Here is a 115,745-nt window from a genome sequence, read left to right on the forward strand (position 1 = left end):
AGGCTGGAAACATGTTTTGTACAGCAATCTGTCTTAATTGAGCATAACTAATCTGTATTTTTTTAAATTTCGCCAGACACAACAGCCATCGGTAATACTACTTTTTCTTTAGGAAAGCATGCATATTTTAACGATTTATTTACAATTTTACCCAATGCAGCCCTACTAAATTCTATGAAAGAATATTTTTTCCCTCACACGAATGTAATTCTCCCTAGCTCGAATGATAATAGTTAGAGGGTCAACTTTTTGTAGGGACTCTGTTTCTGTTCCCCTTCTCGCTTCCCGTTTTTGTATGGTAATCAAATGGTGTAATATCATATGTAAACCACTTCCAACAGTTAATCCCTGCATGTCCTGGTGTTTACTCAGCATGGTAAAAAATCAACACTTCTTGTGCGTTCTACTATTCCCTCTTTTCTATGTATGTAAATCATACCCCTTTATAGGGATTTTTCGATACGAGTCATTACGTTTTCTTATTTTTTACCCTCCCTAGTTTCTTTTCTTTTGTTCTGCGAACGCCGGATTGCTCAAAAGATGCTACCTAAATGCTGAAACCGGTACTAAATGTCTACTTGGCCGAGATAAAATATTGAATTACTTGTTGCAAGCGCTGTTTGACGGCAAATTCACCGGGAAGCCATCGACTGTAACCGCACTGCCCTCTTTATGAGAACGAATTTATTAGACTCGCACAACTAGTCACCGTTACCGCACCAAAGACCTCACAAATCACTAGAAGAGAGAAAAACAAATTCATAACTGTCCGGGTGAAAAGTGTTGCTACTGTAATAAATTATTAAAATTATCTCTTGATGTACTTTTAATGCAAATTATCAAACTAAATACGATAAATGCTTCCCGCGAATGACACTAATGATCGGCTCGTTAGGAAAGATACCACATACAATTGTGGTTACAAGAAGTTGCATATATTACTTTTTATGATTTACAATCCATGCATAAAAGAAGCCCTTTGTTTTATACCATGAACGCATTAACGCTAAACGTGAAAGTTCTAACATTGCAGGGTAATATAATATACAAAAAACTCACAAAAACGATATCGATACTCCAAAAGTTAAAATTGTTCGTGTTTCAGTGCTCTCTTGTCCGCTTCTTTAGTTTGAACTATTTTGACGCATAACATGAGCATTACAGCTGTTCAATGAGCTTTGCCAAGACACATCATTTGCATCAAAGTATAGCGTTCGCTACACGGCACACATACATATACAATCGATAAACTGAACTTAATTAACGCTTTGCAGTGCAGAAATCATAAATAATGCTTCAAAATGAATGATAGCGCCGTGGTTACAAATTACTTACAATAGCACTTCCAAAACCAGTCCAGCGCCACATGCATTAAACATACGGCAATGTGTGTGTCTGTTTGTGTGTTTGTACCACGCGAAGCAGTTCATTCCGCAGTCCCCTTTTGGTCAACCCTCACTCTTGCCTGAGTGCATGCAATATCGCCGAAGGTTGCTAATTTGCATAGACCATTTTCGTTCGCCCAACAGCAAATGACACATTACAACGCTTCATACAAATTTCCACTTAGGGTCTGCCGGTGTGCCGGTCGCACTTAAACATAGTTATAAAAGTTGTTCGGCTAACAACCATATTGATTAATGATCCTCCCGATCAACGTTGTTGTCGTCATTCGTAAAGTGGTGTGCTTGTGGCAAGAAAACGACCAGCTTGCAGTCGCGCACCGCGACGCACATCCGATCCGTTCCCGGCCTGCTCAGAGACTTAGCTCACACTAAGGCGGCCGCGTTTGTGTGCGCATAAATTTATCGCTCATGAAGGCTATGTAATGTCACACTCATTAATACGCAGCCCGTTCTCCCGGTGCGCAACAACAACAGGTGAGTAAATTAGCAAATAGTTTATGTACATTCGCTCCTCCTCCTCCTCCTCCTTCTCTTGTAAAACTTCTCAGTTCTGCACCACTCCACATGGTTGCGTTTTATCCCGGTTGTGGTTCGAACCGGTACCCGCGTATGGTGATGGTGCAAGTCGAGAGTATGAAAAATATCTTGCATCTCACCGTCATGCTTCGCTGTGTTTGAGCATTGAGTGCGCTTTACGTTGCGATGTCTAGAGTTTGCTTTTGCACTTACTTGTGTCTGTGGTGCTGTTTAGTTATGCATACAGTGCATGATTAAAGGCATTCTTCATGCGGCTAGTCATGTCATGTTTCTGTGTTGTGCGCGAACACGATAAACGTGTCGGTGCAAGGATATCGCGATAAAGTGACTCGGCTGCCTCACTACTGCTGCTACACTACGAACGATTCGCTCCAGCGCGGATGGCCACCGGGGGTTTCATTAGGTTCGGCCTGCTTCACTTCGTAGTCGTGTCACTGAAAAGAATTAACGGCTGTCAGAGCTGTCAGTTTGCTGCCCATTCTGTTGGAGCCGCTAAACGCTGAGGCGCTGTTACCCTTCCTTTCCGAGCGGGAAGCCCCAGTCGCGCCGTGTGCGCAGCGAGCGGGGGCACAATTTACATCCAATCATGGGCTTCCTCCACAAATCACACGTGTATTTGCAGCACGCAACCGGGAGTAATGAAGATATACATCGACAGGTCGTCCGTGCTCATGGTCAGTGCGTCGTAGAGCGATCGATCGTACAATCGAAACAGATCGTTCATCGTTAGTCGCCGATAAAAAGAAACTAAAGCTAATATTCCCATCGGTTCGCCGCTAACAGGCGCCAATGAACATTCGCCGGAGAAGCGGGGGAGCGATCTCGCGATCGTGGAAGAACAGATCGTGTCCAACGATCAGCGGGCACGTCGGCGAAGCACGAACCAGTGTCTTCTAGCCTGCGGTGTGTTTGAGGCCGGTGTTTTTAATCGGTTTTTCGATTTCACTTAACTAAGAATGATCGCGGCGGCGATTAAGCGCTGTCCGTGCGCGCCGATCCAACAAACGAGCGAGAGTCATAAATTATGCGAATGAAGTTACAAAAGAGTAACAACCATAGATTATCTTAACCGGCCAACGCTCATCGTCATCGACCGTATCTTGAAGGTTTCCCCATAATAAACCACATCCATAGCACCAACCAACCTTCTCGTTCGAAACCGACGACTCCGGTTCCTTCACTTAGTGGCGGTAAACGCGATCGCTGATCGCTCCATTCATTCCATCGTTGGCATCGGCATCATCATGTCCGCCCCGTCGGGCAGAGTACCTTTTTAATGTATTCAACACAAACATATAAATTAATTTATACTAATTAAAACCGTTATTAAAGCGAATGAAGTTTCTATTTTGTAGTTCCTACAGCGCAGCAGCATCAGCAGCCGATCACAGCGGACACGAATGAACAGAAGGAATCCCATCAACAACGGAGAGGTAAAAAATCGTCAGCAGCAGTACAACTAATAAGAACTCTCACCTCGCCCTTGCCGGATGCCGTGTGGTTTCAACCGACGGGACAGAGTGAGAAATAAAAGAAAAACAACGTAGCGGAATAAAAAAAAACTGTCGATAAAATTTACGATACACCATAAAATACAAATATTTCACGTAATTTGATATTTCTCCAAGTTCATCTATAAACGTAATGAGGCAATTAATTATTCCTGTTTTATTGGGGAATATATTTTATTTTGTCATAAATAAAGACACGCTGCTGAGCTAAACGAGCCACAGCGAGCATTCATTTTCTGATGTTGCTGCTGCTGTTGCGGCGGTTGCTGCTGTTGCTGTTGCTGCTGCTGCTGTTGCTGCTGCTCTTGCTAGTGGAAGTTTGTACGTGTGTTCCTTGGTGTTGCTTTTGTACGTGTGATGTGTTAGTAAGAAACGGTGCACACCCAGACAGAGCAGGATAGCCGTACGAAACACAGTGCACGTGAGTAGGAGAGTGCTTCGTGAAAAAAAAACTTGATCTTCAACCAGCTACAATCGGCCCAGTGGGAGTTATGTTTATATAGTTAACAGTGAGAAGCAAAGCGAAGCGATGGAAGGCACAAAAAACACGTAAATGAGCGACGATGAAACGATTGGAATGGCCCCAACTGAGGCCAAGACGATAAACTTAAGCAGCAGAAAAGGAGCGACCATTTCGACGGAAATTGCTGTTTCCAGCTAATAAAACCCACCGCAAACTCGGGTCTGATGAAAACGAAACGGCATCTCCTGCTCGTAGCAAACTGCGGTGCTAAGAGCGGTATGGTAGCTGCTGCTGCTATGAACGGGTTGCGTTCGTGGGTGCGACATCGTGCGTGCTGTGCGGAACTACACAATCGTACAAATATTGACACTATTCGCACCGAGGGTGTTCTTGACAATTCATTCAACAAACGCACCATGGTTTGTGAGAGCGGTTACAATTGTAAGCATAAGGATTTATCACTTGTTAACTAAATCTGCTTTGTTGTACAAATCGGTTCCAAAAAATGCCCGTAACAGTAAATTTTCGCTTCGTATCGTGTTTCGAATATTCTACATGATTTAATTTCGAAAGAAGTACTTAGCTTTGCTTAATTACAGGACTATGCAATATAATTTTGGGAGTTTTCCTTAACTTAAACTTAACTTGTTAACTTAACTTAAAAGTGCGTGTGAAGGTTTTATAACGACAACACCATTCCAAGATTAGACTTAAATCCAAATATTTTCTTTAAAGAAAACTGTATTAGAGCTCATTCCGATCCTGAAGTTCATCTCAATTCCTTACCTTACGAGGAACGAGGAACTTATCCTGACTCCATACCAGTCTTGGAATTGATGCTGACTCCTTACCGGTTCTGGAAGCGCACCAAACATTACACCGTTTCTGAAATTCCCCCCTTACTCATGTCAGTACTAAAATTTTACCTATGAACCGCCTTTGGAACCGATATCGAACACATATCTGATCTTATTGTGTTCCTGGATCTGCTCCTAAATCCATTTGGCTCCTAAAACTGTTCTCTTTCTTTAATCTGCTCCCAATTCAGTTCTTTTATCTGTCTCAGTCATTAAAGTTTCACTAATTTCCCTTTCATCCTTTCACTAAGAATAATTTCACTTTTATTGTCTATGCTGGTATCATTACCAATCATTATCCCAGTATTAAGGCTAATACGCTCATAGTCTATATAAAACAATCATTTGAAAAATCTCAGTATCGGTTATACCAGGCAATATATCTAAGATAAACCGATGTGTTGCAAAACCAAAATTTGATTTACTAAGGCCCAGATCTATCAATATGTTGCGGCAACATTTGGTTCGATTCGATTTAGAAATCGTCAAACTATCAAGTTCGTGTTGCGGTAACATTTTGATGAACATTAAACACAAATCGATTTGTGTCATGTTTATATCTTGTTGACATTTTTTTAAATGCTTTTAAAAGCCAAAATGGATACGAAATAACCCTGACTTAATTTAAAGTCATTTTTGTAGGCTAATATGTCCACAGTTGTTTAAGAGAATAGAAAATTTAAACCAAATCGGTAAATTTATAATATTTTAATCATTTAAAAAAGTGTCCCACCTAGCATTCAAACATAAAGTATGCCCACTAAAAAACGTCCAACTGTTGAATTTTCTCTGTATCTCCGTTTTCAAAAACCAACATATCTTCCACCCCGGCACGGTTAGTGTAAAACTCCCTAGTGACGCTCACATTGATGAAACACATGCCAAAGATGAAGGAATCAAAGGAGGCTGTGCCTGAGGGAGATCGATCTCGCGCACACGGTTGCAGTTACGGTTGACAGGACGAATGAATAAGCACTTTGATGGCCCATCGCACGATAATACATTATAGCGGATACAGAAGAATGGCTCTGTCGATGGCGGTACTTTATTGGTAGGAAAAATGATAGTCGCTCATTAATCTTCGTTTGTGTCGGGAAAGAGTCAGTGACAGGAATCCAATTGCTGTTCGTTTTGGTGACATCGTACCGACGTTCGGTCGTTCGTGCATGTCACATCAGCGCCACTAGAGAGGTTGTTATGGAGGTGCTTTGGTTCGCTGCGATCAGTGATTTGCGCTAATTGAGTTGAAATTTTCAATGCAGGAAAAGTGACTTTTTACATGACTACAATATGTGAATTATACTAGTTATAGCTTACAGTTTAATACAGATTAGCTAATTTCAAGCTGGCATTAAATATCTACGATTATGTATAATAACTACCGTTTAGTTTTGTTTTTTTTTCTATATTGTATATTTAACATTTCCAAAACTCCCTAAACGGTCCGTGATTTACAATGAAGTTAAATTTAGTTTCCTCCACTTTGCGACCCGTTATGCTTAATCACAATTGATTAATTTCAATTTTATACAGCTCATCAAAATAGAACATTTTACACACATTTATCATCGCCACAGAGCGTGGAGAGAACTCCGTCATGGGCGACATGTCCGAGAGACTGGTGCCAACTGGTTAAATTAACTATTATATTTCACTCCGCTGGAGGTCGCCGCAACAACGTTCACCCAACGAGATGTTACACTCCGTGAGAACGCTAAAAAAGCTGACAGCTTCTTCAACTACCCACATTACTAACGTAACAACGTGATTTAGCGCAGTGCAAGTAACGGGAGCGAACAAATCGGCACGCCTGTGAATAGTGGATGAGTTATCATTATTTGTCCCATGACAGTTCCTTCACAGCACTGTCAATGACGAACGCTGGAATCTGATGCGCCTTCAAGCCCCAGGAATGTCCATCTTCGCTACCGTGCACGGCCCGCGGTGGGTAGGAAGATAAGCCAATGGTGATTGGGTGTAATGAAATTCAGTTGGCAGTAGTTAGTATTGACGTGACTGGAATAAATTGTATACCAAACGATACTGACATTAATGCATTAGTTACGCGCTGCGCATCGTTGAAATGGTGGTAAGTAATGTCCCAAGCACTGTTCAAACGATATTTTAACGAAAAACATTCCTGTTCCGTTTACGGTGGTAACGGTATCACAGGTGATTTTGTGACACGCTGAAATCAAGATAACGAGATGTTTGCAAATATAGATATGTTTTAGATATACCCACTCAAAGAGTAAAATAAGTAAGGTACAGTTTTAAAATAGTTTTACGTGTATGGTTCATTAGATGCAAAGCAATATCCGTGTATCTATTTTATTCTTTAGACATCTACTGCATCATCATTCATTGGACACTGTTTGCACTTAGCTAAAATATTTCAATAAAAATATGAATCAATACGATTATTAAAAAGAATGTTCAAACTCTTCTTACTCTTTAAATTCAAGAGTTTTCATATAGGCTTTTATATTTGGTGTTCATAAATGGTGGCATTATATTTAAAGATTCGCGAACATTGTTAAAATGTGATAAAATAAAGAAGATGTTTGTCAATATCATTAAAGCTTCTTCTTTTTATTTAGTGCAAACCCCTTTGTCGATCTAGTCCAATAAACGACGAACTACTGCTCGCTAGCCTAATCTTTTGGTTGTAATTGTTTATATTTTGGATTAAAATATCCATTGTTCTTTGTTAAATATTGTATTTGCATTTCGGTCTGAGTTTTGACAAACTATGAGGTAATTGCCTGATTTTTAACTGTGTTAATTAAACGTAAAACGAAGGAGTGAATGAACAGCGCACGAAAGTTTCGTTAATAAAGTTATCTAAATAATATAAATAATATAAACACTACGTGGAAGCTTCCTCGCTGAATTAGCTTGACTCTTTAGAGCAGAGATGTCAAACTGTTGGCCCAAAATTTCTTTGGATTTCTGCTTCTACGGTGCTTGTCAGTCAATTCCGGATTCCTGAACTAGGAAGAGATTTACAGCTTCGCAAATGTCTCTATTAATTATCAGACCTTGAGCATCATCATAAAACTTATTGGTGTGATCCTTTAGCTTATATCTATGCATGTATGCACAAAAAAGATAAGAGTTCAAAAAAACTTTTCTAGTTATAAAACTAAAACCAAAATTGCTAAAATTGAGCAATGAATTCCGAACACATTGTTCTTTTGTAGTGAAACGGTTACAAAAGTAATGGAAATTCTTTTTATCTTAAAGTAATCCCTTTTCAGTGAATACATTGTTTTGTTAACTTAAAAATATTTGTAGAACATTTTTTAAAAGAAACAGCTGACATGTTAGCTTCAATTTCATAAAATATCGTAATTTTCCGGAATCAACTGACACATGTGTGTGGTTTTGGAACAATACTTTTTTATTTCAATTTTAAGCAATTGATCTTTCGTACTTGGTGACAAAACGAGCAATTTCTGTAAGAAAAAGACTTCGAAAAATTAGCAATCACTCAACCAACATGAATGAAAAAAGCTCTGACTCTTTTTTGGCATATTGTTTTGGGAAAGTATCAGATTGGACCCCTACTTAGGCACGGTTGCTGCTTAGAAAATTTTATTTCTTCAAAACGTTTACAATTCAGCTGAAATTAGATGTCAGCACAAACACGTGTTACTTTTCATTAAATGGCACGAACGATTTCAAACTTTCCATGAGACAGCACCTAGGTGACTAGATAGACTACCGATGAACTTATAGCTCTGATTTAAATCGCCATAATAAAAGAGGATTTCAATGGTGATTGGTGGGAAGAAAGTTTCTAACGTACGTAAATGCTGTTCACAAACAACACCAGCTCAAAAATATTGATATATGAAATCATACACATACGTACATAAAATTTACTATTCTGCCATGCAGAAACCAAACTACTTGCATTGCCCATTATTGTCATTATTTTTTCGCACTAAATCTTGTAAGCTGGCTCATTTTTTTAAATATTAGAGGCATATGGTTAAATGAAAATAATGTCCTACACTCGTCTTTTAGTATTTCATTTCTTAGATCATATAAAAAAAATTTGCATTACACTTTTTACTGTCAAAAACTTTATTTTAGTTACATCTTTATAAAAAGATAGGAATTGCTAACGATTCGATTTTTGTATCATATAAAAACCTAGTTGCGAGTCGTGCTATTATTTTAAGCAACATTTTGGCCCGCGTGATCAAATGAGTTTGACATCGCTGACTGTTGGTTGACTGTACCGTTCCCGCTAGTTACAAGTAGCTGATAATTAGAATTTATCAAAATAATCTAATTTAGAGTAAATAGCTGAAATTAACTATCGAATATATGTATATTAGTAGCTGGTTATCGGACAGAAGTTTAGTTAGTTGCATAGTTTAGTTGGTTTTATCAGAAATAATCAAATATTTACGGTTGTATTTTGCACTCATTCTCGTTTTTAAATTTCAATTTTCAAATTCTGTCAGTTAAAATGTTGACCTTCCTCAAACGTTGCTCGAACCGGCAGACATTCGATCACAGTACATTATTGTTTACTTTCACTGTTCATCCAACTGTTTGTTATAAATTTTGTATGAATACCACGCAAAATTACTAATTTGCCTTAAGGTTCAGCTTATGCACTTATGCAATACAAAAATGCTCCTGGTTGATATCCTGCAATATGCAACCCACATTTAATAACATAACTTTTCCGATGGCCTCCGAGATATTAGTGATGAGAAGTCCGTCCTAAACCTGTTCCTAATGCCATTATATCGTACAGAGCATACGATAAGCTCTAACACATTGTAAATAATAAACTACAAGCAGCTTAAGAAGAATGTTCTCTTACAACTGATGAGTGGAGCAATTGAAATACTTACAGGGTTTCCCAACTCACTTTAGAATGTAAACATTCTTATTCACCACGTGTAAGATGTTAATCCTTATCAATCTGACATTTTATTTCTATCACAATAACAGCGTTTGAAAAACATATTGGATGTGGTGAACAATGATGTGCACATTCGAAAGTGACTTGTAAAACTCTGCATGACCAGTATAAATATTCTGTTCCAACTGTTTTGTTATTGTAGATTGTTATATCACATTGAAGTGGAGTCTAGTTTGTGTTTCTAAACATTTCTGAATTATTATGAAGTATTATTATTCTTATTATTATTACAAAGTTATTCGTAGTAATGTCGGTAATTGTTATTTAAAATTGAAGTGGAGTCTAGTTTGTGTTTCTAAACATTTCTGAATTATTATGAATTATTATTATTCCTTTTATTATTATAAAGTTATTCGTAGTGATGTCGATCTCACTCTTTTACAAATTTGGAGCTTACAGAATAATACTTGCTCGTCAATTACATGACACATTTTACAGTGTGCTCTCGCGTTATTCATGTGGTTTGTGATTTGAGAGAGTATTTATTAAGAAATTACATAAATCCATTAATAAGGCTTGTGTGTTTATTGGTTGGTTCATCTGCCTGAGTTATACTATTTTGTATTTGTTAAGATGAATTGTGTTTTAGTCTTGGTTTTTACATGCATTTTTATTTTTATCCCTTATAGTTTAATTGTCATATTTTTAGCCACTTCTTTTTCGATATTCTATTTTTACTCAAATTCTACCAGTAGCTAGACACATCCAATGATGGAGCTCATACATTTTACCGTGCACTGACAACAAACGCTGGAAATTTTCATCCACACTGGAACGCTGGAAATTTTCATCGCTTCTTGCACACAGGTCGCGGAAACCATTATGATTATACTCCTATACTTTCTTTGTGTTTTCACAACTTGAATCTTTGTCAGCAGCTTTATACTATATCCGATTTTTCTCTAATTCATACTCTTCGCTAATGTAATGCCTCAACACCAAATACAACACCAAAGCAAACGGCAACCAGTTGGCACGGGTGGAGATATAAATTTTCCTACGGGTGGCTTATGGACGACAATAAATTCAAATTACTCGTCAACCGTTGTCCAGCGCTGCGTCGGCTAGACGCGTCCATTTGTCCACGACACTGCCAGCATGGATCGTGATTTTTGGGCCAGACAGAACGACACACCTTCACTAACGGGGAATATCGCTCCCCTTATTCTTAGACCGTTCTGCTGTACGTATGGGCGAAAAAGTTTGTCCCTACTTTCCTTAGTCATAAATAACGTATAGTAGCCAAATGCTGCGTCCTGTAAGTGTCACATTAGAAGGCTTTCTTTTGCTTGTTTAAGGGTGTCATTCACAAAACTACCGCAATAAATGTCACTTTTGCGATTTATGTCGTAAGCCAGCGGCAGTGAAAAACAGAACGTTTTTGACATCACAATTCACCGCGTGTTCTATACTTCCACTTTCACATTCTCTAATTAAAAAAAGCGATTCTTGCTTCATTACTTGCGAAAAACAGCAAACAAATATGATCAAATACATAAAAACAACACATTTGAACGAAACCCTTAACATATTTCTTATGTACAAAATTAAATTTTTGTGAAACAAAGACATTTTGATAATTGCTGTTTTCGAAAACTGTGGCAATTGATGGCAGATAAATCAAACTTTTTTGTTGGGTGTCGAGTGGAAATAATCTTTACCGCGCAAACTACTTGAAATCGATAAATATTGCGATCGTCACACATTTCATTCCGTATCCCCACCGTTGGGCACATAACTCCAAAATGGGTCAGCAAAAAAACACATAGCACTTTGGCATGAGTACAGCCACTCTCACCACCCTACCATGCTAAGTACCGAAGTGGCGACTGTGCCTTCGCATGAAATTTATCGCTCCAAATGATGTATGATTATTATCAGATGGTTCCGTACGAATGGCTCGACTTTAATGGTATCATTTTAATTTATGTTTTTATTATGGTTCCACATTTTATGGCAGGCCATTTTTCAACGCAAAACTACCATTAACTCGCACCCTACCCGTATCCCGGCTCTTTTAAGCATAAATAACGAGGGCACAATTTCATAGTTCTGGATACTTTATGTAGCGTGCGGCGCGTTACTGTAATAATGCACAATTTCATACATCGCAACATTCAATCGACAGAATAATTTGGCCAGCATTTGCTGCGAGCAAGTTCCAAGCAGCGTCTAGCGATGAAATGCCATCCCTGGTGTGGTAATTTTTACTGTTCTGCTGTTGGTTGGCGGGGGAAGTGGGTAACCTGTACCATATTTTACGCGACGTTACCGGGCACCGACAGCGTGCAGGGCACCGAGAAAGCGCGCCAAAACTCTCATACGAAGCGGCCATAACAAGCGGCAAAACCATCATGGCGTCCGGAGCAGCGAATGCGCAGTTTCCGCAAGCATGTTTCGTGATCCCGAAAGCCACACGATCTCACTACCACAGTGATAGAAACCGATGGAGCATGTGTAGTGGCTGAGAGAAAGGCTGAGACAACTGAGAAAAGACCTACTAGCAAATGCACTTGGACGGGTGGCTCTCGCAACAAAGCTGAACCTGACGCCCAGTGTTGTTTACCTGACATCGGCAGCTGTTTTTATTTGATTTTCACTAGTGGTCGCCAAACTTTCTCATCGTTCAAAGCTGTGATTAACTTACGGACTTCACGGACCATCTAAGTATTTTGTGTCGTTGAATAGCAAGCACTCATGTGAACAATTTTACGTACAATATTGGTCCAGTACCAGAAGTATTAATGGTTCATTTGCCTAAAACTAACACGTGTGACAATTATGAGCAATTATTATCAACTATAGTTGGAGCAATTTGGCGCGCACACACATAAAATTAACCATATCATAACTACAACAGCTAACTAAGCGACAATAATAACGAAGGAACTGAACAAAGCGGAACGGCATAACCATAGAAACAAAACGCCATCGCATAACCGTGCAAAAAGCAATATAATGGTTTAATTTGCATAACTTTAACAAAATGTAGATTTATGACCTCTAAAGTGATATAAATCTAGCTCAGGGGATTATATGGCAGTGATTTATATAGTTTTTATTCAGTTCAGCACGTTTTTCCTTCGCTCTCTGGCTCTGGCTCTGCTCGGTCGCTCGGGTGTCTGGGTGTGAAACTTGATGAAAACGAAAACAGCACCATTGTGAAGCAGAAAGAGAGCAGGAACACCGAAATTCCTGGTAGCGGGATAAGGAGCACCAGGAAAACTCAAACAGAGACACGAGAAGAACACGAGAGATATGCAGAGAGTGGTGTCCTAGCTCAACTGTTTTTGGATGGTGAAAAAGGGGAACGAAACCAGAACCTTTTTGCGCTATGAATGAATGTGCCACCGTGATTACAGCTGTATCATAAATCTTTGCAAGCACTCGGCCCGCGGCCAGTCCTACGATGTTCAAACGGCACCGGTATCCCATTATTGTTGTTGGGCTAGCTATTGGCTGCGGTCATTTCAGTGTTCAGTGCGTCCGTTTTTGTTTTGATATCCAACCGCATTAGGCAACAAACCCATTTTTAAAAGCAAACTCTAGCTATCTCGTACCGAGGTGACGTTGTTTGTCACAAGCACAAACTGTCTCAGATGTCGCAATCATCTTGTCAGCGTTTTAAGGCGTTTTTTTTACAGCTTAACTTAACATACTATTTAACACATGCGACAATGTGTTTGAATTAAAGAAAATGGTTTCATTTGTGCCACTAACATTACGTACAGTAATGTTATTAGCTTCATTATTTTGTTCCATGGTGAAAATTGAATGACAGCGGGAATTGGTGAAAAAATATGATTAAGTTAATATTTGAATAAGAACATCCTATTCTATTATTTTATGCAGGTATCTATTGTTATTATTTTTTGTGTTTTTATAAAATATTACCAAAAACTATATTTTATTACTACGATTTATAACTTATCATTGTGTAAGTATAATTTTGAAATGAATTAATCATATTTTATAATACTAAAACTCTACATAAGCATACAATCTGTCTATGTGCATTTTCTTACTAAATGATGCTTGAATAGTACTATGCTAGTTGTTATGAGTTGTTTAGCTGACTATGTTGCTTCGGTAAGGAAACTTCTACGAAAATAATTTAGATGATTCATTATCAATCATTTGGCATTCAAAGTTTTACGCTATTGTCCACAGGTATCAACAATTAATCAAACACACTTATATTAAATTACCACTATACGTTATACATCCTGAAAAGGCAATCGACTGGAAGGCTTTATATTTGCTACTACAATTTTCGTTAATTATACCATCCTTTACATGAGTCGTTTTCAGTACAATCAGCCCTATAGTATAATATATTGCACCCGGGTGGCTACCGCGATGCTTACACCATTACGCTTACATCATTCAAATTAATGCACAAATTGTCGAAACGAGGATGCAGCTTTCAAAACATAATCAGTAACTAACTTGTCAGACATATTGTTATCAGTTTTCAGGACTGTGTCATGTACATATTGTTATCGCTATGTTTCGTTATGACAAACATTAATTATGCACCCCCAGAATCGTTAACGAAGGGAAAGGAAAGAAGAAATGAATGGTGAAGCAAAAAAGCGCAAACCAAGCCGACTGAAGCCGACTGAACCGTATGGAGCGAAGAAAAAATATTAACGAGCAACAATAATTTATACATTCTACACTACCCAAGCGGTGCCTGCGTATAGTGGCGTACAGCATCCATCTATTCATCCATCCATCCGCCCAGACAGCGATCCGTTTGTTCGTCCGTCCGCCAGTTCCTTGTGCACGCTAGCTTTTCCGGTTTTGTGATGAATGATAACAAATGATTCTAAACTAAACGTGTTGAAGCTGTCTCATAAATCACTTGAATGACGAGTGACGGCTGGTCCGACAGGGGAAAACGGATGGATTCATCTTTTATTTCACACAGCCCATGGGAAGGGATTGCGATTGTGCAAAACAAAACAAAAAATATCCTGTGCCGTGCGATGTCGTACGAGTAATGTCTAGAAGAGCAGCAGGATCAGGCATGAAAAAAGGGAGTTTTTTTATTTGTCACACCACTCTATTAAAGGAGTGTGTTGTGCTCGTGTACAAGGGCAATATTGCAGGCTGGTAACATTGGTGCACAGGTATTAGGACAGGTGATTTTAAAAACAACTAAGGCAATGCCCCAACATCCTCGGCATGGTACCGAGAACTGCTGCTGAAATCAAAGCAACAGTCCGCCGTTCGATTAGGAGCACTCAAATGGCGCAACATTAGCATGGAATTAAGTCGCACCGGCTAAGTAATACCGACCGGGCCACAAAAGCCAATTCGAAGTTAAATTATTGCCTATTAATAATGTGTTTCACTGACCATCATCAGCCGAATGTCTGCGGTTTCGCGGCGGATGCTGGCCGGCTAAGAGGATTAAATAAATTTCGTAATCACTAGCTTCGTCCGCTAATATATGAACCATAAATTACTAGATATACTCCGGCGGCGAGTGGAGCTCACGTCTCTCCGCGTAACTGGATGAGTGCCTGAAGATCGATTAATTTTACAAATCAGCCACTGCCGCTCCGTAGGCGTATCACGTTTGTTGATGGTCACGTTTAGCCCAGTCTTTTGCGTGAGATTGTGTATGTATTGCTTGTGCGTCTAGCCAGCCACATGCCCGTCCATCGGTATCTGTCTTTTTCTAGTATGAATTATGTTACTCAAAAAATGCGCTTCAGAGATGAAAACCACTCAAAACAACCCTTGGCGTATTAAGGATTTGATTTAACGTTGCATCCTTTGGTAACTCATTTATAACTGATAACTTATTTTCAATTCTATTTCATGTTTTTATGTGTAGAATGGAAGTATTTTTACTACTACATTATTCTCTTAAACTTATACTTACAGTGTTGCGCTGTTTATCCAGGCTCATCGACCGGATAGCACGGATTATCACGCCAAGTGTGTGTTTTACACACAAATACACAAGTAAAGTTTTTTTATGTTTTGCTTAAATTAAATACGTTTGTATGAAAATCATTTTTCAGGAAAATATTTTGGAATCGGTCATTGATTGTATTGTTTCTTTGTGGAGGGCATATCAATGTAAATTTTGTATTAAGCTGTCATTAACACGGATATTCGGATAACATGGATTAAAGGTACTCGGATAAACGGCGCTCCACTGTTTTAGTCTTGCCGCATGGATTGAAGTAATAATTAAACGAGATTATTGTTCACTATAAAATGTCACTTATTTCTTACAAGCATAATTTATCATCTAACTTCAAACATATCATCTTAGTTTTCTTTACTCAACCATTCAGCATTTCTCAGTTCTCATCAAGCCCTCACTAGGGTGCCGATGTTATGCGCATGAATATAAGCCAGCGAATTTCGAACCATGGAAAGAAATAAAAATAATAACTAAAAAGACCCGCAAAAGTGCTGAGCATAAAAAATAGCCCGCAATAAATCATTGCAACACGATTCATTTCATCTTATCGTTTTCGGCTTAATCGCGCCCAGTTAGTCACTTCTCGTAAACACCGATCATTAACTTGCCGTTTATGTACTTTTCTGGCCTGTCGCTTGGTCTGTTAGCTTTCTGGATCATTTAATTATACATTCCTTTCTTTTCGTGCTTTTGTTTGCAATGCCGCCTTCCGGCGCCCGTCTTTGAACTGCGCCCATTGACAGAAACGCTCACGTCCGGTCGGTGTATGTCTTTCGGCAACGGGCAACCAGAATCGAGCCCGCCAAGCGCGCAGGGGAACAGCGAATACGTAAAAACGCTTGCTTATAGCTGCACGGGATCAAAGGAGGCCGCTTATGCCACGGCTAAGTAAACAAATGTATTTCATCCTCACTTTCCATCGAAAATTTGATTGCACACATATGATGTTTGTACGGGGGGGGGGGCGGTCGGCGGGCCTTTGGCCGATCGCACGAGGAAGCATGCTAAGCCAAGCACACATGCGCCACCCATCGTTGTACCTCCAAGGCCGGCGGTATAATGTTTCCCCGGACCAGCTTCTAACATCTTGTATAGTCACGGTTTCTTTTCGCCTGCCATCGACAGCTTCTGTCACTTCGTGGGTAATCTTCCACCGGTTTCCATAATGGAGCGTTATACATCTTACTTGGCCTTTCAAACAGGGGAACCGCCGAAAAACTGCAACCTAAATGCGCACTCTGTAAACATAACTGACTAAAAACCATTTCTTAGGCGGTATGAATGGTAACCATTGCCACCAGCGGGCGGGAGTGTACATGTGTGGCGGCCAACGGGCCAACAACAACCCAAGCAACACGAAGCAATGTGTATGCGCTGGGAACAACTCAATGGTACACGCTGAGAACGGCGGAAAAATCAATAAACAGATCAAACGATCTACGCCCCGGCGTAAAGAGATTGTGTTTTGACAGATAGAGTTTCGCTTCTGGGGCGAAATGATTAACACACACTGGGTGTGAACGATATTTTACAGTTCTGCCTGCTCACCCCCGGACTTCTGAGACGGTTACGCTCGAGCTTCTCCCCTTGGTCCCGGGAATGGTTGGGGTCGTTTGGGAAGGTTTGAAGTACGCGTTAACGATTCCGAACCCTGCTGGGGGTGTTATTTATTCAGTGGTTTACGAAAAATTATTAATACCTTTTAACGCCTACTCCCCTGCAATACCACTTACTGTGTCCCCATGCCGGCCTGTTTCGTGTGCGAGAAAAGCCGACAGATAGCGTTTTAATAGAGATCCGAACTACAGACGCTCTCCGTTAATGTTGTTTCCATTATTCCGTTGTGTTTTTCTTTTGCAGTATTCTCTTCGCAGTGCATAAATCGATTAAAAATCGCTAATCACTTTCACTGTAATCAGCTATGCAGCAATTTTAAAACAATTTTACTAAATCGTGCGAAAACAAAAGCTCGCAAAGTTGATTACAAAAATAGTCGTTTTAAGTAAAGGTAGTGGAATTATTTCCTGAATCGTTATAACAAAGTAGCGGCTAATTCAATGAATGAACAAAGTACTAAATTAAATCATTATGTAAAGTATGTAAATATAAATCATGTAAATTCAACAAAGAAATATTTTATTTCAATGCGTATTAGAGTTAACTGAAGTTCAACCTTCAGGTGCTATTAATCGTTTTTGGCGTCTAATCACGATGGATGAGGCTCGAAGAATTGTATAATTCAACTGGCACTAAACTTCTAACTGAAATCGCCTATGAAATGACCGAACGGATCAAAGAAAAAACCCAACAATCTGAGTTCCTTCTTCTAAGGGCTCTATTTATGTAAATAATAGTTCATTATTAATTTTTTCGTTAGGTTAAGCTAGATTAAACTAACAAATTACATTGTTTAATCCTAAATGAAAAGCTTAACTGTCTCTTGACAAATTTGAATTTGGCGATAAAAAGCGATGACGCTAAATCTCGCAATCTCTTATCTTGTAATTATATAAAATATTTAAAATATTTTTTTTTCAATAATATATAAAGTTCAACCCGGATAACACCATATTGTTTCTGTTCAGTAAAACAGTTCTTACATGAAAAATTAAGCCCACCTAACTTGCAAAATAATTAAATAACTAAAATTAAAACAAAATTAAATAAAATTTCAAAACAAAGCTCTTCATTTTAAATCATCCTTCAATATTAATGTTATAATATTGGCATGTTGCTACCAAATTAACATTATTAAATATATTTATTTCATTAATTTACACATAGCGTTGATTGATATTTTTCGTCAATAAATAAGACACTATGGTAAAACGTAAAATCTCAAACAAAATAAACATTCAACAAACATTTGCTATACTTCTTACCATAAAACAAATGTTAGGTGCATTAATGAGGGTTTTAAATTCATCTCACACCTTTCAAACAGCGACAAACACTCACGCGTTGTCATACCTTAACCACCCGGCTGCTATATTCTGTACGCAATCAACGACAGTAGCGTATTTATGAAGCGCATTTACAAGATCTCCATTCAAATCGATCAATTATCGGAAACCTGTGCCTGTCTCGCTATGAACCACCCACCGAACAGCAGTCATATGATTAACGTGCTCCCATTAAACGAAACGTCTAGGATAACATTAATTCAGCAAAGCTATTCGGATGTTACAGTGAGCTAAGACGACACGCACACGTGCCTAGAAGTTGTAATGTCTTGCACGTATCATTTGCAAAAGTATCATTGCTCAAGTGGTATTGTTGCGGTCACTTTAAGCCAAACATTCACACTATGATGGTATTTGACGCAGTTATTGGTTCAATGAAAATATTTATGATCCTTTGTTACTAGCATATTTAAGTAGTGTACATTACTAATCATTTATACCACATACAAAAGAAACATGGTAGAGAATTTAACATTTAAAAATTATCTTACCTAAAAAACTTATGTTTTAATCAAATAATCTTCTATTCCTAATCCGTGGTATCTAGCCTAAACCACAGCAATAAACGACAACACAATGGATGCTAATAAAAGAAGCTGTACAAAAATACATAAAAACAAGCTTCAACACATGAAGGAGCAGAAAAGAATGTGTTGCAATGTTGTGACAGCAGAAACAGTTCAAAACACGACCCACGTCCATAAACTTAAACGTTCACATTCATTACTCACGCAGTTCAAACGATTGATGAGTTTACTGGCCAGCGATCTCTACCTCTCTCGTTTTAACGGAATCGGTATGCTACAGGCGGTAAATCTTACAGTGGTTTATCCGGATTCCTGCCACCGTACCGCCCTAAACACGCCGAGCGCAGCTCGCAGGAAATGGGCAATAAATTTATCACTAATTCGGTGCATAGTTCAGTTGCATAGCAACGATATCCAATTTCCCAATGGCCTATTCCCGTGCGACTGTGGAAAGTCAACAGGCAGCAGGCAGCAGGCGGATACCACGAATCAACCAACCATCATCCTCCGTCTATCCAATCCTAGCTTGATTCCAAACGCTGTCGGGAACATGCTGCAGCCAAGCAGGCTTTATTTTTTTCCCTCTAAACGTCGACACTCGCGCAATGTTAAGCGCACATCAGCGACAGGACAGTTTCTAGCCAAGAACACACCATTGCAGCAGTCGGGTGCTTCGTTATGTCATGGCGCTGTCACCGTCGTGCAGGATGACAGATGCTGCTGCTAGCATCTTTCTCGCGTTCAGTCGTTCGTTCGTTTACGCTTATCGTCCCGTTGTGTATTCCCAGAAAGTATAGAAAGGGAAGAGAAAAAAAACACACGCACACATTGTACATTTACACACATGACACATGACGGTATAATAAATCAGCAGCTCTAGCATACTCACTCGAGTGCTTCACTTTTCGCCCTCTATCTGCTGTGATCGTGCATGGGTGCATTTCTCTCGCTGATCCTAAAGGGATTTGGACAGGAGTGTCTAATTTGGTGTGACTTGTTTTGAAATAGCTTTTTTGAGTAATTTTCTATCCTGATCTTTGTCATATCTTTGTGCTATAAGTACGTCCCTCTCTCGTCTTCCCATGTATTCATTTCCATGCTTTAACTGGCGTCTGGCAGTGCCTTTTTGGGATGCCTCTCTTACCCCTGAAGGGCGCCAAATACTTGGCGTATAGACACATGAGGGCGGATGCATGCTTTATTTCGGACCCATTAGCGAGAGACACTGACATCACGACAAATGTGCACCGTGACGCACTCTGCTGCATCCGCTAAACGAATGGCGGAATATTCCGTTAACATACAATCAACTACTTATGCCCAAATGTGTGATACTGAGCATTCGTCAGCAATTAGGAAATGAGACAAATAGAGCATTCTGCTTACAAGTACGCACATACACCCATATATCCCTGTTGACATAACTTATAAGCTTGGGCAGCACGCTCGTCTCACAACACACTCTGACCCGTGACCTTTTTTGTTGGTTGTCCCTTAGCTACAACGTTGTCTGTTTCGCTTTACTACCAGCCTTTGGCTTACAAGCACCCTATGCTTTCAGTTTAATGGTCCATAATTCATTCTTTAAACAGTTGTTTTATCTCTCTATTTATGTTTTGTTTTTGTGAGCTTCGTCGGCCGCCAGAGCAAACCGAACGCACCAGCACCCGGTGCATTCCACAAGGGCGTGCATTTAGGCAACAGCTAGCGCCTCCTATCGCTTCACTACATTGGTTTAACTTTTTGTTTAACTTTCAGTAGCATAGCCAACTAACACGCCAGACCAGAGTGACAATTCTGGCGACTTTTAAAACAAGCATATACGTGTCAAGCAATGCACACTGTCTTCAACTGACTTAAAAGATTTACATGCATCCGCTTTCCATTATTTGATGCCAACGCACATTCAAACGCTGGGGCCCGGGTCGGATGTCCGCCCGTTCCCTGTGCTTCGCCCAAGACTTTCACCCCTCGCACGACTTTCCCTTATTTCGCCTTCCCTCGCCGCAAACAGCAAACATTTGTTCAATGGTGCTACCGATGGCGCAAAGCCGGTTGAAATGACATAAAACGACAGAAATTTCTGTCCCAACGACCTCCTGTCGCTTATGTTGCCAGACGGAATGATTCGCCGGGGAGGTTTTATTTCCCGGTCGGCATACCTCACCAACCGCGGACGGCTGGCTGGCGGTGCTGTGCGGCTTCGTCACACTTACTCACTCACGCAAACAATTTTCCAATGCCTACTCAACAAGGGGATTAGTAATTAGCCTGAAGTGGCGCATTCAGCTCCCTTATTTCACATTATTATTACGTCTATCTTTCGTGACATTTTCTGTCAGTTTATTGTTGTTGACACAAAGGGATCGTGTCTACCTGAATTTGTGGGTTCGTTCAGCCGTGAAATGGCGACGAAAGAGCCGTCGACGGTGACAGCTACGGAGAGCATGGCGCGATAAGAAGACGAAAATAAAAGCGGAAGAGACGGGAAAAGATCGACCCAAAACATAATACGGTCGTGAAAAGGTAAACCGGCGTGGCACGATACCCGGCGAGACTGTAGAGCACGGCTCAACAAGTAGTCAGCGGATATGTGACGGTTTTTTTAGCCTGGTGTTCATTTTAGCTTAACTGAGGGCCTCTTTTTTATGCAACTCTCCTATTACATTTATTCAAGTATTTGGCTTTCCTTCGGAAAGATTATCCAAAACTTTTGTGTTCTGTGTTCCCTGCTTCCTTCTTGAACGCACCAACTTGCCATTCTGCGGAAAGCAGGGAACAAATCAAACGATTATTTCTTCTTACCAAGGCGGCACCGGAACGTGGGGATTACAATTACTATGTGAGAACATAAAAAAAACACACACACAACATAGGAATATCACCTTCTGTCCTTACAAATTGAAATGAAATGTGGCATTCTTTTCTAACCTTATTCCTGTCGTTGAATAGAAATTGCTATTTCGACGTAGGTTTATCCACACTCATTGTCATTGTATTGCGTGTAGATATTTTTTATGTATTTTGTAGGTACCAGCCAATATTACAATAACTTTGCATTTTGCATCAAACTAGAAGAGATTTTAGGAGAAGAGGATTTTATTCGTGTGTTCAAAGTTTTTTCCTTAATCACTTAAATCTACCAACAACCGGGGTGTTCGACTGCCTTTCGCATAGCAATATGCTATAACAACAGCCAAAACAATAATGAAATAAATAAAGCCCCAGACTCCACCCCACTCCAACGACCACTGAACGGCTCGCTGACGGGGGGGCAATTTTATGTGCGACCTCTGGTTGCAGCGCAACCAACCAACCAACCAACCAACGAACCAATCCTGCCATCTAAAGCTGCAAGCGATCATATTCCAGCATTGAAAAAAGTGCACGGTAATAATTCATACGCGATATTGAACCATAAATCATTTAATTCTTCACGCTCAAACTCGACCGAATATAATGACGGGCGGAAAAACATGCACAAATAAATCTTGATTATTGTGAAGCCCCGCGAGAGATTGTGGCCAGACGCGGCGGTGCGCGAGAGTGCGTTGCGACGAGAGCGTATACCGTTTTGCTTGTAAGCGTGTTGGTGCGCACTCTCCTGGGAAGTCGTAAAAGCTGTCGTAAGAGTGGCCAAACAAGCACACCAGAAATGGCAGCCGGTGCGAAGGGATAAAATGCCAGAGCATAAACGTAATCAAGTTTTTAAAATGTTCTGAATGTCGGCCCGGATGGTTAGCAATATCGCGGAATGCACATTTCGCTGCGTCTGGCAGATTTACCCTAGCGGTCCCGGGGTGAAGCGCAAAAGCTCCAACGAACGGAGCGGTTGAAAATCTCGAGAGCTGGGACGATAAATCAAAGTGAAGGACAAAATTAAAACCACGGTGTCAGCTCTCGAGGCAAATTTCGCCACACAGCATCGGTTCGGGACGTGTAGTAATCGTAGGCCGCCGATGCGCCGTACCCCCGGTGCGGATCGCACCGCGCGGATAACGATGGTAACCATAGCGATGGCTAACGAAATCGAAACGACTCGGAACAGTAAGGTAGCACGCTTGAAAGGAGAAGACAAATCGCACCGAAAGTTAATTGCTGACAACCTACACCGCGGACTGTATCTCATCATACCGCCAACGTTTGGATCGCTTGCAGCCGCTTTTCGTCACGGCACATTTTATCGTCCGCCGCGCTCCCGGCTCCCCAGCAGTCCAGGAGCTCTGCACCACACCGACCCGAAAGCCGGTTTTCGCTTGAATTCGTCTGAAAAACGATCTCATCATTTCCAACGTTGCCTGCTCCGATCACACTCTGCTCTCTCGGGCGTGCTGAGTTTGGGCGCTCGCGATGCTGTTCGCCCCTACTGAGCGTGATCTCTTCAGACTGAGCAGCACGCGGCACGAAGAGCACCAGAGGAAACACTCCAATTGGTGTGATTAATAGGAAACGCTAGCGACAGGTGGCGACATTAAACTGACAACGAATTATATACACAACGATTCTGTGACAGGGGCAAACAAACAAATAAATCTTGATATCTTCCATTAAAATAATTCACGGGATAGCTTCATTAATAACTGCGCCGTGACCATGTCAGTGTTTTGTTAGCCCGTACACACCGGTCCTGCGCACCACGAACACCCCAGCAGTGGCGGTGTACGCACAGGGAGGTCAGGCTGCTTGGGTGCTTATCATCGCGAGTTATGAAGGAAATGTTAAATTTATGACCGTCGCGATAATGATTATTTTGAATTTCAACCAGTGCACCTCCGGTGGATTATGGGCGCACAGCAAAACGAATGAATGTCGAGATGAGTGTTTTAGTCCACCACTCACTCACGCATCTCCGTTTTCACCCCTTAGCCGAATTTGTCCCAAACGTAGCTGGAAACATTGGTCGGATAGGCGTAAGATGTGAAACATGTATTGAGAATGTATGCGTGAATCGAACCGTGCCTGGACTTGTACTAGCCAGCGGGTTTATCGTTTTTACCAGCAACTCATACAATGTTTTAGTGGCAATAAGGAAACGCTTGTTAACTTTATAGTTTTTTAGACAATAATAATTCGCATTATACTTGTTACTCTGCTTCGTTAGTCTGGATAAAAACAGGTGTTTAATATGCTGCATTTCCAACTGCACCTATTCGCTTTGGTATCTTATTTTACGAATCACTTATCGCCGTAATAATCGTTAAGTATTTCCATCGACCTCATTGTCGCTATTAGGGCAACAGTCGTTAAAACCAGGATAGACTGGCAATCTGTACTGCCCCTTTCGTATTGCAGACACCCGTTGCACAAGTTAATAAACAGGTTCCCATACTATATACCCACACACACACACACCCGTTGATCATAAATTATAAATTGTGAAACAAATCAACACCGGATCTGCACGAGCACACAACATCGCGCTATTTCCGTTGCTGGTAGCGATGGAAAGGAGGAAAAAAACAGGAAACCCCCCTCTCATCGATTCAAGACAAACAACCTTCGCACTGTAATCAAATTTAATAAATTATTTAAAGTGTATTTATATGTAAATGATGCATTAATATTTAATGACGCATGGCCCGATGCCAAACTTTAATCATGTACCAATGCCACATACCGCATACCAGATCATGAATGTTGAGCTATTTGTAAATTAAATTCACAGTAATTAGCAAAAAGGCATGAAAAGAATAATGAAATCACGGTTTTAGCATTTCAGCATTGCAGAATGATTCTAAAATTATTTCTCCCGTTTTTGTTTTTATATATTTTTAATCTATAGCTATGCTATAGGTATGCTACCGCACTCTTACTGCGTTGCCACACAAAGCTACGTTGGTAATGTCTCTAAACTGTAGGCGTACAGAAGACGGCACGAAACAGAAAACACAGTACATAAGCACACATCAAGACGGTACCATATATCGCACCAGTAGCAACAGCTGTTTTAAATCCAACACAGCATTCTCAGGAAGATTGAAGGAGAGTTCATCTTGAGCTGCTTTGTGGTGTTTTACGATAAAATTATTTTTTTAATCTCGCTGTTGGCAATGTTTTAGAGCTGTCCTCGGTGGCTGTGGGTAAATTTACGAGTAGACACAATAATCCTCCAACACAGGAAAAAATGTGATCCGTGCATCTTTTAACTCTCAAACTTTATGACCACATTTTCACCACGCTCGTGGTTTTAAATATCCTCGCCGTCGGGTGAGTTCCTTTAGAAGATGTATAAAACGACCTACAGTTGAACGTTAACCGTCACTGATGATGGGGTTGTTAATTATGCTGTTTCAAGAACTCCCGATGAACACTGTACATATACAATTGGAATCAGTGGCGAAGTTTCTACTAAATTTTAATTTAACAAGACAAAATAACAGTCAAGGAACATATTATGTATTATTCAATTTAACAAAAAAAGCTTTTTTTAAATACAAAAACTGATGAAATACTAATTAAAGTTATTATAACTCCCTTCTCAATTTTACAAAATCAAAATTGATGGGCATTAACTCAAGACGCAACTGTACGTAAGACGATTTCTTTCGGTGTATGTGTTCTAAGATAATTTCTATCAGCTCTGTTCTTGTTTTTGCCTGACAGAGATTGATGTTCGATTATGTTAAAGATATTTAAAAGAATCGGATTTAGAACCTTCCCAAGCCACCAAACAGCTAATACCAGGTTGAGATGCCACTGTTTCGAACGTGTTTATGAGCCTTTCCTATCCACCTTAACGCTCATTACGTGACTTCTCAATTTCTGCCCCGGCACAATCTTGCAATCGCTCGTTAATCAAGCACACGCATGCAGCACCGAGCACTGTAATGGATTAACGCTCGTTCTACGGTTTGTTTGATGAATATTTATTACTGCTATTGTGGTGCCAGTACTCGTTTCTACCGTGTCTGGTTGAATGCCACACTTCCAAAACTGTTCACTGGTATAATTTGTAACCCCATGAGCTGAGCTGTCAAGCTACCTTCCCCCCACAAACACTAAACGCAACGAAACTGCATCCACTGTTCATCCGCGTTGATCACGATCGCGTCGGTGCGCTCGGTATCATTAACTTTATAACTTACGTCGCCCATGTTGACCGTCATCGATCAAATAAGCATTAACAGCAGGATGCCAATGCGCCCGACCTACGCGTCGCGGCTGTCAGCGAACGAGCTGAAATATAGTTATTTCAGTTAAAAATAATTATTTATGAGCGCTGTGCACTCAACCATTTGTGGACAAGAAACCATCGCTTCTCGCTTCATCTCTCTTCCCATGCTAGCTGAATGTGTAAGCGACGATGTAAAGGCAAGACACAAGATTGTGTCCCTCTATACAGGATCATTCGTCGCGTGTGGTAATGCGCCCAGCGCGATGTCTGGCCCGTTCTACCTGCTGCTTCAAGCCAACGTGACGTCAAGCTGTCAAGCTAAGTTCCTTGGGTTCAGGGTTTTCACGCCGATGCAGTTAATCTAGCACGCGTTATTTTAGCGCTTGAATGACATGTGAACGTAGCCGGGAGACATGTTTCTCTAAAGTGTGACATCTTAACCTCTTCAGTGGAGGACATTTGGAAAGAATAATAAAAAAAACAAGCTAAGAAAACCAGTAAATAACAAACATCGCAAGCAATACATACTGACAAACAGTACGCACGCAAAAGTTCGAAAGTATCTTGAGGAAACTAAATTGTTAAATAAATCAATATTACTGAAAGTGTGAGCATGACCTGATGCAGGGAAAAGGCACGCATATTCGAGTCCATCCCTTATGTGTGGACCAATTACGCAGTTCCTCACTCATAATCATAACCGCAACATGCACAGCAACTTTCTCGTTCTCCACAGATTGAGATGGATTGGCGGCCGTTGCAGTAACACACGCTAAGCATGACGTCGATGCGTAAAACGATACCGAAAAAAAAAGATATCTATCATTCTAATGTCCTGCCCAGTGTTTTGACCAGTTGTCTGTTATCTTTCTCACCTATACCTGCTCCAAAACCGATTCCTTTCGTGGTGCTGACCATATTGCATAGGATACGGCATGGTGCACTTTTTACCAGACATCGAGACGAGAAGGTGTAAGTGCCGATAATAATATGGAGCTGTTTGGCCGGCGCAGGCCTGCGGCAAAATCAGCCTAACACACACACAAAGCAAGACAAGTAAAGCGGTCAGCCATGATGGAATCCATTTATTCAGCGCGTGTGTTCGTGTTTGTTGATGAATCGTGATGAAAAGTCATAATTTATTTAACATCAATCATTCATTCCTTATTTTATTCTCGTCAATCTTTTCTCGTCTTTTCAAAGTGCTTCTTTACTCGCACAACATGGTTGTGAATTTCATGTGTTTTGTTTTGATTTTCACTTCGTACGTTGCCAGTCGTATGCATTTATCTTGTAATATAGTCTTAATATAGTATTTAAGAAACGATATACAACCAGCTATGGATTGTCGTAGTGGAAAATACTATTAAAAAAATCAAAAATATTGGTAAGTATTTATTCTAATACTATTAAATAAATGTATGTTACTATACTATACAAAAATCAAAAATATTGGTAAGTATTTATACTAATACTATTAATGAAATGTAAGTTTAATTATGCTATAAAGCAATTAAACTATCCTTCTTTCATAAATACCATATTGCAGTGGGTGCTATGAAACACGTGATCTAATAGTTGGTCAGAGGAACACATCTTGCTGAATATTTTTTTTCAACTGATCTTTACATAGTTATAAGCATTGGGAGCGACTCAGTGTTCCATGCCATAATGGCATCGTCTAGTGATGGGTAAAGTTGGCAAAAATTCGGAGTCGACTCCGATCCGACTCCGATAAATTCGGAATCGACTCCGGAAGGTAGGTCCGCACTGCAATATCCGAAGTCGTTCGGAGTCGTTCGGAGTTGTTCGGAGTCGTCCGGAGTCGTCCGGAGTCGTCCGGAGTCGGAGTCGTCTGGAGTCGTTCGGAGTCGTCCAGAGTCGTTCGACTCCAAACGACTCTGGACGACTCCAGACGACTCTGGACGACTCCGAACGACTCCGACTCCGGGCGGATCTAGTGGTTCCATTTTGCCGGAGTCGGAGTCGTGGGTGCACTCCATACAGCACATCAGTAGCATCGTCTGCTACAAGACCGAAAGATAACGATCCCCGAACGGAACCGTCTTCCTGTAGTACGGACTGAATATCCAGCTGCGTGGTATTAGTGACAGGAAAATTTCATTTTTTTCGATATGCACCGGAACTAGTTTCTTTTCATAAAGGAACAGTACGCAATTGCTATCAAAGTTCTATAAACCATTTCATTGTAATTGTTATAAAGGAACAGCACTCACTCACTCACAACACTCGGAACAGCAGACGCATTTTGGACAAAAAGATGGCTTGCGTTACATGATAAATTCGGAAAAAGGGCAAGACATACGAAGAACAGCTACCAGCACAAACAGCCAAAGAAATGCGAAGTAATTGTTAAAAAACTATCAGTGTTCCAAATTGTCCTGTGTATTTTTCCACTGTTGTTACGTTAGTTTTACATGAAAAGTGACAGTGTAAGCCTACATCGTACAGTAGATTTGAATCTATTCTTTTCGTCTTCATATCTATATTGTAGTACACGGACTTTTGTTGCCCATGAGAAGCCTAAAATACCGCGTGTATTCCTTATATTATCCAGAAAACTTTTTTGTTATTTTACGCGTTACCTTCCTTCCAATGTGATGAGCCTCAAAAAAGAAAGACACTTTAACCATCTCATGAAGGCTAACTAACATATAGGTGCAAAAACTTAAGGTTATGGTTCGATCGTTGCATTGAATGAAACGGAACGAACCTATTAGATTCGAAACGTGGTACTAATAAATCTTGGAAGACTATATAGGTCGGTATAGCCATTGAAGTCCACAAAACACCAAAACGAAGAAAATACTTCACAGAACACAATACATAATTTGAGAGAACGAGAGAAAAAAAGAATTTTATTAATTTTAAATCCTAGTTGTAAAGGGTAATCCGGAATGGAGTCGTGGAGCTTAATCTGACTTCGTATCAAAATCGGATTTAACTCCGTAACTTTGATCGAGTCCGGACGAGTCCTACCGAATCCGACCGAATCCGACCGTGCACAAGTCCGCACGGTTCCGGTCGAGTCTGTACTAGTAATATTTCTAAAAATTAGAAATTGGGTGTTGCGAAGGGGGGTCAAGCCCGGAATACTCCAAAACCGTTCTTGGCCGAGTCCGGCCAATTCCGGATTCGAATCCGTCTGTGACTACATGAACACAGTACACGAGAATGACTTTTAAATTAGAAGTTAATTTATTAGACCAAGGCCGCAGAGCTCATGGAGTCGGTAAGTAAGTAAATATTCGATATTTGTGTGGATAATTTCAATTGAAGGGGGCAGTTCGGTTCTTTCAAATGCATCATGTGAAGGACCGAGCTGCTCATCCCAATAAACGAGAACGATGAGTTCGGTTTTTGGCTCCTTTGTAATTTAAGTGGTCCGAGTTGACGACTATGCCAATCGCTTAATTATTGTTCCTTCCACCCCAAAAATGTGTGAGAAATATAAAAGCACGATCGGTGAATTGTTGCGTTAAATGCTGGGCTATTTCGTTTTATTTTTTATGGACCACATTAATCAGTAGTGTAATACAGATATGCTATTACAGTGTACCTAGATATGCTATTACAGTGGAGTGCCGTTTATCAGAGCTCATCGGGACTCGACCTCGCCCGGATATGTGATTAACACAGATAATGAGTCAAAGGATATATTTACTCAGAAATTCCTGATTTTTTTTCAATTGATCTTATGTTTTGATTAAAATTACCCATTTTTTATTAATTTAATGATTTTCAAATGAGAATATTTGAGATTTTCTATGAATTATAGTGTTATTTTTAATGACGATGTGCTCTGATAACCGTTCCGATATCCACCTCAGCACGCAATGTCACCTTTGTATTGAACTGTCATTTCTCAACAGCACGGATAAACGGACAGCCGGATAAAAGGTACCTGTATAAACGGCGCTCCACTGTATTACGGACCGCGAAGAAACCCTGTGTGTCAAATTTCCACATAAATCGATTTTTTCTGTCATAATAAAGCTAATTATCGTGTCATTGTGCTTGAAGTGGTAAGTATTAGCCATTAAATTATAATTTTTTTATAATTATTTTTTTTATTCCCACAAAAGATTAGAATTTAGTATATGAAGATTAGAAATCTTGTTCTATTTGGTGTAACGTCCTACGCGGACATGCCTGCCTATACAGGGTTTCGAAACGTAATCCATTACCACGCAGCCAGATCCTTGCTACGGGAGAACGGTCCATTGTAGGCTTGAATCCGTGACGGGCATGTTATGGAGTCGTTCGAGTTGACGGCTGTACCACGGGACCGCCCCTAAGAAGATTAGAAATACATAGTGATAATAGTCAAAAAAATATTAAGTCGAAGAAGTACAAGTTACAAAAATAAAACAAAAAGTACACAAAATCACTAGTCTGGTTTACGTTTTCAACATATAAATTTTTGTGTCACAACCGAAGGCATTGTCACTGCTTTATTTTGTAGTTAATTGTGGATATTAAAAAAAAATTATGATGAAAAAAACTATGAATCATTGAATGTAGGCAAAATACGTTAAAAAAAGGACACACATATAGCGATGAGATAAAAGCGGCATCTATTGAACAAACCAGTGAAGCTTTCATAGCTTTCGAATTTTGTGTATGAATTTGTAAGTTTCCAGTCGTTTAAGCGAATTTGTAAGCTTTTTATCCGTGTGACGAACATCGTAATTTTATTATAACACCGTGTATCGCATTCCCAATCCTAAGGACACGGGCGGAGAACATGCCACGGTGTGACATTTTTTTCTTTTATGATTTGCTCTTGTAATGAGTAAAAATGAGTGTTACGATGAGCATGGAAAGAACGAACAAATATATCAGTACGAATTTATATTTCAAATTGCACTAGCACCAAGCGCTCTCCGTCAAACATTGCGAGGATTGCAAGTAGTATCATCTGCGAAATCTTAAGATATTTAAAAAAATATTTATGTTTCATTCATTCATTCATTTTTGTGGTGTTATTTGACAATAAGATCACTTTTCCAACTTTTGTGTATTTAAAAAAATGAAATCTCAAAATTCACGTGTTTAGTAAGCTATAATTTGCTATGTTATACCTGCTCTCTGGGTGCTATAATTATAACTGCTAAAACTAGGGGTGAAAAAACTGCCAAGGCTCCCAAGCTCTTTAGTGTGAGGGCTCTGGGGCTGTGAATTTGTACCCTAGCCGCAAAATTGAAGATTTCGGACGTTGTGTGGACGTCCATACGACGTCCGGTTTAAGCGGTTACTCGACCAAGCATATTTTTTTAGACGGGTTTTATGGCAAAAATTGTGACGGATTTCGCAGGGTTGTTGTATCGAATAGCAGCCACAAAAAAATAAATTTTATGGACGGCTAGAAAAAAAAATCTTGCCCACCCCCTTACTCCTTCCTGGTCGGTAATGGCGATCACACTAGCTGTTCATATGATAGTGATATGGGGAGTGATATCGCTTATCTGCTGTCTTCTTTATCCGTTCTACCAGAACATACGTGTTTTCAGTGACGTCACTTCCCCACCTCCTTCATTCTCTCAGCAGTTATTGGCGAATGCTTGACGTTGTGTGAGCGCGCTTGACTAGGGGTTATTGTTTTTTTCCTTCCTGTTTTTTTGGCTGCTGATGCATTGCGCGTTGGCTAGAGCGCCGTCGTTCGAATCTGGATTTGATCAACGAGCAAGTTGTCGTGTGGATAGAATCGATTTACCGTTCGAGCTATTTGCCGGATCGATTGAATGCATGCTTCGTACTGGTTTTATGTTACTTGTTAGTGCAATTAATTGCGCTTGTAGAAAAAAAACAATTCAAACAAAAGATCATTCAATGCAGTAGTCCGCTCATGTTAAGCCAACCAATGCTTAGTTAAAGCCAACGGAAGGTCAAATATTAAAATGAGGGATTTCATTGAACACATATTGTCTTTCCATTATGTTTTTCTTTAATAATGTATAAACCATCCAATCTTCTCCCACCGCTCTCTCCCTCCCACCGGATTGAAGGTTAGGATTTACCCACCATGGTGTACCCTTTTAATCCTAATTACCGGGGTCTACTGTTCGGAAGAGAAAAAAGAAACGTCTCCCCCGCCTCTCGCTCGATGCTGTAACCCGCCCCGGCTTGGCTGACGCACGCATCGCTCGCTTTGCCTGGCTTGCTCCTTCTCTCGCCTTTTTTGGAGACGCATTATCGTTGCGGATGGTGCTGCGCGCCCATGTCGCTGCCTGGAGGATGGCATATAAAGTTGTGTTCTAGTCCGTCGCTGTCCTGGCGCAGGATGCGGAGATTGACTGTGGCGACCGGCCCCCGGGAGCCTCAAATGCCGGTGATACAGCCGGTCCTTTCACCCGCAAAGCTGCTCCACGAGTCCCCGCATTTTATGCATGGCTTGGCTGGATTTGGCTGCCCCTCGTTGTCGTACTACCCGAACACAACACAACAACATGACCGTCCTGCGTTCAAGCCCCGTTTGATCCTAGAGGCCCAGGACTGCCTATCTCGCTAGGGGTAAATCAATTAGAAAGAGGTCACGTCAACTCGCACGACTTAGCAACATGCCCTGTGCGGGCGAATTAAGCAGTACGCAAACTAAGCGGACCCGTTAGGATCCTTTTTTGTCGGAACCATCCCTAAACGATCCAGTTCATTCGTGTCGACTCGAACTCGTTGCACCCACGGGTCGGATTGGCGCCTGCCGAACTACCTAGCGCACTCGCTGACCACATACCAGCGCTCCATGGAACCATTTGGTCGATTGCAGCCCGTGGCCGATAAGACCCCACAGCTCCCTGCCATCTCCCTGCTCTCTTTGTTGTACAGGTGATTTCGCCATCCCCCACGTGCCGAGGCCGCGTGCGGCATTGCCTCCCGTACAAATTTTCTTCTTCTTCTTTGACGTAACGAACAATGCTGTAGACAGGGCTGAAACGACTTCTTAACCTTACTAAAATCACGCTATCGGATAGTCGCTGCTATCTGGGGAATGGTCCGGATAAGAATCGATCTCGTCCGGTCTCTTAGGAACCGGTCTCATCACAGCATGCGTTCAATGAGTCGGGCGCTGGTCGAAGAGAACACCAGAGTGACGATTAAAAGATTGCAGCAGGTTGCCGTTTGGTTTAAAGGGTATGCAATATGCGGCATTTCATTGTTGCTCAACCGCATAAAAAGTTTACCAAAATATGTCCCAAATCTACAAACATCATAGTACTGTGTTTGTAGTTGTGCTAGTCACAAAACGCTTTAGGTGCAGTGTGGCACATAAACGTGCACGAATTGGTACATCATTTGGTGTGCCAGAGCCATTGCATCTAACAATTTACCCTTTAACTAACTTAACTTCCTTTAACGCATCTAGAGGATTCGCAGCCAATGTCACACACGGAAAAAACAAGGACAAAAAAAACTCCTTCACGTGCGAGAAAGAGGGACAACCACAGATTTGCGCCAACAACTTGGTGAGAAAGCAAATCATCCAAAACGGAACATCAACGTCTGTGAGCTCACCCATAATCAACAGCCATAATTCGTGTGTGTGTTCGCCCCATACAAATGGCTTAATTTTTATTTTCGCTTGGTCGAAATTCGCGGCAAACCCGATTTTACGGCTAGGGCGTAAACCCTGCGTCCACACGACGTCCAAAATCTTCAATTTCGCGGCTAGGGAATCGAACCAACTTGCTAGCAAAATGTTTGATGGTATTTTACAGGGTTAGCAGTACCATTGATCAGTACGGGTGTGCGCCTAAAGGTATGCAATAAATAATCATATTGCTTGAATAAATTTAATGTCCTAATTTTGAATGTTTTCATTAAGAGTTTTCTATTTTTATTGTAACCAATATTCAACATATTTTTACCAAAACTAGTAAAACTCAAACAAGTAACCATAATAAATACCTTCAGGCGCATAGCATTCCCATTAACAAAAAATGCTACAATTATTTCAAGCATTTAAATTCATCATGTTTTAGTTATTAACATGAGGCATTTTCGATTTCCACTCAAATCGATTTCCAACATAAATTACAATTGAAAGCATTTGTAATCATGATTGGCGACAACTTCGATTACCATGGATGACACTGAAGCACTTGGTGCAGATGCTGCCAAAGGAATTGTTAACTCGTTGTGTAGATAAAACAGATTGTTTCACATTCTCAAAAACTACACAACTAACATTCATGCAGTTGTATCTGTACATAAATGTGGCGAACGAGCAAAGATCACCCACTAACTATCGCTCAATCTTGAATAGAGGAAAAAATAATGTATTACAATGGGGCTGGGCATAGCTTTCATGACGAAAGCCAATGACTTAAACATCTGTGCAAATGCGACCACATGTGCAATGATCATTCTTGCTTTCACAATGATCTCGATTCTCATTAGCTCTGTTCGTTCGTTAAGACAGGGATAAAAAACGAATTACGAGTTATTTTACATTTATTATTAAATGATCCTGATTAGGGGGAAGAGAATAAATCAACTAAAAAAACAATCACTGAAATGCTGTAAACGGAGCTCGGAATACGCTTACGGAAAATACTTCTTGTTGCTTTATCCTTACATAATTCCTATAATTTGACTCTATGGTTTAATACATGTAATATAACAACCGAGGGGAAAAATCATGTTTACTGATTAATTTAACGTACAAGCCTCAACCTCACAGAGCCAAAGGCATGATGAAACACAGTCTTAACGAAGTTCAGCAAATTCGAATACAAAATGAAGGGAAAAAAAGTGTTGCTTTGAAGTCGAGTGGAAATTTCGATTGTTTTCAGCTTTCCGATATTTATTGAATGTATCTCTTGCATGCTAACTGTGCGAAATAGTATGGTAAGGGTTTTTTTTCTCTCTCCCTACACATCATATGCAATCTGTAGCAATATTTCTTCTTCTGCGTCTTAACATTTCTTCATCTAAGCCTAGAAATACACAATTACACAAGTAGCAGGAAGAGTGTGTAGCGCGAGAATAGCTACTTAACGGAAAACGTAAGAATGGTTAGTAGAGATGTAAAACTAAAGTTAAAGTCGCGCTGTTATTTGAACTGTCCTTAAGTGGACCAATAGTTTAGTCTGTTCATTTGTATGAAAAGTGGTGATCGTTTGATCACCACAGCTAAATTCACTGGCGCAACGGTTCCTCTTTTTCTATCTCTTTTATTCATCCTGACCGTAATGCAATGATGGCCTGGGTGCAAAGTTAAACTGTAAATGTATTGTTTCACGTCGGGGCTAATGGTACATCCGCACACAGGAATAGTTCTTGTTTATTCCTCATCCATTGCATCACTGTTGCTACTGCTGCTGAACAAATGCACTTACGCCGGCAGCTGAAGTTTCTTGCCCTTAAGAACCTTTGTAATGTAGAGATAGAAGAAGTCGCAGTACAGGATCGTTTGGATAGCGCCGGCAAAGATGGCAATCAGATCGTAATGGCCCTCGGCGTAGTATCGGTAGATCCAGTTCAGCAGATATAGCGCACGGTAAGATCCCAGGGCGAACAGGTAATGGCTGGTGATGCTTTCCGCTTCGCCAGTTTTGCTGACCAGGAACAGCTGGGGCAGTATGGCAACCGCTTCCAGGTAGATGGAGAAGGTCCACAAGATTTCCAGTGGGGTAAACGCGTTGTTAATCAACAGGGCCAGCAGGAAGCAGGGAACGAGCAGAAACTCGATGCGGAAAGAGTCGTGGTTGTGGTCGTACGTTGCTTTAAACTTGACATACATCAGATAAATTGTGGCCACGGAGGTACTGATGAAGACCAGCTTCATGAAGGTATTGTATACGCTGATGAACGTCGTCACCAGGTCCAAATAGCGACTAATGTAGACGATGGCGAAGAGGATCTGCGATTTGCCCGATATGCCAGCGCATGATCTCGTCTTCCATATCTTTATCAACAGCAAAATTATTGCAAGCAGATGCGACAAATCGCCGGCCAATCTGAAAATATTCATTTTTTGCAAATTACTCCACTCCCTTGCAAGGTTCTAGGTACAATCGTGGGGCAGCTTTGGTGTAATATGGGCAAGGAATGGTTTTCCTCGTCTGGTTTGCCCGATCCGCGTATCTTTCCAACAGTCCGCTGGTGGTTGGTTTGTTTTTGGCTCTATGGAAAAGAAGACTTCAGAATGGTTCAACAGTACAGAAGGAGGTGGTCCGCTGGAGATAGGATGACACGAACATATACACGCAGGCCAGACAAGGGGTTGCGTTCTGCACACGTAGTCGCGTTGCCGGCAGGTTTGGTAAAAGCAGCCCTCCGATGTTTCTGCTTGCAGCAAATCAGCCGGATCCGAAAGGATCGAGATGAAGGAGTCCGGAAATGGGATTTTTCACTACTTTTGGGCTTTTTTTACTGGAAATATGTAAGCGACCGGACACCGACCGACTGACGTGTAAACACTTCTTCTTCTTCTTTGTGTTTTTCTTTATTCTTAAAATGGCGTTGACGTATATGACAACTGTCAATTCCACCAAGGTATTTCAATAAGCTCCCGGCAAGCTTCACCGGCACACTGGGTCAAAAATCGCGCTTGTTCAATACGAATCAGAATAAAATATTTTTAAATAAATAATAATAAATTGTCGCTCATGAATATGATTAACTTCAATATTGTAAAATATTTTATAACAAAGTATATAAAAATGCGTGCCTCACGAATCACAGAAGATTCGCCGTGTTTTTTTACGCTTAATAAAAACAAAAAACCGAAAATTCTAGAGAAGAAACCGCTGAGCAACATGCATGAACACGTGAATGCACAACAGACATGATGAATTCAACATCAAATAGCCTATTATGTTTGTAAGGATTTGTTTGCAATTCTAGACTTTATTGTTATTTCAAAGCGTAGTTTCATCAAGTTACAAAGAACGCAAACAGTGAAACTGAGACATCGTAACGTTGGATGTGTAAGGGGCTAGTTATAAGCCTATCCAAACTAACAAATCGTACTGACCGTAACAATGCGTTCTCGATGTTTAAGGGTTGCAATTCGCACCGCAAGCAGTACAAACAGTACTGTTTGAATACCACCCGATATAAATGCTAATGGGTCGTAGAGGCCGTACTGGCCGTACCGATCGACCCAATGCAATACGTAGAGCGCGCGGTACGAGCCGAGCAGCAACAGATAACACTTGAACCATGGCTCCACGTGAAACGTTTTGCAGATTAAATCCATTTGCGGCAGTATAGCGACTGCTTCGAGCATGATCGAAAAGGACCACAATATTTCGAACGCTTCCATACGATAGTTGACAAACAGAGCGATCACAAAGCATGGCAATATGAGAAACTCATTGTAGAAGGTATCATTTTCGCGGTCATACGTTTTGCGATAGACGCTGTGCATGACCAGCACGGTTATTAGCGTTACGCTGATGAAAAGCGTCTTCATCATCACATTATAGACACTGTAGGTGGCTGGAAAGGTGACCAGGTCGGCATAGCGCGTCGCAAATACCGTAATGTACAGGATTTGTGTTTTCCCCGATACGCCAAAGCAGGACTTGGTGCGCCAAATGTTGAACAGCAAATAGAGAACTGCAAACGCGTGGAACGAGTCCGCCAACAGCCGGTATCCAGTAAGCTGTGAGAAAGATAGCATCACAAATCTTGCACCACTGCCTGCATATGGTAGGATGTGCCGCTTCGGGAGATAGCTCACCATTTTGATTTATTTTGTAGATTAGTCTCCAATACTCAAATGTTTTTGTTGTTTCCCTTACTATAAACTGATTAAACACTTCTGCTGAGCAGAACGAATCATAAAAAAACAGTACAATGAGGAGAAAACTTCACTCACACTCAAAATCGTCGGAACACAACACTGCCACAGAAGTGATGCGATGTATTAAAAAGCGGCGTGGAAGTGCAGAGCACATTTTAGCGATTTTGCTCTCCCCAGATGCGACCCGTACTTCTGCAGTTGCATTTCCAACACAAACACGCAAAGCGCTCTCCGTCCAGATTGGACAGATTTGTGTGAGATGGTGTTGGTTTTGCTCCGGAAACCGGTATCACTGTGGGGAATATTAAAAAAAACCAAAAAACGAATGAAACCAAGCAGCACGCAAGCGAATGGGGAATACCCTTGCGCAAGGCAACAAGTTTAAAAAGTTTTCGGGAAAGCACACAATACATATCATGTTAGAAAAGTGCAAACAGTAGTATGTTGCTTCATACAAATGCATACTTGGGACCGTGAAAGTAACGGCATCCTCTCTTATGCATAATGAATAGAAACTACTTGAAACTCGTGCAACAAATTTATTGCGCATGCATCAAAACAGGGAAAACCAGATGGACTAGTAGGCATTGTAACTACTGTCAATAGTAATAGACTTTGAACGTTTTTTTTTGAGTCTTTGAGTGCATTAGTTTTTTGTTTTTCAACAGGAAACTGAATCGATTGGAATCGTCGCTAAACAAATACTGAAAATGTCATCATGTTTTGTCTTATACAATTAGAAAATTGTGTTAGCGTGCAGCGAAAGTTCAGTACGAATGCTTTGTACTAGATGATTAAGCAATGATATCAATTTGTTTATTTATCTTTCTAGCTATCACACCGAATCCGGCCTATCTTAAATGTGTTTGAAAATCAAACCTGTGAAATGTAGCCACATATCTTAGGATTCTGTTTTCTTCGCATTTCAGTTAAACTGAATACCCTCCATCATGCACGATACTTATACTTGTACTCCAAAACAGCTTTGGGGTTTAGCTTTGCTACCAAGAATTCATTTGAATTCTGTTTGTGGGTAATCATACCGAATTCCATTATTCCTGGTCTGGCAATCGTCAATTCCCGCGTATTACTGGATATGTGTAAATGTATATGCGTTTAAATCCTTTCTTTGCATTGCAGTCTTTACTGGTTCCATCATCAAATTATCTACCTAAGCCATTCTTTTGTTTGCCGTTTTTAAGGAAGGAAAACCTTTGCTGGCGAGTCATAATTATAACTACGATGCCTAGGTTCAACTTGCATCATTTCACATGAGTAAACCATTCGTAATGTCGCATTCCGTGATGTTACGATATGGAGTAGCACTCCTAAGGACTGTGAAAACATTATTCAAATGTTCAACCGTGCGTAACTAACCGGTAAATGTTAGGTTAACGAAGCGGACGGTCTTGAACCTATTTTCTTCAATATTATTTTGGAGTCGTGCTGGTCGCGTGCCCTATTGACAGAGCCATTGCCATTTGGGGATGCGCCAAAATAGTTCGAATAGTTTAGGATGACCTTTTTGAATGTTGTATCTTTTTGTTGCCAGCTTAAGGTGCTTTTGCAATTTGAAGTTGAGTAAAACACCGGAACAGTTTGTAGTCATCGTTGAGTCAGCTACATGCTTATTATATCCATCGTATCGTGTAGTGCAGCGGTACGCAGCATTACTTAAAATTTGTTACCACTTTCGTGGAAGGATCGGAGTGAACGAAGAAAGTTTTACAGTATGGCAAAATAGCTTACATCTTTCTTCAGCTTTACAGCTTTCTTTTAGTTTGTTTGCTTAGCATTTGTTTCATACTAAACGAAGACAGCCCAATGCCAAGTGCCGCGAGCAAAGCGGCTGATCTGGTGGTATACCGATCCGTAGACTTGCTCGCCACTTCGTTGACCTGCAAACGAAATAAACAGAGAAGGAAAATTTAAACAAGAATACTACGTTTATTTGTCGTATGCAATTGTTCTGGTGTCGCACCAATGCGCGATAATAGAAACAGAGAAGCGTAGGAGGAACGTTATTAATAGCAAAACGTGAATGTCAAGGTAAAACATTTTTGCAAATCCTGCCTATTTTTATCCTCATGAAGTTCAGCTGATGAACGAACTGAAACAGTGCTAATGACGTCGTGCATAATAATCTTGCTAGAAGCCTATACTAACGCTGTTTTATGATTTGTTATTGATCGGAATGTGATTAAATCTGTATACACATAAACTCAGAAGTGAACTTAATGATTGGCGCCGTAGGATTTCGTCGTGGGACGTAGCGGAACTCAATCAAGACAAGGATCTTTTTTCATAAAGTTCTTGAAAGCCTTAGTGTGGTACATTTCAAGTTCTCCTTGAAACTGGATTATTATACATGTACATCACGTGATCAAATGAATGTGTTGAATCTTGAATAAATTACAATCGCAAGATGAGTTTCAGGGTATTACATTCTAGAGAGAAAGCCATGCTACGCATTTCAGGGTACAACTGTAGTTGCTGGAGAATCAGTATCTAGTCTCAAGCGAAGTGTAGACGACATTAAAGAAATGGGATACATTTTACGGTATTAAACTTACCTGTGCACAGTTTAGGCGAACGGCATATCGCATGACCTGTGTCGATTTCATCTTTTGTCTTCCCGTACTGTTGCTGGCTTGCCGTGTGATGTTTTACGGGAATCTTCCCTGTACGTCCGGGTGCAACTGAAACCATAAAAGTGATACCAACGTAAATCAAACTTATCGTGCTTCTGTTATGTTCGCCAAATGGTGCAGGCAAATATGTAATCACAAAGACCGGACATTGCGGCTGTTTTCTCTCTTCAATTGAATCAACGAGCACATATTAATATTGAACGCTACTTGAGTTAGAGATACTTTTGTGCAACTAAGTTATCGTTGAGTTGCTTAAATGTACCGGAAGAAATATTGTTATGAAAAAAAAAACTAGCAACACTTTTCATGCAATTTTTATGTAACAAAATTGGACATCGCTAGAATGTCTCCGAAATTTCGGGAATATCACTTTGTACTGTACAAGCAAAACATTATTTATATGAACTACACACAATATGCTACACTTATTAACACGATATATGCCAATAAATGAATTCTAGTAAAGATAAATATGTGATACAAAAGATACTGACTGGGAGCAACCTTCACGGGGTCGGAAATAAAATCAGAAGAACAATTGCACTCTACAGAGGCCCTTCAATGCTTGCGATGTGACAGCATCTGCAAAACCTAAAAAAACAAGTCACTTTTGACACAAAGGGGGCTATGCACAAGGTTACTATAGAGAACAATCAACAAAATTTACATTCTAATTTGATTAAAAACTGTTTAAATTACAATTTTATTAAAAGAAATAATATTAAATTAAATATGCAGCACTTACGGCACATCAAGTGATTGCGTTGGAATTTGATTGGACCAAGGATAATGTATTTAGAAGGTTGATTTTTATCGCTTTTGCTGGGCGACATTGTGGGGGACATCTGTCACTCTCTGCATACAAATTTCATTACCCCGCACCAGCCCTCCCCGATTTTTATACCGTAGCCCCCGGAAGAGAAATGTCAAGTCGAGAAATGTCATTTTGTTCTGAACAACTTCACCTTGTCATTTATAACACCTTGGATTGGACGAATTACAGATCAAGCCGTCAAAACGATTCGAGTGATCCAGCCTTCTATTTTGCAATCTTGTAATTGTCACATACCACCGCATCGTGTTTTCACAATTGCTTGTTGTTCCAGAGTCGCTTGAAGAAGAAGCACGTTTCGTAACTTTCCCAGCAAAATGCTATCTCCAGGCGTTAAGGAAAGAATTGGAGTTGTGTTTGAGGTGGTGAAAACTTCTTTTCACTGGGGTTTCATTCCGACGCTGTTGTATTTAGGTAAGAATACACGTTTACATAACAATCTGTTCTGTGGGGTGTTCCTGCGTATGCGTCTATTGATGAAATGAGCTAATGGTGGTTGTTTTGTTTCAGGATTCCGCAAAGGATCAGAACCCGGCATGCCTCCGTTACAATTAGCTAATTTACTATGGTAGTCAGTGTTGAAGCAGCAATATCGTATAATCCCGAGTGTATGATTTAACATGGGAATAAATCACTATTTGCTGTGGAAGAAGTAAAAATAACACGGTTCTAACATGCTGTTTTATTGTAGTGGCTTCTTAGGAAAGATTGTTTAGGAAAGCGGTTTATTGTTTTTTTTTAGATGATTATAAGATTTGCAGACTATGGCTCGACACCGTGAGTGATGCTGGACACTCCTGCGACAGGCCAAGACACCAAAGCGGTTGTAATATGGGATAGGTAAAGAAATTGTAGTTGACGTTAGTCGATAAGTTGTATGATTATTAAATTTTTAAGTGGATCTTTGCTCTGTTTTTTATGTTAGAGGAGCGTACACGTTCCATTATTGGCATAAAACTAGCGAAGAAAACTCGAGCGGTAAGCAATTTTTTCAGCTTTTTTGTAACAAAAGATTAATCTCGTCTTAGAATAGTAAAATCACACAGTTTGATTAAAAGAAGACGGCAGGCCGTATAAGAGACCTCTGGTCTAATGGATAGCTGCATCCGTTGCTCCGTAGATGGATCAATAATGATTTTTGCTGAAAAGTTATCTACTTTATAATCGTCAAGCTAGCAGAGAGTACGTGAGGCATCATACATTATTGATTGAAAGTATAGCTGTACTATGAATTATTTATCACAAACTTTACCTTTTGTTATCAATAGTTAATGTTGACAAAACGTATTGGAAAGAAATGTTTTTTTTTTGCCTTTTCATCCTCAATGCTGCTGTTTTTTGTAGATCACTGTAGTCAAATTAAAAAAAAATATCAAAAACGTCATAAAACGTTCATTGTCAAACGGAGACATGTCGAAACAAACTGTCGGCCGGCAGTCTTATTAATCTTGGTCACATTCCGCATGCGTGCCAATCTACCTGTTGCGCTGTCCCTGTAGTGCTGTAAATAAACAATTATCAGCAAATAACGACGAAACCAAAATGCTGCACAAAATGCAGACCATGGCCTCGTGGTAAGTAAATAAAGAGACAATTTCTTAAGTTTGGTTGATGTCTATTCTGGCTGATAAATCTGCCGTTGAATCCAGTGAAATGGCCCCTACTGTTACGTAATCGTGCAAATTCCCGAAGATGTCGATTGTTTTGAGAGCTTCGACAATTTAACTTAAGCCGTTTTATTCTTTTTATGCTTTCAAAGGTCCCGTCGTTTCGCAACCACTTGCAGCAATGCCAGCCAAAAGGTGGTGCATCGTCAAATCAACAAACTGTTGATAGCCAACAGGGGAGAAATTGCGTGTCGTGTGATGAGGACGGCAAACCGTCTTGGCATTCGCACTGTTGCTGTTTTTTCCGATGCGGATGAAAAATCACTCCACGTAAAGCTAGCAAACGAAGCATACAACATTGGCCCGGCCGCTTCGCAACAGTCGTACCTTCGTGGCGATAAAATTCTGGCAGTTGCCAAGAAGGCCGGTTGTCAAGCTATTCACCCCGGATACGGATTCTTATCGGAAAATGTGGAGTTTGCGGAACTGTGCCAACAAGAACAAGTTACGTTCATCGGTCCGCCGGCAAGTGCCATTCGAGACATGGGTATTAAGAGCACCTCCAAACACATCATGTCTGCTGCTGGCGTACCGATCATCAACGGTTATCACGGAGAGGATCAGTCCGACGAGAAGCTTATGCAAGAGGCGAAGAAGATTGGGTTTCCGCTAATGATCAAGGCAGTTCGCGGTGGAGGAGGCAAAGGTATGCGTATCGCTGAAACTGAAGCAGATTTTATGCCCATGCTGCAGTCTGCTCGTACGGAGTCGGAGAAAGCTTTCGGTGATAGTGCCATGCTATTAGAACGTTACGTGCGATCTCCAAGGCACGTTGAAGTGCAAGTGTTTGCCGATCATTACGGCAACGCAGTCTACCTTTACGAGCGCGATTGTTCGGTGCAACGGAGGCATCAAAAGATCATAGAAGAAGCACCTGCTCCGGGGCTGTCGGAAGAGTTGCGCAAACAGCTCGGAGAGGCCGCGGTTCGCGCTGCGAAAGCCGTCAATTACGTCGGGGCCGGAACGGTTGAGTTCATTCTGGATAAAGAAGATCTTTCATTTCACTTCATGGAAATGAATACTCGGCTACAGGTGGAGCATCCCATCACGGAAATGATTACCGGGACTGATTTGGTAGAATGGCAGATAAAGGTAGCTGCAGGGGAGCGTCTTCCGGTAACGCAGGAAGACATTGTCAAGCGGGGTCACGCCTTTGAAGCTCGTATCTATGCCGAAGACCCCGCGGGGGGCTTTCTCCCTGGTGCAGGACCATTGGATTATCTTTCCACGCCAGAAACATCAAATACTACCCGTGTAGAAACCGGTGTTCGCCAAGGAGACGAGGTGTCCATCCATTACGATCCAATGATAGCAAAGCTAGTTGTTTGGGGAGAAAATCGTGCTAGCAGTTTGCAGTTGTTAATCGAGCAACTGACAAACTATCAAATTGCTGGTTTGCAGACCAACATAAACTTTCTGATCGATCTGGCACGACATGAGCATTTCCAGGCTGCAGATGTACACACGGGATTCATTGAGCAGCACACGGCTACACTTTTCCCGAAAAAGGTGATACCAGCCACAAAGGTAGTTCAGATGGCGTTAGCGCATACACTCAACGAACGGGTTCAATCTGGCGCCAGCTTGGGAGCAAAAACATGTGGGCCATTTGATGTAGAGTACGGATTCCGACCAAACTATCGTGTACCACGTTCCATCAAAATAAAAATTGGTGCCATGGAACACATTGTGACCATCGAAACAGATAACGACGGCAGCTACTCCGTCCGTGTGGACGATGGCGAATGGATGAAGGTAACGGTACGGCGCAAACCATACGCTAACCGATTCCTGTTGGAAACTAATATCGAGGGACACGTGTCGTGTTTCAACGCCGTTATTTCGGGAGAAAATATTTCCCTTTTCGATGAGGTAACTGTGTAAACTAAGCTCGTCCAGCGTGTATCGATTTTTTTAATATAATTCCTTTTCTGTTATTTTAGAACGGCATGATTGGTGGAGAAATTGTTCAGCCCCGTTTTCTCGTTACCGAAAGCTCGATGGGTGGAGTCGATGCATCCAGTGTAACTGCCCCAATGCCCGGAGTGCTCGACAAGCTGTTCGTTAAGCCGGGAGACACTGTAAAAGCTGGTACACCGGTAGCAGTGCTGATTGCAATGAAAATGGAACACGTTTTAAAAGCCGCAAAGGATGGAGTTGTTAAAGCAATACCTAACGCTGAAGGTAGCAACGTCCGTAAAGGCGCCACATTGATTTCGTTCGAGTGATGGAACGTTAAGAACACAACGACCTTGCATTTAACCTGTTCTAAACAGTCTGACACAAAGTGCATTTATTAGAAATTAAGGCAATTTTGTAGATTTTAGAGAAAAATATCATTGAAATGATACAAACGCAACAACAATAACATTCTGCTAGGGTGGCGTTTAACGCCAGAGAAGTGGTCGTTAGTCCACGATTCTCGTCAATATATCAAAGATATTGCAAAAATCACAGGTACACATTGATAATTGTGATTGAATGGTTCGAGGTGAAACAAAAAACAAATTTATTATAGAAAAGTAATTTCATTATACAGTTTATCTAGTTCTATCAGCGGAAAGCGTCTGATGCAGATAATTTCAAAAGATTTTAAATCAAATAGTTCACATCATTACAAATCAAATCGAATTTCTAATAACTACGTCCTTTCGCGTAGCAGCAATACTTTACTTTGCCGGTCAATTATTAGACATGAATAAAGCAATCATACCCGTAGTATATTTTGCGTATAGCGAGATGCAATCAAATTATGTTACATTCCAAAATTTATTGTCAATAAAATCAAATATGTCCCAAAATATGGAATTATTGAATGGTTTCTTAGAAGTTAACAATTTTGTGAGTGTGAGCCAATTTTATGTCGTTTGATTGTTTCAGAAAAAAGAACGAGTTGTATGTTATTTCGACGCATTCAATTCTTATTGTGGATTTTTTCACTCTACTACAAAAGTTCTGGTGAAGGTCCACATTTAAACAAATTAATAAAGTGATATTTGAAATACTATCTAATAGGATGTAAATTAGACACCAATATGCTATACAGCGACAACTTACAACTTACTTCTAAATAAAAATAAATTCCTAATAATCGGAACAATTTTGATTTTGGCTTTTTTCAGTATTATGATATTTTAAAGTTTTGTGTTGGTAATGAAAAATTAAATAGTCATAAATAGAAGGCGTCCAAATGATATGCGTACAGCAGACGGTTAGACTATCACTGTTTACATCTACTGCAAGAGAGTTGACGTTCAACAAAGTGAATCGCTCCGAGAAGGACAGGGTACATAGTGATATACAGATTAGACACATACAGATTATGTAATCTGGAGAGTAAAACCGGGAGAACACAACCAATGGACCATCGCGCGGTGTTAAATGTGCTCTTGATTTCCAAACGTTCTCTTTCCGCTCTTTGGTCGTAATGCATTCGCGTGAGTCGAGTGCGTAGAGTGGGGTGAACTGCGCAACGACTGCGTAAGGCCGTGCCACTTGAGTATAGTGAGTGAAACCGTGCACAGAACATTTGGAGCATTTGCTTGCATTCAACGACTCATTGAATCGATCATTGACCCAAAAACAAGTAGTATCGTTTACTAACACATTCTCTGTGCTTGAAATTGTCAGAAAATTACAACGAAAAAACACACCGCTGCAATACAGTAGTTTATAGCATTGGCAAGAGTGCAATATGTCTGAATCAAATTTTAAAAGCCTAGAAGCCACCCTTAACAAACATATTCCTCCGGAAGAGCTACGAGAGGTGAAACGTGTGCTTTATGGAAGGACGGACGAGTAAGTATGGTTTTGATGTGGTAAAGTCAAAATGTGAAGTGGTAATGAAATTCGTACACGGCAAATATTGAATTTATTTACGCATTTTATTTCTCTTCATTCTGGTATGGGTGTAACATTTAAAAATAGATATAATACGTTGTGTCACTCTTACCGCTGTGACATTTTGTTGGTATGTGAATGATATTTAGGTTTGAGAATATTTCTCAATCGTGAACCTGAACCGTGAACCTGAAAATGTTGCTTTTTATTCGTATAAAATATATATTTAATTATTATTGATCTTTTTCGTTTCGATACTATACCGCAAGGTTACTATGTAAAAGCGAAATATTCTATGAACAGATACGTGTTAGGACACATTGTGCTTTTCTAAATGCTGTGCAGCACAACGTGAAGCTGTGATAATAGCAACACAATGATACTGCAATAGATTGGGGAATTGGTGAAGATAAGAATAAGATAACAGACGGCTGGGATGATGTATTGTGGTACACTGTCTGCTAGGCAAAGTTTACACCAGTATAACGAACATGTGCAATGTAATGTAAAGCGATTTAAATACCCAACCGATGGCGTACATAAAATTGTACGAATTAACGGTATCGTTTAATTGATCATTTTATTCAAAACGATGTCTTTACCATTTCAGCAACGAGCTGCAATTTTCCGAAGAAACCATTTCATTGGCCAAGGATGTTGATATCGAGCTGAAAGGTTACGTTTTTAGCGCCCGCAAAGAGGACCTGCGACGGCCAAGAATAGTGCGGGTGGCCGCCGTCCAGAATACGGTAGACATACCGACCACGGCACCGATTCACGTGCAGCGTGATGCACTGCATGAGAAAATTTCCAACATTTTGCGCGTCGCTGTAACTGCCGGGGTCAACATCGTATGCCTGCAGGAAGCATGGAGTAAGCATTATTTTCATCCCACGGAGGATTGTTAGGCAAGTGAGTTCAATGCGATTTATGTGTATGTATGTGTGTTTATTGTAGCTATGCCGTTTGCATTCTGTACACGCGAAAAGTTCCCGTGGTGTGAATTTGCCGAAGATGTGGAGAATGGACCAACAACAAAGATGCTGAAGGAGCTGGCGAAACAGTACAACATGGTCATCATTTCACCGATCCTGGAACGTGATACGAATCATCACGATACAATCTGGAATACGGCTGTGGTCATTTCGAACAACGGTACCGTCATTGGCAAACACCGAAAGAATCACATTCCACGTGTGGGTGATTTTAATGAGTCGACCTACTACTTTGAGGGCGATACCGGTCATCCGGTGTTCGATACACAGTTTGGTCGCATAGCGATTAATATTTGTTACGGACGCCACCATCCCCAAAATTGGATGATGTTCGGCGTTAATGGAGCAGAGATAGTGTTCAACCCATCCGCTACGGTAAGATATTCGATCGTTTGAGCGAATTTCTGTTTGAATTACTACATGGTGGTCTCTGCTTACAGGTCGGAGCGCTCAGTGAGCCTCTGTGGGGTATCGAAGCACGGAACGCGGCCATCGCCAACAGTTACTTTACGGTGGCAATTAATCGTGTTGGGACGGAAGTGTTCCCGAACGAATTCACCTCTGGAAATGGACTGCCGGCGCACAAAGATTTTGGCCCGTTCTATGGATCGTCCTATGTGGCTGCACCGGATGGATCTCGTACGCCCGGTCTATCGCGGGACAAGGATGGTCTCCTCGTAGTAGAGATGGATCTGAACCTCTGCCGCCAGATAAAAGACTTCTGGGGATTCCAAATGACGCAGCGTTTGCCACTTTACGCTGAAAGCCTTGCGAAGGCAGTTAAGCCCGACTACAAACCGCAAATAATTCGCGAAAGTTAATCTTAATTTAGGTGGACAATTTTGGCATTATGTACGTTTGAGCATCCGACCGTTGGAGAAATATTCTACAAAAAAAGAAACAATTGAACGCTATATTCATACTTCATCATGCGTAATCTTGCGAAGCACAACGGGAAACCAACACATTAAACACAAACAAACAATTGTTTTAAATCTCAAAATTTTATATTTTTGCTATACATGGCTATATTGAGTGGGATATTGTTGCATCCGTTTACCTTAACACTATATGATTGGCTTGGTTGTATCGTTTGCACCAATTGTAGGTATCTAAAACTAATCAACAAACAACACATCACTTCTTTTACATTATTACGTGCCCTTTTGTTTGCGTGTTTTCGCGTGTGTATGCCGTGTTGAAGATACATACTGCAATGACGAATTTTCCGATTTTGTATCAACGTTTACCGACATTGTGTAAGGTTTTTTTTTCATTCCAAGTACAGGATCCGGAACCAATTGTGTCTTTCGCTGCAGGGAATTGTGAGATTAGCCCAAAATTGTTTGTACGATCCACTCATCCAAAAATATCTATATTATCGCATGAACGATGAAATAAATCTTTTGTCACAAAGGTCAAGGTTCATCAAGGTGGTTGTTGCTGTTGGACTTTTAATGGCTTTCGGTTTATTTAAGGAGATTTAAACGAATTAACATCTTTTTACAATTGCTTCTCATCCTGCTCTTTAACAACTAAAGTTTCTCTCAGGTGAATAAATCAACTAGTGTAAATTCATTTCATTTTGAATTTTTGAATTTTAGTCATGGTCGTTTGGCGCATCGTCATATGTTTGTATCCACGTTTGATTGAATCAACATATTATTAAGCCTTAAGTGTTATGTGCTGTCCTCCAGGCTCTTCTGGGGGGCTACAAGTGGTATTGTCCCGTTTTTTTTTTTATTAACATTGTAGCTGCACAAAATTCTCTCACGTTTTACCATCAGGAACGCAAACCAATGTGTGAACTGTTAGGGAACATTTTCTGAACAAATCCAAAGGGATTTGCTCTATTAAATTTGTACCACAAGTATTTGGAGGATTTTACAACTAGTTCATGATAACGCTATGAATTTAGTCGTCTTTTTAAGCAGAGAAAATAGCGAGGGGGGTTTTGGGTGTTTTGTAGATATAATTTTAGAATATGCATTACGCACTTGGACACCATTTTTTTAACAGACATTTTACGGGCGTTGGCAAGAGTTTTCGGTCAAAAATGAGTATTCATTCATTAAATAGCAAGGGCTTATTATTCCAGACCGGCTTTTATGTGTCGAGTGATTTGATTGTGGCTTTCAATTTGTATCTACACTTCCTGTGGTACGGTTCGTATGTGTTCATTTGATTTGTTTTATTTCGTGATTTTATTGTACAATACTGGGTGAATAGATATCCTTATGTGAATGATTACTTCGACACTAGGGAAAGACTGGTTTGGTTACTGGTTTGAAAATGGTTTGTTCCTTGCTTCCATGCTCCGCCGTAGTTGCTCAACAGTAGTTTGAATTGGTTGGAAAAGCTTTTCTTTTGTTTTGCTGGCAATAATAAGGGTTAGCCTATGAATGTAAACTGCAATTTCTATCAATTACAATATTTTGTACAACTGTTAGTTATAAAACGTGTCGGAAAATACGGACTTTTATATTGAAATTCGTTAAATGCTTCTTTAAATATATGGGCAACTGTAAACTTTTGAACGTTTAGCGGCTTAAATCGTCTGTTTTATCTGTTAAGAAGATGCATCTGCAAAGATGTTGGCTCGAATGTAGGCCATTTGGGAGGGGGCTAATTTTGTTGCATTAGGTATTTTATTTTTGTATTGGGCTGAGTTTTAGTATTTTTATAGGTACAAGAGTTGTTTTGGGGTACAAATATGTTTTAGTAAAAAAAAGCTGAACCTACCGAGAGAACCTTCTGGAGGTATTAAGTAACATAAATGATTAGCTTTATGATGTGTATGTAGCGCGTTTGGTTCGTTTGTGGTATGTTTAATTCATTTAAGCATGCACTATGTTCGGAAGTACGTGCAATGAATCAAACAAAACCCTTTTCAACACTGTTCGAACTAAAATTCATAATACACCAAAAATTACAATGGCTAATTGAAAGATTCCATCATCTAGCTAATCTTTTTGTTTGCTTTTTATATGATCATCTACTAATCGGTTGGCTACACAGATTACACAACAGTTATAAAACACTCGGGACTTTATGCTACTGCTTGACGCATGCCTCAGCCTTTACATGTAGGCAGTGATTGGCTTCAATTAAATTACTACAACATGCAAAAACGTATTTTTTAATCAAATAGAGGAAATAAGCTCTTTTACGCCCTTTATCTATGGCGATTTCTATTGTGCTCGGGTCTACTTCTTCTTCTGCTTCTGCTGACTTTCATGTTAGCTTACTTTAACAAACTAATTCAAATCGAACATAGAGAAACAAACAGCACACTTCTGTGCCGCACCGCAAAACTTGTGGCAAACAATTCATATCCTCTAACATACACTCACACACTCACACACAATACAACACAATTCCTGGCTTTTTATCACTACGTCTTGTTTTTTGTTTTGTTTTTGTTAAATAGTATTATTTTTTAATAAGCCAATTTATAAACCCCCGTCAAGTAATAATAGGATAGTGCTGTTTCTTTCCCCCACATTTTGTTGTTTGGCGTTTGTACAACTATCCCATAGTAAAGCACCTCAGAATAACATTTTAACATCCTAATTTCAAATTGTTTGCTCTTTCAACGTGCCGAAATCAAAGGTAAACGAAAAAAGGTTGCAAATTAATGACCGCACAAAGTGTTCACAATCAATCGTTTATTATGTGTACAAAAAATATTATAACAAAAATCACAATGCTGATAACAAAATGGATATCATTTCAAACTTGATAAGGCAAAATTAATGATCAATCAATGCTGTTAAATGGACAATGAACTGTGGATACAAAATCAAAATGTTGCGAGCAATGAACTTAACAAAACTATATTAAATAAAACTGCTATGAACCAAGATGAACAATTTCCAACAATTTAAGTATAATCATACCGATGCGAGCCAACGCTTTCCTACTGCACCCAACTGGCGGGTGCCCAGAGGGGCTCGGTTTCGCATTTGTTGGCAAAATTTACCAACTTTTCGAACGCCTCAGAAAGATCATCGTTCACGATCTCCTCGTCACAGAAGTGGCCGTAATGAAAATTGATGCGTTCATCCGATTTGATCATTTCCATAAATTCTTCGTCCTGTAAAAAACAACCACATTACGGTAAATCGGTCATGTCCCCATACGCTCTTTCGCATTGTAATTATAGCTGCTTACCGTAAAACCTCGTGAATTGTTTTCATCGAACGTGGAGCGTGCCCGAGCTTTCGTACGAGATTTTTTCAACTCCTCAAACGCCGGTGGTCTAATATGTACAATGTACGGCTTTAGTTGAGCCGTCCGTAACGATTTCAGCGCTTGATAGTGCGGTCCAAGGACACAGACGCAGCTAGCATTTACGATGCTTTTCACACTATCGGCCGCCGTACCGTACAGGTGTCCTTTGTACTCGCCATGCTCAATAAACTTGCTGGCCGCAATATCCGCTTCCATTTTTTCCCTTGTCACGAACAGATACTCCCTTCCGGCAACCTCTCCGGGGCGCATAGGCCGAGTGGTGTCTGCAAGAAAGTGAATTAAAATATTTACATAATAAATTAATGCTACTGCCAAAGTGCAGCTAACTGGCATAATAACACTCACATGGAACTGGACTTTTGTATTTTTCTGGATCTCGAGCCACCAGTCGACGCTTCAGCTCGTTTCGACCCACGCCGGGTGCACCGATTAAGACGATGGGTCGAAAGACACCGGGACGTGGGTACAGCTTTGCTACCTCCTCGTAAGTGGCGATCATTTCCCGATCAAAATCATCGTTCTCAGCTGTATCATACATAATCTTTTTAGTCTTTGGTCCACCACAGGGATGGTTTGGATTTGGTGAACCGGGTGGAGTAGAGCAGATGGAGGCACATGAACCTTCTACGCGCAACACAGGGGCGTTGGAGCAGTTAGTTGTAGCAATGCGGGCGATGAAGGCACAAACGAGCAAAAATGGATGATATGGCAACAAAACGATGAGGGGTAAACAAGAGCGAAATGACATGTTTGAGTACATAATGGGTGGTTATGGTCAAGTGTGATACACAGAATAGTGTCGTGCATGCACTTGGGTTTCTTTTTCAAACGCTTATACTACGGTTTGCTCACTTTTTGCATCGCCGTTCGGTTCCTTTTGAGTTCGTTCATGCAGGATGCGACGCTCCTGCAGTGCTCGACTTGGTATCAATCCGGCGCGCGTTGTCTTTTCACCTTCCTTGCGCGCCTGCCACCAGTAGGAATCATCCTGCCACATGAAAAGCATGTCACCGAGACAAATCATGGTTTAACCCATTTTTCTTCAATTTTTTTCTAAATACTCGGTGCCAATACTCACCTGAGATACAATATGCAGGATGTCGCCGCGCTGGAATCCTAGGCCAGCTTCTTTGCAAGGGATGTAGGGATCGTTTTCAGGTTCGTAGTCAAAGTACGCCTTCACCCGCACTTTACTTTCACGTTGGTCCAGCTTACCATCCGATGGCACAAGCTTGAATGTGATCGTACCTTCCGAGTTTTGCTGTTCAAACGTTTAAAGCACGCCCAGATACCGTTGGTATAAAGATATATTAAAGTGTGACTAATCATCTGGATGTTCCGAATTACGTTTTCTTCCCACTTACCAGAATTGATAGAACATCGCTTGGTGTTTTACCCTCGACGTTAATGTTATTCACTTCGATCACCTCATCGCCAACGTGAATAAGGCCCGAACGATCTGCCGCTCCACCGTGCATGATCCTCGCGATAATGATTTTGCCCGTTTCCTCGTCTGTTTTAATAGTGGCGCCCTGAAATGTAGAGCAGAAACAGCATGTATTTAGTTACACCGTTACGAAAGTGGCCAGCATAACCAAGATTTTTTGATTGTTTTAATTTCTTTTATTGAACTGGATTGAATGAATGTCCAGCTAGGTTGCTGAACGCGTTGATGATAGAAATATTATAGAATATAAGAAAACGAATGTAAAAAGCTAAACAATGTAAGTAAACTAGCTGATCAATTAGCGTACATAATTAAAGTGACCTCTGAGCAACAATATAGTGATAATCGAGATAGTACTTTATCGTTTACCTCCATCGCAAATTATCTGTAATAAACAGCCAAGTTTCGCTACTTAAGACGCATCGAGTACAAAAGTATCGAAACCGCTAAGAAACAATAACATTCATAAATAATAAAATGACCTGTTAAAAAAAATCCATTCCCGCCGATGGATTCCCACTTGATAGGTTTCGGCAAAGCATGTTCATAATTGGGAAAACAAATTACTTAAATTTAACAACAAATACTTACAACGATTGGTTCCGCACTTTGTGCTCCAGCACACTGAATGCAGTAAAAAATGAGTGTCGAATATATTGTGTGTAAAAATTTTTGTCTAATTCTCATTATTTTATCGCAATTTATCACTACTGTGTGAAATGCTGTTCTAATAGAATTGAAAATGTATAAGACAGCGTAAAGAAGAAGTCTATAGAAATGATCATACAACCGCAACAAAGATGCGGACAACGACCTGAAGCCGTATACGATTATTGTTCGTAGAATGGAAGCCGCAGGTCGCGATATTTAATCGATCGCGATGTTTATAAATTATCGAGTTTTGTTTTTTACTGATAGTGTGCAAACGCAGGGTAGTGAAACATACCGATTACACAACAATAATGAAGTATAGTGTGCTACAAAGCAAACTGAATAGTTTAATTTAAAATATCATTGAGTATAATGCAAACATAAAATGAACACCCATGTACAGGCTCGATGGAGGTATGATAAATGTATGGATTTTTATATTGTGTATTATAGTGAATATGCTTCGATATATTAAGGATCTATCATGCAACATGCATGTTTGATGCATGTAAACAAGCGTAACGTATAGCGGCATGCAGTCACTTTACATGGCAAAACATTGTTTTAAACAACATAAATAATGGGGTTGGAACTATTGATGCTTAAAGCAATATATTCAGTAGCTGTTAGGCACAGGGACACGTAAAATGTATGTACTCTTAGTAAAATATTGGTGGGGTCTATTAAAATCACTTTTATGACTGTTTCTCGAGTTCCATTTATTTAACGTATGTTGAAAACTCCGGAAACAAAACTACTTTAAAAAGTGATTGGAGTTGCTAGTACCAAGCTGTGTGGCATACTGCATACATTCATAAAGTGCACAACACTTCACTCAACACACAAAAGGGGACTGATTCTAAGTCTTTTGTTGCAACATGCATATGTACATAATCATGAGAAAACTCGTGTCAAGTAAAAGGGCAAACATCATTTGACTAAGTGTCAATGCGCTAAGACAGCTACTATTTAACTACTTGGAATAAGGATGGTACGGTAAAGAATGCTTATTTTGCATGGCATGAATGTTGTCTCATTTAGTGCCCTAGCATAAGAGCAGACGATGATGGTATTTCTTGTCGTTCCATACAACTTGCAAAATAAAAATGACATGTCAATGGGAAATTCAAACAATATGAAATGTACTATGCCAAACCAGTGATAATTAGAAACGAACGTATAACGTGGCTTTGCTGAACAACTAAGTTACTTAAGTATGAAACCGACGAAAAACTAGCACCATAACTATATAAGTATAATAACCAATAATGTATTAAATGTAAATGTTATGTCCAATCTAAACAAAAAGCAGCTTTCAATTACAACAAAACATTTACTTAGGAATACTTGTTATAAAACATTATTACAAATTGACAACTAATTTTCTTGCTGAGTGTAGATAAATACAACATTCTACATAATTTGTAGTAAAAGGTAAACAATGTACACTGTAATTGGAAAACTTACCAGAGGCTCATTACTTTTCACAAGTTGTACGATTTTGATAGTTTCTTCGTCTTCGTCAACTTCCACTGGGATGTCCGGAAGATGTGGATAGAAATCTTTTTGCGCGATCGCATCATGAGCGAAAAGAATACTCTTTGGATATAAATTACAATAAGATAGAACATTAGTAAGCAATAACTTTTTTCATATGATAAGTGTAATTTGCAGTCTTCGTAGTCTCAATATCCTGTCATCCTGTCATATGTCAATGGAATGTTATATCCCTAAATATCCTCAATTTTACGATATTTTCAACTAGACTGCTTTCAAATCAAGTTTTTTTTTGCAAAGTGACAATTCACATAGAAGTGTTGGGTCATTAATTGCACGCTATCCTTTGGTCAACCGAACAATTGCTTTACAATTATACAAAATGTATTGGCAAGCCAAACCTTTCAACTGTTAGATCAAGTAAATTGAAGCTGAAGGTTTTCTCCACAAATCTATCAAGTGCTATTTATTATGGAGAGAGCTTTGGTAGTTTTTAGAATGTCAGAAATTCGCAATGATGGAAAAAAAAATTACAAAATGTCCCTTTGTTCGAATTTTGAGCGTGATAAAAGGGTGTGTTTCTTCAATTTTATCAGTAAATAAATAAACAAATAAATAAAGAAATGTACAAGTAATTCAATGTAAACAATGTTTATCTCTGTTGATGAATCATTAAAATTACCAACCTCTGATTAGTATTTTTGTCATAGAGTTTAAAAGTTAAGGGTTAAACATGGTTACAGCTTTCAAACGCTATGTTACAGTTCCTCGTTTTCTGAATTATTATTATATGTCTTGCATGTTTATTTATGTACAGAACTACGATTAAAAACAAGAAGCTTTTGATGCAGCAAATTACTTACCTGCAAATGCGGTGTTTGAAGTAGATGGAAAACCTCTTTGCACAGTGGAGAAATGTGGCATCTCGGAGCCAGCAGCTCCAGTACTTCCATCAGAATCTATGGTTGATGATAGTAGAATAAATATTTCAGGTAATAGCAGTAGCTCTTGCATAAAATCCAACAGTTCGCCTACAAACCTGCACGGACGCAGAGAGCAACGGTGCTATTCTGTCGTCCTTGTTAATTTTGGCCACCTTGCTATGTACATTAACAAGTGCATTGAGTTCCTTCGACTGCAGCAAATTTTGCAAGAATCCAAGATCCTTCTCATCTGACAAGCTTTCTGCTTCTTTGAGCGATGTAATCAACTTAGAAATCACTGTAAAGTATATACAATGAAAACCATGAATAAAAATGGTAGCTTTTATTATTATTTGTTTCTATAAGAACTTGATTTTTATGTGTATGGTAAATTACAAGAAGAAGTAGTATGCTTGGAACTAGTACTTTGTATAGTTTTAATTTAAAAAAAATCAATAGTACATAAACATCTCATTTCTTGCAGCAAAAGGATCCGAAAGGAAGCAATGATAAGGACAAAACATTCAACAAGATTGTTTTTGTTGATTCCAGTCGAGCAACTATGTGCATCGAACAAATCAAATGCTCTGGTCATTGACGTCATTTATCAAATGACACACACATGAAGGCATCATACGTGCGTGTATAAACTGCAAGTGGCCTATTTTATGTTGTTTTTTTTTAAGTTCCTAATTTACAATTATACAAATGTATAACAATTTAACCAAAGGTAAGAAAGTACAAGCGAATTGCTTTACATAAAAAAATCTATGTAATATCTGTTGTAAGGAATAATCGGAGTACAAAACAATTGAACTGTAATCAGGTTTAATGAATCAATCTTTAATAATTGTTATATTTCTATATTAATTTTCTTATTGATCACAATCGATCTTACCTGGATCATAGCTTCCGTCCGACGCCATGACAACTGCGGTCATTATGTACAGAACCTACTCTATAGATGTTAAGTATGTACACGAAAACACGACACAATAAAATTAATCACTGTATTTACTGTTGATTATTTAATAACTCATACACTTTTTGCTCATGACGTTCATTTATTTTACATATCTGTGTAAATAAAATAAAGTAATATGTATTTATTACGCTGATTAATTTAAACAAATTAGCATCACATTAGCACAAATTCGGTACTTGTAAAACATTCAAAATGTCTTGTTGTTTATCATTTTTTTATGAAAACTATATAACTGCACCGAACGATGTGGCTTCACCATTGATTGAATTTTCGTTTGCATAAGCTTTACCCATGAGAACAAATAAATAACATGTTAACAAAAATTAGTTTAAATAGTTATTACAAATGCATTGGTATATTGTTCGAAATTAGGGATAAGTATCATTAAATTTCAAAGGTTGATAATATGTTGGCGAGTATATTGCGAAAGGAAATCGCGTATGAAAGAACAGCTTTTATTTTTATACCATAAACATGAAGCTACTCTAAATATAGCACCTCATCAGTGTCTTGACCACTGATCACTGTGTTTGCGCGTTCTGCGAAGGTAGGAAATGTTTTGCTAGACTGTTTGTTTCAAAAGAAAGAGTCAGCTGAATTTGTCCATCTTGCTGACCTCGGGTCTGTAAGTGAGACGATGGACCGGGCGAGATTTAGCATACAGAGATTTATTTCATGTGTATGCCTTTCTTCGTCATCAATCAGAATATATTCAGTTTAAATAATTGTTCGAATATTTTTTTATATTTTTTAACTTGGTTTGATAATAGTGTGGCGTTGAATAAATTGTTGTTATCAAGTTTTTAAACAAACAAGTTCTTCCATAATTAAGAGAGATTTTAGCGGTACTTATGCTTGTCTGTAAAAATAACAAAAACGTGATAGAAGAATGGGTGAGATGTGTACGATAGTTACCGCCATCAAAATTTCATATAAAAAGCAGACATATCAAGGTATTATGTACAGCAACTATTCATAAGGTCATTCTAGATACGTCGAAGAAAAATGGGATCTGAAAGAAATTATTTCAGAAGGAGCCATAGAAATTAACTCACTGTGGTTTTGCTGGGAAGAGCTTTCCGCATTATAAATAGCTAAAATGTTGGAGCTCCCGTTCAAAAACTGTTCATTAACAGCTATCAGAATCTGGTGGCTAAAAATGATACAGCATCACGTAACATAAACGTGAAGAGATAGATCTTTGAACCAATAAGTACTGCAAGATAGTCGGTAATTAAAATATTGCATAAATAATCACATAATTTGGCGATTAGTTCCAATACAAGAAGCATTTTGTGATTTTTCTTTAAAATGGTAAAAAACAGTCCTTATAGAGGCAGACAATTGCTTTAGTTAAAAACTAACGTAACAATAACAGAAATTTAAAACAAATTAATGAAATTTTGACTGTTGCATAAGTTTGCCATTATTACTAAATAATAAAGAAAACAAAAACTTCTCTTTCCGAAGCAAATATATACATTAATTTTAAAAAACACCCTCCATACTACATAAACATACATTTCGAGAAGAGTTAGAAGCTACGTTAACTCGTTCTTTTACGCATATGCCCTTTTAACCGCATAAATCGAACCCTCGGACATTCTTTACGCAAATATATTGATATTTCTGCATCAGAACGCAGAACACAAATGTGTACGTGTCCCAACATTTCCTGTAATATGGGTGAAATGAGGACATGTAGAAAGCAGACACCCCCAAACACATAAGTCGATGGCGGCATTTAGGTTTGAAAATAAATCACCAACACACAGAAACTGTTGGAAAATATACCCTTGATTTGAAGTTTCCCTGTTTGTGTGTGTGTGTGTGTGTGTGTGTGTGTGTGCGTGCTGTGTTTTTCTTTTCAACCTTCTCTACTGTCAGACAGTGCGATATTGATGAATTTTCTTTCACTTTTCGTCCGTCCGTCCCGTCTGCCATTAAACATGAGCATGTATCTTTTTTCATTAATTCGTACTGCAAAATCATGGGGTTGGTTTCCGTTACCACTTGTGTAACAGGCACAGATGGAAGTATTTTCAAAGTTGGATCATTGACACATTAACTTTATCTCACTAGACCACATTGAAATGGTATTATTCACTATAAATCACACAAAAAAACAATTCTTATCATTTGATGCGTACACTTAATTATGATCACAGCTAATTTCGTTTTCTTCATCACTGGAATGGTCTCTCAAAGCACAACTACTCAATGGACCAGCACAAAGAACTAGAAACAAAAATCAATTCGGTGTCATCCGTTTTATGAATCGATATTCATGTAGCAACTAGCTTGGACAATGACTTTGCCAGATGTGAAATACATTCTGGTACTTTTGATAACAATTCCGTTTCATGAATGCAAAATCGAACAGAGTAATACGATGCGTCACTTGTCACGATGGGGCTTCACAGAATAATCACACCATTGCTCACAAATAATTTAAATATTTTGTTTAGTAAAATTAAAATTTCTGATGTCGTCCATTTGCAGATGTTGTATTTCGTCTTATTTAGTTTAGTTTCTATTAATTGCAAATTATCACGCTTCACAATGCATCGCCAACCGCGTGGTTGAAGTGAACTTATTTACACACGTCGATAAAAACACATTTTGAAAATTTCAATATTTATATGTACACTTTATTTTACGCGTTTTCATAAGACTTCTGAGGTACCTAGATAAAAAGCCACCGTGTCACAATCGTCACACATTCGCACCCCAACATTAATGAAACGCTTCTAATATGCTACGACACACAAGTGACTATGTACCCCGTCGCGAACGAAATTTGACAGAACCCTCTCGTGTCGTACGTTTTCGTTTTTGTTGAGAGATGGTGAGAATGCATCGAATATGCTTAGTGGACTAAAAAAGGTGAACGGGAGGGGTATTCAAGAACGCCGCATCCATAATATGAAAACAACGCGTTGCCGCGATATCTGCGCCTGCGCGAGGGTGGCACGAAGAAGGAACAGTGGTACAGGACTGCAGGAGTTAATATTTGAATTTTGACAAGGTTACTGAAATGGTCTAAAAATGGAAATGTATAAATTTTACAGATAAAGGTCATCTCCGCAATACAATAAAAAAGGTTTATTTAATTCCAAATAGTAATTTACCACCGAAAGTTATTATATCTTTTTGAAACGGCCTGAAAAAGTAAAATTGCAAACGTTACTCTATTGAAGTTATTACTATTGTTGAATTCAAAACGATTCTCCATAAAATGCGTATTGAGCAATATTAAGTTTGTTTTAGAAAAAAATTAAATATTTCAAAAGTAACCATTGAAAATCCTCCTGACTCTCCGAAAAGGTCCAGAGAAACCTATTTGTTTTTTTTTATTAATTACAATTCCGAGACAATTTCACTCTTCAATTTTGTTAATTTATTAAATAAGATTCTTTTCAGCATATTACATTTTTTTAAACAAGGGAACTTTATTTTGAATAATTCAGCTGACTCAAAAAGTGTATACACGAAAGATTTTTAATTTGCTATATAGATTCATTTTCAAGCATCGAGCCGTATAATCGACGTTTTGGTACAAAGACTCCGCTCAAAGTCTTAACTGCCTAAGATGTTGAATCAGCATTCCTGGTCAAACGGTGTTTCTGCATCCGGAATAACGCTCGTTCGTATATTCTCTGTCGCCAAGTGGTGTTTACATTTTTACTTTTACAGCCCCACATTATGGAGGATTTTGAAGATCTACTTTGTAGCTTTTTTAATTTCTCATACACAGCATTCCGGATCAGTTTCCTATGTTGACAGCATTATTCAACGCTTGCCAGAAGTTTTAAAAACAGCACACATATATAACAGCTGTTGGAAAACCTTTCATATGCGTTGAATAATGCTGTCAATATTGAAAACTGAACGAAAAAACGTATAAGTATAAGAACGATTTGGCAGTATATTTTAACGTTCGGCAGGTCAAGGTTGTACATTATTGACCTCTGCTCAGAAGAATTGTTTGTAAAAAATACAACAACATTGCAAATTTGCACTAGTCGATTCCAAAAATGTTGAAAATTCATTATTAACCGATTTGTGAGATAGGCACTCACGAGTGCTTTTGTTTTGTAAGTGAAACTGTTACGATGATTATTCATGAACGTAGCTACGCACGGGGCTACGCATCGAAGCAGGCGTGTCAAACTATAATTTATCAGTGAAATAATTTTGATTTCTGTTACTAAGACACAAGTGGCAACAATCAAGCAGAAAATCAAAAATGATGATCATTTAATTCTCAATGGAAATATTATTATACGGACGAGTTGCAAACAAAGTTATCAAATTTTAAATATTTTTTTTTTCACAAAATATCCTGAATTCTAATTGATTTTTTTCCAAAAGCCTCTTTACAATTAAAATGAGAATATGCTAAGGCAAACATCCATTTGTGGTTTTAATACAAGTAATAAACATTTGTCAATTAAATTAGGGAAATGAAACATTGTCCTCGAAAATGTTCAACAATATACCAAAATATACATTATTTTCCCTTTACCTAACCGTTTCACTTTTGCCAATGTACATTGTAATCTACTTCGGGGACAGAATCTTTAAAAGACAGGTAAAACCAGTTCATTTAATGACATTCCTACTGATCACTCTTCTTTTCAACATTTCCTACCTTTCTCTTTCACTTCTAACAGAAAAGGAAATTTAACAACCTTCGCCAACTTCAGTTGTGTTCTGATCGCGAAAGTATCAAGAAGATAGTGGATATTTCAGTGAGCATTGTTAAGATGGTACTTATACGTGATTTTACTCCGAAACTATAAACATAATATATTAATATCGAACCGCGTTTATTTTAGCATTATAACATGATTATTGGTGCCAGCGCTGTGTTGCTGCTATTAGGCATGCCTTGTGCCAACGGACTCCCATTGTGGGATTATTTAACCGGCATAAACACTAGCGATGATAGTTCAGCAACGGCAGGGCTGATCGAACCCCGGGAGGATAATGCAAAATCTTTGGTACGGTACGACACTATGGTTCCCGTTCTACAGGTCATACTGACACCTATCGGCCGGATGGTGTGGCCCCGCGTTGAGCAATGGTTCTCTGGACTGTTCGGAGCGTATCTGGATAGTGCAAATAGAGCCATTGACACACTCTCGCAATACGCAACGGAAAATATATCCTTCCAGACAGGGTAAGCACATATTTTACTCCGATTAATTGTTGAACGGTATTATTATCTAACTGTGTAATCGTTTATCTTTACCAGCGATGTGTATTACACGAAGAACGACATGATTGATGGACACGGACACCAGTCTTTGATTATTACGCTACCATCAGGAAGAACCATAACTGTGCTGACTTTCAAATCCAAAAGTAAATTCAATATATTGGATGAGTTTCCACAGCTATCCGAGGCACAAAACGAGGTTAGAGAGTTGAACTGAAACATATGGCAAAAGATGCGCATAGATAGTAACAATCAGTAAAAGCTATTTATTTCTATAGTACTCTCATAGTATTTATTCAATAATTTAAAAATAAAATGATAGGTAAAAACCTAGAGCTAGAGTTAGAGCTCACATATTTCTCGATTATTGTTGTATTGCAAAGTATGTTTGGAAAGAATTTTGCATTTTAAATATATTATGAAGCAAAAAAAGGATGAGCGATTTTCTAACGTTTGAAAATTTATTCGGAGAAGTTTTTCTTGTTTGGTCCTGCTTTTTACACTTTGCATAAAGTTAGTAAACCAGTATTTAAAGCATAAAACTCACACAGGGAAATATTTGTGCTTCAGATTTACACAGCAATGATGTGATTATATATTCGATTAACAAAGTTTGTTTCAATACGTGTACCTCAGCGATATGGTATGAAAGAAGGTTACCGCATTTGGCTACTGCAATTATGATTCGTAATGATTAGTCGAGCAATTTAGATGTATCTTCACGTCGGTTGTTTCGGCCACTCCTCGTTTGAATACAGCCGTATCGTCGCCAGCGTGAGCATTTGAAGACGTCTCACGAACACAGTACCACGCATCCAATCGCACATACCTGGTGGCATCGCACCGTAGTCATAATGAAATTGACCTCCTTTCCCTAATGGCGATTCTCGTGCAGGTGCGTTTCTGCATGTGCCTGTGCGGTCGGTGCCCGTCGGTGTGGTGGTAAGAAAGCCGTATGTGATCAGCGCCCGGTTGGCGTGTTTTGAAAGATTACTTGAGTAAAGAGTGGAATTTGAATGACGAGTGAGACCACAGCCCGAAGCCTCGGAGAAGGTTATGTACTCAGACCTTTAGTTGTAATGAAAGGCATCGTAGTCACAGCCACGAACGAGTGATTGCAGTTTTCTACTGTTTTTTTTATTATTATTATTACTGTCTGTTGGGTGTACCACCTTAGTGTGCTTGTTGTTTGCGGTACGCATCGGTTCAGGGACTTTCAATGTCGCATTTTACCGCAGATCAATGTCAGTAGAATTTACTGACTAAATACGGGTGGTTGATTTTTATTGCTTTTTCGCTTTTATTTGAGAGCATAACAATTGAACTTGCTGCACTATCAACAAATAACGGTTACCTTTCGTTTCAAATTTGATCAGGGCTAACAACTTGACCAGCAATGTGAGAAAGCAACACATAACAGCAAGCAACCTTCGTAAAACACACCAATGGCATCAAGGTGTTTGACAGACAGAGCATCCTTTTTTGCCGGACCACACTGCAAGCATGCGCAGTACGATTCGAACAGTCAAACCGAGAGTTTGTGTGTGTTTTGATATTCGTCTATTGCTGGTCATGGCACGCTAACGGTACCGAACCGGCACCGTTCACACCGTCGCAAAACGGCTGCGACGAACGTTTCAGCCCGCAGATTGTGAGAAAGTATTTGCTTTCGTTTTCATTTCTTGGCATTTTTGTGCTACCTTTACCAACGGGATCATTGGTACCCGTTGAGGCAGGTATGTAGTGCGGTTCTACAGTTCGGTCGTGATAAAAGGCAAAACCCCGGCTTCACACAATGGTCATACAATGACGGGCACAGAATTTTTCGGCAAGAATTCAACAAACATTAGCATCAAACGATAGAAAATAAACCACGATTCGGGACTGAGTGGTGTGCAAATATTTGAAAGTTTTTTTCTTCTTCAGAATGTTGGCGTATTTTGCATACAGTGATTTTGTGTACAAATTGTTTATCGTGTTAAATATTTGCCTCAGGTTAGCTTGGTCGCATCCGGGACGGCAAAGCAGGTTAACATAGTTTTGCTCAACAAGCATACAATCGAACATAGCATTGTGGTGTTGTGTGAAACGATATGCCTACCACAGCGTAGTATGTAAATAAAGGCAGAAAACGCAGCGCAAAACGCCCCTTTCGCGTATATGACGAGAGGTATTAAATAACATCAAGAAATCAAAACACCTTAATTTGATAATCAAACGTGAATCACCCGTTGAAGCCATGCGTCAATTCTTATCTGACGACTGCATATTGCACTACAACGTCTTATGCAATGCGAAAAAATGTATATCGGGCATAATGAAATTAGTACCATTGTGTGCAGAGATAGAGACGACTTGCATTAGATAACATAGAAGAACCATTTATATTTTTTTTTTACAAGAACATTTGGACACAGATTGTTGTTGGAATTTAACATTCTCGTTCTTATCGATATCTTAAAAAACATAAAAAAATTATCAGCTACAGAGTTTTAATGATTAGATGAATGTGATAACATTTTGCAGAAAGAAGGTATATTTTTACAAACTTGCATTGTGACATACAACAACTGAAAGCAACCAAAACAGAACGATACTACCACAGTAGAAAAGAGTAAAGATGCAAAGCATCTACGTCCTTGTACGCACTCGACTGGGTACGTAAACTATCGCGAATGCTCAATAACAGTCTCATGGCTCTCCAATACAGGGTTTTTCGGGGGTTCTCATAACTTAGAGACACTTTCTTGACTCTTTCTAACGGGAAGTGATCCTTAGGTGACTGGAATCCAATAGGAATTTCCGAAATTCGAAAATGATAGTTCAAAAAAGGTGCCATAAAGTCCAATTCCCAAAAAGTTCACATAAAGTTCACTTCCCTGAAGAAAGAGGCAAGAAAATGTTCCAAAATTATGAGAACCCCTCAAAACCCCTGCAAAACAGCATAAAAAGAGATACAGCTCCGACATCAGCTGAGCACAACATACATTATAAAGATGGGAGTAAAGAAGCGAATGAAGAAGCACTTGCATGGAAAACCATCGAAACAGAAAGCAACAGCAAAAGAGCGACAGGGATATGTTGCACAAAGTGGGATAGCAGAGCTGTTTGTGCCGCGGCGAACGAAACAGGCTGCTTGAGTTGAAATGAACGCAACTATAATCCAAGCCTGGTGTATCGTTGTGCCCCAGACACGGAACAGTTCGCTCGACTGTGGCTCAGGGCAGGAGTATCACGAAAGGCTTGCACCTCAAGTACGCTAGGCACGGCAGCGGTAACAGTTATTACAAACTTCAATTACCGCCGTCGTCCTCGGGGCCAGATGCTTGCCAGTCAGATGGGGCACGATAGATGCTTGCCAACCGTGGTGTAGAGTGGTGGTGTACGTTTGATCGTCCGTTGATCGCGACCCTAGCGAGCGCGCGTATTGGCAAGGCGAATGTGATAGGTGAGCTTCGTTCGCGTTGTGTTGTGTGGTTTATTCTGGATGCGTGAAAAGTGCGCAAGTTCGTTGCTTGTCGCCTTACAACTTTTTTGTTTCATGCGCCGTTCCATGCTATAGAGTGTAGAGTGATCGTTATGAAGCAGGTGTCTAAAGTGACAAGTGTTTAAATAATTATTACGCTGGCGTTTATTTGACAGCAGGCTACATTTAAATTAATGAAACGTGTGTATTAAATTCTATGGAGCATACAATTTGGTGTACTTATTTTTTTGTGTATCATGTTTTTTTTAAATTATAAAGCATATGTGAATCATACGATTAGGACACCGTAAGTAAACATCAATAATCTTTGCATCGAGTAAATTTTAACATTTTTGTAACATTACATATTGCTGTGAAACAACAACAAATACATCAACCACACGAAAGCTATTGCAACCTCAAATTGTCTATGCATTTTGGGCCTGAATTGGAGAAGAAGAGTAACTGCTAGAAAGTGAAACGTATAAAGTGCCTTAATTTGAGTACAACCACGTTTGCTTGTTAGATTACATTATTATATCACACCAGCTGAGCAGCGTGTCTCGGTAGATTCAGCGTACTTGGTAACTATGCACCTACGGTAACGCATAACATACAATGTAGGTGTTGTGTCAGGCATTGAATCATACTTTTAATTGGGGTACAAAGAAGACGAAAAAAATACTGCTATAAGACACTGGTGAAGCATATAATATCTTAAGTGAGGTATTCAATCTTTCTATCAGATCCTTAGATTTTGCTTTTATTGATATTCGGTGCTGTGTTTACTACTTTTTGCATGGTCTGTGGTAAAGTGAATGATAAAAAGCAACTTAAAAACAATAGTGCTGTACTGTTACAAGACCGGTGCAAACATACCGTGCAAACATTTATGTTACATATATACATATAGTCCACACTCATCTTCATCTACAGCTCACCGATGCGAATGTGATTTCAGTTATGCCTGTGTTGAAGTAGTAGTCGTTTAGGCCCTGCAGTACTCGCCGAAAAGATTACACACGTGAGAAAACAGAAGGAAGTAAAAGTGATTGAGTGAAATTGTTGGTGTACCAGTGTAGTGTGAAACGAGTTTCCCCTCTTGGGCTGCGTTATAAGGAACGCATACAAACGTTCCTTCCGTTTGTCTGGAGGAAGTTGAAAGTGAAAAATTGTGGCTTGCAGACCAGCAAGCATTTGAAGAACTTGCCACGCATACGGTAAAATACAAAATGTTAGCATCCAAAGGAAAACCTTTCTCGTTCGACCAAACCGAGCTTAATCCATCTCGGAATAAGCCGTCTATTCGACGAACAATAATGGATGTGATAGTGTTTCTGCTAACATCGCTAGGATATATATTACAGGTGAGTAGTTGGAATTCATTCTTGCTTAAAGTGGTTTCGGAATAACATTTGAGTTGGAGTACAATGAACAAAATACAGCATTTTCAATTACTGTACTGGATGGAATGATGAAAATTCAGAATTTATACTTAATAAATAACAAATAACAAATTTATGAACCCTGACTTATGTTTGGTTTTTTATTGTAACAATCGTACATTCGAGAACCCAAAGATTCATTCAACCCGAAGACCGGTTACCTCAATCAAGCTGCATAGTGCAGCTAGTTCATGTACCTAGCATTGCACCGCCGCATTTCCTACAGTTACGTAACCCTTCACCGCGCAAAGCTAGCTACCCGATGGAGCGACTGCGATGCAAAAGCTCTGCCAACATTTTTTCCTCCCGGAGCCATTGCATTTTACAGACTATCTAAGGTATTGGGTATAGCAAAGGCGATATTGTGCAAACATGCTCTTGCCTATGCTTTGGATGCACATACTGATATCATGGCAGCTCCGATCGAAATGCAGTGCGCGGTTATACCCATTGTAGCACAATATAGCATGGCTTGTAAACCAGTTAATTCTACAAATTCAAATAGCTTCAGACAGAAATATAATATTATAATATATTTGTTAAAAAAAAGGTCAGGGTCAGTCAAAACAATTATTGGAGTCGATCATGCGATTGAACTTTTAAATGCAGATTTAGCCGTTTTGGTGAACTGATTACCATAATATGGACCATTTGTATGTGACTTGTTTCCTGCATATTACAATCCAGACTCTCATATTTGAAAGACTAAGTTGAATACGTCAACAGAAGTATGTTAGAAGATGTTATTAAACTCTACCAAAACTACCTAACGAGAAACAAATTAATTACTGATGAAAAATATTGGACTATTGTGATTGAATGCAATCAAATTTATTGACAATCTTGAAGCATACATACAATCAAAATATATTCCTAGTGCTGAATGCATAACACAGTTTTGAAAATATTGTAAATGTTTTTTTCAAAGCTTCAGCGTATCGTAGCTATTAGTGGATGCAAGTACATAGTATGTAAAATCGAATTAAATCAACTTCACAAACAACAGGTGGTATTTTTTCCCACATCCTCCGAAGATTGCTAGTCACCGGCGAAGCAAGGCAACATTCACGATAATGATATTATGCGAGATTCGTAGCAATTAACGTGTGTATTGCGTTGCGGTGTGTGCGATGATGAAAAAACTTTTCGAGATGATTTTCAAGCAGTAATTATTAAAACGACTTCTTCCCTCTATAAATTGAGAGAAGTACCCGAGTATACATACTCAATAACACGATCCTCAACACACCCTACCATCATGGCCGGGGGAACTAAATCGAGGTGCCGATATATGAATGGGTACCGACTCACATTTGCCTTTAATGTCTGCCATTTGCTCGCAAATGACGCTTGAAGCTCCTGTTGAATATCTCGCCAGAAAGCTAAATCCCTAGCCAATGCGATCAGCCTTGGGCAAAATTAACAAATTTGAAAATTGCGTAAGTTTGTTTTGTCTTGCACGAGCGTTTTGCTTGTTGTTCAATACACTTACAGTCTAAAAAACGCAAACAGGCAGGTAGAATTAATACAGTGCCAAAGGGAGAAATGTTTGCAGTTTCAATCTGTGTTGAATGAAAACTGGGGGATTTGGAGGTTGTTGCTAGCACGTATGTCAATTCAAACAACGCAACCGCCTGTGCTGTAGGAAGGTAGTAATTGGAAAGCAAATAATGTCATGACCATGGTCACTGCTCACCAATAAAGTTATGCATCTTTACAATCATTTTACTTTCAGCCATTGTGTGCTTTTCTTAGCGGTAACAATTGACCGTGAATATCGGGGGAATGGTTTTTATTTGTTTTGATTTTTCTTTCTTCTTCATGTACCAGTAGCGTGTTTTAAGCTTACAATATGTTTGGGTTTTCGTTCCTTTTTTCAGGCATTTTACTATCAAATATTTGGCGTGCCAAAGAAAGACTTGAATGGAGAGATAGCATTAGTAACCGGCGGCGGAGGTGGCCTTGGAAGGTTGCTAGCCCTTCGACTCATTAAGCTTGGCGCCAAAGTTGTGCTGTGGGACATAAATCAAGAAGGTATGTATACGACAAAATAAATTTAAGAAGCAGTGAAGTGCATTTAAAAGCTATGCTTAGTTACGCTTGTCTGTTGCTGTGAGTATGATGCCATTCCAAAAGGACGGAATGTCATGTATGACGTTTTTTTGCTTTTAAAAGAACGCGAAAAAGTGCCTTAGCTTCATAATGAATCATTAAAAATGGAAGACTTGTTGTGCAAAACATGGCATTCTCGTAAATGGTTGTTTGACACAAAAAAAGGAAAAATCAAGATTTCAACATCGTGCTTGTTAGTTCATCTGGCAGACGTATTTTCCTAACACAGTGAGATGACACAATGCAGTATGTTTAAAATCAAGCAATCTTGCAATGACTGGTCAGCATATCGTACAAGTGTAATGTGTCGAAAATAAAAACCTTCGATAGTGTTTATGGCCATTGACACGAGAGATGTGAAGAGTCTGTGTATTAAACCGGTTACTTTTGACCATGACTGGTTCAACAGTACTCAATATCATTGCTGCAAAAGGTGTACCATGGCTGTAGTTGAGTATGTGAATTTTTCATCGCCCCTTTGTACAGAAGGAGTGAGCAGTACTTGTCCGTAGACTATATTGGATATATACCCAACGCCCTACGGAAAATAAAGATGTAATTTGGCATCGCGTTTCTAATGGTACACCTAATTTTATTGAAGGTCAAACGAACTTGCTTTGCAGTACAATGGATGACTAGCGGCTGAAAGCTCTCAATAATCCATTGATTCGATTACCTACGAGGCGGCTACACAATGAGTTACACACTTGACGATGTGTGCACATACGTCTACTCTTGATTGAAGGTTAAAAAGTCATAGAGTCTTGAGTTGAATATGTTTAAGCAATTTGAATATGATGAAACCGTGTGTATGTAATTGTATTCCTTAAATTAGACAATTGTTGGTATATAAAACTTTACATAACACATACGGGTGCGTCTGCATAAATTTTAATAATTAACTGCTAGCTGATCATTTGATATCTTGAACAATTTAAAACAAACTTGTAAATAAATTCGCTTTTAATCTTTACTTTATATTTCTTTACAATGTTTGTTTCCATTTATAACTTATTAATTCATATTAAGGGTTTGTTTAGCGCACCTAAAAGTACCAAGATCATTTCTGAAAAGCAGCAATAAGCAAAAAGCTAAAATTAAAAGTAGAAGATTTTCTGTTCATACGAGCTGAAGAAGAAAATACGAATATCTTTACGCTTAATACGTTGACATTGACAAAACACGGAGAACATATGATGCTGTCTCAGCGATGTAAAAGCACAAGTGACTGCAAGATATTCAAGGTCGGCGATGTACAGACAGACATGCTACCTTATATGTTTACTCTTACTTTTTCCGTTGCCCACTTTTGTTTTAACACCAGTTGTTTTGCCAGCAGGTAATATATGTGGACGCTGCTTCGATAAAACTGATGATCATGTCTTTTGGCAACTGTTGACCGAGGACGTTGAGCGAAGCAAATGATAAAGCGTATGGAACTGGTTTGAGTGCAGAAGACGCAAGCAAAAATGCAAAATACCGAAAGAAAATTAAAAAAAAAAACAGACCAAGGTCGTCGAGCCAATGCACGCGGAGATGCTTGATCAGCATAAGAAGCGGGATATTATTATATTACTAGGTCAAGATCATCGGGATCAATAAAAATACAGCATACCCCATTGAAACCGAATTATATAGTCTGACATATTGTTTGACGTACATACCGATTTCACCTATTCTTCATCTCCAATATTTGAAAAAACCGGTTTGATATCCAATTAAAAGTTTTTTTCTTTCTACCTTATTGCACGTTTCATACTGCGGCGATTAGATATGGTCACCTGCAAGTTATGATAAGCAAAATTGCGCTAGAACACACATAGGAACACAACACACCCCATTCCTATTATTTATTTCTCGTTTGCCTTGCATCCTTAACCTTGCTTTATAGCTACGCATTGAGAATGTGAGGTTTGCACGTTGACTTAAAGCTTTTATCTACAGGCCACGAAAGAGCAGTATTCAATGAAACAGGTAATTTATTCACTAAAGGCATGCTCTAAGTGTTCAGTTAACAATGAACCCTGTCTATACCACAGCAATTAAAGACAATGCATTGAGTCATTACATAAGTTTTTGTTTGTATTAAAAGTAAATCTATTGTTTATATTAAATTGCTACATTCTATCTCGGTACAGGGCTGGATGACTCCGTAAAGCTGATCCAATCTCTAGGAGGCCTCTGCAAAGGTTACAAAGTGGACATCTCGAACAAGGAAGAGGTGTATAAATATGCGAAAATTATACAGGAAGAGATTGGCGATGTAAGTATGTTCGCATTGAAGTTGATTAACAAATTGTTGGCATTGTTTGTTACATATGAAGTAGAGCACATACTTGATTCAGTTAAGTCATGAGGCTGTGATTGCTTGTCTGAGTAATATACAGTTTTATTAACAGATTCATTTGGCGATAACTGAACGGAAATTCAAAAAGCACTAGATGCAAAAATGCAACCTAGAACTTGTTGTTGTATTAAGTTTCTAAGGATTTAAACTTGGTGGATTAACTATTAGGGGCGATCCTGTGGTACAGTCGTCAGCTCATACAACATACCCGTCGTGGGTTCCCCTATGAGTAAAATGGGACCATCCCCCCGTAGCAAGGACTGAGTTTCTAAATAAGTCTAGAAAGCCTGTACATACCGGCAAGTCCGCGAAGTACGTTACGTCAAATAGAAGAAGAAAAAGATTAATTATTAGTTGCATTTAGCTACGAAGTATATATGCCTTTCTGCAGATTGTATCCAAGTCTATAAAGTTTATAGTTTCTGTATTAACTATTGTACACTTTTTTTCAGGTAACTTTATTATTTAACAATGCCGGAGTCGTTTCTGGACGTGCCCTTTTAGATACACCTGATCATTTGATAGAGCGATCCTTTAGCGTCAATGTACTGGCACATTTCTGGGTAAGAAAATGGTTTATGAGTTTTGAGCTTTGTTGGTTGGTCGATACTTTGAACGCAATATTTGGAAGAAGAACCCTTACAATTCAACTACTAATTCATGCAGACCGGCATTCAAGAAGTCATGCCAAACTGTGCAGTGAATGACTTGAATTTTAATGATTATTTCTATGCGAAGGTATATCATTGTGTGGGTTTTAGCTTCTTAACTGTGTGATCAAAAATCTTCGTTGGACCACAACCCAGGAACACAATATGCAAGAATGAAATCGAAATCGAAATAACTGTTTTATTCTCTATTTTATTCTACGTGTATCACTTCCGACGCCCACTATAGACGACAAAAGCATTCCTACCAGCAATGCTGAAAAACGATCATGGACATATCATAACGATTGCCTCTCTTGCCGGCCATGTTGGTATATCAAAGTTGGTAGATTACTGTTCCAGTAAATTTGCAGCGGTAAGTATGAGCAGAGTAACGCTCAGTATTATGTATTTTGTAATTTGGTACTTATGCGGATTACTTTATTTTATTTTACGGTTGAATGGTACAGGTTGGTTTTGATGAAGCGTTACGATTGGAACTTGAGCATCTCCGAGCGCAGGGTGTGTTTACGACAGTCATTTGCCCGTACTTCATACAGTCTACTGGAATGTTTGACGACGTTAACTCAAGGTATGTTTTCTTTTATATTTAAAAGGACATCGTTTCGCAAAAGTATTTCTGTGGAGAATTATAAAAAAATTATGCTTATTTTCATATTCATATATGAGATATAATTTAATAAGGATTCTATTTGTTTTCATAGAATATGTTCTTGATTTGTTCAAATAATTCTCTCACATGTAAACGTTTCGAAACAGCTATAAGTTAAGAAAAATCTAGATTAATAGCTTAATAATCAAGCGTTATTTTGTAACTCTTTAAACGTTTTAAAAAAAGTATAAATATTGCTTTTAACGACCATTGCAAGCATTTAATACAATTTAGTTAAAACATGTGATGTTAGAATAACAGGTTGTAGTATTACTTTTGTCCCAAATGCAAGCACAACATCTTTCCGGAGAACTAAATTTCAATAAAAATAAGGCTTCCGATCCGAAATCCGAGAAAAATTTAAAATTTCATTATTTTCAACCTGTTCCAAGAGTTTTTTAATAGTATAGCGCCACTTTGAAATTCTTCATCACTTGCTAAGTTGATTTGATCGATAATTCAATACTTTATATGTGATGTATACTTTTCCAAAGAAATAGATAAGATAAAAGTTCTTGTAATAGGATCGAATTGATAATACATTATCATATTCTTACGAGAAAAAAAGATGACCAAATAACCTACTTAAAATAGCAATGACCTTCAAAATATCATATTTTCATTCATCGTCTGTCAATTTCCATAGGTGGGTCCCTACACTAGATTCAAATGATGTGGCCGATAAAATCATCGAAGGTGTCCAGAAAAATGAGAAATATGTTATTATACCTGGTTATTTACGCTTGATGTTGGCCATCAAATGGTAAGCGAGTAATGCAATAATGCGCGGAAATATAAACCTAATCGGTTTTTTTTTTATTTTACAGGATGTTTCCTTGGGGATGTAATTCTGGATTCTTGCGACGGTTGGTGCCGGATGCTGCTCCGCAACATACTATAACGCCGTTAAATAATTCAGAATGCGATAATACAAAAGATATTTCTAATTCATTTGCCAGAGATAACAATAACACCACTAAATCGACGCCTCTTTTGGTCCACCGACAATGCACTGGTGAACGTGTGCTATAATCATGTAAAAATAACGCGAATGCTTTACGATAAAATATAGCCAGATTAAAAGAAAACTGTGTACTTTAACGCTCAAATCTAGAGCGAGATGTATGTATGTGTTAGCCATTATAGAATTGATTCAATTAATTAGTTAACGATACCAGGCCCTTCTGGACAACGTCGGTAGTGAAGAAGAGAAAAAGGATGTAAAACATTGGTTTAATTAGGAAAACAAATATGGTAATACTACTGATTAATTGGTGAAAAGTATACGCCGGATAAAGATGCAATATTTGTATAATTACAAATGGGCAAAAGGAATTTCAGTTAAGTACGGGTATGCATCGTTCTTGCCCTGTTGTTAATGTTAGAACTGTTTTAGCAGCGTCTAGCTTAGCCGGTCTTGTTCGATTTAGTAATACAGTTTACAGAATGGTTGCCTCGTACATTCAGTTCAGCTATTGCAATAAACATGGGTGAATTAAAACATGATCACATTAGATGATAATGCTCTGTCAATAAAGGAAGAACAAAAAAGTTATTGTAACCGTTGTGTTTATTTTATAAATACTATGATTATGAATGCTAACTTCGTATACAGATAAAAAGGTAATACAGTGGAGCGCCGTTTATCCGGGTACCTTTTATCCGGCTTTCCGTTTATCCGTGCTGTTGAGGAAACCAGGAATTGGTGATAAAATATATCATTTGACCCATGATCCGTGTTAATCGCTTATCCGGGCGAAGTCAAGTCCCGAGAAGCCCGGATAAACGGCGCTCCACTGTACATTAAAGAACTTTAATGTACAGTTCATCATCAGACTACCATATTTTATTAGTGAGTCAGTTGCCGTACACTTACCTAGTCGTAAACGTTACTGATATTGGAATGCCGTCATCTTCCATACAGCAAAAAGAGTATTTCGATAAGTGATTTACAAATATTCCTTAAGTATGGTATAAATTACTTAAGCATAATCAGGGAATTATAATACCAGAACCAACGGAATGATTATGTCGGGTTGAGAAATGTCATATTACTGTATAGAGATGCTTGTTCATTGTGCGAAAAGTTTGCGAAATGCAAACTAGAGTAGTGCAGAAATGCAGTGCAGAAATACAGTCAGGGTGTGTGACTCTATGGAGAAACTGAGAAGGGTAGATATGGAGTAGAATGTTATACGTATCTTCTCCCTACCACTCTTTCGTTGACCTGCTCACAAAGAAAGCTTGTTGCCAGCGCACGTCACCGTGTTATGACCCGTTCAACAATTCGATTCTTTCCCGTTCTTCCTGCCCTTCCTTCCGTCTATGTAGACACCCGATCTCCGACCCGATGCTTCCCCTGAACCAACCATCGAACACGCTGTGTTCCCGTGCGCCTCGTGCCGAACTGTGGGTCGATATTCAACAACTTCTTGGTAAGACATGAGTCCGGCATTCTCATAACATGTCCCAGCCATCGTATCCTGTGAATCTTCACCGCCGTCAGGATGTCCGGTTCGCCGTACAGCTCAGCAAGTACCTCTTAGTTCATGCTTCCTAGTTCATGGCAAAAACCAAACTGCATGCTCGAACACACCGCCAAAGATAGACTCATACACGCCCAGAGCGTTTTCATTCTCCACCCGTATGGTGTAAGACTCGTATTTATAGAGAACCACCGGCCAAATCAATGTGCGATATATCTCACATTTCGTGCGGTCTCGAAGTCTTCTGGATCTCAGCAGTTGGTGAAGCCCATAGTATGCACGATTCCCCTACACAATGCGTTTCCGGATTTAGCTGCTGATGTCGTTGTCCGAAGTAACGACCGTCCCAAGATCGCAGGACTTCTCTACCACCTCAAGGTTATCGCTGTCAACTAATACACTTCCCAGTTGGTCTCTAGCATGGCCTGGTAATCGAGTAAGCAGGTATTTCAACTTCGTCGAATTTAAGTCTCAATTCAATTCTTACTATTTTGCGTTTGAGTCAGATGTACGTCTCACACACCTTCGCAGTTATCTTGCCAATCATATGCCGGCACATTTAATGCATATTCTTTTATAAAATTTAGTTTCATAATCGAGTGCATTCGGATTTGCAATCGGTTTTGAGCAAATACAACCCTGCCTTTGAGCAACGAAATGATACCTTGGTATAAGGTATTAGGAAGTGCAAATGAAATCGAATGGCATGTTAACATAAATATAAACCACCATGTAATTCATAGCAGCAAACCATTTTAACGTCTTCTCATCTTTGAAAGGAAATACATGGCAATAGCGAGAGTGAATATTCATTCCACGATCTATTCCCGACGATCAAATTATCCCGGGAGATATCCACAACCAGGATGAATCTACATTCCTATACGATTTCTTCAGTTACAATATCTGTTTCTCATATACTCGTAATAGGAGCATTCAATGTCGAGGCACAAAAAAAGTTTTATAGCTCATTGTTGTATCTCCTACGACATGCAACATCCGCTGCCTAAAAGATCACCAGAAGATGGTAATACTTTAATGTGCTAACGGTGACTCCAGCAAACATATTTCTACAGCATGATTCATCCGATCTCATTGCTAACCGCAATTAAAATCAGCGCATTGCCAATGCAAATTAAAATTAACTTTTTTTATATTGTTTGGATGGAATAGCATTACTATAAATGCTATGAATAAATCACATCTATAAACATTATTAAAACTGTTGTTTGAACAGTGTAGAAAAGCCAGTAATACTGTGATGTAATATGAAATCCACAGTAAAGAAACAATATAAGTAGATGTTTAGTATTACTTTAGTTACGTGAATTTTCTGAGAAATATGGTCTTAGCCATATTGCAATATTATTTTTGGCTGTTACTGTATACCATGCTTCTGTAACACTGGGGTAGATTGTAAGATTGTACCACGCCTACACGTTACTCACGTGTTTGGCCAATGTTACTAACACACAGGTAAAATAGATGTCTTGCTGTTCATCCCACAGCTGCAGCTACATTCTCTCTGCGTCACTCTATCGCTTCACAGTAAATAAATTCACTGGTAATAGAATCCGCGCCTGTTGTGCCATTTCTAAGCGGAAAGCGCTCGTTCAAGCAAATGCTAACATAAGCATAAGAACGTTGCCTCTTTAAGCAACTAGCTGTGTGCGGCTCTGCGACAGTAAAGAGAGCGCTCGATCCCCTCGCGTTGCTCTGTTTGTTTGGGTTCCGGTTATCTTATCAGGGCTTTCAGTGTCGATAAATAAGGCATGTCGCCGGTGTGGTTACATATCGTGCAGTTTTACAATCGTTCTAAGAGGTTAACTGAGCGGCAGCGAGCGCTTAGCTGTCCGATATTATATTCGATCAATAATTTATTAAGAAGTATGCAGTGTTCTTGCAAACCAGAGTTCGGGCACGTTTAGTTAAAATCGCAATTGCAAAGTTCCTTGCTGCCATGACCGCATTCAAGATATCTGTAACTCTATTGGTGACTACGTATCTGCTTAGTTTGGCATTTGGGCAGTGTAAGATTAGTTTTGTTATGAAACAAACAACGATGCTATGAAGCTTTGTACGATGTACAAAGCTCGTTGGCAGTGCTTTGATCACAGTTGATAAAATAATAAGATTTGTGGTTTTGTGGCCATTTCAGCGTCCCGTGTTGTTACTCAATCCAAGTGTTTCTTTCAAAAAAATTGCATCGAATGTCTCGACGCTGATAAAGACTGTGCATGGTGCACAGATGAGGTGAGTCATTCATCGCTATCTACATGGTTAATGGTCAACAAATTCTGTAGAATGTGTGCAACACGTATTGCCGCGTTATTAAGAAATGATTTTATATGCATCAAATGATTTCGATTGATTGTTCTGTTTATTGTTGCAGTTGTATGACATGCGAAAATCCCGATGCATGACTAAACATGAGCTGTTAGAATCCAAATGCAACGCGTTAAAAATCGAGACAAACGATGATTATTCATTCCTTGAAATCGAGAAAAATGAGCCGCATCGGGATTTCGATTCGCAGCAGTTGGAAGCTGTACAAATAATGCCACAAAAAATGAATTTACGTCTAGGAAAGTGTAAGTAGCGGTCGTCGGATATAATCAAAAGGGTTTGCTGTGCGAATTTTTATGTAATATTTTCTAACTCCAGTGGGCTCCAGAACCATTTCGTTCAAGTACAAACCGGCGAAAAATTATCCTTTGGATATGTACTACCTGATGGATCTTACCTGGTCGATGCGTGACGACAAAGCAACGCTCGAGAGCATGGGTAGTCAGTTAGCACTAGCATTAGCTAACTTAACCGCCAACTATCAGTTGGGTTTTGGTAGTTTTGCTGACAAGCCCGCCTTTCCGTTCATACAATCCGAACCACATCGACTTCAGAATCCGTGCTATTCAGAAAACGACCAATGCGAACCGACCTACGGCTTTAAGCACCGGTTGAAAATTACACGCGACATCGATAGCTTTATTGCGCAGGTCAAAGAAAGCAATGTCACTGGAAATGTGGACAATCTAGAAGCGGGGCTAGATGCCCTAATGCAGGTGCTGGTATGCGAGAAACAGATCGGATGGGGTTCAAATACCCGTAAAATTGTGATCGTAGCCACAGACGGATGGCTGCATATGGCTGGCGATGGGCTGCTGGCGGGTATCGTGGAAGAAAACGATAAACAGTGTCATCTGGACAGTGACGGAAACTTTGTAGATGCTTTAAAGTACGATTATCCCTCTTTGGAACAAATTTGGCGCGTACTGTTGCGAAGCAAAACGGCTGTGATATTTGCCGTCACCGAGGCGCAGCAAGCATACTACCGGCGCTTAAGCGATCTGATGCCTGAGTTTACCAGTGTTGGCCGACTGCAGGATGATTCCTCCAACATTATCCAGTTGGTAGATGAGGGATATAGAGAGTTTGTTAAGCGGGTGGAGTTTATAGACAATTCACCAGACTACATGCAACTACGCTACACCACTGATTGTGCAGGACTGTATCGTGAACCGCAACCGATCAACAGATGTGACAATATTGAAATCGGAAAAGAGTATAAATTTAACGTTGAAATACATCTGCTGGAATATCCTAAAGATCCGTCAATAACGGTAATGAAACAGTTAAAGCGTATATAACATTCCACAACCGGTTAATTTAATTCACCAATTACAGAATGTTACAGTTCGAATAGAAGAGAAACTGATCAGTAATGAAGCCGTGGAACTGGACATAGATTTGCGCACTAGTTGTAACTGTGAAAAAAATAAGAAACCGATGGAGCTGAGTGAGCTGTGCAACTTCAACGGAGATTACGTGTGCGGGCAATGCCAATGCTATGTCGGATGGTATGACTTATTAGTTTAATTTAATTTATTCATTTATATTGCCCTACGGATGCAACAAGTTCCAAGAGGACATTGACTAATTACAACAAAAAATATTCTTTTGTTAAATCTGTCCACACTGTGATGAACATCGATGGACTAGTAATGTATATTAAAGCTTCTACTCATACTAGCAATCGGACCATGGTTGGCATAGTGTGATTTGAATCGCGAAAGTCTAATAAATGGACCAGAGCGAACAGTACATAGGGTACATAGTTTACATAGAGATTAGTTTTGCAGTCAACTTCGTTTTTAAAACTTGTTACAGTATCATTTTCATTTCATAGGATTGGCAAAACGTGCGAATGCAATTTACAAAACTCTCAAAATCGACGCGAATTGTTCGAGCAGTGTGTGGCGCCCAGTGTAGGTGACGAACTACGTACTGGTCCTATTTGTTCCGATCGCGGCGAATGCATATGCGGACAATGCTATTGTAATCCCGGATTTGAGGGAGAGCATTGCGAATGCAATGAATGTGCCACGTACGTACAAACCAATAATAATTGGGAGTAAGGAATGAAGCTATGACAGCTAGACATGATAATGTAGTAACTAACTATGTACATATACTATATACCTTTAATTCCTGTAGCATTGATGGAAGCATTTGTGGAGGTCCAGATCACGGTATTTGCACGTGTGGCACATGCAGCTGCTTCGACTCGTGGTCAGGTGACAATTGTGAATGTACTACAGACACAACTGGTTGTAAGGCACCATCCAATGATGCTGTTTGCTCTGGACACGGGCAATGCAACTGCGGACGATGTTCTTGTGACGAATCCTTCTTCGGACCATTCTGCGAAACGAAGGATGGGGAACAACCGGCATTATGCTCGTCGTACGAGGATTGTATTCGATGTGCAGTACATGAGATAAACAATATACCATGCCAAGATTTAGATAACAAGTGTCGTGAAAAAATTGGGCTGTATAAAGTGCAGCTCGTTGATGCCACTGATGGTAAGCTCACTAATATCCTTAATACGTGTTACCGTGACTCCATTAAACTTAATACGAACAAAAAATCATATATTTTCAGATTCGCTAAACTGCACTTTTCGATTCAGTGACGAGAAGAATGTATGTGACTACAGGTTTTCGTACGAACTTGCGAACAATAGAGAAACATTGCTAAAGGTACAGAATTTACAATGCAAAGAGATCAACTTGATTGCTGCTGGGTTCACTATCGCTGCATCCATCATTATCGGTGGACTGCTGATGCTATTTTGCTACCGATGTAAAATTATGTACGACGATAGAAAAATGTTTGCAAAATTCGAAAAGGAAAGGGAACAAGAAACGAAGTATCAAATGGAGAGTCCATTGTATAAATCACCCATATCTAATTTTAAAGTTCCTGCTGAGATGGAGACAAGTGTTTTGTAAATGATGTACGAACTGTATCCTCAAAGAAAAACAAAAATAAAACTAACAATAGTGTGATTTTAGTTTACGTTGGTGTAATGGTTTAAATATTTTAACAATTTAAATTGAAAAGCACATCTTCACATCTCCTCTGTACTGTTGTAATGTTTCGCATTGAAGTTATACGTTGCTAGAAATTGTTCGGTACAATATATTTAAATACTAAACTCTTATGTCTAAGTGCACTCGCGAGACTCAAAGCATCTATAAACAAAACAACCAACCTGCTATATAAGCAAGGCTTAAGATTTATATATAAAAGTATATAAATAGAATAGAAAAGTTGATATAAGCTAGAAATGAATGAAGTCGGTGATATTGATAGCCATTAATCAGACAACACATTTGTATTTTACTATTCTATAGACCAGCGGTCTGCAAAGTCAGGCCCGCGAGCCAAAAACGGCCCGCCGCAACTTCAAATCCGGCTCGTAAAAGGATTTATCTGATTTTGAAAGATGGGGAAAACATATTAGTATACAAATTACTGTACGTCTTTTCGTATGATTCGCCAGCCTCGGAGCCCCAACGTCTATCCTTCCGGGGGCCCTTGTCGCTAGTACTCTGTTCACTACTAATACATACGGCATACTATAGACCATTTAGATCCACCACTGGTTAAGGATTTTCTACTAGGTTGATTACCTACAGACATTTTTATGACATTTATTTATTGTGATCACGATATAAAGAACGATATTTTGTTCAGCCTTGCATTTAATTGAAAATGAGATTTATTCACGGTTTTTAGCTCTCTGAAAGTTAAATTCTTCTCGAAAGCTTGATATAATTTTCAAACTATTTTATTGCTCAAATTTTATACAATTTTAAATTTTGTAATGTAATGTATTATATAATGGAGCCATAGAAACGCTTTTCATTTAAAATCATTTACTAAACTTGGCCCTTTGACTCAATAGTTTGCCGACCGCTGTACAGGCGGTCCCCGAGATACACGGTACCTCTTATACGCGGATTCGGAGATACGCGGTTTTCTAAATTTGACAGTTCTTTGAACAAATTGTACTGATTTGACACATCAATTGTAAATTGCCAAATAATTTCCGTTTTGATCGAATGTTAAAAACTATTTAAAAACGTTTAAAACTGTTATATTCCGTCAGAATCATATCAAATAATTTATAAAGTGGCTAAAACCACCCCCTACTTTCAAAATTACACGAAAATTATTGATATTTTGGCTAAAAATCACGAGATTCGACTTACGCGGAAATTCGAGATGCGCGGTATTTTGCGGCCGTTTTCGGTCCCCATTAACCGTGTATCTCGGGGACCGCCTGTATAGACCTTTACTATAGAATATACAGTGAAGCGCCGTTTATCCGGGTACCTTTTATCCGGTTGTCCGTTTATCCGTGCTGTTGAAAAATGACAGTTCAATACATACAGTCTGTTCCCGAGTTACGCGGTTCTCGACATACGCGGATTCGGAGATACGTGGTTTTCTAAATTTGACAGATTAAATGTCAAATCAGTACAATTTGCGTCAAGTTCGGTATAAATTGCATTTATGCTAACAAATTGAAACCGCTTAAAAACCAGAAATATTATAATTTTCTGCACGAATCATATCAAATAAATGATAAAGTGTATTAAAGTACTAAATTAAATAAAAAAAAACTCCGAGTAATCAATAGTATTTTAGTCAAAAAACGTGAAATTCGACATACGCGGATATTCGAGTTACGCGGATTCGTCGGGAACGCAGAAACCGCGTAACTCGGGAACAGACTGTACAGTCATTATCCGATATACGCTATCGTACGGGACCGAGCGCAATAGCGTATCTCGAGTTTTCGCGTATAGCGGATTCCTATAGAAAAATAGTTTACACTACCGGGTTGAAAAATATCGCCACAGAGTTTTAGAGTAATGGTCGTTGGTGTTGATACCCACGTATCTGACCACATGACCATTCATATAGATTTTTGCTCAGAAAGTTAGAAGGCTATATAGGTCATGATAAGATGAAACTTGTCGAAACACATTGCAAGAAAAGGATAGCAATATAATGATGGGTTGTAATACGCCATCTATTGATCAAACCAATGATGCTGTGGAGCTTTCATTTTTTTTCTATGGATATTTGATTCTCCAGTCGTTTAAGCTTAATCTGTAGCGCTTGGGTATACATATCACTACAAAAATGACGAATAAACCGAAACCATAATCTATTATTGTATGTCCCAAGCGCCATAGATTAAGCTTAAACGACTGGGAAATTGAATATCCATAGAAAAAAAAAAATGAAAGCTCCACAGCTTCATTGGTTTGATCAATAGATGGCGTATTACAACCCATCATTATATTGCTATCCTTTTCTTGCAATGTGTTTCGACAAGTTTCATCTTATCATGACCTATATAGCCTTCTAACTTTCTGAGCAAAAATCTATATGAATGGTCATGTGGTCAGATACGTGGGTATCAACACCAACGACCATTACTCAAATCTCACTTGCTTCAGTGCTGGTGGTTTCCGTTGGAGTTTAGTATTTAAACAATCGTATCGCCGTTCTAGTTCTAGCGATGCATAACTTCAATGCGAAATCATACAACAGTACAGAGGAAATGAGAAAGCTCTCCTCCAAGCGATGAAGCTCAACTGGTTGGGGTATCCCACCAACAGAGAGCGCCATCAGCTTTTTTGCTATTTTTAGAATGCAAGAGTCGTTTGCCGTCTGCTAAACGAAGTCTTTCTATATTCCGTTTAGGTAGAGAACTTGAGTCGTTTAGAACCCGTTTTGTGGTGGTTTAGTGGATTTGTGGCACTTGGGACATTTCTGACCACACGACCATTTATATAGATTTTACCATTTTTTAGATTTTACTTCTAAAGTCAAAAGAATATATAGGCCATGATTAGATGAAGCTAGGTGAAAACCGTATTGCAAGAAAAGGAGAGCAATATGATGATGAGTTATACTACGCCATCTATTGAGTAAACCACTGAAGCATGGAGCTTTCATTTTTTTCTATGGATATTTGATTCTCCAGTCGTTTAAGCTTAATCTGTAGCGCTTTGGTATACATCACTACAAAAATAACGAATAAACCGAAACCACAATCTATTATTGTATGTATTACCTACCCGTGTTGGTGGGTATAGAAGTAAGGGGTAAAAGTTGATTTAATTGTTTAAAGTACATTAAAAAATTGAAATTTTCTGATTTTTTACCACAGTTTAAAGACACGTTTTTCTAGGCATTTTTTCAAGACAATCTTCAATAAAAAGTTTATAAGTTAAAAATTATAAAAATAATGAGTTAAAAATAACCGGGTAAGTGGTTATAGAGATGAAGTTTAACAACGTTGAAATTTGTGATGGACAAAACATACATCAACCCTTTACTCATGTTATTAATAAATACGTTAAACGTATTTTATAAACGTGTTTTCGCTGATAAACGACGTTCCGCTGTATTTTGATTTTGTTTTTTGGGTATGCAGCAAATGAGTGAAGCAACTGTCAAAATGCAACAACATTGATGTGTCAAAAAAAAGTGGTACATGGGCCAACCTTGTTCTGGTGTAGGATGTGACGATTTATGCTGGGAGCAACGGTTTAAACTAATCGTCGATCATTCACACACGAAATCACCGAAACAGAGAGTGGAACATGGTCTTGAGGCCACAAATTTAAGCGCTGTAAGTGGCACAGTGAATACATTGCTAGTGTAAGTGGTTCTGATAAATTCTTCGAGTGATCGCGATTGCGTGCGTGCGGTGTTGTTGTGTTCTGATCCGCTTCGAAAGAGTTGAATGACCAGAAAGATGAAGTTGTATTTGCTTCTAACAATCCTGTTATCTTTATTCGGTAAGCATTAGATGCAGTTGTTACGGCGTTGCCAAGCAACTACCATACTATTGTGTGATAGGTGTAAGAGAAGCGGACTGATAAGATAACCTTTCCCCTTGAACTTGATGCATGAATGAAAACAGAAAGGAAAGAGACATTGCATGATCGAGACAGAGACAGAGTACACAAAATAAAACAACGGTGCATCCACCTCTATGTGATTTAGCATCGTAATTCGGCACGATGCGCATGATGAATATTAACCAGCTATTATTTCTAAAATCTAGCCATGCAAGAAATCGAAACTCGAATCGAGGAGAATTGTCAGAAATGTGTTAGAATCAAAAGAATTCATAGAAAGCTATTAAATCGAAATAATATGAGTGTACAAGTAAAATGTAGGACGAATACCAACTCATCATGACGTGTCCTGCGATCAGCTGATAGTGCTGGCGTTTTCGTGTACCGCTGGTTAATGTTGTGTAAATAAATCAGATTACTGTACTTATCAGCTCATCTTTTAACATCTCTTTCATTTCAGAGTTCGGATACGTGGCTCCAGGTAATTATGGCGTGGATTATTCTGTAACATGAAAATATACCGGGAGACGATATAAACGATGCACAGCAATTAATTGTATATTCTTTGTGGTAACGATAATCAAATGTTGCTGTATTTGTAGCCTTCGGAGATGCCTTTCGCGTTGGAACGGAGGAAACGTTTGATTTTTCCAACGTAGTTCATGTGGGCAACGGTAAAAATGCAACTCTTCCATTTGGGTATCAAACACATGCAACGGTTATTGTGGGATCGGTGTGGGGCGATGATGAATCAAAGTTATTGAAAATTCAGGTAATTTTGTCTAGAATGTGTTTGCTCACAGTCCAAAATCAAATGAGCGGTTAAATATTACAAGTACTATAACATGAGTTTTATTGTAGGTGCAAAATCCCTCGCTTGTTAGCATTCCAGATGGCAAAGTTGGAACGATGATTGGAGCAGAATCTCCGTTTTACGCGTGGTGGAATTTAGGGCAAATCAAAGAGGTTTATTTTGAAGCTTCAGACGCACTACCAGTGAGAAACTTTAAGAAAGGAATATGTGCCCTGTTCCAGTATCAGCTGCTAGATGGCACGTACAGTGAGGTGGATCCTTCTGGGGAGTGTGAAACTAAGTACATATCGCACTCTTCCACCCGTTATCACAAGTCCAAGGGAAACTGTCATTACGATGCAAAGCGGATGCAAAGATCGGAATATGGTTTACGAAGCAATCTTAAAACATCGCGCAGTACGGATTTCACCGTGTCTACGGACGGCGCGCTACAAAAAATCAAAAGCCAGGACTACGTGAAATACTTGCTGAACGCACAGGATCGGTTTGGACCGTACTATGAGTCAATCATGCAAATGAACGTGCAAGGAAGCACTCAAAAAACGTCAACGCTGGAAGGATCAGACATTGCAGGGATCGTCAAAAAGTTGTCCCTGGAGAAGGAAACGCTTCTGACAGAGGAGTATAAATCATCGTGCAAAGATAATAATTGCGATAACATTATCAGTGTATTTAAGCAGCTTAAAAATTCTCTAACGAATGATAATGTCGGCAAAGAGGCATCTGCTACGGCAATGGTCGACATGTTGCGGGCAGCACGAAAAGCGACAAAAGAAGATTTAGTGCGTATTATCAAAGCAAAATCATCCAATGATATGAAAGGTCAAATAGTTGATATACTGGGAGCAGCACAGACGATAGCTTCTCACCAGGCTGCCAAATCAGAATTGCTAAGCAGCTCAGACGATGAAAATATGTTCCTTGCAGAACGTTATTTACAAGCGCTTGCTATCGGCACGCGTCCAAAAAAGGAAATTGTTGCCGATTTGTTAGAAATGGCACTAAAAGAGCACATGAATGTTAAGTTTTACGATAGCCTTATCCAATGTCTGGCAGCAGTAACTCGTCGATATGCTCAACTCGAAGGAAACTCTTATGAGACAGAAGTGGTGAAGAAGGTGGTTAATTTTCTGGAAGAAAAGATCGACGAATGCTCAAGAGAAGATTGTAAGCTTAAATTCATACGCGGACTGCAAAACCTCAAGTGCCCTAGAACAGCGGATAGATTGATAGAACTTGCTCAAGAATCCACCAAAGCCGTCAGTGTAGCAGCAATGAAAGCTCTGCGCTCGTTTTCTGTCTATTTATGGAACGATGAGTTCAGGGCCAAATTCGAAGATATTTTCTTCCAGGTGTCGAAACGTTATGATTCTAGTGCACGAACTCTGGCGCTGGATATATTATTGGATCTGAAGCCGGATCAAGATGAGCTATCGCATCTAGTACAATTTTTGAAATCGAAGGACAAAGCGTACGAAGTGAAGCAGTATTTGCTGCAGAAACTGCGGATGGCTGCCGCACAATGCTCAGAATTTGGAGCAATGCTGAAGAATATTATCGAAAAAGATGGCCTTCTAAACAACTACAACATACTCGCTCCCAAGGGACTATCCACGGCATTAAGTCGCAAATTTTCGACCGCTCCGTCATTTAATGCCTCGCTTACCAGCTTGCAAGAGATGAGTGGAGGTGTGTTGAAACGTGGCATCGTTGATTTGACCCTGGATGTAAGCGACGAAAAGATGAGCTTGTTCACGCTAGGGTTGTACGCAGGAGGAATGTCGTCGTTTGTTAGTAGCAATGACGAGGAACAGATAACAGACAATAACGAAGAGGAAGATACAACAGCTGGTATGGAGCTGTCGGTGCAGGGCGTGGTAATGAGGCCGTTGGAATTTTTCAACGGTAAGGGAGAATTGATGGGACATGTTTGGAGCGGTACAGCATCGGAGCCTACACCAGCCTACCAGGCCATCACACTGTTGCAAGACAACGAAGAACGGTTTGCTTCGCACAATGGTGTAACGCTGGCGCTCAGTTCTACCGGAGCAATATCGATTGATCTAAACGGTCAGGTGACTATGAGCTTATGGGGTCGAAACGCGCAATCCAAGGTAGAACAGAAGTAAGTATGAATAGATATTCTATTTTGTTAGTAATTTACAACTTTGGTATTTGCAGTATTTTAATATTAATGTCAATTTTTTCAACACTTTTAGTACTGGAATCAGCATGACTAGCAGGTTATCTTTTGATACATCTTTTGCATCAGTTGATGTTCGGTTCAGCTCCGTGCAGGCCCCACAGCTGCATTTGTCTTCTGCTCTAGACTTCTCCGGTGATCCTGCTTTGTGCATGCAACTAGTTCAGCCCAAGAGTACACTCAAACATCGATTTGTCGGCACAATAGATTTAATAGGAACAAAGCACCAAGCATCACGCAAAACTACGAAAACATTTAAGCTGAATGGATTAACGCATTCACTGAATAGGAAAAATAACGATATGTGTAATTTGATTTCAAAAAGCTGATACCGAGTCTCAAGTAAGCCATGACACGCGGATAGATTGCAAAAATAATTAACGAGGAAGTTAAGAAAATTAGGAAATTGTTCAAGCCGGGTAAAGTTAAATATGCAACTATCATAATGGACCATTCCTATGAAATCTCTTTTACATCACTTCACTTACTGAATCTGACATTGACTTACAATTGTGCAATTCTAATGACAAATATAGTGATAATATAACACCGATAATGGGGCTCCCTTTTGTTCCCTTTTGGGTTTGACTGATTTGTAATAAATGGTTGTGTTCTGAAAGAAATATCTGTACAGTAGAGGATTACCATTAAACATTATTTTTCCTCAACGGCAATTCCAACGGCCGAGGAATTATGCAAATAATATCGAACACCACTTACGGAAAGAAGAATATGAAATAAAATGATGATTCTAAAAGATGTATCGTATTTTTACACCCTAGAACGTAACGAACAAAAGACGCCAAAATGGGAAATGTGAATAGGAATATTTTTAAATTATCAGAAAATCTAAAAGCGTTTTTTAGCAATCGTGTGTAATAATAAATTCCCTGGTCGCTGGTTAGCAGCTGCATATAGCATCCTAAGCAGCTACTTTTCACGTTTATTTGAATGACATTTTTCCAAGGAAATTTCTGATTCGCGTGAATAGTACTAAAAAAACATGAAATAAACGAAATAAAGAAAAATTGATGAAATGAAGTATTTACTCTTTGTTGAAGCAAGATTTTAGATCGTGTAAGCTAGTAGTGGGAGCCAAAGGTAAAATCCTTTTACAAATGCGAAAAAAAAAATCCAAAATAGCATAGAGCGAGACCACAGTGCATTTTGTCAACAAGCAGTTTGACACAAGTGTTTGACAGCAGCTTATTGCAACTGTGTGTGTGTGCAAAGTAGAAACGAAAGAAAACGTCCGAGTGCGCAAGATTTATGTACAAACTTCTTCGTTTTCATCTGAAACTTTGATAAAACTTGGCGCTGTGACTCGCAATAGGCAATTTTATGATTATTCTTCTGTGTCCATCGCGTGGAGAAAGTGAATAATAATTGGTACAGTGAAATACTCATCGTTGAGAACAACGTCGCCTACCGCAGTAGCACAGTTCTAAGCAAATCAGGCCACACTGTTGGATTGCACCCCCCTCTCTCCACAGTCAACCAGAAAGGAATCAGAATTGCTTGTTGAGGTGACGAGCCTGTTGTGATTTATGTTTCGCAGTGTTTCAATTGCTTGCATGTAGTGTGTTTTTTTAAAGGAAAAAGTGAAAATACTTGATGCCTGACGTCGAAGAGTCATTGTCATAAAAAAGGTCTCGTAAACAAAATGCAGTTGCCGAGAATGAAAATAAAAAAAAAGGTTGAGATGCGAATCTGTCCCTTTGAAGTGCAGTGTTCCTAGTCTTCTGGCTGTTTGTTGTTGATCCTGGTTAGTGTAGGAATTGCCTTCACCGCAAACGTTATCGTTTTGTATCGTACGCAATGAATTATTGCCCTATTATGTGGGCGTTTATACAACTGCAGTATGTGTAAAAAAAGATGCTGTGAAACGCAAATGTCCACTATTGGTTTCCGGCTCGGAATTGTGCAACTCGTGTTTATCATCAATTGTTTTGTTTGTGTTCTAGTTGAATGTGTCTTGTTACGTGATAACGGGCTGTGCGAAATTGAATCCTTCTTTTCCTTTCCAGATTATGAGGCATGAAAATCTCCTCTGCTCGATGAAGCAATAATCTACAGTTCGAAAGTATTGTTTGAGTGTTCACAATAGCAAATCACCAGTTAAGCGGCTGACCAAATTTGGTTCGAAATCAAAACACAGGAGATCTGCATCCACAGTGTGTGTACTGCCACCAAACTGCCACCGTACGTTTGTGTAAAAGCGTTTTGACTTGCTTGATGACAAAGTGATTCATTCATTATTGATTTGCGGGAATTTGTGGCAAGCAAATTGTTCATCGCACGCCAATTCATCATTTTCAAACATCCGACTCTTCCTTCTTGGAAGCGATTGAATTCGTTCCCGCAAAGGAAAAGCTAAATCGAAAGAATCGTTGTTCAGCGCACACAGGACTCTCGTGTAGAGCCACTCTACAAGTATTCGTCCTGGGTGCTGTCTACAGTTGGGATCTGAACATAGAACACACCGTTCCTCACTATTGTTCTCGTACTCGACAGTGTTCCTTTGAGCAGAGTTAATTTAAAGAAGTTAAACAATTAAAGTGGAAGGTAAGCAATAGGGAAATTGGGCAACAAGTTCAGTGTTTCAAATCATATGAAATGAAGTATATTTATTTTTAAAAAATCTAAGACTAAGCTGTTTAAGATTCCGTCTTAAATCATATCGGTTCAATCACTCATGAGTGTATGAAAAGGAATCACGGCGACGATGTTGTGTCGTTCTTATTTTCTCTTCTTTTCCTTAATTGATTCCATTATAATGCGTCAGAACTAACTATTAAGATGATGAAAATTTGCGAAATTGCGTCCGCTGTTCGTGTGTAGCCACTTGCTGTTTCGGCATTATGCAGGCGATGGGGTCTTACGGCGTTGAACAAGCAAAATCGATACACCGTGGCAGTAGAGTAACGTTTGTTGTCGTACCCATGATCCGGTTTCTTCATGTGGCTTGGTATCGTTCAGGCACCGATTGTCTACGATGGCGTCACCAAATGTCGTCAGTGGCTCGGATCTGCACGCAGCCGCTACTGGGCAGAGCATGGATAACAACCCCCGTGTGACCAGTTGTGTGGTGTGTGTTTTTATCGATTAGCCGTGTCGTACTCACAAAGCAGAGCAAAAATGTTAAGAGTAGGTAACGTTTTTACCTTTTCTTTATTGCTTGCTCTAATGTCTCGGGGGAGTCATTGACCGGTTACGCTAAAGTTGTGTTTTAGGTAGCCAATCATTATGTGTACAATCAAATGGAGGGCTGCCTGTTTTAAGGACTACTAAGCTCACCTTTCTTATGAGTTAACCTGTAAGCAACTAATTCCTTAACTAATTTCAAAAATAATATTTCCTTATTGAATTACATAAAAAAAAGTTAAATAAGCTTGCATTGTCAATCCAGCCTAGGAAGAGGTGGAAAAGCCTTTTATTATATGCGATAGATATAAGTAATTTGAGGGCTAGCAGACGAAACGAGCGGCGTAATGTAGACGGACATAACTAATTAACGACTTTAAATGCAATTGTTTACCGCAATTGGATTGTTTTCCGTTGTGTTTTGAAACAATATAGGAAAAATCTCTCTACTGCTCTTGAGAAAGGCGTGTCAACGCAATTGTGGCTGTATTAGTACGGCATTTGTTGTTGTTTTTTTTTCTTTTGTCGCTTTCATTTCTCCTTACGACAGTAATGCGTTTAATGTTTTATTTATATCCGTTGGTTTTGTCTCGTTGCATACCCTGCAGCAGGGCAAGTTTGCGAAAAAAGCCTTTGGCTGAAACTGTAGCTAACACATACGATCAAATTTACCATCATTCACTGTATCATATGAATGGTCGCAATGACTGAAGCTCGTATGTGTTCTATAATTTATAAAAAAAACATATGCAATAGTGTTTATCTATTAGCTTTAAAAGGACCCAAACCTTCAGGCTTTGGAAAAGATGTAAAGAAAATTGTATATATTGTAGGATTGACTCTGTAGAAGCATTAAAAACAGTTGTCGATATTTTTATTAACTTTCGCTCTTTTATTTCATTCAAGAATCAAGCGTATTGCATAGATTGAATGCAAACACTTGTTTGGTTTGAAGTCGGATTCAAGTGTAGAGTGGTGCGTTGAAGGCAGACTAGTTACTGGCAATCGGTTTACTATCTTAGCGGAATTGTATGGCTGAACCATAAGTTGTTTAAAGGTTGCATCCCTCGAAATGGTATTAACAGCAATGACAACTGTAATTAGCCTGGATTTTTCAATTCACACGCATACTGATCGGGTTGAGCGCCACAATTTTTTGTCGCAAATGGTATTAGCTAAAATATGATGTCGTCAAATCGTGGTTCGCTGAGTCGATCCTTTTGTAGCTGACATGTATTGGTGTGATATTGATTTGTGATTGAATTTTTATTACTGAATCAAAGACGGATTTTCCTAAGCAAGCGGAAGGACGTCGGACGTCGAAGCGCCAGTGTCTGTCGATTGAAACTGGTACCACAACTGGACGTGGCTTTGTGAGTGGGGGGTAATTCATGTAGGCAAACGTTCTACGCCGTGTAGGATCATTGAAGGGACAACGAAGTAACGAAGGAATGACAGCAATGTTAACCATGATAATGATAGCACCATTTCAGGTGCATCCATCAGATTTCATGCAGTCGTCTCTGTACGCCACGGTAACAGTGTAGTTTGATTGCAAAATGACTCATTCAGGGATTGTTAGGGCCTTTACGCAGGTATGAGTAATATTGGGATTTCCCTTGCAACTGTAGATTATGGCCGCAATTCTACTGATTAATAAGTAACAACAAAATTAATTTCATATAGTTGTACTATTTACAAATATTTAGATTTTTAAACTATATCCAACATTGGCCAGTACAAGAGTTATGTAAGATATTATGTGTCATCATGTGATTTCATACGGAATTGGCGTAGTAATGATGTAATGGAAATTAGATTAAAAGCTTTACTCGTACAAGCAAGCCAGAAGATTTTTAAAATATTTTTAAAATAATAAATAAACTGCATGCTAATCAATGTGAATTTTAAAACTCTTATCTTGACAGGTTTCATAATGCTCTTTGAAGATCTCACATAAGCTGTCGAACAAACTATCAACGAGATGCATGCATTTCGCGCCCGGCCAGGGGTGCTAGTGTCCCCATGAAGAGATTCGGCACAGTGACGGAATCGGCCTTCGATAAATGTTGTGTGGTAAAGTGAAGTGATTGATTAGAAACAGTAAAGAAAGCTTAATAAAGTAAGTGTTGCCTGCAGACGCTTAAAAAGGCAAGGTGAATTCTAGTCATTTGTGAACAATTCGTAAGTAATAGAAACATCCAAGTGACCACATGAACGGAATGTCGATGACATTGTACTGAAACGGGAAATAAAAAAATCATCATCATCATCTAGTAGAAAAATAATAATCTGTGACTGTAAACAGTTTATCAATTATTGAACAGTGTAAAAGTTTTTAAAAATTGATGTTACCATTTGGAGGAGAACTTAAAAGTCAGTCAGGCAGCAGAGGTGTGCTGGTGCGTTAGAAGAAAATCAAACGTTATCGTGGGCGCGTAGAGCCGTGCTTTATTATCATTTGAGCTGGAACAACATCGGACCGATACGGTATAGATAGACGACAGATAGGCAGATTGGCAGCAAGAGGCACACACCATTACTACGCATACGGACCTTGTAAGCGATCCACCTTAGACACTGGAAATGCAGTAGCTGTTATGAAGTGTGTCTATGCTGTTGATGAACGAATGTTTTGCTGCTCGAATGACACGTTTTAAAATTCACCAATCTGCGCCGGTGTGTTAGAAGAGTGCTTTGTGTGTGATTAAATGTGTTGAGCGAATACATACAATTTGTCGTACATAATCAGTGATTTCTCGGTTCGGCTGTTGTTGCAAAGAAAAACTCGACGGAAATACGTAAACTGGCCAGCACAATTGTAGCAGTTACTTAAGATTAACACTCCATCATGCCAGTGAATGCTATCGGAGCGGAACAGCTGAGTGGAATCGAGGAAGAGTCTGACATCTACGAAGCCTTTGCGCCCCATGTCGATACCTCCAACATTTCTGTGCTAACGGATACACCGCCCGGTAAGTAAGCTTAAAGTTATATCAGCGAATAGAAAATTGTATTTTACTTCCCGAATCTCATGGAATTCAGTCGGTGATGTCAGGAGGTGTCGTTAGACCATTATTTTAGCAACAGTTGTTTGTCGTATACACCGTAACCGATCACGTAACTAGCTATTTGTTTATGGTTCTCATATGGAAGCAGTATTCGATGATTCAAAATATGAGGAATGTTATAACAAGTTAAAATAGTATGTTCCATAAAACAGATCTCATTTGATTAGTGATCGGTAATCAGAATCCGGTGTCAAGTGTCGAGTTGACCGAAGCTTTTCAAAGTTTAGAGCATGTGTGTTGCAAGATGTTTCTAATAGATGGCTCTGGAGAAGCGGAAAGATCGATGACTGCAAACAAATCATTGGTGACAATGGCACGGTGTTTATGAATTTGTTAGTGAATTTATTCACTCATTATGTTCAAACCCCTTATTCTATGTGTTGGATAGGCTGCGGTTATAATATTTCCATTCGAAGCGTAAAATATATGAAATATCAAAAGAAGTAACGCACAACATGATAGAGGTTACATGGTGTAAACAATATGCAGAGTATTTGTTACGATGAAGAGCTTGCACATAATAGTTAATAAATCAGTAATGGTTTCTTCCATTCATTCATTCGCTAATCTTGCAACAGAATAGAATCCGGCACAGCAAATGAAAGATGTCGTGCTTTTCAGTTTGTATACGCGACACTAGTGAGAATGAGACAGGGCATTTAAATACTTAAGCAAGATCTATTGGGTGTGTTGTTGATGGTATCAGCTGATTATAGCCACGTGACTGACACACATGCTCGTGGGCGTAGAAATGTAGTATTGGTGAGCGCAACTCTCAGCCGCAGCTATATTGCGCTTGAGCATTCATCACAGTGTTGTTTTGTGTAACGATACGTTGCCGATACGGCGCCTATGGTGGTGATCCGTTGCCACACATACTGCTAAAGGCATAAGAGTTAAAAAAAAACACAGCGTAGATTTGATGCTTGAAAGCCGGTAAACATGTATTACGACCAGACATTGGAGCAGATAAATGGAAGAGACGTTGTATTAGTAGGCGAAAGTCAAAGGTCTGGGTGCGTGATAAGGGTGTGCGATACGTAAAAATGGGTACGATAACTCAATTAGAGTAGTAAAAACACACACACACAGACTCACTCACAAATAAGAAACAGGGCAATTCATAGGCAACTTCCCGAGGCATAGACGCCGCTGCGAATGTGTAGAGCAAATCTAAGATGATGAGCGAAGTTATTAGAACCGATATAAAGCTGTGACCGCAAAGCTTCAGCCAATCCAGTGTATTATGGTTATGATTGAATTTTATTACGCAACACGGTAAGCTATTTTCATTCATACGCCAGCGGTTGTTTGATACTTGCTTTGCATTTATTTTTAACAAGAATCTAACAATTATTACAGTCTGTTTTTCAATGAGATGTTACTTACACTGTTTTCCGGACCAAAAGTGTTTCTAAAGTGAACGGCATTATTCAACAGCCGCACTAGGAGCTTTGAACGAACCAGCTGTCACAAATAATGACAGCTGTTGAAAAACATCTTGCAAGTTTTGAATAATGCTGTTCTCATTCAAAACTGAGCCAAAATTTGACTGCCAAAATTTGGCATTTAGTTTTGAGTCCAAAATGAAGAGCAATTTAAAAACAGTATTATAATTTAGATAGAAAATATATTTGCAGCTAAGATATTTCGTTTTGATACATATTTTTTTGCAGTATATACATATTTAGTACCTTATCTGTGACATTTTTACCACATATTGAGTAATTGATATAAACACATTCCGCATGATACAAATTTTCCGCACATAAAGTGATATAATTACGTTGCGTTGATTAGTGAAGAAACTATACATTCGTAAATATAGATTTGAAAGAAGATTATTGCAAAGCACTATGTTCTGTATCTGAATCAATAGGTATTTGCTCGATACCTTGTCCAATGTTTATACATCGTAATTTCTACATTATATAGTTGTAAAGTCAGTAAAAGTTTATTCATATTTTTAGCAAATCTTTTTAGCATAACAAAATACATGAATATAGCATAGCCAATAGGGTGACTGGGTGGGTATAGCCGCACCTACACGGTCCTACAATGCCGGACAGGATCGATTTCCATCCGAATAGGCGCAATATCCGCAAGGTTGTTATCATGAAATATATGCTCCAAAAGAAGAGTAGTATAGTAAATAGTACAATTGGTGTACTTATTAGAATAGAAGTACTTACTTCGAATTAGAAGATCAATGTGTAAGAGACATGTACACCCTCTCCCCCTCTCCCTTCACCCCCTTCCCAACGTATTTGTATGCTTTTATAAGGTACACAAAGTAAATACTTTTTAAAAAAAGGAGCTAGTTAGAAAGGAAGTAAGTGTAGATGTCTCAGCTAAAATCTGCGATAGTAGCAAAACAAACTGTTTGCACAAGATAAGTATAGCTAGCGCTTGATTTAGTACATGAGAGTCGGCATATTTGAGGTAAGTTAATTGCCATCTTGGTTTGATACAGTACACAAAGATAGTCAAAGAACAAGAAGCCATTCGTAAGGTTTACAGCATATGCATATACGCACCAAGCTTTAGAGGCTGTCTAGTGTTAGTAGAAGAATGTCAGACAGACGGTACAACGATCCGGTACAAGTGAGAGTGCTGTTCGTTAGTGATCGATGATCTTTCGACGTTGTACTATCCGGACCGTGTGTGTTTACATGTTTGAGCTGAAACGGGACAGTGTACGTACAGCCAAATTTACAGTGTCACAGCTAGATGAAGTCTCAGTCGGTTCTGATTCTAAATACACTAAAAAGCATAAAAAGTGGTATATATGGGTCGTTTCGTTTGAATAGCCAAACTAAAAAGCTGCAATGCAAAAAATAAAACATAGCGAATAGAATCCCAACGTACCGTGAAGTATGTAATGATAGTGTAGCGTTAGAAAACAGAACAATTTTCATGTAATATTACAGTTCTGCTAAGCTAATGCATAGTGTTTTAGTTCCCTTGAACGGTTGTGTATTTTTGAGGTGGCGCTTTTGTTCAAAACCGATTGAATCAGGTTATTTATAGCACTGATTCGTATGTTCGATCGTTCTGCATATCCTACGATCTTCCGCACTCGGTCGCCTTGTTTCTTTTTTATTATCACTTAGAGTTTGTTTTTAGCGTAGTTGATGCTGTTAGTGGTCGCAATAGTAGTAGTGGTGATGAAAAAGATCATCTCGCTAGTTTATTTCTGTATTTGCATCGATGCTACTAAGAACCGTTCTTACACATTTGGCTCAAGCCGCGCGTAGTCACGAATGAATTACAGTAGTGTTTGTGAGGTGCGAAGAAGTGGTTAGCATGTTTTGGCCGATCGTGAACGTAAAGAAATTGATGAGCGTGTACTGTTTTAATTAAAATGTTTTATTTTGAACCATGAGTAATTCAAGCGCCCAACCGCTATTGATGCAAAATTGATCGGTCGATTGAAGACGAATACTGAGTTCAATCACGGTACAACTGAATGGTCTCTCATAGTACGTCATTAACTTGTTAGCCCTGCAAGTTTGTTAGGTTATTAATAAAATTTTGAAAGGTAGAATAAAGGAAAATCGAGTACAATTGATCGTGCCAAAATGGATGGATTCCTTACTAAACAAATTTCTTTCAGTTCATAACAACTCGTCAGTTTAAGCATTCTGTATCCATAGGAATGATAGATGGACATGGTTATGCTTGTTTGTTAAATTTATCAGATTACATTTGAGTCATCAATGAACGCGCTATGGTAAGCGCCACACGTTTGATGACGATCGATAGAGAGGTGTCACGTTTTTGTTTTTCTTGTTAAGTAGTTGCAAAAGCATGTTAGAACATGTGACTAATAATGTTCGTGCTGCGAACGAAAAATTAAATGTAGATAGTCCTTTACTTATGTGTACGATTACACGTTAAACTAGTTGGAAGTTGGACAAGTTGGAATCATATGTACGATTCGAATGTAAAATAGAATGGTAAGTGAATGATGATGTAACATCACGCCATTCAATTATAATTTAAATTGAAACATAAATTATACTAAATAAATACAATCGAAGAAAAGTGTGTAAATAGAAAAATATCACGTATGTAAATGTATGTTACACTTATGCAACTGTTTTGAAAAATGTACGGCTACAATCGTGTGCCCAGATTAGTAAATTTTGAATATTTGAATTTTCATGACCTCGGAAAGCGCAGAGAAGAATAATAGCGGTTTTTTTAAATTGTTTTGACACATTTTGATTGACAGGATTTTTGATAATCCATGAGCCTATACTCTAGACTTTAACCTTGGTAGTGATGGTATACCACTTAATGCTAATAAAAGTGTTCTTATTGGAATTGTCTTTTGATTTGGAGATGATAAATTTTGAATCAGCGGTTTTGAATATTAACATAAGAATGATGCAAAAAATACCCCTGAAATAATGAGACCTTTTTTATTGTAGATTATACGTCAACATATTTGCTAACCTCATAAAAAATACAAAATTTTAAAGCTATGTGACCGAGCTATGTTTCATGTAACCGAGTCGGACTATAGTTAGTCCTAATTATAGTGCAATTCGCTTATTATAATTCCATTATTACATGGGTGAACTGCACGAAAAAATGGATGACTAAAACACCAGATGTAGGTGTTTAAAATGAACATCTTTAGCAGTTGAGTATGTGATTGGCCTTAATCATGAAATCATGATGACATATGATCGTTGCGTTTTGTTTTTTTGAAATTTAGTTGAAAAAAGGACGGTAAGATGGCTCGGAGTCGGTGGGTGCTTATAAAATAGACTGTAAATGTGTGTGACTATGTCAACGCCACATTCGAATCTGTTGAGTGCACAAATCTCACTACTATTAACACAAGCTTGAAAGCGTGAACAGAAAGAAGCGCGTCGTTCACTGTTGTACCGCTCACGACCATCAATAGACCTTATCAATCAGAACACAAGCAGCTATACCGACATATACAGTATGTAAACATTAGAAACAGTCAACACCAACACTGTTTGGATTCGATCGTTTCCAAACGACGTACGGGATCTTTGGTTCGGTCTAACAGTCTATTCGTGCCGGGCAATCGAATTGCTACAGTGAGAAAACGATTGACAGTACGCGCAGATCGTTTATTACGTCGGAAGAATTGTGTTTTTCAACGCTAAAACAGATGTGGTGATTCGTTAACAATTGAAGTAAAAATGCAAATTGCATAAATGTGGTGTGCTGTTTTTGCAAAACTGATCAATGCGTAAATTATTCCGCTTGTGCTATATTTATTGTGTAGCTTAAGTTTGTAAATGAACAAACCGTAATACACTGTGGTTATCCGCATTACTTGAAATTTGCCATCCAAAACCAAAAACAATATACAATTGAAAAGATTGAAGTTTGAAGCGCAAACCTTTTAGTGAAGTGGTAATTCCATCGTGAAGTGGGAAAGTCATGCTGTATGTGTCCTCCAATAGTGCGAGTTAGTTTTCCAATGTGAAGTGTCATGCTTTTGCTCTTATACACCACCGCTGATCCGTGTGCAATAAATTCATCGGTAACATTGCGTTACTACTCAACTCAATCGGTTATGTGACCATCAGATGGTAATAATGTATTGAATTATGTATGCGGTGCTTCGTTAGTACGCACATATGTATGTAGCATTTTACTGCTGACTTTCCTATTACTGAATCTGCAATAAAAATAGGCAGTTGAAAGGACACAGAATGGTTGCAAAAACGCCGGAAGGCATATCTTTGGAAAATCTTAGCAAACGAGCATCGGTTTATATTGATCCTGATTGTGATTTGTACCTAGAGCTGCAATATTTGCAATCTTCAAGGCTTACAAAATGTGCCTGTTTCGACATCCACCTATTGACATCGAAAGGTAGGATACTGTGTAATAGCCATTACAGTACTGTGAATAGTGTGTACATTACTAAATTCGTATAAACGTGATGAGTCAGGCATGTGTAGCGTATTCAAGGATCAAATTCAAACGAACAAGTAAATAAAGTGTGAATGTTTTTTTTTTATATTGATCAGTATAGCTGATACAACTTCGTTAGTGATTATATAATATGGCGTTGAATGAGCGAGGTGCATACATATTAGATTAGATGACTGAGATGAGCATATTTAGTATGAATCCTTGCGTTGTGTATTATTATTTACGTATCTTTTAGTTGAAATAGCTTCGTTGGATTGCTATATGAATTTCAGACTCTAATAATTGTTTTTCGATTAGTCAAATACACGAATAACAAATACAAACACAACGATCTATTGTGTTTTTATTCAATCGAACATGGATGGCAGAATAATGTTCAAGATGGTTACAAATTGGAATTGTTTAGTATAGTTAATAAATATCACTAGTAATTTTGTACCCAAAACAACTGACCAGAAAGCTGTGTGTATGATCGAAAGTGTAATGCTAATGTTTGATACAGTGTGCAACCATGCAAATTATACTTCCCAATTAAAACATATTTTAAATCACTTTTAAAGGTATCACTACTAATTATCTCTTTTGCTCAATTGTAGGAAAAAAGCCAAACTTGAAATCGTTTCAAGACGTGCAATCACTCATTCAACAAGGAAAAAAACGAGAAGCAAAGATAGTGTTAAGAGAAAACTCATGGCCCACCAATTCACCGATTCGTTCACAGCTATGGCCAGCTTTATGCGCCCAACATCACGTTGGAAAAACGATGCTGGACGGATTCTATTGGGATATGGTGAATCAGGTACGTAAGAACATTGCATCGTAAACTTGTGTTGGATGCGACAACCAATAGAGAAGAAGTGCATTTCCTTATCTTAAACTAATAAACAAATGCTTTGTTTGATAGGTTTTCGGTACGACAGAATTGCCCGAGAAACCTATAATGCTGCCACCGTTCGTCGATTCAACACATTGTCTGCCCTATCATTTGACACGGAAAGGTCGAGCGGTGGCTGATCGAGTAGTAAGTGTGCTCGGTTACGCCTGTCCAGACATTACGTACAGCCCTACGCTCTACCCTATTACTTCCATTTTGTTACACTTTATGTCTGGTAAGTACACGGCAAAAGGAACGAATTATAGAAATTATGCTGTAATGACTATTGTACAGTAGATATAATAATGTAAATTATCCGCTACATCCAGCTGATCAAAACTTGTTATTTATCTTAACTTGTTAACTTATTATCCAGCTGGTAGAATAATGAATCCGATACACTGTTTGAAATATTGGTAATAATTAGCGATAGAAAATGAATTAATTATATGTTTTTGTTTTGTGCAGAAGTTAGACAAATTTTAAAATTTGGCTTATTTAGCTCACGTGGTATATTTAAAAAAAAGTTTATTATAAAAGATGTCCAATGACGTATAGCACATGCAAATATGATCAGCACATGTAAATGTGGCCGTCGAGAGTATCCAATTATCTCATGGCACGAATGACAATATGCCAAAATGATTGGTACATAACTACCAATCATTTTGTTTGACACAAGTGTACATCATATGAATATTCAGAAGGGAATGAACGGGTTTTGTGGAGATTCATCTCCCTTCCGCACGAAATGTGAAACTGTAACCGATATCATATGGTTCAAAGGATTGTCATTTTAATGGGTGTTAACTTTCCTATTATTACAATATTATTACAATGTTTGTTTACTAGCTTGATTCAATTTTACTGTTTCACTAGCATGTTTCTATGTATTTAACCTTGGGTGTTGCAAATGAATGAGATAAAAATCAAATATTTTGAGGCACGTTGATTTTATTTCATTGAATGTAATAGATTTGTCCGATTACTTTGATACTCTTGCTTCCTTGTCGATAAGAAACCTTGATTTTTGATAACTCAGATTTATTTTATTGCATGTTGGTGTTTCATACTTACCTCTCTCGCCATTTGAGATAAAGACGCAATTAATCGTACAATATTGTACTATCGGGATATATTGTACGAGTTATTATCATACCGTTTGAATTGTTCGAACAATTGATAAAGCAAAGTGATTTTTAAACTTTATTACAAAGTGCGAGTAGCGGTTCACTCTGTTCAAAACGAATATTGGGACGAAATTACTTGGCTATGTTAACGTCGATTTTTAGTAATATATACATATCTGATAGCAATTTCCTGCGTGTAGAGCGACGTTTTCAATAGTTGTGTTTTGTAACATAAGTGGAATCACGATGAATGATAATATGGAACGATAAAAACGGGAATGTGGTTTGTAAAATCTACTGGTATGTGCTTATATATGACAAATACTATGTCTGACTTCTTTGATCCAAATGTTGCCAATTCTAGTTAAAAACATACAAACGTTTACTTGTAATGTAATTACCCCTTTTTTTCTTACTAGACAATACGATTGACAGTTACTAAGTCCGGGCAGTACAGTCCGAATCTGCTCACCGTTGGTAGTTTAACGTGGGTCACCTTTCATCATAGACTCTCGTTTAATATGTCTCAGTGTTATTGGTTAACATTCATTCAAATCATGAAGAAAGCAGAAACGAATACTAGGCTAAGATAATATCATAATATAATATCAAAACCATGAAGATAGCGAATGGCTTCAGTAGTCGATACACTTTCATTTATTTCATAAAGTGGGCAGTCTCTATAAATTAATTAAAATGTAATGCAATCGTTAAAATGTCAATACCTAATAATGTGTTTTTCTGTATTATTGTTTATTTTAGAGGAAGAATGCTACCACTGTATGGCCAGCCTTGTCGCCCCGAAGGAGAAAGTTTTTATTACTCAAACAAAGTTACTTTATGAGGTCACGTGGAAGACTGTGATGCAAATTGCCAAAAAACATGCGGTTAGCACTACTATTTTAGTTTCAGTAGTTCTCAAAAAATCATAATGTTTTTTTTTTTAATACAGAAATCTGCTGTTAATTACCTATCGACAATGTGCAACGGACAAAAGCCTGAATCGATCTTCATGGATTGGTGCTGGTGGATATTAGGTGGATTACCTTTCCCGCATCTTGTACGAGTAATGGATTGCTTTTTCCACGAGGGAATTAAGGTTTTCTATCGCGTATCGTTGGCTATATTGATACTTTTTCACAAACACGTTACCAGCAGTAATTCCGAGTGGGACACAGATGCGATAAAAAATGACATCGATAATGCCCTTCCAAAGTTCTGTAAAAATATACCAGTCTCACCGGCAAAGCTGCTCCGGACAGCTTTTAGTATTAGAGCTCTTAGGTGAGACGAATCGATTTGATGTTTTGAAATGTTTGCACTAAATAATTGTTTAAATGTTTGTTTTCAGTTCTACGTACATATCTAGAGTTTTTTTGAAGACTGAAATGTTACTAAAGAGTAAGTCAGTACTAAGTGGGCCGAAGCAAATGGTAAGATCACGTTCTAGCGATAATTTACCAACGAGTCAATCCCAGATCAACGTACAAATGATGTCTCACACCTTAACGATTCGGGAGGTAAGTGTAATGTGCTGCATAAAAAGAAGAAGTACAGTAATAAAAAAAATGCGTTTCTCTTTAAAATAACTAGACGATAGAAAACCCCTTGATGCAAATTAGTACTTAAACGTATCATAAATTTGGAATTATTCCGTTGAATTAGAATGTAATGAATTGGCAAATTTAACAAAAATCCCTTGGTAACTATCAACCATGAATGATGATTATATATAACTAACAAACGTAACGGTTTTAACGTAACGGCGTGAATAATTTCACTTTCCTCTAATTTAGGTGTACTATGCACTGTAAACATTGAAATATACCTTTTTCTTTGTTTCCAATCTTTTTACCTGCCGATATACTTTTGGGATGGGACAATATGCGTTAAACGTTTGTGTCTCGTATCAACTTTGACTTGGCAATAATCGAAAAGCACAGAAATATCGAGAAGGTTTAGATACCTGCCGTGCGATGGTATGGAAATGATTTTTTTTTAATATTGTTGTTTATGTCTGGCTGACTGTTGTACACTATATGGATGGATGCAATATTTCATCTTGTTTCGTTGTCGTCCTAAAAAGTAATACTCATTTTTAACATATTGCGGCTAGCAAAATTGTTCATAATATCGATACCTATTCTAACTGATCATTTCCATTTATTTAATCAACATTAAACTAAATCCAGGGCATTATTGTTTGTCTAAAGATCTTTCTACTTATAACAACATATTAGAGTCGTGTGTTTCGGTAATGATTGTCAAACAGATTTATTATGTTTACAACATTAATATAAAAGGATCATTTATAGAAAACAAAATCTAAAGCACATTATTCCATACTCCTCTTTTCCATCATATGATTGAAGCAAAGTGTATTTATTTTTATTCACGCTGCATTTTGGATACAATGGAAACATCAATTTCTACAAATCTGGGAACGTGCATCAATACTTATTCTAACCCACAAAATGTTATCAACATAACATCCATTGTGTACGGGCATCAATTGACAAAACATTTAAATATATTTGATTTAAAAAATAACATAAATGCGGGGCATTTTTTAAAAAGGGGGCTCATTCTCCTGACGTACGAGTCTTGTCCATGGGAGTTTTTCCAATTCAAGCAATAAAGAGTAAAATATGTGATCAGGACACAGTAAGTTGAAGACGTATTGTCTAAGTGTGCCCTAATAAGATACAGTTTGTGTAGATTTTATTTTTTAACTTATCGTAGATATGTGGAAATTATTGCAACATAGTTCTTATAATTTGAGCATCTTACATGCTTTTTAAGTTTATTTGGCTTTTATTAAAATTAAGCTCTAATTTATGTTATGAAAGGGCCAAAGATTGTTAGCTTTTTAGTAACTGTCTGTGAATAGTATGGACATAATTCAAAAACATAATTTTGTGAACGGCGTTTTGATACTTTAATTGTTTCATTAAGATGTTGTTAACGCTAGTTTTTTTATTGACAAGCATTGCACACTTTTTATATCATCCTAAGACGTTGGGATCCTTTCTCGATCCACTGCAGTGTGATGTAACAGAACAAAAGTCATGGCATGACAGTAATCGCGGCATAAAAATTGGAGAAAGGAATTCATCATCTTAAGATATTTGTTATAGATTCAAACAATTTGTTTCCACTATGAACTGCATGTTTGGTATTTACATTCGTCTCATGTTTGTGTATACCTGATATGTTCGATGTATAATTTAATGTTGGACTGCTCTAACGATTAAAATGATTCATAATTCGTTAAATGAAAACATATCCGAATCGAAACCTAATGTGAATGATATTTTCAACAGCTGTTTACGCTCTGGTCTTGGCTACCAGTAAGAATCACAATGTATCAACCCATTCTACTGTATACAACAGAAGAACATGGATGCTCTTTGACAACGTTTTACGTTAGAGTAGAACAACATGAACCAACACTGTTAATGATTAAAACGTGTAATAACGAAGTAAGTGTTTGAATGGTGGCGCGAATGAATGTTGATAACTTTAAACACATTGCTACTTCTCTCGTATCCAGGTGTTTGGTGCTTACTGTTCGTCCCGATGGTTTGAACGCAATTTAAAAGACGATCGTGGACAGCGTCAAGCTTACTTTGGCACGGGAGAAACGTTTCTGTTTTCACTTTATCCCGAACGTGCCAAATATCCGTGGGTCGGAATAGAGGGTGATACGGGCTTGGGCCATGCATCTGAGCTATTTATGGCTGCTGACTCCAAGATGATTACTATCGGCGGCGGGTAAGTGTTTTGAGGAGACGAATAAATTGAGTAAATCATAACTATTATGTATTTTACAGAGAGGGGCAAGCTATCTGGATGGATGAAAATATTCGTTTCGGCAAAACCGACCGGTGCCAAACATTTAATAACCCACCGCTTTGTGCTTCTGGCGATTTTGAGATACGTGTTTTGGAGGTGTACGGTTTTGTAGGAGCGTGAATAACCTGCTGAATTATGTATCGGTAAAGCTTGCGTTTAATTCACATTGAACACATCCGTATTAATGTTTAGCCTATGTTGAAGCTGAAACCAAAACAAAACTCGATATGCTGTTAGATCTCGTTGATTTCATCATTGTGTTCTTTGACTCTCATGAAATGAGAGCAAAAACTAGAAGTAAACTTTTGACAAAAATGAAAATTTCAGCAAATTCATCAAGCCTCAGCCATTCAAGAAAAGAACGCATTGTTGTATGTATAATTTTGCCATGTTCATTAAATACTCTGAATATTTGCAAATCGTGCGGATTGCATAAGATCACTACAAGTGATTATATATATATCACGTATTTCAGCCCAATCGTAAAGCTTATTTGGACAAAAGCAATTTCGAACAAATATATGCATTATACATGATAAATGTTTGTTTAAATTGTCTTTGTGGTTTAATCGGACTGTAGAAGAATTCCACGAAGGAAATTATTTTAAGCTTTAGGTAGTATTGCACTAAATATAGTTTACAAAATTTGTTATGCATATTCGATTTAATTATATTGTGCAGGGATTATCGGTGATTGTTTTTTTTATGTTTGTTTTATTTTCCGATGATTTACGGAAAATGATTATGTTGTTTATTTTCTTCAAATGTGGTTAAAATGTTTATTTTAATGGATTTATGACATTAGCGCAAGCAAAGTTATACCAACAAAGCATTTCATGATACAACGAAAAAACATTTTAACATATCTTTGTATTACAACATCACAAAATTGTTCAAGCATGTATATTTTCTATTGTAATGTGTCTCTATTTGTGGTTTGTTTCGCATACTCGTGGAATGTCATCAAAATACAACAATCGTTATATGGTTTTCAAAGGGTTATAATTGTACTATTGAACTATAACTTCTTGTAAGTTACTAATTACAGTTGTAATCCATATTTACAGTTTTTACGCGATTTATATGGTTTTTGTTGTGATTCAAACACATGAGTCAGATTGACGTGGCATAAGTAGTGTTTAGCTCTGTGAAACTAAGATGTGCTTATTCCTTTTTCGTTGTCGGAAACTAAGTACTCGTCGCATAGTGTGTGCTGATTTGACAGTATCTCTCATCTCTCAATGAAGCGAACATGGAAACAAGTTAAATGTTTTGCTTGGTAAAAAGAAGGAATTACATTCCAAGAGAAAGGATTTACATGCCTGGCTAATATTGGTCTATGTCTTCATATGTCCTGCTGATCAATTGTGTGTTGATATTTTTTTTCTTGCATTATGTTTTTATAAATTTTGGCACGTTTCGGAACTGTAAAATTTTTAATTCCTTTGACGAGTATATTTGATCCTTCAATAAAATAAATGTTGCGGGACTATAATATCGATACATCGAATGATAATGAATTTTGTTGTTGTAGCGACATGGATACAAAATCCATGTACGAACGAAAACTTCTGAACATAGTTTCTATCTGCTTGTTTTTATATTATTCACAAAATAAGAAATGTAGGAAAGTAGTAGAGAATGTAGGACGAATTAATTTATTATACTTTAAAACTGTATAAATGTTGCGTTAATTTAAGATGTGTGATCAAAACTGATGAAAGAATATAAATAATATATGACAAACGAACAAACATAAGAAATAAAAAAAAGAACAATGAATTAGAGATATACAGATAAACGCCAAAACTACAAAGTAACCGGAATATTGTAAGTTAGAGAGATCAATATAGCGGGCCATCTACCAGTGCGTTCAATGAAAAAAATATTGCGATTTCATACACATTAAAATGCATATACTAAAACATCGCTAAAAGAATAGAAATGTCAATGAAATCAAACGTAGCTGAAAGCTTAATGTCTAGCATTATAAGTACACATAAATGCGTGTTTTTGCCTAACTTCTCATCTATTTTATGTGATTCAAAATGTATTGTTATTCAATGTTCATGCTTCGATAGTTGTGTGTTTAGCGTCTGCAGAGATACAACAGATAAACTAAGATAAGTAAATGGGTGCGTATGCATATTCTTATTTGTTACATTGTTTCATTCATGCTTAGAATATTGATGCTGACCGCTTACAAAAAAACTACTGCAACCAATAGATTGCAACAACATTTTTTACACGATAAATATCGGTTCAGTTAAAACTTTGAAATCCACTATTTGCAAAAGTTACTAAGCAAGCAAAATGAAAATATATATATACTAGAAATGACGATAAGAACATGTTATTCAATATCGACGAGAATGGATTTATAATAATGTGTGGAATGCATAATTTATTTGGTTTCAGCTATATATTCAGAGAACAGTTATCGCATCTATGCAATCAATGTATAAGACTTATTTGGACGTGCTAACAGTAGTAGTAAAACAAAAAGCATTGTGATGATACTACTATGGATTTTGTTTGTAAACGTATTCGACTCTAATTTTCAGATTGTAATTATTTTAAATGTTTTATAATTTGTGTATTGTTATGAATATTGGAAAGTGTTATTTATATCCAAACGCTAGCTTAACGAATGCAAAAACAGTAATGAGTTAGGAAAACAACTTACGTACGCTGTAAAACATAATTAAAATTGCGTTTTATTTTCAATAACAAGTCCAGGTAGTTCCCGAAATACGCGCGGTACCTCTTATAGGAGGATTCGCAGATACGCAGCATTCTAATCTTGCCTACTACTTTACTGATTTGACTACTAATTTACTGATTTGATACATTATTTGCCAAGTGCAAAGTAAATTTCGTTTTGATAGAATTTTAAAAATCAGTAAAATTTGTTGAAAATTGTATTCTTCCTTCAGAATCATATAAAATATTGAACAACTAAAGTTAACTTACATGAAAACTCGCTAATTATTAGCTGAAACTTCTTCTCGGTGTGAATTAATAGCGTATCTCGGGGACAACCTGTTATCCTATATCCGAAATAATAAGCAAAATGATTTTCAAATTAAACTAATGGGATTGTGTGGAACTGGATACTACTGGGAGAATAGAACTGCGTGAAGACTTAACGATACTAAATCATATTTTTTATTTTATTTTGCAAAGACTTTTTAAAACGTCCATGAACAATGCATGCACCTTAATGTTTTATGAATTTCTGAATTTCTGTTTTATTTTTATAAAAATCACTATAAATTCCAGATATTTTCATACAGATGAAAATATCTGGAATTTATAGTAAATTTTAAAAATTTGAATTATGATATGGATTACGTCTGATCGTCTGCTAACGGTTTTCCAGCTTTTTTATATTAATGTTTCATATAAATGTTTTTGTGCATTTCAATTTTGTTTATACAATGAAAATATTTTACGTTTGTCATGAATTTTAGTGTTTTTTTGTTGAGTTGTGGTTATGGTCTATCGGTTTTTTTAACCTCCTTCCAACATATCTTAGCAGTTCCTCCTACCACTTTTGTATTCCACTAGCATTTCTCAACGGCTCTTATGTACGGACGGAGTCAAATCAAAGGTACTGGTATGAACGGCATTTCATTCTGTTTTTTAAAAGATACTATTTTTGTAGCTCGTTAAAATTAGTTTTTTATCAGACCCGCAGAAACGAACGAATCCACTTGAACTTGAACTCAACCTTAAGTATAAACAGATACCTGTTGAGACAGTTGCACACAGAGTGACCAGAAATACCGATGTATATACAGGCGGTCCCCGAGATACACGGTTAATGGGGACCGAAAACGGCCACAAAATACCGCGTATCTCGAATTTCCGCGTAACCCACGCTCTCGACCACGCTGGTTTTCGCTGGTCTTTTCGGGGATAGTTCGTTAACGAATTATCCCCGAAAAGACCAGCGAAATACAGATCATTTTCGGGGATAGTGAACACACGTGAAGGATGAACCCATGCAAAAAAGAGCTAAAAATAGAAATGAACATTCGGATTAATTCCCTTCCCTCATATTCCAATTCATGCTCATGCTTCATCCTTGATGCTACCAACCACATCGCTAATTCTACTTCGAATCACTTTGCCAGTTGCGCCACCATATTATTATTCATGATCGTGCTATTTGCTTGTTTTGTTGTATGAAGGGGTACTGATACTAAATGAATTAAAAGAAATAAATAAAACAATAAAAATAATAGATTGACTATTAAACACGCATTTCTAACAATGAGTAAAGGGGTCTGAAGTTACTGGAGCTGCATGTTTTAAAAAGAAATCAAAACTTTAAATCATCAATAAAAACAATAAAAATGGAATTGAACTCATGTCGACCATGGTGCAAACATTACACCATTACCATTTGACCACTACTAGTTCATGAACATGAATCGTTATCTATCAGTTTTAAACCCTTCAAATATAGCACAATGAACAAAGAGATGTGTAAAAGTTCATCGATGCGTGTGAGAGAGTAGAGCTGATGAATAGAAATAGATGGCATGAGTTTATGTTCATTATCCCCGAAAAATTTCGCTTGGGAAGTCTAATCTCGTGGTTTCCAGCTAAAATATCAGTAATGGTCGTGTAATTTTGCAAGTAGGGGGAGGTTATAGTTACTTTATGAATTAGTTGATATGATTCTGACTGAATATAACAGTTTTAAACCATTTGAAATAGTTTTTAACATTCGATCAAAACGGAAATTATTTGGCAATTTAAAATTGTGTCAAATCAGTACAATTTGCTCAAAGAATTGTCAAATTTAGAAAACCGCGTATCTCCGAATCCGCGTATAAGAGGTACCGTGTATCTCGGGGATGAGAGGCGATGGGACTGTCGAATAAGAGGGGTTTTCAAATTACAGAGGTTGAAAGTGAATGAAAGGTCCATTCAAACAAGAAAGAGACAGAACATTTAGTATGCAGCCTTAACTGTTGCTATAGGAAACTGCGAACAGAATCGCTAATTTGAGCATACATCTTTCAATAACCATGGCAACACCATACACAAATAAGAGCCCAAGCGCCACAGATTAAGCTTAAACGACTGGAAAATTGAATATCCATAGAAAAAAAATGAAAGCTCCACAGCTTCATTGGTTTGATCAATAGATGGCGTATTACAACTCATCATTATATTGCTATCCTTTTCTTGCAATGTGTTTCGACAAGTTTCATCTTATCATGACCTATATAGTCTTCCAACTTTCTGACCAAAAATCTATATGAATGGTCGTGTGATCAGATACGTGGGTATCAACACCAACGACCATTACTCAAATCTCACTTGCTTCAGTGCTGGTGGTTTCCGTTGGAGTTATTTAAACAATCGTATCGCCGTTATAGTTCTAGCGATGCATAACTTCAATACGAAACCATACAACAGTACAGAGGAAATGAGAAAGCTCTCCTCCAAGCGATGAAGCTCAGCTGGTTGGGGTATCCCACCAACAGAGAGCGCCACCAGCTTTTTTGCTATTTTTAGAATGCATGAGTCGTTTGCCGTCTGCTAAACGAAGTCTTTCTATATTCCGTTTAGGTAGAGAACTTGAGTCGTTTAGAAGCAGTTTAGTGGTCGTTTAGTGGATTTGTGGCACTTGGGAGGGACACAGATTTCAGAGGTTTTCCAAATTAGAGGAACAAAAATGTACTGGAAATCAAGGGACTGTGCAAAATGTTCAAATAAGAGAGGTTTTTCAAATTGGAGAGGTGTCAAATAAGAGAGGGTTCACTGTATAGGGTTTGACGGAAAAAAATTTCAATTTTTTTAATCATTGAACTATAAAACTCAGCCAAACAATCAAATCAGTCTAAATAATCCAACGAAAATCAAATGACAGCACGTACGATAAAGTCGTATCCAATGGAGCACTGCTACGGCCCTAAGCGTTCGCGTGGAGCCCTGAGAAAAAGAACTTGCCACCACTGAGAAAAAAACGTGCATCTTAGTCCTTCTTTGGCTTAGAATTCCAATTTTCAGATCGACACTTGAAAAGGCCTTCATTTGTGTAACCGCTGAACCAAATCTAATCCATATCCTAGATAAAGGATGCATATTCTGGTGAGATGGAACTTTCATTTGCCGCATTAGCCCCCCCCCCCCCCCCCCCCATGCCGCTTAACACTTCTTTCACTTCTTTTAACTCAGTTAAGTTTCGAGTTTTAACCTACCGAAAACTACAGATAAAATGTTGGTGCTCCTACCAAAATCTGCCAAAATAATCTGGTCACACTTGTTGCACAACAAACAGAATCAAAAGTTGAACTGTCATCTTGTATTTAACGAGTGATTGTTTACGTTGTGGTGTGGTGCGGATTGTGCTTGTAACATTGGTGGTAAAATATATATTTATTTATTAAAATATAATATAGAAATATCTAACAATGCCGCATGGACACTCACACGGTGGTGGCTGCGAACATGAAGCATTGGGAATTGAAAATGAATTGGAAATAGGTATACATTACAGTCTGTATGAGAAGATTGATATGAACAATGTAGAATGTCTGAACGAAGAGCTGGAAGGATCTGGGAAGACTGTGTTTAAACCATATAATGAGCGTTTAAATCACGATAAGGTAAGTGCGGTACGAGTTTAGATTAGATTCCATAATTAGATTTCAATTATACGTCGTAAAACATACTTCCAGTACGTGAAAAGTGATGCTGACGAGGAACTGCTATTTAACATACCCTTCACCGGAAACGTGAAGCTGAAAGGTATCATCATCATCGGAGCAGACGATGAAACGCACCCAAAAAAAATGCGTCTGTTTAAAAATCGCCCAAAAATGACGTTCGACGATACATCCGCATCGGCGGATCAAGAATTCTCCCTAGAGAAAGATGCGAACGGTGTATTCGAATATTCTACAAAGTAAGTTTATTCACAAAAATAACAGCATATTGGTGATTTACAATCACGACAAATTTAAACTATCGACTGATACATCACACTGATTGTCGTCTTCTTTTACATCCTAGAGTTGTTACGTTTGCAAACGTGCATCATCTTTCACTGCATATTCCTACCAATTATGGAGGCGAAAGTACGACCGTTTATTATATAGGACTAAAGGGAGAATTTAGTGAAGCACACCATCACGGCGTGACAATCTGTACGTACGAAGCACGTCCTAACGTTTCGGATCATAAAAATAATTTGTTCGATTCTGTGAACCACCAAATTCAATGATGTAAAAAGTAAGCAATAATCACGATTGGGAAATATAATAATTTGCAATATGACTTCAGCTGTTTATTTTTAGCTTGCACGATTGTTGTTCTAATAAATTAAACAAGAAAAACTCGGTTTCGAACCATCAAGACGCGGCCTTTTTCAAAGGCGTTCAAAATAAAAACAAAGGATGTAAAAAAAACCAACATAAAGAAAGAGAATTTTCTATCTCAGTGTGCAGTGATCGGCAATCTGCGACCAAATGGGCCTAACAATATTAAAATACTCGTAGAGTTCCGCGCCAGGAGTCAAATTCCACGAAAATATGACGATAAAAAGGGGATGGCCCTTTCTAGGTAGTAAAGAGCCGTATGTGGTTCATGAGCCGTAGTATGCCGACCACTTTCCCAGTTCTAGTCCAAGTGTATATTTTTGATCAGGCCAACAAAAAAAAAAAAAGATAATACTAACACAGTTAAATTGTGTAAATAGCTTGTAATCCTATTGCATGTATAAATTTTATGAATTACATTTGTTTTGCAAAAAGCATATTTTACTTTTTAAATCTATACAATTTGATCCAATTGGGGGGGTTGGTAGATCGAGATCGAGAAATCTATGGTTTTTAATAGTATTTATGATTTTAATGAAATTGAAGTTGTTTTTTTTATAATAAACATGAAATAATTAGCATGCTTGAATTTTTGAAACAAGAATAACATCTTCTATTTGCCAACATGCGATAGTATATCTTACCTGGCAAGAGAGGACTCACTTTTGAGCAAATGTAAACCATCAGATATTTTCAAATACTACGGTAGTGCTGTGAAAAGATAAACGAGTTCATACTCCATTCCTACACACTAAATTCCAATTGTTGTTTTGTGATTTCACAGCAACTTGGTATCTTCTCATATAATATGTTCTGTTTTTGACACCGACTTCAGGTCTGCTTTTGATCGTGTTCCACATTCTCAGTTACTTCATAAAATTTATAATTTCTGCCACAATAGTCCTCTCAATAGGCGGTCCCGTAGTACAATCGTAGGCTCGAATGACTAAACAACATGCCCGTGGCGGGTTCAAATCTAGAATACACCGTCCCCCCATAGCAAGAACTGACTGACTGACTCCGGCTGCGTGGTACTAAATAAGTATCGAAAGTCTTTATGGACCGGCATGACCGCGCTTTGCCAGTTACGCCAATAATATGAAGTAGAAAGTCCTCTGATCCTCTCACCTCGTTATTTTCTTAGAGTTAGGAATAGATATGTCTATTTGTTAAGATCGTTCTTGTCTTGTGTAATTTAATCACTACTCATTTCTTCCCGGTGATTTCTTGGCTTTAAATCTTGAAAAATGTAAAGTCATTTTGTTCATCGGTTCCCGCAATCTTGTAATTTTTTCAATGCTTTTGTGAGCTTTGGGTTTGATTTGAATTTTGCTTCACTAATCGCCTTCATAACGATTTTTTTGTCAGTTTTGCTCGAAAAACTCGTTCGTTGGTCAAATTTAAGCTGAAATACTGTTTAATCATTTGGTGTCCCGTACCAACAATTCACATTGATTGTGTCGAACAGGTTCAGAGATCTTTAAGCAGATTCTGATTATTAAGCTTTTTTCGATCATAAAACCAATTGTGAACTCATACCGGTCCTGAAATTTGGGTTGGGGGCAGGATTGATTAGTGGTGCAATTGATGCACCAAATGTATTTTGTGCTATAAAATTCTTTGCTCCGTTTAGGACTTTCAGGCAAAGTCAAATAATACGTGCGTTACATTATCGTACCAGATTCGGTTGGAGTAGCCGGAATCATATTTATTTCGAAGTCGGATTCGGATTCAGTAAAGCGGAGTTGGGGTGGATTTACGAATCAAATCCAGAGCTGCGATCACTTGACATTTGCATGAAGAAGATGGTTCCTTGCTTATAACCATAACATGATATAACATGATGAGTATATTATTGAGAAGCAAAAGGATAGTCTGTTAATTCACTCGACTTACATCCATTATGTTTTTCGTTGTAAACGAAATTAATTTGATATGGCCCATAACTAGAAGTAACAAATT

General features: G+C 38.6%; 13 protein-coding genes across 38 annotated transcripts; 9 read left to right on the top strand and 4 right to left on the bottom strand.

Moving 5' to 3' along the window:
* Positions 1-35,070: 35,070 nt before the first annotated feature.
* Positions 35,071-36,739, bottom strand: LOC120957406 (ER lumen protein-retaining receptor). The gene is made up of 2 exons (XM_040379608.2): positions 36,495-36,739; positions 35,071-36,419 (listed from the first exon to the last, which is right to left on the bottom strand). The coding sequence occupies exon 2, from the start codon at positions 36,265-36,267 to the stop codon at positions 35,629-35,631; it is 639 nt and encodes a 212-aa protein (XP_040235542.1). The 5' UTR covers positions 36,268-36,419; positions 36,495-36,739; the 3' UTR covers positions 35,071-35,628.
* Positions 36,740-37,128: 389 nt separating this feature from the next.
* LOC120959793 (ER lumen protein-retaining receptor-like) lies at positions 37,129-38,333 on the bottom strand. Its single transcript, XM_040383441.2, has 2 exons — positions 37,984-38,333; positions 37,129-37,905 (listed from the first exon to the last, which is right to left on the bottom strand). Exons 1-2 carry the CDS (start codon positions 37,984-37,986, stop codon positions 37,255-37,257), a joined length of 654 nt encoding a protein of 217 aa, XP_040239375.1. The 5' UTR covers positions 37,987-38,333; the 3' UTR covers positions 37,129-37,254.
* Positions 38,334-38,840: 507 nt separating this feature from the next.
* LOC120959794 (uncharacterized) lies at positions 38,841-40,745 on the bottom strand. The gene is made up of 2 exons (XM_040383442.2): positions 40,620-40,745; positions 38,841-39,944 (listed from the first exon to the last, which is right to left on the bottom strand). The coding sequence occupies exons 1-2, from the start codon at positions 40,668-40,670 to the stop codon at positions 39,810-39,812; spliced, it is 186 nt and encodes a 61-aa protein (XP_040239376.1). The 5' UTR covers positions 40,671-40,745; the 3' UTR covers positions 38,841-39,809.
* A 1,007-nt stretch (positions 40,746-41,752) lies between these two features.
* LOC120959795 (mitochondrial import receptor subunit TOM7 homolog) lies at positions 41,753-42,191 on the top strand. The gene is made up of 2 exons (XM_040383443.2): positions 41,753-41,943; positions 42,040-42,191. The coding sequence occupies exons 1-2, from the start codon at positions 41,847-41,849 to the stop codon at positions 42,099-42,101; spliced, it is 159 nt and encodes a 52-aa protein (XP_040239377.1). The 5' UTR covers positions 41,753-41,846; the 3' UTR covers positions 42,102-42,191.
* Positions 42,192-42,931: 740 nt separating this feature from the next.
* Positions 42,932-46,004, top strand: LOC120959789 (methylcrotonoyl-CoA carboxylase subunit alpha, mitochondrial). The gene is made up of 3 exons (XM_040383431.2): positions 42,932-43,103; positions 43,289-45,068; positions 45,140-46,004. Exons 1-3 carry the CDS (start codon positions 43,072-43,074, stop codon positions 45,422-45,424), a joined length of 2,097 nt encoding a protein of 698 aa, XP_040239365.2. The 5' UTR covers positions 42,932-43,071; the 3' UTR covers positions 45,425-46,004.
* Positions 46,005-46,600: 596 nt separating this feature from the next.
* Positions 46,601-49,463, top strand: LOC120959792 (beta-ureidopropionase). The gene is made up of 4 exons (XM_040383440.2): positions 46,601-46,994; positions 47,647-47,909; positions 47,994-48,406; positions 48,472-49,463. The coding sequence occupies exons 1-4, from the start codon at positions 46,891-46,893 to the stop codon at positions 48,850-48,852; spliced, it is 1,161 nt and encodes a 386-aa protein (XP_040239374.1). The 5' UTR covers positions 46,601-46,890; the 3' UTR covers positions 48,853-49,463.
* LOC120959790 (MAGUK p55 subfamily member 7) lies at positions 48,893-60,658 on the bottom strand. Of its 9 annotated transcripts, none has more exons than XM_040383434.2 (12): positions 60,572-60,658; positions 57,702-57,880; positions 56,920-57,101; positions 56,744-56,839; positions 55,851-55,982; positions 54,324-54,356; positions 53,650-53,817; positions 53,364-53,546; positions 53,138-53,273; positions 52,631-52,909; positions 52,205-52,548; positions 48,893-52,127 (listed from the first exon to the last, which is right to left on the bottom strand). In XM_040383434.2, the coding sequence occupies exons 2-12, from the start codon at positions 57,742-57,744 to the stop codon at positions 51,951-51,953; spliced, it is 1,773 nt and encodes a 590-aa protein (XP_040239368.2). In that variant the 5' UTR covers positions 57,745-57,880; positions 60,572-60,658; the 3' UTR covers positions 48,893-51,950. The 9 variants fall into 9 exon arrangements, with proteins under 9 accessions (XP_040239368.2, XP_040239369.2, XP_040239366.2 ...); XM_040383435.2 differs by having other exon boundaries at positions 60,614-60,647; XM_040383432.2 differs by having other exon boundaries at positions 60,475-60,607.
* Positions 60,659-62,546: 1,888 nt separating this feature from the next.
* Positions 62,547-63,268, top strand: LOC120959932 (uncharacterized). Its single transcript, XM_040383722.1, has 2 exons — positions 62,547-62,973; positions 63,049-63,268. The coding sequence occupies exons 1-2, from the start codon at positions 62,639-62,641 to the stop codon at positions 63,227-63,229; spliced, it is 516 nt and encodes a 171-aa protein (XP_040239656.1). The 5' UTR covers positions 62,547-62,638; the 3' UTR covers positions 63,230-63,268.
* Positions 63,269-64,535: 1,267 nt separating this feature from the next.
* On the top strand, positions 64,536-75,208 carry LOC120958576 (estradiol 17-beta-dehydrogenase 11). Of its 9 annotated transcripts, none has more exons than XM_040381470.2 (9): positions 64,536-64,748; positions 67,415-67,845; positions 69,804-69,957; positions 72,174-72,298; positions 72,835-72,945; positions 73,280-73,405; positions 73,500-73,621; positions 74,349-74,465; positions 74,530-75,208. In XM_040381470.2, the coding sequence occupies exons 2-9, from the start codon at positions 67,711-67,713 to the stop codon at positions 74,732-74,734; spliced, it is 1,095 nt and encodes a 364-aa protein (XP_040237404.2). In that variant the 5' UTR covers positions 64,536-64,748; positions 67,415-67,710; the 3' UTR covers positions 74,735-75,208. The 9 variants fall into 9 exon arrangements, with proteins under 9 accessions (XP_040237404.2, XP_040237411.2, XP_040237406.2 ...); XM_040381477.2 differs by having other exon boundaries at positions 67,440-67,845; XM_040381472.2 differs by lacking the exon at positions 64,536-64,748 and adding an exon at positions 66,170-66,460 and having other exon boundaries at positions 67,392-67,845.
* A 2,450-nt stretch (positions 75,209-77,658) lies between these two features.
* LOC120957476 (integrin beta-nu) lies at positions 77,659-81,549 on the top strand. 2 transcript variants are annotated; one of them, XM_040379697.2, is made up of 8 exons: positions 77,659-77,752; positions 78,347-78,441; positions 78,581-78,779; positions 78,853-79,808; positions 79,873-80,045; positions 80,375-80,572; positions 80,683-81,053; positions 81,133-81,549. In XM_040379697.2, exons 1-8 carry the CDS (start codon positions 77,674-77,676, stop codon positions 81,480-81,482), a joined length of 2,421 nt encoding a protein of 806 aa, XP_040235631.2. In that variant the 5' UTR covers positions 77,659-77,673; the 3' UTR covers positions 81,483-81,549. The 2 variants fall into 2 exon arrangements, with proteins under 2 accessions (XP_040235631.2, XP_049465725.1); XM_049609768.1 differs by lacking the exon at positions 77,659-77,752 and adding an exon at positions 77,793-78,218.
* A 3,478-nt stretch (positions 81,550-85,027) lies between these two features.
* LOC120958065 (microsomal triacylglycerol transfer protein) lies at positions 85,028-89,026 on the top strand. Its single transcript, XM_040380620.2, has 5 exons — positions 85,028-85,358; positions 85,882-85,902; positions 86,024-86,193; positions 86,283-88,360; positions 88,455-89,026. The coding sequence occupies exons 1-5, from the start codon at positions 85,304-85,306 to the stop codon at positions 88,765-88,767; spliced, it is 2,637 nt and encodes an 878-aa protein (XP_040236554.2). The 5' UTR covers positions 85,028-85,303; the 3' UTR covers positions 88,768-89,026.
* Positions 89,027-89,651: 625 nt separating this feature from the next.
* Positions 89,652-106,983, top strand: LOC120955509 (GTPase-activating protein skywalker). 9 transcript variants are annotated; one of them, XM_040376429.2, is made up of 12 exons: positions 89,652-90,087; positions 90,466-91,003; positions 93,511-94,557; positions 101,181-101,383; positions 101,489-101,693; positions 103,351-103,475; positions 103,541-103,872; positions 103,940-104,108; positions 105,166-105,252; positions 105,912-106,070; positions 106,142-106,362; positions 106,422-106,983. In XM_040376429.2, the coding sequence occupies exons 3-12, from the start codon at positions 94,434-94,436 to the stop codon at positions 106,561-106,563; spliced, it is 1,767 nt and encodes a 588-aa protein (XP_040232363.1). In that variant the 5' UTR covers positions 89,652-90,087; positions 90,466-91,003; positions 93,511-94,433; the 3' UTR covers positions 106,564-106,983. The 9 variants fall into 9 exon arrangements, with proteins under 9 accessions (XP_040232363.1, XP_040232360.1, XP_040232361.1 ...); XM_040376426.2 differs by having other exon boundaries at positions 89,652-89,964; XM_040376427.2 differs by having other exon boundaries at positions 89,652-89,827.
* A 5,783-nt stretch (positions 106,984-112,766) lies between these two features.
* LOC120957368 (PITH domain-containing protein GA19395) lies at positions 112,767-113,742 on the top strand. Its single transcript, XM_040379552.2, has 3 exons — positions 112,767-113,072; positions 113,145-113,371; positions 113,479-113,742. The coding sequence occupies exons 1-3, from the start codon at positions 112,878-112,880 to the stop codon at positions 113,687-113,689; spliced, it is 633 nt and encodes a 210-aa protein (XP_040235486.1). The 5' UTR covers positions 112,767-112,877; the 3' UTR covers positions 113,690-113,742.
* The last annotated feature ends 2,003 nt before the right edge of the window (positions 113,743-115,745 follow it).

The sequence above is a fragment of the Anopheles coluzzii genome, chromosome 3 (genome assembly GCF_943734685.1).
Source record: "Anopheles coluzzii chromosome 3, AcolN3, whole genome shotgun sequence".
Classification (NCBI taxonomy): Eukaryota; Metazoa; Arthropoda; class Insecta; order Diptera; family Culicidae; genus Anopheles; species Anopheles coluzzii.

What these genes read in the sequence shown, in the direction of transcription:
- LOC120957406 (XM_040379608.2), bottom strand. Translation starts at nt 36,267, where the DNA reads ATGAATATTTTCAGATTGGCCGGCGATTTGTCGCATCTGCTTGCAATA.
- LOC120959794 (XM_040383442.2), bottom strand. Translation starts at nt 40,670, where the DNA reads ATGAAATCGACACAGGTCATGCGATATGCCGTTCGCCTAAACTGTGCA. An exon ending in TTCGCCTAAACTGTGCACAG is followed by an intron (nt 39,945 to 40,619) that starts GTAAGTTTAATA and finishes TTTCGTTTGCAG; the next exon opens with GTCAACGAAGTGGCGAGCAA.
- LOC120959795 (XM_040383443.2), top strand. Translation starts at nt 41,847, where the DNA reads ATGCTATCTCCAGGCGTTAAGGAAAGAATTGGAGTTGTGTTTGAGGTG. An exon ending in TCCGACGCTGTTGTATTTAG is followed by an intron (nt 41,944 to 42,039) that starts GTAAGAATACAC and finishes GTTTTGTTTCAG; the next exon opens with GATTCCGCAAAGGATCAGAA.
- LOC120959789 (XM_040383431.2), top strand. Translation starts at nt 43,072, where the DNA reads ATGCTGCACAAAATGCAGACCATGGCCTCGTG. An exon ending in ATGCAGACCATGGCCTCGTG is followed by an intron (nt 43,104 to 43,288) that starts GTAAGTAAATAA and finishes ATGCTTTCAAAG; the next exon opens with GTCCCGTCGTTTCGCAACCA. An exon ending in ATATTTCCCTTTTCGATGAG is followed by an intron (nt 45,069 to 45,139) that starts GTAACTGTGTAA and finishes CTGTTATTTTAG; the next exon opens with AACGGCATGATTGGTGGAGA.
- LOC120959792 (XM_040383440.2), top strand. Translation starts at nt 46,891, where the DNA reads ATGTCTGAATCAAATTTTAAAAGCCTAGAAGCCACCCTTAACAAACAT. An exon ending in CTTTATGGAAGGACGGACGA is followed by an intron (nt 46,995 to 47,646) that starts GTAAGTATGGTT and finishes TTACCATTTCAG; the next exon opens with CAACGAGCTGCAATTTTCCG. An exon ending in TGTTCAACCCATCCGCTACG is followed by an intron (nt 48,407 to 48,471) that starts GTAAGATATTCG and finishes CTCTGCTTACAG; the next exon opens with GTCGGAGCGCTCAGTGAGCC.
- LOC120959790 (XM_040383434.2), bottom strand. Translation starts at nt 57,744, where the DNA reads ATGACCGCAGTTGTCATGGCGTCGGACGGAAGCTATGATCCAG. An exon ending in TGCTCTCTGCGTCCGTGCAG is followed by an intron (nt 56,840 to 56,919) that starts GTTTGTAGGCGA and finishes CATCAACCATAG; the next exon opens with ATTCTGATGGAAGTACTGGA. An exon ending in ACAATTCACGAGGTTTTACG is followed by an intron (nt 52,128 to 52,204) that starts GTAAGCAGCTAT and finishes TGTTTTTTACAG; the next exon opens with GACGAAGAATTTATGGAAAT.
- LOC120959932 (XM_040383722.1), top strand. Translation starts at nt 62,639, where the DNA reads ATGATTATTGGTGCCAGCGCTGTGTTGCTGCTATTAGGCATGCCTTGT. An exon ending in AATATATCCTTCCAGACAGG is followed by an intron (nt 62,974 to 63,048) that starts GTAAGCACATAT and finishes TATCTTTACCAG; the next exon opens with CGATGTGTATTACACGAAGA.
- LOC120958576 (XM_040381470.2), top strand. Translation starts at nt 67,711, where the DNA reads ATGTTAGCATCCAAAGGAAAACCTTTCTCGTTCGACCAAACCGAGCTT. An exon ending in TACAGGAAGAGATTGGCGAT is followed by an intron (nt 72,299 to 72,834) that starts GTAAGTATGTTC and finishes ACTTTTTTTCAG; the next exon opens with GTAACTTTATTATTTAACAA. An exon ending in GTTCCAGTAAATTTGCAGCG is followed by an intron (nt 73,406 to 73,499) that starts GTAAGTATGAGC and finishes TGAATGGTACAG; the next exon opens with GTTGGTTTTGATGAAGCGTT.
- LOC120957476 (XM_040379697.2), top strand. Translation starts at nt 77,674, where the DNA reads ATGTCTTGCTGTTCATCCCACAGCTGCAGCTACATTCTCTCTGCGTCA. An exon ending in CACAGTAAATAAATTCACTG is followed by an intron (nt 77,753 to 78,346) that starts GTAATAGAATCC and finishes TGGCCATTTCAG; the next exon opens with CGTCCCGTGTTGTTACTCAA. An exon ending in TGCCAATGCTATGTCGGATG is followed by an intron (nt 80,046 to 80,374) that starts GTATGACTTATT and finishes TTCATTTCATAG; the next exon opens with GATTGGCAAAACGTGCGAAT.
- LOC120958065 (XM_040380620.2), top strand. Translation starts at nt 85,304, where the DNA reads ATGACCAGAAAGATGAAGTTGTATTTGCTTCTAACAATCCTGTTATCT. An exon ending in AATCCTGTTATCTTTATTCG is followed by an intron (nt 85,359 to 85,881) that starts GTAAGCATTAGA and finishes CTTTCATTTCAG; the next exon opens with AGTTCGGATACGTGGCTCCA. An exon ending in CAAAGTTATTGAAAATTCAG is followed by an intron (nt 86,194 to 86,282) that starts GTAATTTTGTCT and finishes GTTTTATTGTAG; the next exon opens with GTGCAAAATCCCTCGCTTGT.
- LOC120955509 (XM_040376424.2), top strand. Translation starts at nt 100,359, where the DNA reads ATGGTTGCAAAAACGCCGGAAGGCATATCTTTGGAAAATCTTAGCAAA. An exon ending in TTTGTTACACTTTATGTCTG is followed by an intron (nt 101,694 to 103,350) that starts GTAAGTACACGG and finishes TGTTTATTTTAG; the next exon opens with AGGAAGAATGCTACCACTGT. An exon ending in ATGATTACTATCGGCGGCGG is followed by an intron (nt 106,363 to 106,421) that starts GTAAGTGTTTTG and finishes TGTATTTTACAG; the next exon opens with AGAGGGGCAAGCTATCTGGA.
- LOC120957368 (XM_040379552.2), top strand. Translation starts at nt 112,878, where the DNA reads ATGCCGCATGGACACTCACACGGTGGTGGCTGCGAACATGAAGCATTG. An exon ending in AGCGTTTAAATCACGATAAG is followed by an intron (nt 113,073 to 113,144) that starts GTAAGTGCGGTA and finishes ACATACTTCCAG; the next exon opens with TACGTGAAAAGTGATGCTGA. An exon ending in GTATTCGAATATTCTACAAA is followed by an intron (nt 113,372 to 113,478) that starts GTAAGTTTATTC and finishes TTTACATCCTAG; the next exon opens with AGTTGTTACGTTTGCAAACG.